The 144,179-nt window shown below is 46.4% G+C and overlaps 1 pseudogene; it reads left to right on the plus strand.

The window, feature by feature from the left end:
- The first annotated feature begins 55,159 nt into the window (after positions 1 to 55,159).
- On the plus strand, positions 55,160 to 55,212 carry LOC147668703 (U7 small nuclear RNA; annotated as a pseudogene).
- Positions 55,213 to 144,179: the final 88,967 nt, after the last annotated feature.

Below are 144,179 nucleotides of genomic sequence, written 5' to 3' on the forward strand. Positions count from 1 at the left end.
CCGTGTCTGTTCCAGTGCTGATGTTGGGTCTGACACTCTTCACCGATGCACTGACCTGCCGAAAGGCACAGAGGCCTTCTGAGATAGCAATGCAAGGTTCAATTTCATACAAAGAGCTACTCAAAAGCCATTGGTAGCGCAGGTGTCTCAAGAATGCAAACAAATTGTACACATAAAAAGGGCTGATGCAGCTCTGCTCACCTGGCACCATCAAGCCTCGGAACCCCCGCATAAAATTGCTTTTAGTTAATATCAGCGTCCGCGGCCTGAATACCCTTGATAGTATTCTGATGCTTTTTTCATCTCACGCTGTATACCCAGCCCAGTGGGCAATACTTAAGCGAGTGCCAAACTGGCCTCCACTGGCCAAGTAGCAGAAAATTGAGATTTTATTACAAGACCGGAGGCTTATATTATGCTTGTTCAAAGAAATGCAACAACAGAATCAGACACATGAGCAATAGGTTTACAATAAAAGGTTTGACCAATCAGCAGATCTGAGGATGTCATTCAAACCTGCACTGGCCCAGAAGGCAAGAGAAGCCATAGCTCCTCTGGCCAAATGGTCACCAAAGGAAGCAGTATCAACCCCTGCCAAGGACATGATCCACTTAACCCAGCGGGCTAGAGGGGGGGGAAACAGGCTTATGGGGTTTCTAATAAGAAATGAATAACTGAGTAGAAGAGGAGGACCTCAAATCTGCTGTTCGTGAAATGTTCGATTTTAGGCAACACATAATTTAGGTAGAGAAGGTGAAAGGGGATAATGAACTATAGACAAATTAGTCTTGGTACGTCTATGAACATGAAAAGTAACACCATAAGGAGAATATTGAAAAGAGGACACAGCAAAATCTGTAACATTTGAAACACGTTTCACCGATATTAACAACATTAAGCTTGGGCGGAGTGTGCGGATTTCTGCTCCACGGAACTCCGCAAAGTGCATAAAAACTGCGCCGTGCTACAAGAAGCTCCGCAAGTGGTGGAGTGCCTTGGATAAATGCTGTTCGTGGTGATTTTCAGCGCCAGGTGCTTGTCTGCACTGTGCAATCATCGTGAGCAGCACCATGGACATCGCAAGCGGGTGCTGCTTCCTTTCTGCTGCTCGTGTAGATTTTTACTCGAGCGGTAGCTTTCTCAAAGTGAACGGACAGTTTCTCAACTCGAGTGCCCGTGAGTTTACAAGACCACTTGCAATGAGAAATCTGACCGCCTGCAATAAGTAATCTTGCTGGAAGGTTGATTTTCCATGCTAGCGCTCACCAACTTGATGTTGACAATCGCGAATGAGGTAAAAAACTCTGCAAGCTCCGCGTAACGCGGAATGTGGAAATCTCTGCAAACTCCGCCAGCGGAGCGGAGTTCACCCCCCAGACTTAAATAACATTGTTAATTTTGCAGATAACTGTTTGAGAGAAATAAGTAAATCATCTTGCCATGTAACAAACAAATTCAATACTAAACTGACATCCCATAAAGTCCTGTACTTAGTTAGAGGAGGATTTACATAATGTTCTCCCTTTAACAGATAGCAACACAAGGGGTGTTCTCCGATGGGTCTTCCATCAACTAGGATATGTTCAGCAGAAATAACTGACCTATAGGTGTTGATTGTGTGATGGGCTTTGCCTTACGAAGCCAGGGAGGCAAAAAAATTGACTACAAGAGTTACATCCGCTTGAACGAAAGGGCAGGCAATATGATGAAGAACCAAGCATTATACTTGATAGTCACAATTTTCTTTTGAACAAAACAAAGCGCTGATGAATATGAGGAATATGTAACAGCCCTGAGGATCCTAGCCTCTGCTTGTGAGTTTGAGGCAGGTGTGGATATTCCCATACCAGATCACTTTGTCTTTCCATGTTATTCTCATTTAAGTGGCTCAGACTGCCATATGGTTTGGCCTCAGCTGCTGGCGTTTTCCAAAAGGTCACGAATTCTCGTGTTGGAAGACATTCCTGGAGTCCAAGATTACCAGGATGATATTCTGGTGCGCACTAGCAGTCGAGAGGCCCACAGTGACACATTGGCCAAAGTTCTCTCAAAATTGTACAGTGCTGGTATGACCATTAGACACAAAAAATGCAAGTTTGGTGTTCAAGAACTTGACTATTTAGTGCACACTTTGTCTCCAGATGGTATCAAACCTAAATTTTAACCAAAGCAGTACGTGATGCTGCCCCACCTAGAGATAATAATGCTTTACACTATTTTTTAGGGTTGGCCGAATATTATGTACGATTTGTGCATTGATATGCTCAAATAGTAGAACCTTCAAGAGCGTTACTTAGAAAAGGTGCCAAATTCAAATAGAGTAAATAATTACACAACACAATTAACAAGGTCAAACCCATCATGGAACAGGCACCAGCTTTGCAACCCTTTAAGGATGAATGCAAATGTTTTCTTAAAGTAGATGCATGGGAGTGAAACTTGCCCAAGGGGCCGCTTCCCAACATTGCCAAAATTGATTAATAATAAATCCCTGGGGCCTCATTTACGAGGCTGTGCGTCACTTTTACGCCGCTGGTGCATCACTATTTGTGACGCACCAGTGGCGTAAAAAATGCACCTTTTTGCGCCATATTTACAAAGTGACGCATCTAGGTAGATGCGTCACTTTGTAAACCCCTGCGCCACATTATACCTGCGCCAGGTATAATGTATGCAAGGGGGGGGGGTATTGACGCAAGAAAGGGTCGTAGAAGTGTCGGAGTGAAATCTATGAGATTTCACTGCGCCACTTCTAGGACACAAATGCGCCAATTTCTTACACCTGCCTCACAGCAGGCTTAAGACTGACGCAGGCCCTTTCCCATGTGAAAGGATACATTGCTGGAGTTGAGTCACTTTTGTGACACACTCCAGCAATGCGTCTCTTTTGCGCCATACAGATACGTCCGAAATACTGACGTATCTGTAACTCCTTGCGCAATGATGCGTCATACTGTAAATTTGACGCATCATTTGTGTCGCAAGGAGGACGCAGTGAAGAGTGACGCATCGCTGTTTTCATGCAGCGATGCGTCACTTTTCATAAATGAGGCCCCTGGTGTCTAGTGGATTCTGCCCCGCTTGGGGGCAGATTGACCTAAAACATAAGGCCTATCTGCCCGCAAGGGTGGTAGAAACGGGCAAAAGAATTACCCCAATAAAGGAAATTAACCCTTGCCCAAGGGCCGCCCCGACATTGCCAAATAAAATCCCTGGTGTCTAATGGAGTCAGCCCCCCTCAGGGCAGAAAGGCTTAAAAAGATAAGGCCAATCTTCACCCCAAGGGTGGCAGAAATGGCCAAAATAATTACCCACATTAAGGGGAGTGACCCTTGCCCAAGGGGCTGCTCCCCAATATAACAAAAATCGCAGGTGGACTGGTGGAGCACACATAATAAAATAAAAAAACAACTACCGATCTCACCCCCAGGGGGACAGAAATAGGACAAAGTGTTGCAGTGCTCAAGTGTGTAATTTCTCATTCAGCCTACCAATATATCCTGTTGGCTGTCTCTCTTACTGGTGGATTTAATACTAGCATTCCTCGACACTGGTCTTGTGAGGTGCCTAGAAGATACCAGTTTTCAACTAAAACCCAGATTATGAGACTCCGCCAATGGGTGGGCTGATGGGTATCTTCTATATCCTTTTTTTTCACATTGCTGTCTGTTTCTCTCCTTAGAATGACTACTTCTTCACTCTACATCCAAGTGTTTAGCACTTTGTAGTCTCTTTCCAGACCCTTAGCATCCCCTGTGTGTTGTTACTTGTAAGTTTGGGGGACAGGATGCAAGCTGGTCTTTAAAAATCCCTTTCCCCTTAGACCCTCCCTCACATTGTTGATTTTCAGATAGCTGAAAGGACCCTTGACAGTTATGGAGGGCTGAGATAACTGACCGGGCCCTTCCGACCTCCATTGTGCTGGGTTCTCTGGCCTGCGCGGAAACCGGAACAGGAAGGCGCAGGTTTGTGGACCTGTAGAGGTGCGGCTACGAAGAGGAAAATAGACGGTTAGTGATGACTGAGGCTTTCTGCTGTGGCTGGCCCGTGAGAAGCTGATTACCGACGAGCCTTATACTGGGCCCTCGTGACATAGGAGAGTGGAGGAACCTGGTGAGGCCTGGAGTTTACGGCAGAGGTAGAAATACCGCACTGAACACCAGTGTACGGCTGGACCCCCCAGTGACCAGAGATGTGGTGAGTCAAGATGTGCTTTAGTGGGGAGAGACGGTCGGGGAATTGCCCGGCGGACACCCCAGCAGCTATGAGGTGAATAGACCAGTGCAGTGGGCGGAGTGTACTCGCTCGGCTATTCCAACCCCCGCTGTACAGGGCTCTCTGACCCCTGAGAAATCAGGTACAGGAATGCGCAGGGTGGACAGGAGTGGCAGCAGCAGCAGTGGGGGGATGAGACTGTGGCTGTGAAGGCGATTACCTCCCTTCTCCTTTACAGCCAACCGAGTATGTGGGGCCTGTTGGGAACAAATATGACCCACGCCGCATAGTGCAGAAAACGTTTCATAGGTTGAGCAGCAGACCTCCACACTGAAAGAAGAAGGTAATACGACCTGTGAGAAACTACTTTGCATGGAGAAGGTGCTGGAGGTCATATAAAATGAAAACGAAGACCTCGAGGCCCTGTCTCGAAGCAACAACTTGCGAGTTTTTGGATTTCTAAGACCACATCCATGACCTGGATTGAGGACTATGTGGAAGAAATGCTCCGATCTCTCTTTGGAGATGCCCGGTCAGCGGTATGCATAGTGGACCGGGCCCACAGATCCCTTGACCCGAAACCCCTGCTGGGACCACCAGCCAGACCAATAGCAGTGAGACTTTTAAACTATAGGGATTGTGACGTGGTGTTTCACAGATCCCGGTACCTGCAGGAAACCAGATATCAGGGGAGAAGAGTTGGCCAAACGGCTAGGGCGGTCGACCTCCAATCTGGGGAACTAGGTTCGAGTCTCGGTAATGACGCTGAATATCCTGTGATTCTGGGCAAATCACTTAATCTCCCCGTGCCTAACAAAAAATTTTTTATGTGTCCTCATGTAATGCAATTGGTGCTATGTAAAGCGCTCTGATACCCGATTCGGGTCAAGTACGCGCTCTATAAAACTCTGTAAAAAAAAAAAAGATATCAGTGCAATGCAGTCTCTTTCTACCTCGATTTCACCTTATCTGTCCAGACTGCTGAATGAGAATTTGTGCCAGTTAAAAGACTGCTGCAGCAACTGGACATTGAGTACTCTTTGCTCTATCATGCAAAGCTTCGTATTTTTCATTCTAGTAAAAGCTTGTTCTTTACGGATCCCAAGACTGCCACCAAGTTTGTCCGCAGCCTCAAACTTTCCAAACCAGCAGCATCTGCAAACAAGGATAGAGTGGCAGAGGACCCTCTTAGTGAACATGATTGACAGTCTGACCCGGCATCAAGAGACAGGCCGGATAGGGACCTTCAATGCTCGGAGGGCCTGAACCTTCATTTGTACTCCTCTACGGGTGGCACCTCTCTGGCACATTAGCTCACAGGAATTGAGCTTGGCCGCCTGAGTGAATAAATGAGAAACCCTCTTGGGTGCTCATTGTCCAGCCACCCAGCACTCAAACGCTGGAATATGCTGGGACCACTGGCGCCACCCTCTGGGATGAGTCCCATGTTGCACTTAGCAGTTGGCCCTTAGTGGCCTGGTTGGCGTAGAATTGTTTTCTGTCAGCCATGTTAGGCAGCTGTAGTGGGTGGGACGTGCTACTTTTGGGTGATTGGTAGTTTAATTTGGTTGCATTGCTTTTTTCTTGTCTTTCTTCCCCCCTCTACCCTCTCTGGTCTCCCCTCAGCAGGTGACGGACGCTTCCCTAGTGCCAACGCGCGTAGATATACTGGAATGCAGGTATAAGGTGAGAATGCCAGCAAAATGACCATGATGAAAGTGGTAAGGTGGAATGTGCGTGGACTGAATGACGGCAGAAAGATGCGATTAGTTGCAGCATATCTTAGCCAGCATGGTGCAGTCGTCTGCTTCCTGCAGGAGTTGCATTTGACGGTTGCCAGTTGTACGCGCCTGCGGGCGGGATGGAAGGCAGAATAATTCATAGCGGATTACTCCAACTATGCCAGAAGTACAGCCATCATTCTTAGGAAGGGACTCCTGGGGCACATAGTTGGGAGGGTGCTTGGAGGACACCAGATCAGGCTGATATCGGTGTATGGTCCTAACACAGATGACCCCCAGTGTTTTGTCGAGGACTGGTGGCTGGAGGAATCTTTGGGTCCCAGAGTAGTAATGTAGGGAGGGGGTTACAATGTGATCCTCGACGCGGAAAAAGATAGACTAGGTGGCTCCTGCATACCACATCCACGGGCCGCGGAGCAGCTACAGGTCCTCATGGAATATCATGAATTGATAGACATATGGCACCATCAACATCCCCACAGTAGGGAGGTGACTTGTATCTCTACAGCGGTCCCCACCTGGTCTAGAATCGACTTTTGGCTGGCATTGCACGCTATAGACACCTGGGTCCGCACCGCGGCAGCACTCATCTTGCCCGAAGCCTCTTGGATCATGCCCCATTCTTACTAGAATTCTCATTGCCTGATGCACCGAGTAGGGCCTTCAGTTGGATGCTTCCTGCTGACGCCCTCAGGGACCAGGTCTGCCGGTAAGAGATTAGGTCTGCAATAACTTCATATTTCTAGATAAATGCCGGATCGGTGGACTCTGCATCCACATTATGGGAGCCATTTAAAACTGTGCATTGCCAAGCAGGTGGGAGTCCTGCCTTCGCTTAGAGAGGACCTCAGACGCCTTGAGAGGGAGATACGGGTGCTTGAAGCAGAGTATTTCACGACTAATCAGCTAGTGACCCTAGGGCAAACATGGGAAAAGATGGTAGAATGTGAGGAGGCAGCATACAGAGAGACACATTATCTGGGGAGGGAGGCACCTGCCCGCCAATACGGTGAGGGGGGCCGTGCAGGGAATACTCTGGCTGGCCTTCTCAAAAATCCATGAGCAAATGAATACATCAGTGAGGTACGTGTCGGTGACGTAAGGTCTGTTGTGGGACAGGAGACTTTACAGGTGGAAATGCTTGCCTTCTACTCCTCCCAATATGCTACATGTCAATCAGAAGCACACCCTGATCTGCCCCCTTCCTTGATTCGATTGGATTGGTATTGCTAAGCGATGGCCAACTTAAATATTTGGATGAGCTGTACTCAGAGGAGGAGGTGATTGGTGTGATCCGGACCATCCATACAGTAAAGGGGACCCATGGGCAGTTTAATGACCAGCTCTGAATACATGCCCACCTAACAGTAATCACAAGAGAGTATCAGAGGGTCAAAAGTGAGACAGGCTAAATTGTCAAAGACAGAACAGGTATGGCGCTCCCACTGGCCATATGACTAAGGGGCAAGGGTTATAAAATGTGCCAGATCAAGATCAGTATCTGGTCTCTGGCTCCCATCAGTCACCATTCGGAACCGCCCTTCATCATTTGGGGCTCCGAGGACCAACACTATACCAGATCTTGGTGTTCTAGCAGAAAGGGGGAAATCTTCCTGTTAGTCAGTAAGTGTTAGTGTTATGGTTGAAACCATATGTGTTGGTAAAGTGACTGACAGGGTTGAAAAGGTGTAGTGTGCAGTGCAGGAAAAAACCAAGAAAAGTATAAGAGGGTGAATAAAATTGGTTTTAAGGAGCAAAAACTAATTTAATGAGGTATAACTCCTAGCACCAATATTAAAAAATAGCCAAGACAGGGTGAATTTATAACCTGTCTAGTGGTGTGACGTGGTCGACATGTTTCAGCAAAACTGGCCACTAGCCTTGCTTTCTTCAGGACCTATTAAATACAGCTACTGCAAACAAAGAAACCCAACGTGACAAATAAGTAAAATGTAGTGTAGGAACGACACAGAAAAGTCACCTGAACCTCCAGGTTGTGTCTGTTCCAGATCTCTTCATACACTCAGCGGTGGGCTGAAATAAAAAGCATGGCGTGAGCTAATCCCCCCATATACCTGTCTGAGACAATCCTGTCTAGTACACCTGGTGCAATTAATCCACATAGGTGTGGTCCATGACTTGGACTCTGAACAGGCACACTGACCACATTAGTGTAAAATACAAATAGTGGAAATTGAAGCATTTCAAGTTTCACAGGGTACTTCTTACCTGATTAGTAAGAAGTATACACCTCACCTCGCCTGGCTGCGGCTCAGGACTGGTGAAGCACCGCTCTAAAAAAGGGTGAATAAATTCAAAGAAGAATCATCCACCGTATCATGCCTGGACTTGATCATTGAGAGCACATGTCATCGCTAGATGCTAGCAGTTAGAGTGTGGCGGTAGAAAATGTCATAACCGCTTGTACCCGGAGGATATATCATATTGCATGTTACCTATAGTTACAGGACCCATTGCCCACTTGTAGAAAATTAGAAATATTGATGTACATAAGCAACGTTCATTTCCCTTTTCCCACTCCTCTCCCTGCACGCACCATGAATACCGTAAAGCATTGACTGCATCCCTCTGCCAGCAAAGGCCTGTACCCATGTGTACATGACAGCCATTTTAGGCACCCTGGCCTTTTGCCCGCCTAAGATTAGAATCACCGGCTTCCCTTCTGCGCGTATTTGAAACCCCCCTCTCTCTCTCACATGCATAAACCATGAAACCCTCTCCCTCTGCACGACCCTGCCCTGAAAGGCAGCCCTTCTGCTTGACCCACGCAAACCCCCCCATTCCCTCTTGAAGAGGCATCCTTCGCCTTAGCTGACATAGCCCTCCCCAGCTGCACCTGACTGCCCCCGCTCTCTCATGTACGGGTCATAAGATCTCTCTCTCTCTATGCGACTCTGTCCCTGTGTCCACCCTGGCTCCCCCTCCCTTCTCCTCACATGGGCAAGTCATAAACCTTCTTCTTCTGCAAGACCCTGTCCTTGGGAGTCACGGCCGCGCCTGACCAGCACCTCCTTTCCTTTCATGAATAACCCCTCTGTTAGTAAACCCTCCCTCCACGATTGACTGTCCACACGTGTCTGAGGTCATCGCCTAAGCCAGGAGATACTGTTTACTGCTTATTGTATGGAATCACTCCTCTTCAAAGGACCCACTATTGATCCTGGCCACTCCACCCCCTGGGCTATGATCAGGCGCACACATCCTAACAGTTGACGGAACACTCAGCTGCGTGATTGCCCTCCCCTCTTATCAGCAGGTCAAGGGTCCCTATTGTGAACACATGTGGGGTAGGATTGACACGAGGATTATGGGGATGTCTTTTCCTTGTTTCACAATATCGTGATTGTAATGCCAAGTGTTTTGTAAAGTATAAAAGACGGAGTCTCAGCTCACTTGTTAGAGCACCTCCCGATGACATCTTGTTTTGTGTCTGAAATGACAGGCTCTCCTCATGAGAAATAAACTCTGTTCTTGTGATTCCTGCTCCCGGCGCCCGTCTCTTTATTTGGTAACTATTCAGAATGGGAACTAAGAGGCGACTTGCGCCAGCAGCCTGGGCATCGATAGTAATATGGGCTCCTGTTCCACAATTGGCGTCCCAACGCGGGGTCCATCAGTGACATAAGGTCCAGTAAGAGAGATCCAGACGATGAGGTGAACATCTAAATGATCGGAGTATACCTGCCTTGAGAGGGCCCTCGCCCGGCTGCCGATTGAATGAACTTCACCGATTCTGAACGGACCTCTCTCGAGTGACCTACTGTCCTGACTGGAATCCCACAGGACTGCTGCGGTAAAATCATGGAGTAAGAGAACGATCGGGCGCTGGAAGGAGGAAGGCGAAGAACTGCCCACACGGTCCGGTCCGGGTAAGGTCGCGTAAATGCGACAAAATTGTGAAATGATTGTTTTGGATAATACTAGTATTACGCTTTGTTGAAACCTCTGGAGATTCACTGTCTGCAAACGGAGAAAACAACAGGCTCTCTCTTTGCAAACAGTGAAGGATAGGTAACGCAGACTTTTGTCCCCGTTGTAATCCGTCGTGCCTATCTTCCTCCCCCACTGTTTCCCGAACTGTCGTTCGTGGATTATTGTCTGGAGATTCTTTGTCTGTAAACAGGGAAGAACAAGGTCTCTCTTTGCAGATAGAGAAAGAGTGGGTAACGATAACTTTTCGTGCCCACTTATTCTCCCCACTGATTGTTTTGATTGACCGATTGTTCGGTATTGGTTCGTTTGAGGTATTCACCGCCGGCAAACAACGGAGAATGGAAATATTCTGTCTAGTCTTTGCCCGCCGTGATAAGATAGGTAGTGCAGACTTTTGTCCCCGTTGTAATCCGTCATGCCTATCTTCTCCCCACTGGTTGGTAGCCTGTTTAGCCCGGACCGCTTATTAGAGATGAACCATCCGGCTCCACTGGAGGGCACACCTAATAAGGACATGTTCATTAAGTGTGGACTAGTCGCTATAGCTTATAATAGGTTATGGCATAAAAATACAAGAAAAAGAGTTGAGCGAAATCAGTAGGCCACTGATGAGTTATCAACTTCGCTAAAAATAAAATAAGAAACGTTAGAAATAACCCGCAATAAGAAACATAAAAATGGCGAAGGAAGACAAGCTTGACACCAAGACAGCCACGAGGTAGCTAGGCTTCATTGCCTATTCCTGCTCCAAACATGTCTGCCTCATTGCCCACCACGCCCAAATAACGGTCACATGAAATAGAAAAAATTCAATAGGTACCTACCCCCATTCCAGAAGCTCCCGAAGTGCAACAGGTCCGCGGTTACGCCCATCCGGAAGGCGAGGCCTCGAGGCATGCGAGGCTCGCCTGGCCGCGGTCAGAAGGAGAGGCTGTTGGGCAGGCGGCCCAAAGAATAATAAGGACCTCTCCATCTCTCCTCTCTTCTGCTGCCCTGCAGGCCACGGGGGGGGGGCTGTCTTGCCTCAGCCACCGACCACCCCCTCCCTCTCACTCTCGCCTGATCCGGCCCGCAAAGAAGGCCGAAGCTGAAGCAAGGACGGCGGCGCTTACAGGAAGTCCCGCCACATGCCGACGCCTGGACAATTGTAGGTAGTCCCGCCACATGTCAGCGCCTGGACAATTACAGGTAGTCCCGCCACATGTCAAATAGGGGGGGGGGGGTGTCTTGCCTCAGCCAACGACCCCCCCCCCCCATCTTCATCGCCTGACACGGCCTTACCAAAACAACTGGAGCCGGAGAACGGCGCGGGGTCGCTGGAAGGGGGAGGTGACGCGAGCGAGCCTCCCCCACCTCCCTCCAGGTGGAGGCTTCCAGCGACGCCCCAATGCTCTTACTTAAAGAGGGTCAACATCGAAAAGCGGTCTTTTGCCCAGGACGGGCACACGCCCCATGCCTTCTCTCCTCAACTTTGAAGATTCTATGAGAGCCGGGGGGCACCCCGATCCCTCCGCATGGGCGCCCCCGCCCCCCTCACTGGGAACCGCGACATCGGTGCACTCCTACCGGCGCCAGCCTCAGTTTGGAAATGGCTAAAACACAGCCAAGGTACAGACTTGTTCAGTTCCGGTGGAACACCAGAGTGACCCGGTAGGAAAATTGTTGCCGCCCTCCCCACTCTTTGATTGATGGTCCATATTGTTAGACTGTTACCACATTGCGCAAAACTTTTTGAACTACCAACGGAAGGTTCTGGTCCAACCACGAGTCGTTGGAGACATTCTGACTATGCTGGAACCTGCCTGACCTCGCCCAAAATGGCGCCGATACACGAAACAAAACTTTCAAACTCCCTGTTCACCCGGATTGCTCGAATCTTGATGCTCTGAGATAAGTGTGCATTTTTGGGCAATGAAAGTCGATAAGATGGATAGTGATTATGTGCCTAGAGAAGAAAGCAATACAGATATTGATCATATGTTTGGACAATGAACTGACTTAGGGTGGGTACTAATTTTGATTTGGAAAATGAATTGGTGTAATTTAGACAGTGAATGAGCATTTGGATAATGAATTAATGAATTAATTGAAAAACTGACTTCTTGACATGCATCATGCTTGCTCTGTAGGGAAGTTTAATACGATTTTATTGCACTGCTGCACTTTATGCAATGAACTGCCACCAACTTCGTTCTTCCTATGTACAGTTCCAATCTGCTCCGTGGCCGGTCCACTGGGTTGTAGGCCTGTATTTATACACCAACACTTTTTATTAAAAGTATTTTGAAAAAGAAAGCATAGTTGTAGCGGTTGCATTAATGAGTTTTGGATGTTTTGCTACTGTGAGCGAAGAATAAGTATGATGAAAGCTGAAGGTTAAAAAGGACCAGATATTTAGCAGCTACATTAATGTGTCACAGGCAGCCGGAAAAGTGTTTTAGACGCCCTTAAAATGACACCACAGAAATGCCACCTGACCGCCACCCTTGCACCCAACAAAAGGGGTTACGACCAAGTAACTCATGTAGATACGCAGATCGTCAATGATTATCTATCTGACATTACTGGTCCCTCTGGGCTTAAACGCCGAGATGGTAAAGAAATACAGTGCGTGGAGATAGGTCGAGTATGTGGTAGGTAAAAGCATTTTCGGACTACTGCATGCTGATGTGCTTTGAATGCTGCCCCCCACCCCTTCTTTCTCCTCCCTTCTGCAGGTCACGTCAGAACGTCGGCTGAAATGTGGGAGAGCGATGATCGAACCACCGACGAAAAGGGAAGGAGGGAATATGTGCATAGTCCTTATGACGATAAGTTTTTAAAAAGACGTAGACTTAAAACATGACTGTTCCTCCTTAGAACATAGCGACTGGGAGGATGGACTGACAGAGACTTGACGGGTACTGTATGACGAAAATTGACTCGAAATAACACGTTAGAGAATGTAACTAAACGTTTGACTAGGTAGGGAAAGGACAAAAGAAAGGTGCACGGGTAAGGGTTACCAAGGCACCACCCGTCTGGGAAGTTAGAAATGTTGCTGATGTTCAAAATGTACTGTCCCCTTCTCACACTCTTATAGATCTAGCCAAGCTGTCCGACTGTTCTCCCGATCAATACTTGCCGTTGCCTCAGCCTGGAGAACTTCCCACCAAAGGAAGAAAACTGAAAAATGGTTTAAGATCGAACCATGGGTAAAAAGCACGACCAGGTTAATTTCTGATCGACTAACCGAGGTGTAAGTATTGGCAATTGAGAACGCTCGAAGAGATAACAAGCAAGAGGGAAAAGGAGGGAAAGGTAAAAAGAACTAAGCACGTAGATAAATAGGATAGTAAAGATAGGAAGGATATAAAAAAAAAAAAAAAAAAAAATAATATGGATTTTGTTGGCCAACTATTGTTTTCTGTTTTGTCGTGAATGTCTTATATATATGTAATACATGTACTGTCTTCCTTCGTCTGAGTTTGTGTGTGTGTACTGTAGGGATTTATGTCCTCCCTCTGTTTGCGTCTCTCCGTTACCTGACCCCACCCCCCTGCTGTTCTGTGTTGTGAGCGCACTAAATGACCTATTTTCGTACACGTCTCTCTCTCTCTCTCTCTCCCCACCCCCTTATCTGTCTCTCTCTCTCTCTCTCTCTCTCCCTCTCTCTACATGTCATACGTGTACCGAATGGCTCGTTTAGATTGCGGACGACTCTCACTCTCTATGAGAGTCTCCCTATTTCCTCTCCCTCCTTGTGGTAAAATTGTGCCCCACCGGCACCAGTCTGATTGGATACTTATTGAACGCGAAGGTGTTCAGCGAAATTGACCGAAACTAAAATGATCGTATCTCGCCATATTACTACCTCTCCTTTCTGCAAAATGAATGAACTCGAATTGGCTGAGAAGGAAAGGACAGGTAAGACGACTAAGGTCCCCCAATCTGGCCATTTATAGGGGAACTGTATGTCAATGGCACCTTATTTCTGTTCATCAGAGACGAACGCCAACGTCTAGATTGACCCCCAATGCCCAGATTGCCCCACCCCCTTTTTGCACCCAAGCGCGAGCGCCCGAAGCATCCCCGCCCCATTTGATAGACCCCAGCTGCTGTCCCGGATATAAACATGATGACCATGAGTAACTGTCGTCCCTCGAGAAAAACCCTGTTTTACCCTGACTCTCGGTGATAGCACCCCCGCCCTGTTTGAAAAGGTTAGCCAGCCTCGAAGGGAAATGCTCCGAAATGTTGAATATGATGAAATGCACAGTTGATGGGAATCTTATTTATCCTCACTTGAGTTATAGATAGGACGATGAATAAACTTGGCATGAACTCAGTAGGAATGCCGACATATGCACTGCTTGGCAATAGACCTCTGACTGTGACCGATGAGCGTATCTCCCAAATGCGTAGGATTGAGGGAGGAATTCACATGCATAGATGTCTTCTTCTGCCAGTTCTCTAAAAAAAACTTGTTTTGTACCTATTCAAAGATTCACGATTACCGGAGGAGAAGGGTCGGACGTGACGTACAGCCTGGCTGCAGATCTTGGGACACGTGTGACCTCGACCAAAGGTGGAGCTGCAGAGCAACTAGATACGGGACGAGACAGCAATTCCAAACGTGGAAAATGAAACTTGACGGGCTGCCCTGAAGCCCTCCGCCTGCTAACCCACGTGTGCCTGGAGTCTCCGTCCCCCTTCTTTGGGCCCGATTGATGGGCCTGCCTGCTTGTTATCCTTTTCTCCCTTGGTCCCTTTTGTGTGTCCCAGGAACTCTGACCCAACTCCGCCCTCTCTCCTATCGACTATTTGAACAACACACACCCTCTTTTTCACGTGACTTATTGCCAAAAGGAAGAACTGCATTCAAGTGGGAATAGGGTGTTGCCACGGAAATATAGGCGCCGAGCGTAAGGCGCCACTAAATGGATTGGTTAGGGAACAGGACTGTGGTCTAACAGCAGAGGACTGACCGCACCCTGCAACGCGTAAGGATAGAACCGAGCTGGACCTATAGCTCCACCGCCGGTGCTCAACAGCGCCAACGAAAGTACACGGACTAGAGCCTACCAGTGATGGCTCACTACTAAAAAGACACTGTGACGAAGAGATCTTGTGTATTGAACTGAATTCCACCCTCAACTACTTGGTCAAAATGTTCATTGGTCACATTTTTAAGTCAGAAACATTTATGCTATGTAGTGCTTTGAAACGATAGGAACTTGACAAATGCAATCTCCTATGTGCTGCATTCTGCCAAACACATCAACTGTCCATGATTATATGCCATATGTTAGTATTGACAAATGCTAATTCTTCGACCGCACCTGTTTATATGTACCCTCATCGATTACGAAAATGAACTTTGCTATGTAAAAAGGGGCGACTGTAGAAAATTAGAAATATTGATGTACATAAGCAACGTTCATTTCCCTTTTCCCACTCCTCTCCCTGCACGCACCATGAATACCGTAAAGCATTGACTGCATCCCTCTGCCAGCAAAGGCCTGTACCCATGTGTACATGACAGCCATTTTAGGCACCCTGGCCTTTTGCCCGCCTAAGATTAGAATCACCGGCTTCCCTTCTGCGCGTATTTGAAACCCCCCTCTCTCTCTCACATGCATAAACCATGAAACCCTCTCCCTCTGCGCGACCCTGCCCTGAAAGGCAGCCCTTCTGCTTGACCCACGCAAACCCCCCCATTCCCTCTTGAAGAGGCATCCTTCGCCTTAGCTGACATAGCCCTCCCCAGCTGCACCTGACTGCCCCCGCTCTCTCATGTACGGGTCATAAGATCTCTCTCTCTCTATGCGACTCTGTCCCTGTGTCCACCCTGGCTCCCCCTCCCTTCTCCTCACATGGGCAAGTCATAAACCTTCTTCTTCTGCAAGACCCTGTCCTTGGGAGTCACGGCCGCGCCTGACCAGCACCTCCTTTCCTTTCATGAATAACCCCTCTGTTAGTAAACCCTCCCTCCACGATTGACTGTCCACACGTGTCTGAGGTCATCGCCTAAGCCAGGAGATACTGTTTACTGCTTATTGTATGGAATCACTCCTCTTCAAAGGACCCACTATTGATCCTGGCCACTCCACCCCCTGGGCTATGATCAGGCGCACACATCCTAACAGTTGACGGAACACTCAGCTGCGTGATTGCCCTCCCCTCTTATCAGCAGGTCAAGGGTCCCTATTGTGAACACATGTGGGGTAGGATTGACACGAGGATTATGGGGATGTCTTTTCCTTGTTTCACAATATCGTGATTGTAATGCCAAGTGTTTTGTAAAGTATAAAAGACGGAGTCTCAGCTCACTTGTTAGAGCACCTCCCGATGACATCTTGTTTCGTGTCTGAAATGACAGGCTCTCCTCATGAGAAATAAACTCTGTTCTTGTGATTCCTGCTCCCGGCGCCCGTCTCTTTATTTGGTAACTATTCAGAATGGGAACTAAGAGGCGACTTGCGCCAGCAGCCTGGGCATCGATAGTAATATGGGCTCCTGTTCCACAATCTGAGCTATGCCCAAACGTAAGAACATCCAATGTCTATCCCAATGCGAATAACACTGCGTGCCCCATGAGGGAAGGACTGCAGATGCATGAAACAAGAAGACTCAAAAGGCCCATTAGTAACGTATCGCATGCCCAAGAATGCGCGGTGTGGCTCCAAAAACGCGTGCTGTAGCTCTGATAACACTGCGCGCACTCACCTATCCGTCGGTACTTCCTAGCGGCATCTGTGCCGTCTGGGGAGGTACCGACGGTGTGTTGTTGAAGGGAATATATTACGCGTGCCCTCATTGGTCCCTGACGTTCACGTGACGCGCTATGAGGTGCGTCAAGCGTCAGTGATACAACGAAGTCACTGATAGGGGCAATGTCCAGGCTCGGTAGCCAATAGCGAGCCTAGTCAATGTAAACAAAAAAACAAAAAAACTCAGCTTAATCCTTCGAGACTAGAAGTAAGAATTGTACTAATTTGTATAATCAGCCGAGATTCCGGGTAGTGCTACCGCACCGGCAGAGTAGAGGGCATCGTTTGGGACACCTTAGATTTAAACAGGGCTAGCCACAACAGTGAAATCTTTGGTCTCACACAGCTGACAAGAAAAATGTCAGAAGTCATATGGAAAAGGTCACTAGTTTGTCATACGGTAGAAGACATAGCGGGCAACAGGAAAGGTATTGATGTGAAAATATACGAAAATATACAGTGCAGTCTCCCAGGAGTGTAACTTGGGATGATACAGATGTCATATTGGCTTCAAATACATAGCCCAATGGCCTAAAGCTGTGTATGTATTGGATGACCATTAGGGCATATTAACAGAGTCTGATAGCCACGCTGAGTCAAAAGCACAACAAGGGGATGATTCAAAACGAGGACCAGGGGATGTCATCATTCAGCCCCGTACGGTCAGTCCCCAACCTTAGTACCCATTTCTGTTCTTTCTTATGCAAGAAATCGCTCACATTGGTGACATGGGATGGAATGAATGGTTTCTCCAAGACCGTCCATTTAAAGGACGTGGGTGTGTGACTTTGTGTGATGAAATGGTTGGTAAGTTTGGTAGCCTGTCTCCTGCAATTAATGGTACTTCTGTGCTCAGATAGCCGCACCTTTATTTTGCGGGTGGTCATCCCTACATATCTAAGCTGGCAGGGGCAGGTTATGAGATAGATTAGTTTATCGCTGTTGCAGTTCGTGAACTTCAGTTGTCTCCAAGGCCTAGAAGTCCCGATGTCTATCTCAGTTGTTCTGGACGTTTGGGCACATGATTGGCAAGTGCCACAAGGATGGTGGCCAGACACAGGAGGTAGATCCCAGAGGGTACCTACAGCTCTCGGAGTCTCATCAGGGGGTCTGGTGTGTACCATTCTGTCCCGCAGATTGGGTCCCCTTTTGAAGGAGAATAATGGTTGTAAAATAGAATGTGGTCCTGAGTTTAAGATGGGCCAGCGTTTCTTGACCGCTTTCTTAATACTGTGGGACAGTGTGCCAAAGGTGTGTACAAAGGTTAGCCTTTCAAGGGGTGCTTTCGGAGTGGTAGGTTCTAAAAGTGCTGCCCTATTATTGTTGCTGGCCCGTTTCAAAGCTCGATGTACCAGACGGGGAGGGTATTTTCTTGCAACAAGCTGGCTTTTGAGTGCAGTGGAATGCGTTCGGAACGCAGTGCTGGTGGAACAGTTTCTTTGGACTCGCAGGAACTGTCCAAACGGAAGATTGTCCCGCAATGACTTGGGATGGTGACTGTCATACAACAACAGAGAGTTCCTGGACATAGGCTTCCTGTACAATTCGGATTCTAAACCCGTGGACGTGGCTTTAATCATGAGATCAAGAAAGGCTAGCTTGTTTTCGCCAATCTCAATGGTGAAACGTAAAAAGGCATTCCTGCTATTCAACCAACCTAGGAAGTCTTGACAGCTGCTTATGGACCCCCGCCACACCACCAAAATATCATCAATATATCGTCTCCATGTTCTTATCTGTTCACGATATGGATTGGACTCGTTCAGGACAAACCGCTGTTCGAAATAGTGTACGTAGAGGTTTGCCAGGCTAGGGGCATAAACGCTCCCCATGCTCGTTCCAGACACTTGTAAATAGATGTTGTCTTCGAACCGGAAGAAGTTCTTCTTCATGGCTAAGGTGGCACAAGCCATGATGAAATGTACTGGGGTGATGGTATCTCTCTCGGTGGTGTCCAGTAAGGAATGAATGACCTCCAGGGTTTCGTCCTGGGGTATAGAGGTGTATAACGCCTCTACATCAAACGAGACCAGTAGGTCTGTATTGATGTCAAAATCGAGGTCAGGTAATATACGTAAGACGTCGGTGGTGTCCTTGAGGTAGGTTGGCATAGTTTGGACCATGGGGCGTAGAAAATGGTCGACAAACGTGGAAAGGGGTTCCAGAACGGACCCAATGCCCGAAATGATGGGTCTACCTGGTGGTGGGCGTTTCTCCTTATGTACTTTAGGTAGTATATAAAAGTAAGGAGTCACCGGATATTCAGTATTGAGGAACCGGGCCTCTGACTCAGTTACCCATCCTTCATTCACTGCCTCTTCTGTCATATCGCGAATCGTCCTCTGCAGATCTGCTGTGGGGTCTTGGTCCAGGAGGCGGTAGGATCTGACATCGCTTAATTGGCGAAGGCATTCAGCCCTGTATGTTTCCGTGTCGAGGACGACGATAGCTCCTCCCTTATCGGCTGGCTTTATCGTTATGGATTTATCAGCCGATAAAGATTTAAGAGCCTGGTGCTCAGCCTTAGGGAGATTACAAAAGGTTTTACTGTCGTGTTTAAAGAGCTCATCGATGTCCCTTTCAATCGCCTGCTCAAAAGCCAGGACATTCGCTGGCATAAGATGAGTGGGTGGATTGAACGTTGATTTTGGTCTTAATCCCGTATTGGTCATTACTTCTTCCTGGTCCGGTTTCTCTTTGTCCATAAAGAAGAAGTGTAGTCGCACCTTTCTGATAAATTTTGCCAATTCCACACGAGTTTCAAAATGTTCGTTTTTGTATGTTGGAACAAAGCCCAGTCCTCTGTTAAGAGCCGTTTGCTCAATCTGGGTGAGTGTGCGGCTACTCAAATTGATCACGATGCTGTCTCCGTGGGGGTCTGTTCTTTGTTCTTGGCAGTGGCACTCCGTAGATTCCGAGTCGAGCTCGTTGTTGGCGGAGAGTTGAACTGTACTTGGGGTTGTGGTTGTACTGGTGTTTTGGTTATGGACTGTCCTCTCCTTCTGCCCCGTGACCTGCCGTGGCCATACCCTAAAAAAGGCTGCCCATTAAAGTTGGTGGGGAAGGCTGGTGGAAAATTAGGAGGGAAGGGACCCAAGGGAGGTTGGAAGGGAATCTGTTGGTTGGGAGGAAAATTAGGAGCCCCATACTGCCACGGGTTCGGTGGCCACCACTGTTGTGGGCCCTGATTGTGTTGGTTACCTCTCCAAGACTGATTAAAGTTTCTTCTACCTCGACCTCTGCTAGGTCTGGATTGATTGTCACTACCCGAATCACTACCAGTGGAGCTGCCATCTGAGTCAGAAGTACCATAGTTAGAGCTAGTTTTGCGACTATTGGAATTGTATACTGGTGGGACATACGAATCGCTGGTGTAGGGGTACACTCTTTCGAATTTGAATTTATCAAGGTCCTTTTTAAACTTTTCCATTTTGGTAAAAAGGATGTGGTCTTTGTAATCGCTATTACTTTTGTCAGACTCTTCTTTTTTCTTCCGAAAGATTTTATCTGAGAGGGTAGCTTTAATTTTGGATTCGGTGATCTGTATTTCGATCAATATGGCATCAGCTGCGGATTTGGAAGTCTTGATAATCAAGATCAGCCAATCCCTCGTGCATCGCCAGGCAATCATGGCCCAGTTTTTCAAGAACTCTTTGTCATTTAGAAATAGTCTGGGGGCATTGGTGACTATAAGCCCAGTGGGGGCACAATCATTACGTAGGTACTGGGCCATGATGGTTCCATGTAGAGATGTTCTCGTCATGGATTTCTTAAGGGCTAACAGCTTCCCCCATTCCTCTTCACTAGTCACCACTGTTTGGGGTGTGACGTCTAGTAAGTCCGGGAAATCGGCTAAGGCTAACTGAAGGTCTGCATCATCAAATGACAGACCATGATTTTCCGCCATTCTAGCTGGACTAAATGTGCTCAAAAAAGAACCGTGTCTAGGCACTACGTAGAGCGAAAAACCACCCACTTAAGGGTGGAGAAAGTGTAGTCTGTTCAAGATCAATACACTGAAAAACACAAGGGTCCGCAGTCTAGCGACTGCTCACAAACATCCAACACACATACAGTAAAGGGGACCCATGGGCAGTTTAATGACCAGCTCTGAATACATGCCCACCTAACAGTAATCACAAGAGAGTATCAGAGGGTCAAAAGTGAGACAGGCTAAATTGTCAAAGACAGAACAGGTATGGCGCTCCCACTGGCCATATGACTAAGGGGCAAGGGTTATAAAATGTGCCAGATCAAGATCAGTATCTGGTCTCTGGCTCCCATCAGTCACCATTCGGAACCGCCCTTCATCATTTGGGGCTCCGAGGACCAACACTATACCAGATCTTGGTGTTCTAGCAGAAAGGGGGAAATCTTCCTGTTAGTCAGTAAGTGTTAGTGTTATGGTTGAAACCATATGTGTTGGTAAAGTGACTGACAGGGTTGAAAAGGTGTAGTGTGCAGTGCAGGAAAAAACCAAGAAAAGTATAAGAGGGTGAATAAAATTGGTTTTAAGGAGCAAAAACTAATTTAATGAGGTATAACTCCTAGCACCAATATTAAAAAATAGCCAAGACAGGGTGAATTTATAACCTGTCTAGTGGTGTGACGTGGTCGACATGTTTCAGCAAAACTGGCCACTAGCCTTGCTTTCTTCAGGACCTATTAAATACAGCTACTGCAAACAAAGAAACCCAACGTGACAAATAAGTAAAATGTAGTGTAGGAACGACACAGAAAAGTCACCTGAACCTCCAGGTTGTGTCTGTTCCAGATCTCTTCATACACTCAGCGGTGGGCTGAAATAAAAAGCATGGCGTGAGCTAATCCCCCCATATACCTGTCTGAGACAATCCTGTCTAGTACACCTGGTGCAATTAATCCACATAGGTGTGGTCCATGACTTGGACTCTGAACAGGCACACTGACCACATTAGTGTAAAATACAAATAGTGGAAATTGAAGCATTTCAAGTTTCACAGGGTACTTCTTACCTGATTAGTAAGAAGTATACACCTCACCTCGCCTGGCTGCGGCTCAGGACTGGTGAAGCACCGCTCTAAAAAAGGGTGAATAAATTCAAAGAAGAATCATCCACCGTATCATGCCTGGACTTGATCATTGAGAGCACATGTCATCGCTAGATGCTAGCAGTTAGAGTGTGGCGGTAGAAAATGTCATAACCGCTTGTACCCGGAGGATATATCATATTGCATGTTACCTATAGTTACAGGACCCATTGCCCACTGAGCTATGCCCAAACGTAAGAACATCCAATGTCTATCCCAATGCGAATAACACTGCGTGCCCCATGAGGGAAGGACTGCAGATGCATGAAACAAGAAGACTCAAAAGGCCCATTAGTAACGTATCGCATGCCCAAGAATGCGCGGTGTGGCTCCAAAAACGCGTGCTGTAGCTCTGATAACACTGCGCGCACTCACCTATCCGTCGGTACTTCCTAGCGGCATCTGTGCCATCTGGGGAGGTACCGGCGGTGTGTTGTTGAAGGGAATATATTACGCGTGCCCTCATTGGTCCCTGACGTTCACGTGACGCGCGATCCGGACCATGCCTGAGGACAAAGCACCGGGATTGAGTGGACTCGCGCCCACTTTCTACAAACAGTATGCACCACTCCTTGCCCCCACTTCCTGAGCATGTACTATGACTCACCGGAGTGGGGGTGGAGTGCTCCCCCCTCTCTTAGAGAGGCATTTATAGTGACCATTATGAAACCAGATGAGGACCCACAGCTGTGTGACTCATACTCAATGATTAATCTTGATAATAAAATAAAATCCATGCAAAACTGAGGGCCGCCCGATTGCTCCCATTACTCCCTACTGTGCTGAGACCTGATCCTTGCATTGTATTCCCCAGAAGGGGCACTTCTCACAACCTTTGCACTTTTTACGCGGCCATGCAAGAGATTGACCCCTCTCTCCCAGCCACTGTCTTTTTGGATGCCTCCAAGGCCTTCGATAACTTGGGATGGCTGTAGCTTTTTACACTTCTCTCCCGTATTGGCCTGAGTCCTGCCTTTTAAAAAAAAGTTGCTCTACTGTAATCTACTCCAACGGCAAGGCTACGGCTCAATGGAGTGGTCTCCTTCCCCTCCCCCCCATCAAGGTGGCTTCTGTCACCCCTCGTCTTTGCTGTGGCTATGGAGCCGTTGGCGTCTAAATTGCGACAGCACCACGCAGAGCACGGCCTGATCTTCGTCCCACGGGTGATCCTGGTGTCCATGTACGCAGATGATGTGACTCTATACGTTAAGCACCCCGTGACCAATTCGGACCCCCTCATTCGCAAAATCATCAGGTTTGGTGGCTTCTCTGGCATTAACATAAACTGAGGAAAGCCCACAATTTTCCCGCTCACAGCTGCCATGGACACGTTCCAATCAGAATTTCCACTCAAATGGCCAGAATCCCCAGTGAAATACCTGTGTGTCTGGCTCAGTCTGGACCCTGAGAAGCTGTGGTGTTCCAATTATGATACTCTCAAGGAATTTCTGAAGAGCCGGCTGACCCGCTGGAAGATGCTCCCGTTGTCTTTGGCGGTACGGATGGCAATTGCCAAAATGGTGATACTACCCAAGTTCCTGTATGTTTTTGTCAATCTCCCACTTCCTCTCACAGCGGAATTCAAGAGGAGGCTCCGCTCGAATCTAATATCCGGCGGGTGGGAAGCCCCGAGTGGTATGGGAGACTCTTACGCTTCCATTTGAGCAAGACGGTTGGGGAGCCCTGGACCTGGAGTTGTATTATAACTGCACACAGGACAGATACTGGTTCCACTGGATTAACCCGACCCCATTCAAGGCACACACTGCCCCTGAAAGTGACCAGGCGGACCCGACCCGGCTGCACATGGCATTGTACAAGCCCAGAGCCGCCCAGGGGCTGAGATTAATATGTTTGGCTGCACAGTATAGGCGTGGTGGAAACTCAGGCAAAGGGTACACCTGGAAACTCTTTTTGCACCCTCAATGGCACTCACTAGACACCCGCATAACCCTTTAATGTCAACGACTATGGAATCTGCTGATGCAAGTGATGGGACAGGCGTTTTCCGGAAAGCGTCTTCATTTACATGGATCCTGCCCTCGGGGACGAACACAGGGCTCTTTTAGATCGAATGATGTGCTTTCAGTTAAGGGCAGTGCTGAATGCTCTATACTATTCATTCCCGGTTGCGCCACCAACATTCCGAGTCCTAGAAGAGTTCCTAGCTTACCCCTCACCCCGTTCATTCATAGCACGCTTATATTCAGTAATGCAGTATGAATCTCCAATAAATATTCCCCCTGCTCAGCGCGAATGGGAGAAATACCTGGGAGTTCCTTTTGAGGAGGGTGTATGGGCCTACTGCTGTGCACAGGCCAGGGAACTGTCACCCAACTATAGATAGAGAATGATACATTTTAAGTGTAATCATAGGTTGTATAGGACCCACGTGTGGCTGCATAGAGCTGGGCGGATACACGATGTGTATGTTGCTGGACGCCGGAGGCCTCCTTCCTGCACCTAGCTTGGGAGTGTCCGGCTGTTGTCGGGTACTGGGGTGACATCTTTGATGTATTGGAGTAAATGATAAGTTATAGATTTGACCACCATCCGCTTACTGCCCTCCTGGGTTATGTATAAAAAGTGCAGTCGGAAAATAGGAAGCTGGCGGCTATGCTGTTGTTACTGGCTAAGAGGCAGGTGGCAATTTTCTGGGGCCGCAAGCACAAACTAAGTGTGAAAGAATGGCTGTAGGAAGCAGCATTTTGCCATAACCAGCTATCTGAGTTTTGGGAATGAATTCCTGTGCAGGCATGCCCTCAGAATATATGGAAGCCATGCATGGCTACCTTGGAGCCCTTCCTCCTGATCAAGCGGAGGCACCCAATACAAATGAGCAATCATAGCGAAAGGAGTGTATGAATTTGAAACAACCATTACAACAAAGGCATTACAACGCACTACCTTTAGAAAGTGGGTGTTCCAACACAACTGCATTTACATCGCATGCTATTACAATGCAGACATTACAACGTCTGTCACTAAAACATATGCCATTTCAATGCATACCATTGCTATGATTACTTTCGGTAATCCCCATTACTCTTAGTCCTACTCGTCCTCGACCCAGTAATCACTCATGAGGTATCCCACAAGACAGGAAACAAAACAGGAAACGCTTTTAGGCTCCACCCACCCACCCCCTCCTGCCAGGTGCTATATTACTCCCAACCACTAGAAGCACTTCCTAACACACCAAGCAACAAAGGCCTGGACAGGGAGGGAGGGTGGGAAGTATGACTGGGTCGAGGACGAGTAGGACTAAGAGTAATGGGGATTACCGAAAGTTATCATAGCATTACCTCTACGTCCCTCCTCCTCGACCCATACACATCACTCATGAGGCATACAAAAACAACACCCAAGTAGGCCTTTGGCACACCCAACACAGCAAACACAGACCAGATACAAAGGAGTGCAGCAAGTGAAAGAGTAAAAACACACAGACTCAGAGTGAGGGGGCAAACCCCACAGCTTGCAACACCCCACAACCAAAATCGGTCCGGTCAGAAAGGGCACAATTCAACTGGTAGTGTCTCACAAAAGTGGATTCGGAGGCCCAAGCGCCAGCCCGACAGACTTCATCAAGAGAAACACCATGGAAAGAGGCAGACACGCCCCGAGTGGAACGCGCCTGAACCCCAGCAGGACAAGGCAAACCAGCACCGAGAGAAGCCAGAGAGATGACGGCCCTAATCCAGCGACCCAAAGTAAGACGGGAGGCAGCCTTACCCCGACCAGACAAACCAAAGGTCACGAAGAGGGAGTCAGAGGAGCGAAACTCCGCAGACCTAGCAACTGAAACATACAAGGCACGTTTTAGATCCAAAGAATGAAGCAAAAGCCCAGAAGGAGAAGAAGGAGAAGGACACAAAGAAGGAAGAACCATGTCCTGAGAGGAATGAAAACGAGAGCGGATTTCGGGGAGAAACCCGGGAACCAAAGAGAGGACCACTGCATCATCCAGAAATCGCAAAAACGGGGAAGAACAACGCAAGGCCGTAAGTTCCCCCAGCCGTCTCGCAGAAGTAGTAGCAAGGCACGGATAGCAGACCATTGACCCCGCAAGGTAGACAAAGCAAAGCGCTTCTGAAAGCCATCCAGAAAACACTGAAGAACCGAAGACACAGGGCAAGAAGTAGGAGACAGAACAAGAGAGGAACACTACCCAGAAAAAGAAGTCCAGTGTTTGGAATAAGAAGCCAAAGTAGAATTCCCACGAGAGGCCAGCATCACAGATATAACGTGGTCGGGCAGACCATGGACCCCAAGAGACAACTGTTCAACCTCCAGACCGCCAAGGAGAGAGGAACCAGAAGGGCGTGAGACGGGGACCTCAGAGGAGAGGGGCAGCGGGGCAGAATCCAAGGAGGACCCACAGCCAGACCCAGCAACAGAGGAAACCAAAAACTCCCCGGCCAGTGCGGGAGAACAGCCACCACCTGAGCCCCCTCCCGCCGAACCTTCAGCAAGAAGGCAGGAATCAGAGGAAAGGGAGGAATGGCATAAAGAAGCCAAGGAGGCCACTGGAGAGACAAGGCAACTACCTCCCAAGCGCCCCGCTCCAGGGTCCTGGAGCAGAACAGGGGAACCAGGGTATTAGACCGGGAGGCAAACAGGTCCAGATCCGGAGCCCCGAACCTCTGGCAAAGCAACTGAAAAGTCCAGGGAGCCAGACACAGGGACAGAGATGAAGGAAACCACTGACATAAGGAATCCGCCACCACGGTGTCCACACCCCGAATGTGATGAGCAGAGAGGGCCAGAAGATGCTGCTCAGCCCAATCCAAAATGGAGCAGGCCACCAGATTCAGGGAGGAACTGCGGGTCCCGCCCTGGTGAATGATGTAGGCCACCGTCACCGTGTTGTCCGATCTCACCAGAACATGGCAACCCCTCAGATGAAGATGGAAGAAGCGAAGTGCCCTCTCCATGGCAGAGAGCTCCCGCCAATTGGGCGACCTGCGGGACTCCGACGGAAGCCAACGGGCCAGCACCGGCCAATGATCCAAAGCCGCACCTCAGCCGGACGTGCTTGCATCCGTGGTCAAACCAGAGGGGGAGGCAGATGGATACACATCCCCTTGGAAAGGTGGGAAGAATCCAGCCACCATTGGAGAGCAGCTACAATGGCCAGCGACACAGGCACAGGACCACCATAGTCCAAGACAGGAAATGGGATCCACCACTGAACATGCCACATCAGAGGACGCAGATGAACCCCGGCCCAGGGGACGGTGAAGACAGATGCAGCCACGTGACCCTGAACCTCCAGCCACTATAGGAGGGGAGCCGTAGCATGGGACAACAACTTCCACAACAACAACTGGAGAAATAGAACCCGGGAGTCCGGCAGAAACACCTTGACCAGCACAGAGTCAAACACGGCCCCGAGGAAGGACCTCCGGGCGGCAGGCACAAGTTGACACTTCGCCAAGTTTATTAAGAACCCATGATCCCTGAGTGTAGACATGGTCAAGAGAAGGTGGCGAGACAAGATCTCCAGAGACGGGGCCTGGACCATCCAGTCGTCCAAACAGGGGAACACGGATACTCCCAGGAGATGGAGTTGCGCCACCAAGGGAGCCACCACCTCGGTGAATACCCAGGGGGTGGACCGTAGACCAAAAGGAAGGACGCAGAATTGCCAGTGCTGACCCTCCAGGCAGAAGCGCAGGAATCCCTGATCACCCACAGCCATGGGAATGTGAAGATAAGCGTCCTGGAGATAGAGAGTGGAGAACACCCACCCGGACTGGATCCGTGGAATCACACTTTGTAGAGTCGGCATCATGAACGGGATCTTTGTCACAAACGAGTCCTGACCCCGAAGGTAGATGACCACTCGGAAACCCCCCGTGATCTTCGGAACCACAAAGATGATGGAGTAGACACCCATCCCCAGTTCCCTCCGAGGCACAGGGACAACCGCATGCTTGCTGACCAAAAGACGAACACCCTCCAGCAAGGCCAAACGGCGGGAGGTATCCTGAGGAGTCGGAGTCACCACCACCCCAGAGGGATGGGTGGAGTAGAGGGGGGACAGGAACTCGATCCTGTAACCCCGAGACAAAACATCCCGCAACCATTTGTCGGAGGACGTCAATCGCGAAGCAGGAAGAAACAGGCGCAGTCTCCCACCAACCACAGGTGGACCACCAGCGAGACCGATCTCCGGAATGGCATAGTCAGGAACACTGCGGGCCAGACCCAGCACCCCGCTGGGCGTGCATCTGAAACTTCCGCGGAAAGGACCGGCCAGTGCCACGCTGACTCCTGAAGGAAGACTGCTGAAACCTGGAAGGCTGGCGGAATTACCTGGCACCAGAGAAGGAGGAACCCCCACGGGACAGAAGCTGACGAAAAGACAAGGAATGCTTGTGCTCCTTGAACACCATATGCAGCTTATCCTCAAAAGAGTCACCAAACAGACGGGTACCAGTGAAAAGCAACTAAAAAACCATGGAACGTTGAGCCGCGTCCGTCTTCCAATCCCACAGCAACAGATTCCGACGGGCAGCAATGGAGGAACCACAGGACATAGCAGAAGCCCTCATCGAAACAATTGTGATGTCCGATAAGAATTCAGTTTGGCGCTCCATGGACTCCAGCAAGTCCGGACAGCTGCCACCCTCCTGCATCGTGGAAAGCAGGGTCTGGAAAGCAGACAACAAAGACTGGGTAACAATGGCCCCATAAAGGTCAGATCGAATAGCAAGGTGAGAGCCAGCATAAGATTCTTGTAAAGCTGATTGATCTTTTTATCCACGCCGTCCCTCAGGATGTTATCATCCGCCATGGAAGGACGCCCCACAAGACCGGCCACAAAGGAGCCCACCGGGACAGAATCAGGCAAGGAGTCCGCCATATCCTGTAAAGGATAAAGCTCAGACAGAAACCTGGGCATGGCGATGTGATCCGGGTCCATCCATTCCCTCAGCAGGAAAACCAACACATAAGGGTGTTCCAGCAGAGAAGAGGCAACAGGCCTCCCAAACTGCGGCAAGACCGAATCCTGAGAGGGGCCAGGCGCAGAAGTAATAGGCAACCCCATATTCACCCGAACATGGGAAAGGATATCAGGCAAGAGATCCCTGGAAATGTACTAGCCCTGAAGCTCAGCAGCAGCAGAAGACCTACTGAATAAATGATGGACCCTACCTGAAGTAAGCACCTGACTACCTTTCCCCCGTGAGGTATCTTAACCCTTAAGTTTAAATAAGGGGGTTGTGTGCACACTGAATGGCACCCATCAACACCGTGCCTATTCCCTAGGGAATCCTAATTCAGAACAAACAGCAGCAAAGGTGCACCACAAAACATAAAACAGTGAGTATAAACGCCGTTTAAGCAACAATAAGAAGATATTCCTCGGAGATGTTTAGAGTTCTTCTTTGAATCTTTATTTTCAATCGGTAAAAAAGCACATACAGCCGACGCGTTTCGTCCCAAACTGGGACTTCTTCAGGGCTTTTAGGTCAGTTGGACGTCGCATGTGTGAAAGAACATGTGAGGCAGCGGGGTCCAGGGGTCACCTTCCCGGCTAGTGTAATCCTGTTCTATAGTAGATTTCTCAGAGGCTGATTATGTAAAATGAGTTCGTGGTATAGGTTTATTAGTGGTTAACAGTAGAAGAAGTATCTTTGGAGTACTTGGGTGGTGTGGAAATTCATGTCACCTCGCTCAAAATGAGTGCTCAGTCCGTTTGCTGAGTCAAAGAAAGCTTGAACACGACGTCGCCACGGGTGTGTCATCGGGTCGAGGGCTGTGGATGGGTGCCGGCCGTTTTATCAAGAACGGCCTACTGGGACACAGTGCCCACTCCCTCTTCCAATGGACTAACAGGACCTCCAGTCCTACACCAGTTCTTTCTTTGACTCAGCAAACGGACTGAGCACTCATTTTGAGCGAGGTGACATGAATTTCCACACCACCCAAGTACTCCAAAGATACTTCTTCTACTGTTAACCACTAATAAACCTATACCACGAACTCATTTTACATAATCAGCCTCTGAGAAATCTACTATAGAACAGGATTACACTAGCCGGGAAGGTGACCCCTGGACCCCGCTGCCTCACATGTTCTTTCACACATGCGACGTCCAACTGACCTAAAAGCCCTGAAGAAGTCCCAGTTTGGGACGAAACGCGTCGGCTGTATGTGCTTTTTTACCGATTGAAAATAAAGATTCAAAGAAGAACTCTAAACATCTCCGAGGAATATCTTCTTATTGTTGCTTAAACGGCGTTTATACTCACTGTTTTATGTTTTGTGGTGCACCTTTGCTGCTGTTTGTTCAGCAGCAGAAGACCTATCAGAATCAACAGAGTTGAGGAAATGTCCGAGTAAAAGTCAGCAGCACCAGAAGGACCACCAACAGCCTTCTTGCCCGCCATCATATCAGACAGCGTCACCAGGATAAGGCATTTAATCCGACCAACATCCACTCTGGCCTGCTTCACAGGAGTAGCAGAGTCCTCACGGCATAGGAGAAGAATGCTTCCTCTTACGAAGATGCATGCCAATAATGGACAAAATAATAGCAGCAGTTAACACAACATACTCACGCCCAGAATATATAAAGAGGGAGCAAACAAACCAATCAGCCATCCATGGAGGAAGGAAACCGAAGAGGCCAAAAAAATCTTTAAAATGACCAATCCCAACACCGGACCCAGGGAATGGTAGGCCCGAAACCGAAACCGGCAAAACAAACCCAGTAACGGCCAAGCCGCCAGCCAAACATAATGGAGGCCGCAGCGAACGAGGAATCCGATGAGAGAGGAAGGGGGCGTCACCCAAAGGGAACCCGCGGCCAACAGCAAGCGCGGCCCGTCAAGGTGGCATCCAGCTGCAGGAAGAGCGCCAGCGCAACGACAGGTGCGCCGGAGCCCACCCAGGCGCCCGGCGGAAAGGTGGGCCTGCACTAGCGAGGAACACCCCAGGGGGGGGACTTAACCAAAGCGCGCCCAAGACACCGCCAAGCGCTATGGTAACAACCGCCTACCTTCACCGTCATCTGCAGCAGGATCGGCACATCCGCTCCATGAGGCTCAAAAGGACCGGGCTCCAGCGGAAACGGAGGACCTCATCATCCACAATGATCCGGACACCACGCAGCACGAAACCGGGCAGCAAGAACAGGGAGACCCGCGGAGCCAGGCAACACAGGTCTCCTGAGCCCAGGAGGAGACAGGGAAGCCCAGCAGCCCAACTCCACAGCAGCCCACGACGGTCCACAGGAGCCCCCAAATCCCAGGAGAGGAGGAAGCCACAGGACAAGCGAAGCAGGTAAGTGCCCGGCACTCACCCAAGCGTCTCCCATCAAGTAAACCACCGACAGGAAACAAAACAGGGTGTGCTTCTAGTGGTTGGGAGTAATATAGCAACTGGCAGGAGGGGGGTGGAGCCTAAAAGTGTTTCCTGTTTTGTTTCCTGTCTTGTGGGATACCTCATGAGTGATGGCTGGGTCGAGGACGAGGGACGTAGAGGTAATACAATGTATGCCATTACAGCACATACCATTACAACGCATGCTATTACAATGCATTATAAGTTAAGGAATGGAGTTTTTTTTTTGTTTAGGGTGGGTATGGGTTTGGGGGTACATAGGAATAGTAATTGTTACCCTTACATTATCCAACACTTACCCTACCTTTCTGATTTACAAAGGAGAAAAAGGCCCTCATCCTCCTTCACCCCTCTTATGTAGTAATTCATCCAGTGACTCCTCGTTTCATCCTTCTGTTTTAGAATGAACAATGCACCCTCTCCCCATTTCACCCTTCCACTCCCTGAGGAATAGCATGGTTTCACTTTTTCACCCTCCTCCCCCAGAGCTGCTCTTTGCTCAGATAGCGCCATGGGTGACAACACATTTGGCACCCAGGCTGCTGCTGGTCAATACAGCAAGAAGAAACAGAGGAGGGCCTGTTTCTACTCACAGGCCAGTTGCTAACTCCCGCAGTGACTATGTTGTAGAGTAAACGTGATGAGCCTCAAATACACAATACATTTCCCAGAATAAGCCCAGCAACCAATTTCTGTCCCCTTAGGTCCTCGGATGGATCATGTTCTGTGCTGAAAGGCACTAGAAGATTTAGGGGATGAATTATTATCATATGAGGACCTGGAATAAGATAATAGTTTGCATTTATTCATTACAAATGGACTGTTTAGGCAGAATCTGTTCAGGTCAAATACATTTAGTAAACAGACAAAATGACCTCAACCAATGAGTGAAACAGAATTAGCAGAATAATTTACTCAAATAGATTTACGATTTATAGAATTTTAATAGGAATTACTAAAGCTGTAAGAATCAAGCTTAAAGGGAAATTCTTCCTCCGCTGAGGGAGATTGTATCATGAGAAATGAGTCTTTTAAAGCATATAACCCTCATGCAAACCCTATGGATGTAAGTTCAGAAATCACCAAAATGACCAGTTTCAGTTCATGAACAGGTTCGTCTGTGCCTGGCTGCACTGTAGCATCAAATGCCACAGCTGTTGTCGAAAAACCTTCGAGCCGTAAAAGTTTGATTTTCGCAAGCATACCAGCCGGCAGCAAACGCAGCAATATCTCTCAGCTTGCGTTCGTTTCTGGAAGTTCAAACCATCAGTTTCTGTATCACAATGTGGGTCGAGAAGGAGGGCAAGATATGGACCGCTCCTGTCCGCACTTTAGGCCATTATACTCCATCGATTTCTGGTTGACGCCCCTTGACATCACCAATTTGATGGGACCATTCTGTCCCATTGGTAAGTTTCTAGAGGATGATATTATGTAGTAGGTAAAGTATACAAATCCGGAAGATTAAGCAATCCATTACTTTGCATGTTACATTAGACCACACATTTTTATTCTGATTGGTTACGACGTCTAGGAAGTAGGTGAGTCTACGCTCTCCTCCTTTGTCAGTCCTTTCCCAAGCATTTACTCTAGGAAGTAACACATTTGTTGCAAGTCTGGTCAAGTAAGCTACAAGCCTAAAAAGAATTATTGAGTGTTAAAGCACAAGTAGAAACTTCACGAAAAGTTCTCTTAGGCTTCTAGGCTCTAGGCTATCTTGTTCATGCTAGAAAGGAAAAGATATTTTGAGGCCTATATGAAATGCAGCTTGTGTATGCTGAATTGCGCTCAAATATGAATTTCATGTTACTGAATGCAATTTAATAGTTCTTCATCTTTATATCAATTAACAAGCAGCCTGTCCCGACGTTGTCCAGGTATGAATTGCTGCCAGCCAGTAGTATATTGTTTTGTAGGATTTCGTTTTGATAGCATTTCTTATCTGTGACAGGCCTGTGAAACGCTCCGATTCACAGTGCACTGCTGATGCACTTAAGAGTGCGCATTCAGTAGTGTGTGAACTCGAGTTTCCCTACTTTATTTTTCCTTGCAATATTATATAGCGCGAACTCGAAACCTTGGCATAAGCACAATTTACATTACAGAAGAACACATTCATTTGTGGTAGGCACGGGGAGACAAAGCGATTTGCCTGGAATCACAGGATGTTGACCTGATGCCGAGATTCGAACGTAGCTCCCCAGCTCTAAAGTTCGCAATTCTAGAACTTGTGGTGGGAGGTGTGTCTAAAAGTGTATGTCGGTGCAGGCCATCAATGAGAGAGACCTGTGCATTTTTAAAATCGGTGGTGAAAAAATATGAGTATGTTGCTGGAGATGTGGGCCGCCGTGCCACCAATGTACTTACTGGGGGAGGGTAAACACCCATTATTCCGCAACTTTCTTTCCGCAGACCATCACTCCGCATACTTTCATTATGAAAGTAGCATGACTCCGAAATGCCATTATAACACATGGCATTACATTTTGTATGCTTTTGCCACGTATACATTTACAACGAAATTCATTGTAAATGCATGAATGGTAAAAGCATGTTTTTTTTAAATGTTTGGATAAGGTAAGTATGGGTATAGGGGTGTATGCTTTGGGGTACTGAGGTATATATTTTGGGGTGCTTGGCTATTTTAAGGGTTCAGATATAGTTTTGGGTTATGGGGTACAGGGGTAGTTTTAGCGTTTAGGGATAGGTATGGGTTTTGGGGTACAGGCGTATTTTATGGGTTCAGGGCTAGTTTTGGGTTTTGGGGTATAGGGGTATTTTTAGGGTTCAGGGGTAGTTTTGGGTTTTGGGGTACAGGGGCATTTTTAGGTTTCAGGGCTAGGTTTGGGTTTTGGGGTACAGGGGTATTTTAGGGTTCAGGGGTAGGTTTGGGTTTTGGGGTACAGGGTTATTTTTATGGTTCAGGGCTAGGTTTGGGTTTGGGTGCAGGGGTATTTTTAGGGTTCAGGCGTAGGTTTGGGTTTTGGGGTACAGGGGTATTTTAGGGTTCAGGGCTAGGTTTGGGTTTTGGGGTACAGGGGTATTTTTAGGATTTAGGTATAGGTTTGGGTTTTGGGGTACAGGGTATATTCATAGGGTTAAGATGAGTTAGTGTTTAAGGGTGTTGGGGTATTTTAAGGAGTAAGGGTGGGTTTTAATTATGGGGTACAGGGGTATTTAAAGGGAGCAGGGTGGACTCCCGGAGCTGGAATGTACAGAACCTGGGAAGAAAAAACAATGAAATAATTGACAGAACGCACGGAATGTAAAAACAACAATTGATGGACAGAATACAGAACAATGTCATATATTCACCCCAATACAGGGATGTGGGCCTAAATCCATTATTCTTTTTTGCACTCCACATCACCTCAGCCTTGACCCTGTGCCTCATGGGAACATTCCAAACCGAACTGCCAAGCAATGTCTTTCCTGGACCAGACTCAAGCATTCTTGCACAAATTTCTGGCTATCAGCCGTCTTCAGCCAGGATAGCTTGACTCCAGTGGTGTGGAGAGCATGGGACTCACGTCTGAGCATACCCATATCACTCGGGGTGACAAATGCAAAAACAACAGTTGATGGACAGAATGCAAAACAATGTCATACATTCACCCCAGTACAGAGATCTGGGCCTAAATCCATTGTTTTTTTGCACTCCACACCACCCCAGTTCAGAGATGGCCATATGCAAATCAGCGTTGACCCTGTGCCTCATGGGAACAGTCCAGCCCAAAGGGCGGAACGTACCACACGCCCCCAGTATGTTGCTCGAGATGTGGGCCACCGTGCCACCAATGTACTTACCGGGGGAGGGTAAACACCCATTATTCCGCAACTTTCTTTCCGCAGACCATCACTCCGCACACTTTCATTATGAAAGTACCATGACTCTGCAATGTCATTATAACTCATGGCATTACATTTTATATGCCTTTACCACGTATACATTTACAACGAAATTCGTTGTAAATGCATGAACCGTAAAAGCATGTTTTTTTTTAATGTTTGAATAAGGTAAGTATGGGTATAGGGGTATATGTTTTGGGGTACTGAGGTTTATGTTTTAGGGTGTTTGGGTATTTTAAGGGTTCAGATATAGTTTTGGGTTTTGGGATACAGGGGTAGTTTTAGCGTTTAGGGATAGGTATGGGTTTTTGGGTACAGGCGTATTTTTAGGGTTCAGGGCTAGGTTTGGGTTTTGGGGTATAGGGGTATTTTTAGGGTTCAGGGGTAGTTTTGGGTTTTGGGGTACAGGGGTATTTTAAGGGTTCAGGGCTAGGTTTGGGTTTTGGGGTACAGGGGTATTTAAGGGTTTAGAGGTAGGTTTGGGTTTTGGGGTACAGGGTTATTTTTATGGTTCAGGGCTAGGTTTGGGTTTTGGGGTGCAGGGGTATTTTTAGGGTTCAGGGGTACGTTTGGGTTTTGGGGTACAGGGGTATTTTAAGGGTTCAGGGTTAGGTTTGGGTTTTGTGGTACAGGGGTATTTTAGGGTTCAGGGGTAGGTTTGGTTTTTAGGGTACAGGGGTATTTTTAGTATTTAGGTATTGGTTTGGGTTTTGGGGTACAGGGTATATTTATAGGGTTAAGATGGGTTAGTGTTTAAGGGTGTTGGGGTATTTTAAGGAGTAAGGGTGGGTTTTGATTGTGGGGTGCAGGAGTATTTAAAGGGAGCAGGGTGGACACCCTGAGCTGGAATGTACAGAACCTGGGAAGAAAAAACAATGAAATATTTGACACAACGCACGCCCCGCACACGCCCACACCCCCAGCACACGATATGAGACATGGCATGAAGGGCAAAATGTAATAACAACAGTTGATGGATAGAATGCAGAACAATGGCATACATTCACCCCAATACAGAGATCTAGGCCTAAATCCATCATTTTGTTTTGCACTCCACTCCACCTCAGCCTTGACCCTTTGCCTCATGGGAACATTCCAGGCCAAATTGCCAAGCCAAGTCTTTCCTGGAACGGTCTCAAGCATCTTAGGACCACTTTCTGGCTATCAGACATCTTCAGCCAGAATAGCTTGACTCCAGTGGTCTGAGAGCATGGGACTCACGTCTGAGCATACCCAATCCACTCGGGGTGACAAATGCAAAAACAACAGTTGATGGACAGAATGCAGAACAATGTCATACATTCCCCCCAGTACAGAGATCTGGGCCTAAGTCCATAGTTTTTTTGCACTCTACACCACCCCAGTTCAGACATGGCCATATGCAAATCAGCCTTGACCCTGTGCCTCATGGGAACAGTCCAGCCCGAAGGGCGGAACGTACCACATGCCCCCAGCATTTGTCACGCCCCCCCTAGCACAAGCCCACAGCACAACGCAGACACGCCCACAAGGGACTACTTTGCTGGCACGGTTCTTTTACTTTTTAAATGTATATGGTGGGCGTCTACATAGCCTATGTCCTTCTGCTGCAACTGCCCTTTCCAACGCTGTATTGGGTGTTGTAATTGGTGCTTTGGTTCCTGAGATTACCCGCCTCTAAGGTTTGGGCTCTCTCTTTATTATACTAGCAGCCCATCCCGACGTTGTCCGGGTATGAATTGCTGCCGGCCAGTAGTATATTGTTTTGTAGGATTTCGTTTTGATAGCATTTCTTAACTGTGACAGGCCTGTGAAACGCTCCGATTCACAGTGCACTGCTGATGCACTTAAGAGTGGGCATTCAGTAGTGTGTGAACTCCAGTTTCCCTACTTTATTTTTCCTTGCAATATTATATAGCGCGAACTCGACAACATGGCATGAGCACAATTTACATTACAGAAGAACACATTCATTTGTGGTAGGCACGGGGAGACAAAGCAATTTGCCTGGAATCACAGGATGTTGACCTGATGCCGAGATTCGAACGTAGCTCCCCAGCTCTAAAGCTCACAATTCTAGAACTTGTGGCGGGAGGTGTGTCTAAAAGTGTATGTCGGTGCTGGCCATCAATGAGAGAGACCTGTGCATTTTTCAAATCGGTGGTGAAAAAATATGAGCATGTTGCTGGAGATGTGGGCCGCCGTGCCACCAATGTACTTACCGGGGTAGGGTAAACACCCATTATTCCGCAACTTTCTTTCCGCAGACCATCACTCTGCATACTTTCATTACGAAAGTACCATGACTCCGCAATGCCATTATAACGCATGGCATTACATTTTATATGCTTTTACCAAGTATACATTTACAACGAAATTCGTTGTAAATGCATGAATGGTAAAAGCATGTTTTTTAAAAATGTTTGGATAAGGCAAGTATGGGTATAGGGGTATATGTTTTGGGGTACTGAGGTATATGTTTTGGGGTGTTTGGGTATTTTAATGGGTCAGATATAGTTTTGGGTTATGGGGTACAGGGGTATTTTTAGGGTTCAGGGCTAGGTTTGGGTTTTGGGGTATAGGGGTATTTTTAGGGTTCAGGGGTAGTTTTGGGTTTTGGGGTACAGGGGTAGTTCAATGGTTCAGGGCTAGGTTTGGGTTTTGGGGTACAGGGGTATTTTTAGGGTTCAGAGCTAGGTTTGGGTTTTGGGATACAGGGGTATTTCAGGGTTCTGGGCTAGGTTTGGGTTTCGGGGTACAGGGGTATTTTTAGGGTTCAGGGGTAGGTTTGGGTTTTGGGTTACAGGGGTATTTTAGGGTTCAGGGGTAGGTTTGGGTTTTGGGGTACAGGGGTATTTTTAGGGTACAGGGGTATGTTTGGGTTTTGAGGTACAGGGGTATTTATAGGGTTAAGGGCTAGGTTTGGGTTTTGGGGTACAGGGGTATTTTAGGGTTCAGGGGTAGGTTTGGGTTTTGGGGTACAGGGGTATTTTTAGGGTTCAGGGGTATGTTTGGGTTTTGAGGTACAGGGGTATTTATAGGGTTAAGGGCTAGGTTTTGGGGTACAGGGGTATTTTTAGGGTTTAAGGATAGGTTTGGGTTTTGGGGTACATGGTAGATTTATAGGGTTAAGATGGGTTAGTGTTTAAGGGTGTTGGGGTATTGTATAGAGTAAGGGTGGGTTATGATTATGGGGTGCAGGGGTATTTAAAGTAGGGGTGGGCGGAATTGGCGCGAACTTGGTACAATAAATTCGCAATATTTCGTTCCGTCAGATTTCCAGTTATTAAAATAGAAACCTCATATATTCAAGGTAAAATAACAAGTATTTCTACATGCTAAAATGCATATAGTCATTTCACAAAAGTGAAATTAGCTTCCAGCAAGCAGTGAGAGAGGTGATGATTTTGAGATCAAGCCCCTGCAAACCATTATGGGGCGAGATTAGCAGTGGGAAGTGAATATTATAGTATCCAAATAATTCTACAAAGAGCTGCAGTTCACCTCGTTCTCCCCAGTTGTCCCCAAGAGGCAAATGCAATAGCATTTAAAATATTATACATCAAGCTGCAGTTCACCTCATGGTCCCTAGATGTCCCTGATGAGGCAAATGCAATAGCATTTAAAATATTATATATCAAGCTGCAGTTCACCTCGCCGTCCCTAGATGTCCCTGATGAGGCAAATGCAATAGCATTTAAAATATTATACATCAAGCTGCAGTTCACCTCGTCGTCCCAAGATGTCCCTGATGAGTAAAATTCAATAACATTGAAACCCTTTCATGAATGCTAAAAATTATGCTAAACTTATCCCATAATGCTTTGCAGGGCCTTTTAGTTGTATTTTTGCCCATAACTGTGCTTGGGGTGGTTCTAAGAGAATGGGACCTCCACTGAATTACTATTTAAAGGGAGCAGGAATGTATAGAACCTGGGAAGAAAAAACAACACTCGTGACGGAATGCCCCCAGTGATTGTCACGCCCCCAGCACACATCCACAGCACAATGCAGACACGCCCACAAGGGACTACTTTGCTGGCACGGTTCTTTTACATTTTAAATGTATATGGTGGGTGTCTGCATAGCCTATGTCCTTCTGCTGCAACTGCCCTTTCCAACGCTGTATTGGGTGTTGTGATTGGTGCTGTGGTTCCCGAGTTTACCTGGCCAAAAGGTGCAAGTTCTCTCTTTATAATAGTAGTATAGATTAGTATGGATGGATAATTGCATCTACATTAGCAAGTATACAGTACTTATATAAAAAATTACAACTTTATATCAATTCACATATTAGTTTTATCAATACTCTTTTCATGTTACAAGCTTATTACACCATTTAGTAATTGAAACATTGCTAAGCTAAATTTTACAAAAAACAAATTATTATAGCATTGGTTATCTAATCAATATCGGTGCTCACGTTCCATTTTCTCAATACCTAAAACGACTTTATTCATAGACGTATAAGGAATTTCTATATTATCGTTTGCCTGTTATTGTTCATTTATGCATAAAGAAAATACATATCAATATCTTTATTAACTTCTCATTAGTTCATCAGTGGTTAGGTATCATCACAAATCTACTTCTAACATTGTGCATGCTTTTATGATGCAGTATCTAGATCAAACTTCATTTGCGTGCACGGTTCTTAAAGCATGATAACTCTACACACATTTGTCATATCTGTAAATTATTGTCCTTTTTCCAGGGAGAATTCATCGAGATCAGATGAACGATAAGACCCAGGCTCTATCAACTGCATTTCTGTGCCTCTCCAGGGACTTTAGGAAGATTCACTGGAGCCGGTCAGAGGGAGGTGCTATGAACAACCTTCATGCAGACAGGTGAGTGGCCCCTCTGCAGGTTGTCTCCATCCCTCGCATGGACTTGAACCCACGACCCAAGGCAGGAGCCTGTTTCTGTAGCAGGCGGCGGCACAGGCGCTGAGCCCACGTGCTGCCTGTTGGTACTGATGGAGCCTGACCCCTAGCGACAGAACAGAGCACTGCGTGCCTTCGCTCCTTGCAATTACAATTTATAGGTATTAAAATCATTCCTACCTATGTCACACAAAAACTAATTTATTACGCCATTCGAGAAATCGAAGCTTACGCTTTTAACGCGATAATAAGCGGCATTGCCCAAATTCATTGGGTGCAATACGATTATTTTATAACAATAAAGCGGACAAATCCTCCAGGTAATGTCTTTCAAAAATTCTGACATATAATAAATCACTGCCACGCGAAGTGCGAGTGACTATCAAAGCCAGGGGATTTCGTATTGATCCGAAACTTCCGAAGACCAATTTATTTCAGGACAACCTAATAAACTTATTCACCTACTGATGGTAGAGTGACGTTTCAGCTTTTTGCAATCAACACTTTATAGTATAGTAGACCAGCGTACTGTAGTACATATGAATCCATACATTATTTTTAATTCACAAAAATGAGAGAGATGCTCCATGTGCGGCTGTATGTAGATACGGCGCAAAGGATTGTGGGAGTGTGGGTGTGGCTCATGGCCGGGGATGCTGCTGAGCTGCCTTCAGACTGGACTCGGGCGAGGCCACGTGATTGGACCTCGGGGTACTCGTGATTGGACCTCGGAGACTGCTCAAGCAGTCTGTACCAAGCGCGGTGGGTTCCTTTCTCCTGAAGCCGCTGGAGAGCAGTGCTTGTCCCGGTTGCCTCCTCTGCCAGGGTGACCAGGCGTCCCGGTTGTTGTGTAATATCTGGTATCCCCGTGGGATCGTGTATCCCCTTCGTTTCGGCCGTTTTCGGAGAATTCTGTCAGCCCGGGCAGGATCAGACAGAAGCAGTCGATCTCTGCTCGGGCTGAGTGCGGGGGGGGGGGGGGGCATAATATCAAGGGCCTTATCACCGCTTTAGCGGGACTAAGCTAGTATTCATCTTGGGGCCCACTTTGCATGTCAGCAATAATTATCGTTAATGACATGCAAAGTGGGCGTGCCAAGATTTTAGCGACTGGAAACAGTCACTATCATCGCTATCTCTTATTACCAGTGCTTTAAATGGGCCGGTACTCACCGGTACTGAGTACCGGCACTTACATTTTTTTTATCCCTTCAAGTACCGGCACTTCTCTCCACGCCAAGGAGAGTACCGGTACTGTCATATACATATTGTTCATTGCTAATCCTGGTGGAGGCAGGGTGGCGCCTGCCTCTATGATGATACTTTGACAGGCAAAGTGCCCCTGTAGCCTTGTGCTGAGCCCCTGAGGAACCGGAACCTTTCAAATGCAGCTCAGTTGCGTTACGTCTTTCATGTGCAGGTGTCGAGAATTTCACCTTCACGCTGAGCTTGACAGAGCATTGTCCATATCATTCAGACATTGCTCTGTCAATCACATTTACACTATGGTGTGAATTGTGCGCACCCTGGAATCCAGGCGACCCACTGTGAGCGGCAATTAAGGAACCACTGGACGTAAAGAGGTAAAAATGTCCTTTACCCTGCGTGAGCCTTTTGTGTGAGTGTGTGACTGCTTGTGGGTGTTTAATGGCTTGTGTGTGTGTTTATGTGTAAGGGAAAGAGGAAGATGGATAGACCGAGAAGGTGTTTTAAAGAAAGTGTGCGTACTGCTCTGTATCCATCCAAGAAAGCCCCGAGCTTTAGAAACGCACACCACGAAGAAGAGTTCATCTGAACTTTTATTCACCTGAGGCAGCAATTAAAACCAAATTAATTAGTGTCCCTGACGCGTTTCAATGCCTCCTGGCATCTTAATCATAGGGTGGGTGGTTTGGAAAATCAGGTACGGACTACAGCTTCTTTTTCCACAGTATGCTTTCTCCAGTGAAATGCATGCTCGTAGCTGTAGTCCCAATTATTCCCCTTCGGTGGGGTCCGTTTTTTCCAAGTTAATTTTGCTCCCCATTTCACTGCAAATGTTTTCTTGGCCCTCCGGTGGGCTTCAGGTTTGTAATTCTGCCTAATAATGGTTTGCTTCTTTGTGCTGGAAACAGGCTGCAACAACGTTATGCAGCCCCACAGACCTTCAACATGATGCTCGTGGCGGTGCAGTCTCTCACGGCCGGAGTTGCCGTGTAACATATCCATCCAAGAAAGCCCCGAGCTTTAGAAACGCACACCACGAAGAAGAGTTCATCTGAACTTTTATTCACCTGAGGCAGCAATTAAAACCAAATTAATTAGTGTCCCTGACGCGTTTCAATGCCTCCTGGCATCTTAATCATAGGGTGGGTGGTTTGGAAAATCAGGTACGGACTACAGCTTCTTTTTCCACAGTATGCTTTCTCCAGTGAAATGCATGCTCGTAGCTGTAGTCCCAATTATTCCCCTTCGGTGGGGTCCGTTTTTTCCAAGTTAATTTTGCTCCCCATTTCACTGCAAATGTTTTCTTGGCCCTCCGGTGGGCTTCAGGTTTGTAATTCTGCCTATTAATGGTTTGCTTCTTCGTGCTGGAAACAGGCTGCAACAACGTTATGCAGCCCCACAGACCTTCAACATGATGCTCGTGGCGGTGCAGTCTCTCACGGCCGGAGTTGCCGTGTAACATATCCATCCAAGAAAGCCCGAGCTTTAGAAACGCACACCACGAAGAAGAGTTCATCTGAACTTTTATTCACCTGAGGCAGCAATTAAAACCAAATTAATTAGTGTCCCTGACGCGTTTCAATGCCTCCTGGCATCTTAATCATAGGGTGGGTGTTTTGGAAAATCAGGTACGGACTACAGCTTCTTTTTCCACAGTATGCTTTCTCCAGTGAAATGCATGCTCGTAGCTGTAGTCCCAATTATTCCCCTTCGGTGGGGTCCGTTTTTTCCAAGTTCATTTTGCTCCCCATTTCACTGCAAAAAAAAAAAAAAAAAGTACTGCTCTGTATGTGTATGTGTGCTCGGGCCTGTGTGAGTGTGTGCGCACACGCGAATTTGAGTATTTAAGCCCAATGCAAATAAATCATAATAATCAGAGCCACTGTAATTATGCATTAGGGTTGATTAAATTAAGCAGCAAGAAAAGGCAACTTATGCTGCATAATGCAGAATAGTTAGTGATTGTATTACTTCATTATTTTGTCATTTGTATTCTTGTTAACACAGTCTGGGCATAGGTTGCCCTTCAGCTTAAACATAACAATAAGCAACAGAAAGGTGAGAAGTCAACCTTTGGAAAGGGCATTCCAATGCGCCGCAGCACGTGCTGGTACAATTTTACTAACTTTTGAACTGTTTGAGGTAGAAACGATTTTTTGTTGTTAAAATATGAAGATTATGCATCAGATGATGTGGCAAATGCGGCAGATCCATAATTTATGTGAAAAGTGATCACTTAATTCTAGGTATGAGCGGATTTTGCGGATTGGCAATCCGCGGATTTGCGGATTTGCGGATTTCCAAAATCCTCAAAATCCGCGAATCCGCGCGGATTTTTATTTTTTTATGTTCGCACGGGTTTCTGCAAGTTCGCACGCGTTTTGTACAATTTCGCAAATTGCGAAATTGTACAAAACGCGTGCGAACTTGCAGCAACCCGTGCGAACACGAAGAGAAAGAAGCTCCTGGTCACAGGAACAGCATGGGGATTGCGCTCATGAAAGTCAAGGATGCAAAGGCCTCTACCCAGCATCACAGCTGATTTTCCACGGTAGATTTGGGAAGAGGCACACCTGTCCAGCCTCGAAGACGCTCATGATTGTTTTTGGGCTAATGAATGAGTCACTGAATTTGAGCATCAACTAGTTCGAGTGACCATGTGTGTGTTACTATGCAATCGCCCTGAAGGGCGCAGGGGTCCCTTGAGTGACCTGGCTGTGCTGGCTGTAACTATTTTACAATGGCGCCAGCAAGCTGCCAGCGCCGTTGTAAAATAGTTACAAAGTTAGCTTGCACAGGAAGCACTTAGATAAAATAAAGCAGCACCTGCTTCGTTTTATCTAGTGGTTCCTGTGCAAGCTAACTTTGTAACTATTTTACAACGGCGCTGGCAGCTTGCTGGCGCCATTGTAAAGTAGTTACATGAGTGTGGGTTCAACTTTTGAACCCGTTACGTTCGCGGATTTTTTTTGCGGATTTTGCGGGAAATCCGCAAAATTTGCGGATTGCGGATTTCCCGCAAATCCGCAAAATCCGCGAGCGAAACGGATTTCACGCTCATGCTTACTTAATTCCACTTTCCTGACAATAACAGTGTGGTATCAAGAAGCTGCACTGGATAAACAAGTATTGGCAAAGCCATTAGGTGTCGTCTTGGTAATGCTAGTGCAATTGTTAATTCAAAAAAGATTATTCCACTAATATGCGACAAAAAAAGAAAACATGCCTCCTATATGTGGTGAGCTGAAGCATCCAAAAATGTATTTAAATAAAAAAGGATTTACCATTGCATATAAATTAACAGTATCAGTGCGCCCTGTCAGGCATGTGAATTAGAATTGTTTTTTGGTTGTGGGGTGGGGGGGGGGAGTTTAATACAGTGCAAACTAGACTCCAAGGTATTAGAGCACTTTACATGAGCACCAGTTGCGTTACAGATGGGAATTTTGTTGCGAGGCACAGGGATATTCATTGATGTTGAGCATCCTTGTTGAGACTCAAACCCTGTTCTCCAGCTTCAAGTTCAACTGCTCTAGTTGTTGGGCAACATCCTCTCCTCAAGTGCCCTAATTAACGCACTAAACTACCAACACCCAGTATCCCACAGTGCTGAGATCTCATTGCCTTTAAGAGCAGATGAGGATGAGCCCTTTAAATGAGGATCTCCTGAAAACGATGGTGTTAAAGGAGGGGCGGTGCCCAGAACTGTACAAATACGGTTTGCTCTTACCTGGTTTAAAAGAAAAAAATGATAAAGCAGTCGTCATGGAATGTGCATGTTGAAGCTGCTGTGCCAGGGGTTTCCCCCGCAATCTCCTTTCATGTAGGAAAGATAGGTGGAAGGACCATGGCTGCTTACATTACAGACCCCCAATGCATGCGCGTCAACAGATTCGGAATACCTCAGAGTTATTAGAGAGATACATTTCAATTTTATTTCCTGTTAGGTTTCCAGAGAATGAAGCAAAATGGATGAGAAACTCCAAATATAAGTTAAAGCTAAAAGTCTCCTCTCTGTTTCACCAGTTTTTGCATGCCTGTCATTATGAACCAAGTGCTATTCTTCGGGAGCTCATCTTGATCTTTTCGTGGTCTGTGTTCTCTGTGAGAAACAAGGTACAGAGCAAAGATCTGAAATTCCAGAGGCAAGGTCTGATAGGGCTGAACCAGGACCCCACATCACTGGCACAAGATACTACATAGGTTGCCCAACATCACTCAGTGCTGGCTAAATACAGCAACGGCTCATGATCAGACAAGGAAGGTTTAAAAATCACACAGTGTTGAGCAGTGTGAAACCATTTCTGGCCAAAGACCACACAGAATATGTCAAGATCACTTTTAAGTGCAATGGGCTGCATACATATTTTAGTAGTTAAATAACAACAAATTGCCTATTAATTACTAAGCATGTAATATGCCACGTGTGCAGAGGGACATATAGGGAATTTGAGATTACCAACAAGGACAATGCAAATACAAAATGAATATACATCAGATGGAAGAAGTGCCATTTTATCATATCCCACCCCTAGCCCCGCCCACTAGCCACACCCCTAACTCAATTTGATGAGTACCTGCACTTATTTTTTTCCCATTTAAAGCACTACCTATTACCTACTTTTGAAAATAATCGCGCTAAGCGCGATTATCTCCAAAAGCTAACGCCTGCCCACAGCAGTTCTTAGCCATGTTATCCAATGGTAGGTGGATAACATGGCTAAGAGCATTTGCTCAGTAATGCATGAATATCGCTGACTTTTCAGCGATATTCATGCATTTCAGCCGATTTTTATCACTTAGGAGATAAACCTTGATAATAGCAAGGCTCCTAAGTGATAGAAATAGACGAAACACGGCGATATAATTATAGCCGCTAACCAAGCTTAGCGATATTTTTCGCTTATCCTTGGTAATATGCCCCACGATTCCATGGGATACCAGACCGTCTCAGGCTACAAATGATCTCCCGTTTCTTTAATACTGGAGCCGCAGCTCTGCAGAAGACAGGGAAGCAAGTCGCAAGCAGTCCACAGTAGGAATGGTTAAATAAATGAACATTAAATGGACACTGAGTCGAAGTGAAAGAATGGAGGGGCATAGAAGCCATGTTAGATGTCTTCACATCTAACATGGGCTTCAATTGGAATTCATAGAGCATATTATCAAGCACATTATCGTCGCTTTATCGGCATTTTCCTGCTGATAAAAGTGGCGATAATGTAACGCCCGTTCTTGATAATATGCCCCGGAATGCTTATTTTCCAAGCAAATCGCAACAAGCACAAAGAAAGAAAGGCGAAATAAAAGAAAATTAAATGAATGCACGCACGGAGACAAAGGGGCATATTACCAAGCAGGGCGATAGGCAATTATCGCCGCTTTAGCGGCCGTTTTCAGCCGCTAAGCGGCAATAATTCTATCGCTCTTTTAGTAAGTTATTAGAACGTACCCCTGTTTGCTTTCAGGTGATCTAGAGGCTGATTTGGACCTCCTGCAGACCTGGCTTATGCAGCGCCTGGATGAACTAGCTCCTCTCCAGGCTGCTCGTAAAAACTCCTCTCGCACATCGGCTCCTTGGTTCACACCAGCTCTCAATGAGAGTCCGAGGCATTGTAAAAAAGCGGAGAGATCGTGGTGTGTCAATTATGATGGACTACTAAAAGGAATTTATAGAAAGTGCATTAAGACTTATCACAGAGACATCTTTCTAGAGAAACAGTCTTTTTTTGCGAGGAGAATAGAATATGCCACTAATACCAGCAAGGAAATTTTTGCGATAGTAAGGGAATTTACATCCCCTCTTTCTATAACATCCGAGTGCTCCCACTCTGAACTGTGGGTTGCTCAACTAGAAGATTTCTTTGCTAACAAAATTAAGAGCATTCAGGCACCCTTTTTTTGCCGGCAGATGTGGCAGCAGCGGCCAATGTAACTCTCCATTCATCTCTCTCTGTCTCTGAAGGGCCCATCCTCTCTAACTTTCCTACCCTCTCCCTACCGGCCTCTTTGGACCTTTTAACCAAATTGAAGTTGAGCTCCCCACTGGATCCTTGCCCGGCCAAACCTTTGGCCAAAACAGCGCATGTCATGAATCCCTTAATCAACCCAGTGCTTAATCTATCACTCAGCACGGGAGGGGTTCCTCAGGCCTGGAAGCAGGCCCTTATCCTCCCTCTCTTAAAAAAGCCTAATCTGGACCCCAATTCACACGCTAACTACAGACATATTTCTCTTCTTCCGGCTTTTGCTAAAGTCGTAGAGAAGCATGTTCATGCTTCCCTCTCCAGTTTTTTGGAGACGTATGACATTCTCCACCACACCCAGTCTGGGTTCCGTGCAAATCTGAGCACGGAAACAGCACTGTTGGAGGTGACGGAAGCAATCAAGGAAGTTATGGATTAGGGAGGAAAGGCGATGTTGGTGATGTTGGATCTTTCGGCGGCTTTTGATACCGTCCCCCACAGCCGGCTCCTTTCAATACTCTTTGAGATCGGCTTGAGGGGGACGGCTTTCAGCTGGTTTTGAATCTTTCCTGGTTGACCCCCGACAAACAGTCTGGGCCCCTCCGTACTCAGCCGCAGTGCCGCCTCTGGAGGTAGGAGTCCCCCAGGGCTCGATCCTGATCCCTACTCTATTTAATATCTATATGACCCCACTGGCGGTGCTGGCTGAATCCCATGGCACCCAGATTGTTTCGTACGCCGATGACACTCAGCTTCTCTTTACCTGTGACAGGAATATCGATTTCAACGGAGAGAGCATTATGAGCTGTCTTGGAGCAGTTTTTAGTTGGTTCCAACTGAATAACCTTAAGTGCAATTCAGATAAGTCTGAGGTGCTCTTTTTCATCTGTCCTCCCGATCCCGGCTGGAAGCCCTGGTGGCCGGTGGACATGTTTCCTCCTTCCGTCGCCTCCTCTGCTGCCAAGAATCTGGGAGTGAAGGTGGACAATGGTCTCACTTTCAAGCCACAGATCCTTGGCTTAGTGGGTCAGTGCTTTGGGCTCTTAAAAATGCTCAGGAAGTTTCTACCACTATTATCCTTAGCCCATAGCAGAATCATTGTCCAGGCGTTGATAGGTTTGCCTTTGGACTATGCCAATGTGTTATACCTGCGCCTTCCTAAATTTCTTCTGTCCCGTCTGCAAATTGTGCAAAATTCTGCTGCACAAGCAATTTTCGGTCTTCATCGAAGATCTAGCGTGACAGTCCTTTTAAAGGCCCGCCATTGGCTTCCGGTTAATAAACGCGTCATTTTTAAAATGCTAACTTTAGCTTTTAAAGCTCTTCATGGCACTGGCACCAGATATATCAGGAAAAGATTGAACTTCTATCAACCTTTCTCGGTCGCTTCAGTCCTCTTCACTGGTCTTTGCTACTGTCCCGACAATCAGGCGAGCGAGCATTGGTGGACGCTCTTTTAAACGTCTTGCTCCCCAATTGTGGAATGCTCTGCCCCTGTCTTTACGGAAGACCGACAATCTTTTAGCCTTTAGGAAAGATCTCAAGACATGGCTATTCGGATAGTAAGCTTGTGTATTGACAGGCTTTTTGGCCCTATTTTGGAGTGATAAAGACTTTAATCTTGCTCACATCTAGGATATGTATTCCTAGCTTGTGTTGGCCCTTTTAAGCCCTTTCTTCCAGACCTAGAAGAGGCCATCTATGGCCTATTGGCTTTGGCCTGTCATTTTTGCTTATAGTAGAGGTTGGATCCTGTGGTCCTGACTTTATATTACACATTGGTATGGTTTATGTAGGTACTCTGACAGAGCTAAGGGTTATTTCATCCTTCTCAGGTCTACAAGCCCAGAACTAGAGAGACTCCATTTTTATGGAGCTGAGAGGCTTCAGGGGAAAGGTTAAGTTTATAGTCAAGGCTGTTGACTGCTAGGGGAAAACCAGTCAGGACTGCTTCTTATCCGAGGAATGTGTTTGTCTCTTGGGCCCAGACGTAACAAGCAGCTGGCCACTGCGGTTGCGCAAAGAGCTCTGGAGCTAGCACAGGAATTCGGTGGGAGGCAGCCCTCTGTGGAAATTTCCATGAGGGGAGAGGAATCCATATTAGCGAATTGCAGGAGAGGAGGAGTGGTCAGTTCAGTTTGGTTCTTGCAGCGGAGAGAGTAGGATGTCTGCTGGAGCTGCAGAATGCAGTGCAGTTCTGGAATGGAGAAAGAAGGCAGATGATTGCTGAAGCTGAAGAGAGAGCAGTGACTATCAGCTGGGACTGACAGTTTGTCAGAGAGCATCAAAGCAGATGGAGGAGCTAAGGCTGTCAGCTGGAGCAATTGAACCAGAGGCGTGTAGCTGTGGTGACGGAGGGAGAGACAGAGAGAGCCCTGAACCCACCAGAGACAGAGAGAGCCCTGATCCCACCAGAGTCAGAGAGAAATCTTCCTTCTAATATGTGAGGTAGTCTAAACTAGTCTCCTTTACACTTATACCTTAACCTTGTCTTTATTCCCTAGGCTACTGTATGTCTAATCCTTTTCTTTCAGCGGTGTGTTAAAAGTTCCTGTCCCCGCAGATGACATTGTCCCTGTATGTCTAATCCTTTTCTTTCAGCGGTGTGTTAAAGTTCCTGTTAGTTATAGAGACCCCGCAGATCTGTGTATGTGTATTTCATCATTGTTGTAATAAAGATACAAAGATACCCCAGTTCTTAGTGAACTAGTGTGCATGAATTATTTTTATGATAAAGCTAGCCTTTCTTCTAACCAGTTGCTGTTGAGCAACTGACGGATCAAAAGGGAGTAGGAGCGCTTAAATCAGGGAATAACTCAATCACATAGTGTGTATATCTTTTGTCCCCATACAGTGGAGGTAACCTTGTCTCCTAGTCAGGTATTACTGTTTGAACAGATGTTACCCCTGATCAGGTAAGTGATAGTTGAATAATTAGGGAGATAGGAGACCTGCAACTAAGGGATAAAGTATATAATAAGTGATTTGGCCATCCCATAATATTATTGTAGTAGCGAACCCTTGGTGAATAGTGAGAGAGACTTCCCAACATAGAGACAGAGAGCTGAAGGTATTCATAGGAAAGTGGTCGTCATTGGTAAGTGGCGTTAGTGAGAGCACTGATTGTGGTCAGTGTGTAGATCTGCCGGATTGTGGATCGTGTGTGAATGAGAGCACTGATTGTGGTCAGTGTGTAGATCTGCCGGATTGCAGATCGGATTATAAGTGAGTGAGCACCAGGTAGGAGACTGGTGTGTAGTTCCGCTGGATTGTGGACACAATAGAAAGAGAGTGAGCACTGAGGCTGCAGCTCAGTGTATATGGCACGCTGGATTGTGTGTCGAGTGAGCACTGAGGGTGAGCAGTGTGTAAACCCGCAAGATTGCGGCTTGAGTGAGCACTGAGGGTAATCAGTGTGTAATGGTAGATAATCAGAACTGCCCCAGGGTAGATTAGTCTGGACCCATGTGGTCGCGAGACTATGAGGTATGAGTGTGGTGTAGGGCATGGATGTCCTTAGTAATCAGTGAGTATTCTTAGTATCCCTATAGATTTAGTGGTGTTTCTGATGATATGAGCTTGTATATTGCGAGTTCCCCATCCTCAGGTAGGTACCCAGGTGCCTGGATAGATGGTCCTGAGGAGGGAGGTGGTTACGTTCCGGCTGGGTTGGAGGGGCTCTCAGGAGCTGATCCCATCTGGTCCAAAAATCCAGTCGTTACAGCTTGCTACCCTCTCCTGCTCTGTGCCTTTTGGTCTATAGCGCCGGGACACTCTTCTTGAGTAGCTGAGCGCTTTACAAAACCCAATTTAACATAACATAACAAGCAGTCGCTAACTGATGTTAGCGACAGCTTTAGGCGATAGCGAGAGGTTTGGGTCCCGCTTTGCATGTCAGGGAAATTTTATCGCTAACTAGCAGCCCGTCCCGACGTTGTCCGGGAGCAATTAGGCTTCAGGGCCCCCGCCCGACGTTGTCCGTGGGTCCCCCGGAGCCTTCCTCCATATATTGCAGTATTATACCTCTATGTTTACTTTGTATGCTTTTGTAACCTGCACACGTCCATTTTTCCTCCTATACCTCTATGTTTACTTTTGACGGTTTTGTAACCTGCACACATAACTTTTTCTTCCTCACTTTTGTAATGCTCAGTTTGCTTCCTCTTGCTCTCGATTGTCTTTTTTTGCTTCATTTTTCCGCCGCTCACCGTTCCTCCCCGCCTGTCCGCCGCTCCTCACCGCCTGTCCGCTGCTTCTCGCCGCCTGTCCGCTGCTCCTCGCCGCCTGTACGCCGCTCCTCCCCGCTCCATGTCCGCCGGTCCTCCTCGCGCTCCTGGACGCCGCTCCTCCCTGCGCTCTTCACGTCAGCACGCACGTCTAGGCCGGCGCTTCTTCCAAGTGACTACTTTTTTTTTTCGATACATTTTTTAAATAACGTATATTTATTAAGTTTATATAGTCTATGTCCATCTGCACACCCTGACGATTACAACGATGTATCGGGTGTGTGGATTGGCGCTGTGGTTCCCGAGTTTACCCGCCTCAAAGGTTCAAAGTTCTTCCTTTATAATAGTAGTATAGATATATATATAACTCTATCTATACTACTATTATAAAGAGAGAACTGTGTCCTTTGAGCCAGGTAAACTCGAAAAGTACACCACCAATCGCAACACCCAATACAGCGTTGGAAAGGGCAGTTGCAGCAGAAGGACATAGGCTATGCAGACGCCCATCATACACATTTAAAAAGTAAAAGAACCATGCCAGAAAAGTAGTCCCTTGTGGGTGTGTCTGTGTTGTGCTGTGGGCTTGTGCTTGGGGGGCGTGACAAATGCTGGGGGCGTGTGGTACGTTCCGCCCTTCAGGCTGGACTGTTCCCATGAAGCACAGGGTCAAGGCTGATTTGCATATGGCCATGTCTGAACTGGGGTGGTGTGGAGTGCAAAAAAACGATGTATTTAGGCCCAGATCTCTGTACTGGGGTGAATGTATGACATTGTACTGCATTCTGTCCATCAACTATTGTTTTTGCATTTGTCACCCCGAGTGGGATGGGTATGCTCAGACATGAGTCCCATGCTCTCCAGACCACTGGATTCAGACTATTCTGGCTGGAGACGGCTAATGATCAGAAATTAGTCCTAGGATGCTTGAGTCTGGTCCAGGAAAGATATGGTTTGGCAGTTCAGCCTGGAATGTTCCCATGAAATACAGGGTTAAGGCTGATTTGCATATGGCCATGTCTGAACTGAGTTGGTGTGGAGTGAAAAAAAGATGATGGATGTAGGCCCTTCTCTGTATTAGGTTGAATATATGAAATTGTTCTGCATTCTGTCCATCAACTGTAGTTTTTACATTCTGCCCTTCATGCCATGTCTCACATCGTGTGCTGGGGGTGGTGCACGTTGTGTCAAATATTTCATTGTTTTTTCTTCGTAAGTTCTGTACATTCCAGCTCCGGATGTCCACCCTGCTCCCTTTAAATACCCCTGCACTCCGTAATCAAAACCCACCCTTACTCCTTAAAATACCCCAACAACCTTAAACACTAACCCATCTTAACCCTATAAATATACCCTGTACCCCAAAGACCAAACCTATACCTAAATCCTAAAAATACCCCTGTACCCCAAAAACCAAACTTAGCCCTGAACCCTAAAAAACCCCTGTACCCCAAAACCCAAACCTAGCCCTGAACCCTTAATATACCCCTGTACCCCAAAAACCAAACCGACCCCTGAACCCTAAAAATACCCCTGCACCCCAAAACCCAAACCTAGCCCTGAACCATAAAAATAACCCTGTACCCCAAAACCCAAACCTACCCCTGAACCCTAAAATACCCCTGTACCCCAAAACCCAAACCTAGCCCTGAACCCTAAAAATACCCCTGTACCCCAAAACCCAAACCTAGCCCTGAACCCTTAAAATACCCCTGTACCCCAAAACCCAAAACTAACCCTGAACCCTAAAAATACCCCTATACCCCAAAACCCAAACCTAGCCCTGAACCCTAAAAATACGCCTGTACCCAAAAACCCATACCTATCGCTAAACGCTAAAACTACCCCTGTACCCCATAACCCAAAACTATATCTGAAACCTTAAAATACCCAAACACCCCAAAACATATACCTCAGTACCCCAAAACATATACCCCTATACCCATACTTACCTTATCCAAACATTAAAAAAACATGCTTTTACCATTCATGCATTTACAACGAATTTCGTTGTAAATGTATGCGTGGTAAAAGCATATAAAATGTAATGCCATGCGTTATAATGGCTTTGCGGAGTCATGGTACTTTCATAATGAAAGTATGCAGAGTGATGGTCTGCGGAAAGAAAGTTGCGGAATAATGGGTGTTTACCCTCCCCCGGTAAGTACATTGGTGGCACGGCGTCCCACATCTCCAGCAACATACTCATATTTTTTCACCACCGATATGAAAAATGCACAGGTCTCTCTCTTTGATGGCCAGCACCAACATACACTTTTAGACACACCTCCCGCCGCAAGTTCTAGAATTGCAAACTTTAGAGCTGGGGAGCTACGTTCGAATCTCGGCATCATGTCAACATCCTGTGATTCCAGGCAAATTGATTTGTCTCCCCGTGCCTACCACAAATTAATGTGTTCTTCTGTAATGTAAATTGTGCTCATGCCATGTTGTCGAGTTCGCGCTATATAATATTGCAAGGAAAAATAAAGTAGGGAAACTCAAGTTCACACACTACTGAATGCGCACTCTTAAGTGCATCAGCAGTGCACTGTGAATTGGAGCGTTTCACAGGCCTGTCACAGATAGGAAATGCTATCAAAATGAAATCCTACAAAACAATATACTACTGGCCAGCAGCAATTCATACCCGGACAACGTCGGGACGGGCTGCTAGTATATATATATAGATAGATAGATATAAATATATATATATATATATATATATATATATATATATATATATATATATATATATATATATATATCTATACTACTATTATAAAGAGAGAACTTGCACCTTTTGGCCAGGTAAACTCGGGAACCACAGCACCAATCACAACACCCAATACAGCGTTGGAAAGGGCAGTTGCAGCAGAAGGACATAGGCTATGCAGACGCCCACCATATACATTTAAAATGTAAAAGAACCGTGCCAGCAAAGTAGTCCCTTGTGGGCGTGTCTGCATTGTGCTGCGGGTGTGTGCTGGGGGCGTGACAATCGCTGGGGGCATTCCGTCACGAGTGTTGTATTTTCTTCCCAGGTTCTATACATTCCTGCTCCCTTTAAATAGTAATTCAGTGGAGGTCCCATTCTCTTATAACCACCCCAAGCACAGTTATGGGCAAACATACAACTAAAAGGCCCTGCAAAGCATTATGGGATAAGCTTAGCATCATTTTTAGCATTCATGAAAGGGTTTCAATGTTTTTTGAATTTTACTCATCAGGGACATCTTGGGACGACGAGGTGAACTGCAGCTTGATGTATAATATTTTAAATGCTATTGATTTTAAATGCTATTGCATTTGCCTGGTAATATGCCCCAATCTTTTTACCGATTTAAGAGTGAATCAGTAGGTCTCATCAGGACCTGGTGCAAAATATAGAGGCATTAAGTAAACCCTCATTAGAATACAGAAAAATTACATTTGTTCTTTTAGATGTCCTGAACCCTCCTGGTAGAAACATAATAAAGTTGGACAGACTGATGAGAGCAGTTAGTTGTTCGGCGGAAAAAGAGCTCCTCAGACATGTGCGCGAGACAACTTTATCGTCATTCTGTCAAGGCCGACATTTTACCCCAATCTGTCATGGCCGCTTGCTTGCAAAATATCTTCCCGGTTTTAAGTCTTTCAACCCGATCCAGCATGGACGCCACGCCTCTCATTCCAGTGACGTCCAAACCAATGGCGAGCCATTCTAAACCAGTGAGGTGTTTGGTTTGTCGGATCTCAAGCAGGGCGTGGCCGAGGTACTAATATTTGCATATTTTCTGTGCAATGCCATGGACTTCTTTTCTTTGTTTTTCTTTGTTAAATTGTCAATAATAACTTCTTTTAGTAACCTCAGATCTTTTATTCCTTTCCATTTCAATCAACAATTAACATATTACAGGGGACCTATCAAAAGTAGGTATTTTTTAGCGCTACCACGGGAAATTGCACCTACATTAATTAGAATAGCTCTTTACTATTTGTCTAGAAGGTTTCTTATAAAGAGAAGCCGACACAGCAATGTAAATGAAAGATATGAAGGAAGTCTGCTGTTATAATGAAGAACGGTTGGAGCGCTGCGAAATAATAATGTGATTTTGGGATCTTGATATGAAACTCGTTTAAATAAGTAGTGTGAACTAATGTCACGGTCTATTTCTGGGTGCCTTGCTATGCTACTCAATGGTGGGTGTTGCCAGCAGATGTTATATAAACGAGTACAGTGAGGTTCGTTGTTGATTGCCGAAAAGTGCCCAATTAATTTTAGCTTGTTTTGTTAACTGGATTTTTTAATTCCAGGTTACCTCCGTTCTAGATTTGCTGCTAAATAGAATGCTTTGCGAGAAGTTGTCCCTCCAGCGGTAAATCAATGATTGCAACGAGCTAAAAGTTCAACAAAACAGACTTGCACAGTGTTAAGTAGCGGGCCCTGGGCCCACAGGCTAAAGAGACACTGACACTAGTGACATCACAGTCGAGGTGCGAAATATGGATTCCGCGAGGGAAGGCCGAGTAACAATTTACTAAATATCTCTGGAGGAGCAAGAAGAGGTGCAGTACCACTGGCAGTCCCCAGAGGTCCCTGTAGAATCTGAATAGGGCTGCATGGACACAGTACCGCAGGCTGTCCCCAGAGGTCCCTGTAGAGTTCTATAGCAGCAACTACACAGGTGATCGCAATAAAGGCCAGCTCTCTGCTTTGAAATATATATATAGATATATATATACACATATCTATACTACTATTATAAAGAGAGAACTTGCACATTTTGGCCAGGTAAACTCGGGAACCACAGCACCAATCACAACACCCAATACAGCGTTGGAAAGGGCAGTTGCAGCAGAAGGACATAGGCTATGCAGACGCCCACCATATACATTTAAAATGTAAAAGAACCGTGCCAGCAAAGTAGTCCCTTGTGGGCGTGTCTGCATTGTGCTGTGGGTGTGTGCTGGGGGTGTGACAATCGCAGGGGGCATTCCGTCACGAGTGTTGTTTTTTCTTCCCAGGTTCTATACATTCCTGCTCCCTTTAAATAGTAATTCAGTGGAGGTCCCATTCTCTTAGAACCACCCCAAGCACAGTTATGGGCAAAAATACAACTAAAAGGCCCTGCAAAGCATTATGGGATAAGCTTAGCATAATCTTTAGCATTCATGAAAGGGTTTCAATGTTTTTGAATTTTACTCATCAGGGACATCTTGGGACGACGAGGTGAACTGCAGCTTGATGTATAATATTTTAAATGCTATTGCATTTGCCTCATCAGGGACATCTAGGGACGGCGAGGTGAACTGCAGCTTGATATATAATATTTTAAATGCTATTGCATTTGCATCATCAGGGACATCTAGGGACATGAGGTGAACTGCTGCTTGATGTGTAATATTTTAAATGCTATTGCATTTGCCTCATCAGGGACATCTAGGTACCATGAGGTGAACTGCAGCTTGACATATAATATTTTAAATGCTATTGCATTTGCCTCTTGGGGACAACTGGGGAGAACGAGGTGAACTGCAGCTCTTTGTAGAATTACTAGCAGCCCGTCCCGACGTTGTCCGGGTATGAATTGCAGCCGGCCAGGTGTATATTGTTTTGTAGGATTTCGTTTTGATAGCATTTCTTATCTGTGACAGGCCTGTGAAACACTCCGATTCACAGTGCACTGCTGATGCACTTAAGAGTGCGCATTCAGTAGTGTGTGAACTCGAGTTTCCCTACTTTATTTTTCCTTGCAATATTCTATAGTGCAAACTCGACAACATGGCATGAGCACAATTTACATTACAGAAGAACACATTAATTTGTGGTAGGCACAGGGAGACAAAGCAATTTGCCTGGAATCACAGGATGTTGACCTGATGCTGAGATTCGAATGTAGCTCCCCAGCTCTAAAGTTCGCAATTCTAGAACTTGTGGCGGAAGGTGTGTCTAAAAGTGTATGTCGGTGCTGGCCATCAATGAGAGAAACTGCATTTTTCAAATCGGTGGTGAAAAACATATGAGTATGTTGCTTGAGATGTGGGCCGCCGTGCCACCAATGTACTTTCCGGAGGAGGGTAAACACCCATTGTTCCGCAACTTTCTTTCCGCAGACCATCATATTTTCATTATGAAAGTACCATGACTCCGCAATGCCATTATAACGCATGGCATTACATTTTATATGCTTTCACCACGCATACATTTACAACGAAATTCGTTGTAAATGCATTAATGGTAAAAGCATGTTTTATTTTTAATGTTTAGATAAGGTAAGTATGGGTATAGGAGTGTATGTTTTGGGGTACTGAGGTATATGTTTTGGGGTGTTCGGGTATTTTAAGGGTTCAGATATAGTTTTGGGTTATGGGGTACAGGGGTAGTTTTAGCGTTTAGGGATAGGTATGGGTTTTGGGGTACAGGCGTATTTTTATGGTTCAGGGAAAGGTTTGGGTTTTGGGGTATAGGGGTATTTTTAGGGTTCAGGGGTAGTTTGGGGTTTTGGGGTACAGGGGTATTTTAGGGGTTCAGGGCTAGGTTTGGGTTTTGGGGTACAGGGGTATATTTAGGGTTCAGGGCTAGGTTTGGGTTTTGGGGTACAGGGGTATTTTAGGGTTCAGGGGTAGGTTTGGGTTTTGGGGTACAGGGTTATTTTTATGGTTCAGGGCTAGGTTTGGGTTTTGGGGTGCAGGGGTATTTTTAGGGTTCAGGGGTAGGTTTGGGTTTTGTGGTACAGGGGTATTTTAAGGGTTCAGGGCTAGGTTTGGGTTATGGGGTACAGGGGTATTTTAGGTTTCAGGGGTAGGTTTGGTTTTTGGGGTATTTTTAGGATTTAGGTATAGGTTTGGGTTTTGGGGTACAGGGTATATTTATAGGGTTAAGATGGGTTAGTGTTTAAGGGTGTTGGGGTATTTTAAGGAGTAAGGGTGGGTTTTGATTATGGGGTGCAGGGGTATTTCAAGGGAGCAGGGTGGACACGCGGAGCTGGAATGAACAGAACCTGGGAAGAAAAAACAATGAAATATATGACACAACACGCGCCCCGCACACGCCCACACCCCCAGCACACAATATGAAACATGGCATGAAGGGCAGAATGTAAAAACAACAGTTGATGGACAGAGTGCAGAACAATGCCATAATTTCACCCCATTAGAGAGAACTTGGCCTAATCCATCATTTTTTTTGCACTCCACGACCCCTCCCAGTTCAGACACAGCCATGAGCAAGTCTGCCTTGACCCTGTGCCTCATGGGAATATTCCATGCCGAGCTGCCAAGCCATTTCTTTCACCAATTTCTGGCTATCAGCCGTTTTCAGCCAGGATAGCTTGACTCCAGTGGCGTGGAGAGCATGGGACTCACGTCTCAGCATACCCATCCCACTCGGGGTGACAAATGCAAAAACAACAGTTGATGGACAGAATGCAGAACAATGTCATACATTCACCCCAGTACAGAGATCTGGGCCTAAATCCATCGTTTTTTGCACTCCATACCACCCCAGTTCAGACATGGCCATATGCAAATCAGCCTTGACCATGTGCCTCATGGGAACAGTCCAACCCGAAGGGCGGAACGTACCACACGCCCCCAGCATTTGTCACGCCCCCCCCAGCACAAGCCCACAGCACAACACAGACACGCCCACAAGGGACTACTTTGCTGGCACGGTTCTTTTACTTTTTAAATGCATATGGTGGGCGTCTGCCTAGCCTATGTCCTTCTGCTGCAACTGCCCTTTCCAACGCTGTAATGGGTGTTGCGATTGGTGGTGTACTTTTCGAAATTACCTGGCTCAAAGGACACAGTTCTCTCTTTATAATAGTAGTATAGATTTGGATACTATAATTTTCACTTCCCACTGCTAATCTCGTCCCATAATGGTTTGCAGGGGCTTGATCTCAAAATCATCACCTCTCTCACTGCTTGCTGGAAGCTAATTTCACTTTTGTGAAATGACTATATGCATTTTAGCATGTAGAAATACTTGTTATTTTACCTTGAATATATGAGGTTTCTGTTTTAATAATTGGAAATCTGACGGAACGAAATATTGCGGATTTATTGTACCAAGTTCGCGCCAATTCCGCCCACCCCTACTTTAAATACCCCTGCACCCCATAATCATAACCCACCCTTACTCTATAAAATACCCCAACACCCTTAAACACTAACCCATCTTAACCCTATAAATCTACCCTGTACCCCAAAACCCAAACCTATCCCTAAACCCTAAAAATACCCCTGTACCCCAAAACCAAAACCTAGCCCTGAACCTTATAAATACCCCTGTACCTCAAAACCCAAACATACCCCTGAACCCTAAAAATACCCCTATACCCCAAAACCCAAACCTACCCCTGAACCCTAAAATACCCCTGTACCCCAAAACCCAAACCTAGCCCTGAACCCTAAAAATACCCCTGTACCCCAAAACCCAAACCTAGCCCTGAACCCTTAAAACCCCTGTACCCCAAAACCCAAACCTACCCCTAAACCCTAAAAATACCCCTATACCCCAAAACCCAAACCTAGCACTGAACCCTAAAAATACCCCTGTACCCCATAACCCAAACCTATATCTGAACCATTAAAATACCCAAACACTCCAAAACATATACCTCAGTACCCCAAAACATATACCCCTATACCCATACTTGCCTTATCCAAACATTTTTTTAAAAAACTGCTTTTACCATTCATGCATTTACAACGAATTTCGGTATAAATGTATGCGTGGTAAAAGCATATAAAATGTAATGCCATGCGTTATAATGGCATTGCGGAGTCATGGTACTTTCGTAATGAAAGTATGCAGAGTGATGGTATGCGGAAAGAAATTTGCGGAATAATGGGTGTTTACCCTCCCCCGGTAAGTACATTGGTGGCACGGCGGCCCACATCTCCAGCAACATACTCATATTTTTTCACCACCGATTTGACAAATGCACAGGTCTCTCTCATTGATGGCCAGCACCGACATACACTTTTAGACACACCTCCTGCCACAAGTTCTAGAATTGCAAACTTTAGAGCTGGGGAGCTACGTTCGAATCTCGGCATCAGGTCAACATCCTGTGATTCCAGGCAAATTGCTTTGCCTCCCCGTGCCTACCACAAATTAATGTGTTCTTCTGTAATGTAAATTGTGCTCATGCCATGTTGTCGAGTTCGCGCTATATAATATTGCAAGGAAAAAAAAACGGAAACTCGCGTTCACACACTACTGAATGTGCACTCTTAAGTGCATCAGCAGTGCACTGTGAATCGGAGCGTTTCACAGGCCTGTCACAGATAAGAAATGCTATCAAAACGAAATCCTACAAAACAATATAATACTGGCCGGCAGCAATTCATACCCGGACAACGTCGGGACGGGCTGCTAGTATATATATATATATATATATGTATATATATATGTATATATATCTATATATATATAAATATATATATATATATATATATATATATATATATATATATATATGTATTTATATATATTTATATCTATCTATCTATATATATATAGAGTTATATATATATCTATACTACTATTATAAAGGAAGAACTTTGAACCTTTGAGGCGGGTAAACTCGGGAACCACAGCGCCAATCCACACACCCGATACATCGTTGTAATCGTCAGGGTGTGCAGATGGACATAGGCTATATAAACTTAATAAATATACGTTATTTAAAAAATGTATCGAAAAAAAAAAGTAGTCACTTGGAAGAAGCCCCAGCCTAGACGTGCGTGCTGACGTGAAGAGCGCAGGGAGGAGCGGCGTCCAGGAGCGCGAGGAGGACCGGCGGACATAAAGCGGGGAGGAGCGGCGTACAGGCGGCGAGGAGCAGCGGACAGGCGGTGAGGAGCGGCGGACAGGCGGGGAGGAACGGTGAGCGGCGGAAAAATGAAGCAAAAAAAGACAATCGAGAGCAAGAGGAAGCAAACTGAGCATTACAAAAGTGAGCCAAACGGTGCATTACAGGAAGAAAAAGTTACGTGTGCAGGTTACAAAAGCGTCAAAAGTAAACATAGAGGTATAGGAGGAAAAATGGACGTGTGCAGGTTACAAAAGCATACAAAGTAAACATAGAGGTATAATACTGCAATATATGGAGGAAGGCTCCGGGGGACCCACGGACAACGTCGGGGCGGGGGCCCTGAAGCCTAATTGCTCCCTGACAACGTCGGGACGGGCTGCTAGTATATATATATATATATTTATATATATATAGATATATATACATATACATATGTATATATATATGTTGGAACTGGGGTCATCAGTCCCCTAGGGTAGCATGGCACGAGCGGGTAGGCATCAGAAAGCTTATGTGTAAAGCAACCATGCAGCACACGCAACCACTGAGTCAGAAACATGGGCACGCAATTAGGGACACCACTCCAGTGAGCTTATGTAAAAACTCAAGTTAACTTTATTAAGATAGAGCTGGGTCAGGGTATTAGGAATTCATCATAAAATTAGCTTATTAGCTTTCCACTAAAATACATGTGTGAGAACACTTGGCAATAAATACTGGATGAATAAATAATACATATTAAATATTAAATAACCACAGGCCTGACCTTGGCCTGGTTTCTCATCATCACCTGTAAGAAATACATTATAAGGTCATGAATACAACACTGCGTTAAGTACCAATCTTCATTTCCTCAGGTAAGCGAAGAGCATCTCCATAACAGTAACATCTCTCTGTGGTAGGAATAAGCAGTGCAATAAGTAATGAGAAAACATTTCACTAAAGGTGTAACATCCTATTAGCCTCAGCATTAGACTCCTCCTCCCCTATTAGGGGTAAAACTTATGAATGCATAAAGGATGTATCATAAATAACTTTAGGCTTCAACAAATATAACACTCAAGAGGCAAAACATTTCATTATAAATAAATGACCTCTTGTGTAGGTTAAACCATCTCCCTATTTAGGAATAAAACACCTCACTGGGGAAAACCAGCATTTCATTTAGGCATTTCAACATAGTATACATAAAACATTCCCTTAAAGGCAGAGCATTTCTCTATGTAACATTCTTTGTTAGAAGTTAGGCCCTTCCACCTTACATGAGTGATAACCAGCTGCTCAATAAAGAATCAGGAATAATCTTCTGGTTTACCCCCTTGGAGGTAAGTAATCAACTTTTACTTGCAAAACACACTCCTGCAGGAATAACGTTTTCTTAGATAGCTGAAAGGCATCGCACTAGGCAGAGTTAGACATTTAACTACCCAGTACCAAATATTCCTATAGGGCTTTCCATCCTAATATGCAACAGTGCATTTCATCACTCCTCTAAACAGGAATAAACATTACCCTAGAAATCAAGCATAGGCATTTTGTATAGCAAGAACAGGCATCCTCTTAGGTAAACACCTCACTGGGTAAACATCCCATTAGAACTTGGACCCCAGTTCACTAGGTAGGGCCCCCCATTTGCTTTAGATAACAATACCAGTTCCTCAATTAGGAACCAATTTCTAATTAGAGGATTACTCCCATTCCAGTACTCAGCTGGCCAGGAAACCCATACATTTGTAGAAAATCTTACATTGAGCAGGCGCAAGCCGATCCCTGTTGTAGTAGGGGTAGCAAACCCTTCCCTGGGCAGGAGTAAACCTTTTCCTTACTCAGGAATAAACAATTACATTACTCAGGGACAAACAGCCATTACAAATCCAGCTGGGTTACACAGCACTTCACTCCGCAGAACCCAACCCCTAGCCAGGGGATAATTTCACTGTAATGCGGGAATAAGCAGTGCCTTAAATGTGGGCAAAACATTTCATTCCACATCAAACATTTCATTAGCTGCAGCAATAACACTTCCTAGCTACAGGAATCACAGTGCCTCGAATGAGGGAAACCATTCCTCTAGGCTTCAAGCGTGTCTGTTCGGGCTCGGGCCCAGTATTAGGCCTTGTATGGGACAACGGGGCTCAACGATGATCTTTCCCCCAGAGGAGGGGCGTCTCGGGGGCTTCTTGGTGCCTTCCGCCCTTCCTCCCCAGCGTTACCTTGGCCTTCAGCCCCTCCGGGGCTCCTGCGGCGGATTCAAAAGCCGAGGAAGGAATCGGACTCTCCACAGAGCCCTCCGAGATGCCAGCAGACGGTTCCTGGGCCTTCCACAGCTACCACGGCCCGGGAACCAGTCAGGATGCGGCTTCTGGGGGCGCGATACTGGCAGCCAATGGCTGCGCGGCTAATGACGCGGCCGGGGCACCCCCGTCACATGGGGTGAGTGTCCCGGCCTCCCAGGCCTAGCGCAGCCTGAGGAGAATTCACGGCTACCTCCTCACGAACAGGCCGGGCGCGGCCCACAGCAGCACGGCGGCGGCCCCCTCCTGACACCGGGGGCCGCCAGGGCAATGGATGGTGATGTCGGAGTCTCAGGACAAGTCCGGTGAGTTCCTCAAGGGCACTGCGAAGTCACAACAGCTCTCCGGGGACACAGCACTTTAGTTGGCGCCACACGGGACGCAGAAGCAGTCCAGGCAGTAGCGCTCTGGACAGACAGCGCCTCAGGGATCACAGCGCTCAATCGACGCCGGCACTCCAGGGGTAATAACAGAAGTGCTGGCCCAGCTTGCAGCGCTTAACCAGGGGTAATGACAGCAGGCTCACAGCGCTTCTCATGCAGGTCAGTGGCTAGCGCTTCACAGGACCTCACATTCTCGGGCACCACAGCGCTTCAGGCGTGGGGGGCGGGCGCCAATCAGTACAGGACACAGCAGCTCGTGGCACCAGTGCCTGGGGCAGGTATAGCGCTTCCAGTCCTCCACGCCAGGGTACAAAGCAGAGCAGCACTCAGTGTTCACACCAGTGGAAGTAATCCTGGGCACAGAAGCGCTTTCTACCACAGCGCCAGGCAACAGTCTCTCAACTTCCCAGCGCTTCAACTAGGCCACCACATAGGGCAGACCAGCACTTGGGGCACTTCACAGCGCTTTACAGGGGGACAACTTCCACAGCCCTGCAGGCAATTTCCAGCGCTCCCACAGGACACAGCAGCTCTTCACCAGTTAAGCGCCTGGAGGGCAATGTAGCGCTTAGGCAGTTTCTAGGTTGGCGCTTCATCAGCAGTTGCTTTAAAATAGAGGCAGCTCACAGGACATGCCACACAGCAGCGGTAGGTTAGTGCAGAGACCCCAGGTGGCGTCAGGGGGCACTGGGAGCGACACAGCGCCAATACCTGTTGGGTTACTCAAAAGTCCTGTGGTGATTTAGTTTTCTTCTTGGCGGGATGTTTCTTGCGCCCTTAGTTTAGTTGCTTGGTTTCTTGTTCCTTGAAGGGGGGATAATTTAGTGGCTGGTGTTCCAAGTTCTTCTCAGCCGATCCCTTCAAGTGGTCCCTGGGGGTTCCCTTCCGCGGGGTTAGGTCAGTGGGGGGGGAACAGGATACCTCAACACTTGTAAAACAGCACACTAGGCCCTGTCATTCCCTGCCCTGACCCCCACTGCCTATCCTCCTGCGTAGGTACTTCCCCAGGTCTTCTCTCCAGCTTCTCTCCTCAGGAAAGTTCCCTCCCTTTCCTTTTATAGTGCCAGTTGACAGTTGGTAATGGCAGTTGGTGTCACCTCACCTGTTCCAGAAGGTTCCAGGAGGTGCTAGGTGGTTCCACCATTCTACCTATGGGCAGGCTGGCAGGCTAAGATGGATACATTGCCTGAGGGTTCCAGCCAGCCCCTGGCTACTAGAATGCACCCACTAAACCACGCTGCTGCAGCAGTGGTCTGTGGCGGCCATGTTAGGGGTAGGAAGTACCTGTACTTTAACACTAGTTTTACACTACACAGGACCTTCTCCACCACACAAGGCCTACACACTGTTGTTTCAATAGGGGCATCCTAAATTAACAGGGGATAAAAAGCGAAAAATTTCTGGGGAAAGGGCCAAGTCTCACAATATATATGTATCTATATATATATATATATATTCATATATATATATATATATATATATATATGTGTATATATATATCTATATATATATTTCAAAGCAGAGAGCTGGCCTTTATTGCGATCACCTGTGTAGTTGCTGCTATAGAACTCTACAGGGACCTCTGGGGACAGCCTGCGGTACTGTGTCATGCGGTATCGTAACGCTGCATTGCCTCCTTTGCTTCTCCTCTCATTATTGCCTTTCATTTGTGCTTACTGTGTGCTGCTTTAGCGCTTTGTTTAATTTGCGCTCTGTGTTTGGTATAGCGCTGTTGAAATTGTGCCAGCGCGTTCACCTCTAGTTTGCTCCCCCCTCCGCCTCCATTTTGCTTGTTGTTGTCCTCGTGTGCCCGCCCCGCCTCCCAGCTGAGTCGCCCTCCCACGGAGCTGAAATAGCGCTCCTCTCCCCATAGGCGCTGTGACTCGCTCTCCTTGCACGAGCTGAGTGGTCGCTCCCAGTGCATGTGGTATCGTAACGCTGCATTGCCTCCTTTGCTTCTCCTCTCATTATTGCCTTTCATTTGTGCTTACTGTGTGCTGCTTTAGCGCTTTGTTTAATTTGCGCTCTGTGTTTGGTATAGCGCTGTTGAAATTGTGCCAGCGCGTTCACCTCTAGTTTGCTCCCCCCTCCCCCTCCGCCTCCATTTTGCTTGTTGTTGTCCTCGTGTGCCCGCCCCGCCTCCCAGCTGAGTCGCCCTCCCACGGAGCTGAAATAGCGCTCCTCTCCCCATAGGCGCCGTGACTCGCTCTCCTTGCACGAGCTGAGTGGTCGCTCCCAGTGCATGTGGTATCGTAACGCTGCATTCCCTCCTTTGCTTCTCCTCTCATTATTGCCTTTCATTTGTGCTTACTGTGTGCTGCTTTAGCGCTTTGTTTAATTTGCGCTCAGTGTTTGGTATAGCGCTGTTGAAATTGTGCCAGCGCGTTCACCTCTAGTTTGCTCCCCCCTCCGCCTCCATTTTGATTGTTATTGTGGTCCTCGTGTGCCCGCCCCGCCTCCCAGCTGAGACGCCCTCGCCCCTCCCCCTCCTCACTCCATATATGACAGGAGTTCCCGCGCGCAGCGTTTACGCGCAGCGACCGCGCCCAGCCCGCGCCGAAGGTGCGCCAAAGGTAAGCCCGTCTACGCCCGTCCGCGCCTGGACCGCGCCCAGCGCCAGACCCCCTGCTCCCCGTGCTGCCCAGCCCCCCCGCATTACCTACGATGCCGCCTCCCTCCTAGCCCTTAACCCCGGCCGCTCCCCCACCTGCGTCCAAGCCGCTCCTGGACACACCCATGGACCTTTCTCCTGCTACTCCTGCAAATTCAGCGGCACCGACAACATCTCCGCTACGACCACACCACAGACTCCCGACCCCAACCACCTACAATGCATCCTTCTCAACACCCGCTCGGTCCACAGACACGCCATCGACCTATGGAATCTACTAGACACCATTTCTCCAGACATCGCCTTCCTAACGGAAACATGGATGAACGCTTCCTCCGCACCAGACATCACCATTGCCATCCCTGAAGACTATAAGATCACTCGCAAAGACCGTACCAGCCACACAGGAGGAGGAATCGCTATCGTCCATAAGAAATCAATCCGCATCTCAACCAACTCTGACGCCAACCTCGCCAACTCCGAACACCTTCACTTCCAGATCCACATCGACCCCAAAACCACACTCAGAGGCACCCTCCTCTACAGACCACCTGGACCCCGCGCAAAATTCAGTGAAGACATCACGGACTTCATCACTCCACACGCACTCCCCTCCAAAGACTACATCCTTCTGGGAGACCTCAACTTTCACCTTGAAAAGATCAACGACCGCAACACCACCACCCTCTTGGACAACCTCGCCAACCTCGGACTTAAACAACTAGTCACTTCCCCCACCCACATCGCAGGTCACACACTCGACCCCATCTTCACCTCCAGCAATCATGTCTCCTTCAGCCACACTACGGAGCTCCTCTGGACTGACCACAGCTGCGTTCACTTCACCTACAACAAGCCAAAACCCACCAACCACCTCCAACCAACTCTGCAAAGGAACTGGAACAAAATCACCACCGGCCAGATCTCTGCATCGCTCCTTCTAAACACCCCAGCCCACTCTTCCAACCCAAACCAAGCCGCCGCCAACCTCACCCTATGGTTATCCAACACCGCCGACACCTTTGCACCACTGAAAAAACGACAAAGCAAACCTGGCAGCAAGAAGGCCTCATGGTTCAACGATGATCTTAAGAAGTCCAAGAAACTCTGCCGCTCCCTTGAAAAGGCCTGGAAAAAAGACCCAACCACTAGCACCAAGGACGCCTTCAAAAACGCCACCCGCACTCACCACCAACTAATCCGAAAGGCCAAGAAAACAGCATTCAAGGATCGACTTGACAACAACGCCCACAACAGCAAGGAACTTTTCAACATCGTCAAGGAATTTTCCAATCCCTCGGCCAACTCCAACGACATCACCCCCTCTCAAGCCCTCTGCGACTCCCTAGCCTCATTCTTCCACAACAAGATTGCAGACATCCACAACAGCTTCGACAACCAACCCGGAGACCAACCCACCCAACCATTTGCTGAACATTCTCCCCCCGTGAACACCCTTAACGACTGGAACCCAATCTCCACCGAGGACACCATCCGCCTGATGAACTCCATCCACTCAGGATCCCCCACAGACCCATGTCCTCATCACATCTTCAACAAAGTAGACTCCGTCATAGCACCGCACCTCCGAGACGTCATCAACTGCTCCTTCAACTCCGCCACCTTCCCGGAAGACTGGAAACACGCTGAACTCACCGCCCTTCTGAAAAAACCCACAGCGGACCCCACTGAACTCAAAAACTACCGCCCCATTTCGCTCCTTCCATTCCCGGCCAAAGTCATCGAGAAAGCTGTCAACAACCAGCTCGCCGCTTTCCTCGAAACCAACAAATCCCTCGACTCCTCACAATCTGGCTTCCGAGCAAAACACAGCACTGAGACCGCCCTCATCGCAGCAACAGACGACATTCGAACTCTACTGGACAATGGAGACACAGTCGCCCTCATCCTCCTCGACCTCTCTGCAGCATTCGACACAGTCTGCCACAGCACCCTTTTACAACGCCTCAATAACATCGGAATACAAGGAAAAGCACTTGAATGGATCACCTCGTTCCTCACCGGAAGAACCCAGAGAGTCCGCCTCCCACCATTCAAGTCCGAGGCCACTGAAGTCATCTGTGGCGTACCACAAGGATCCTCACTCAGCCCCACCCTCTTCAACGTATACATGAGCCCCCTCGCGGCCATCGCCCGCCAACACAACCTCAACATCATCTCTTACGCGGATGCCACTCAACTAATCCTTTCTCTCACCAATGACCCCAGCACCGCCAAAGCCAACCTACACGAGGGAATGAAGGAAGTTGCCGAATGGATGAAACAAAGCCGTCTGAAACTGAACTCAGACAAAACGGAAGTCCTCATCTTAGGTACATCCCCCTCCGCATGGGACGACTCTTGGTGGCTGGAAGCCCTTGGAAAAGCACCCATCCCGACAGACCACGCACGAAACCTGGGCGTCATCCTGGATTCTTCACTCTCAATGAACAGACAAGTCAGCGCCGTATCCTCATCCTGCTTCAACATTCTGCGCATGCTCAAAAAAACATTTCGCTGGATCCCCACCGAAACCAGGAAAACTGTCACCCATGCTCTGGTCACGTGCCGACTGGACTATGGAAACACCCTCTACGCAGGTACTACCGCTAAACTCCAGAAGAAACTCCAACGAATCCAAAACGCCTCAGCCAGGATCATATTAGACATCCCGCGCAACGAACACATCTCTGGTCACCTGAAAGACCTCCACTGGCTACCCGTCAACAAGAGAATCACTTTCCGACTGCTAACCCACGCACACAAATCACTCTACGACATCGGACCCGAATGCCTCAACTCACGACTGTCCTTCTACACCCCCTCCCGCCAATTGCGTTCCTCCAGCCATGCCCTCGCCACTGTACCTCGCATCAATAAGACCACCATGGGAGGCAGATCCTTCTCATACCTGGCTGCTAAAACATGGAACTCACTCCCCGCTCACCTTCGCCTTACCCAGAACCACCTAGCATTCAGAAAGCAACTTAAAACGTGGATATTTGACAAGTAATCCTCCTCCCCTTTCTAAGCGCCTTGAGACCCTCTGGGTATGTAGTGCGCTATATAAATTCTCTGACTTGACTTGACTTGACTGTCCGTGCAGCCCTATTCAGACTCTACAGGGACCTCTGGGGACTGCCAGTGGTACTGCACCTCTTCTTGCTCCTCCAGAGATATTTAGTAAATTGTTACTCGGCCTCGGCCTTCCCTCGCGGAATCCATATTTCGCACCTCGACTGTGATGTCACTAGTGTCAGTGTCTCTTTAGCCTGTGGGCCCAGGGCCCGCTACTTAACACTGTGCAAGTCTGTTTTGTTGAACTTTTAGCTCGTTGCAATCATTGATTTACCGCTGGAGGGACAACTTCTCGCAAAGCATTCTATTTAGCAGCAAATCTAGAACGGAGGTAACCTGGAATTTAAAACATCCAGTTAACAAAACAAGCTAAAATTAATTGGGCACTTTTCGGCAATCAACAACGAACCTCACTGTACTCGTTTATATAAAATCTGCTGGCAACACCCACCATTGAGTAGCATAGTAAGGCACCCAGAAATAGACCGTGACATTATTTCACTCTACTTATTTAAACGAGTTTCATATCAAGATCCCAAAATCACATTATTATTTCGCAGCGCTCCAACCGTTCTTCATTATAACAGCAGACTTCCTTCATATCTTTCATTTGCATTGCTGTGTCGGCTTCTCTTTATAAGAAACTTTCTAGACAAATAGTAAAGAGCTATTCTAATTAATGTAGGTGCAATTTCCCGTGGTAGCGCTAAAAAATACCTACATTTGATAGGTCCCCTGTAATATATTAATTGTTGATTGAAATGGAAAGGAATAAAAGATCTGAGGTTACTAAAAGAAGTTATTATTGACAATTTAACAAAGAAAAACAAAGAAAAGAAGTCCATGGCATTGCACAGAAAATATGCAAATATTAGTACCTCGGCCACGCCCTGCTTGAGATCCGACAAACCAAACACCTCACTGGTTTAGAATGGCTCGCCATTGGTTTGGACGTCACTGGAATGAGAGGCGTGGCGTCCATGCTGGATCAGGTTGAAAGACTCCGGGGCAGATTTATGTTAACTGGCGCATCCCGAGGGATGCGCCAGTTAACATGCGCCACAGTGCGCCACAGCTACGCCACCCATGGTGCGCCGCATTTATGATGCGGCGCACCATGGGGCAAAAACGGCACAGATGCGTCACGCATCTGTGCCGTAAAAGTGACGCATTGCTGGAGTTGCGTCGCAAGCGCGACGCAGCTCCAGCAATGGTCTGGGGGGCCTATTCTTTCAATGCTGCCTCATGCCTTACGCCTGCTTCAAGCAGGCGCAGGGTTTTGACGCAGCATTGCCCTGAAAGTGACTGAGTGAAATCTCATAGATTTCACTCAGCCACTTTCAGGAGGCGTTCCTGCGCAGGAACGCCCCCACCTGCGCAGGAACGCCTCCTCATGGCGCAGTGCTGTACAACGTGACGCATCTCCTAGATGCGTCACGTTGTAAATAGGGCGCAGGGATGCGCCACGTTTCGGCGCCGTTGCGTCACGCAACGGCGGCGTAAACGTGGCACAAGCCCTTCATAAATCTGCCCCTTAAAACCGGGAAGATATTTTGCAAGCAAGCGGCCATGACAGATTGGGGTAAAATGTCGGCCTTGACAGAATGACGATAAAGTTGTCTCGCGCACATGTCTGAGGAGCTCTTTTTCCGCCGAACAACTAACTGCTCTCATCAGTCTGTCCAACTTTATTATGTTTCTACCAGGAGGGTTCAGGACAACTAAAAGAACAGATGCCATTTCTCTGTATTCTAATGAGGGTTTACTTAATGCCTCTATATTTTGCACCAGGTCCTGATGAGACCCACTGATTCACTCTTAAATCGGTAAAAACATTGGGGCATATTACCAGGCAAATGCAATAGCATTTAAAATCAATAGCATTTAAAATATTATACATCAAGCTGCAGTTCACCTCGTCGTCCCAAGATGTCCCTGATGAGTAAAATTCAAAAAACATTGAAACCCTTTCATGAATGCTAAAAATTATGCTAAGCTTATCCCATAATGCTTTTAGTTGTATGTTTGCCCAAAACTGTGCTTGGGGTGGTTATAAGAGAATGGGACCTCCACTGAATTACTATTTAAAGGGAGCAGGAATGTATAGAACCTGGGAAGAAAAAACAACACTCGTGACGGAATGCCCCCAGCGATTGTCACGCCCCCAGCACACACCCACAGCACAATGCAGACACGCCCACAAGGGACTACTTTGCTGGCACGGTTCTTTTACATTTTAAATGTATATGGTGGGCGTCTGCATAGCCTATGTCCTTCTGCTGCAACTGCCCTTTCCAACGCTGTATTGGGTGTTGTGATTGGTGCTGTGGTTCCCGAGTTTACCTGGCCAAAAGGTGCAAGTTCTCTCTTTATAATAGTAGTATAGATGACATGCAAAGTGGGCATACCCAACCTATTACCGAATGAAAGGAGTCGCTAACGTCGCTAACGCCTATTAGCAAGGCAGGCGTAGCGATGGAAATATTCCCGCTATCGCCAAAAACTAACGCCTGCTCTGACCAGTTCTTAGCCATGTTATCCAATGGGAGGTGGATAACATGGCTAAGTGCATTTTGTCGCTAATGCGTGAATATCGCTCTATTCTCAGCGATATTCACGCTATCGCCGGAAAATGTTACGGTTTGGAGATAAACGTTGCTAATAGCACGTTATCTCAGCGATAATTTCCGGCGATGCTTAGCGATAAAAAATTTGTTGCTAAGCCTAGTTAGCGATAAATATCGCTAATCATTGGTAATATGCCCCAAAGTGAAATAATGGAATGTTTAGCGATATTTATCGCTAAATAGGCTTAGCAATTTTTTTTTTTTCTCTGAGCATCGCCGGATATTATCGCAGAGATAACATGGTATTAGCACCGTTTATCTCTGAAGCGATAAAATATCCGGCGTTGGCGGCGAAATGCATGAATGTGGCTGTAAATCCAGCGATATTCAGGCATTATCGCAAACAGGGACTTAGCCTGAATATCCACCTCCCATTGGGTATAGAGGCTAAGAACTAGTCTGAGCAGGCGTTAGGTTTTGGAGATATTTGAGCTTAGCGCCAATATTTCCATTGCTACGCCTGCGTTGATAATAGGCGAGAGCGATGTTAGCGACTGCTTTCAGTCGCTAACAGGTTGGGTGTGCCCATTTTGCATGTCATTAGCGATAAATATCGCTGACATGCAAAGCAGTCTCCAAACCGCTTGCTATCGCCTACAAGCTGTCTCTAACTGCTGTTAGCGACAGCTTGCTAATAGGGCGATAGAATTATCGCCTCTGAGCGACTGAAAACGGCCGCTAAAGCGGCGATAATCTCTCATCGTCCGCCTTGATAATATGCCCCATTATTTTTAATGCAAGTGGCAAGATCCACGGAGGCCTTCCTGGCCGTGGTACCCAGAGTAAGAAGAGCCAGGACCAGAGGAAGGATGTTCTCCTTAAACGCCTCTAAGATGTGGAACTCACTCCCCCTACAACTCCGGACTAATCCAAACCTACTCTCTTTTTGCAAACAATTCAAAACCTACCTGTTTGCCAAATCCACTGAATCATAACCCTATCCGTCACTCCCAGTTCTGTCTTCATGCTTCAGCGCTTGGACGCCCATTGGGCAGCAACCGCGCTATATAAATAACAATACAATACAAGTAGTACAAAGAAGGAAGTCGAGAAATAAATGAAAATTCAATAAATGCACGCAAGGAGTCACAGTGAAAGAATGGAATTTGTTTTTAAGCAAGTGGCGACAAGTACAAAGAAAGAAGCGTGAAATAAATGAAAATTAAACATATGCACGGAGTCAGAGTGGAAGAATGGCATTTTTATTTTTTAAACAAATCGCAAGTAGTACAAAGAAAGAAACATGGAATAAGTGAAAATTAAACATATGCACAGAGTCGGAGTGAAAGAATAGAATTTGAATTTTTGAGATGGAATCACATTGTAAATTAAAACATGAGGAGAGAGAATGACATAGCAGGGAACATAACCACCAAGGTTTTAGATTGCTATGTGTTATATTCTCATAAATTCAGTGTAATTATGAGTGACATTTCAACAACTATCAATCAATCAATCAATAATTTGTAAAGAGCACTACTCACCCGTGAGGGTCTCAAGGCGCTGGGGGGGGAGGGGTGGGGAGGTGCAGCTACTGCTTGAACAACCAGGTCTTGAGCCATCTCCTGAAGGTCAGCAGGTCTTGGGTCCGCCGTAGGTCGATGGGGTGAATGTTCCAAGTCTTGGCAGCGAGGTGGGAGAACGATCTTCCGCCTGCGGTCATTCTTCGGATGTGTGAGTTGGTGGCGTGGGCGAGGTCAGCGGAGCGGAGCTGGCGGTACGGGGTGTAGAAGGTGAGTCATCTGTTGAGGTATGCTGGTCCGGTGTTGTGGAGTGCCTTGTGGGCGTGGGTGGGACTTTGAAGGTGATCCTTTTGTTGACGGGGAGCCAGTGTAGGTCTCTCAGGTGTTTTGTGATGTGGCGGGTGATGTTGAGGATGAGGCGTGCAGAGGCGTTCTGTATGTGTAGGAGTCGCGTCTGGAGTTTGGCCGTGGTTCCTGCATAGAGGGTGTTGCCATAGTCCAGTTTGCTGCTGATGAGAGCCTGGGTGACCGTCCTTCTGTTCTTGGTGGGGATCCATTTGTAGATATTGTGGAGCATGCAGAGGTTGTTGAAGCAGGAGAATGAGACGGCGTTGACTTGCTGGGTCATTGATAGCAATGAGTCTAGGATGATTCCCAGGTTGCTTGCGTGGTCAGTGGGTTTCGGTGCGGCTCGCAGTGTGGCCGGCACCAGGAGTCATTCCAGTCAGAGGGGGTTGATCCGAGGATGAGGACCTCCATCTTCTGCGAGTTCAGCTTCAGGAGGCTGTTCTTTATCCATTCTGCGACGGCCTTCATTCCCTCGTGGAGGTTGGTTTTGGCTGTGGTGGGGTCATTGGTGATGGAGAGGATCAGCTGGGTGTCGTCTGTGTATGAGATGATGTTGAGGTGGTGCGATCGGACGATGTTGGCAAGTGGTGCCTTGTAGACATTGAAGAGTGTCAGGCTGAGTGAGGATCCTTGGGGTATGCCAGAGATGATCTTGGTGGCTTCCGAGCGAAAGAGGGTGAGGTGGACACATATAATTTATTTATCTTGACCATTTCCTATAATAATTAGGTCATCCCTTATGCCTCATATCCTCGATTGTTTCTTTTGATATCGTAGAGCTATTCTCAGTTTCCTCTATCAGTTGTTTTTGTGCAACTAGATTATCTTTTTGTTGTGTCAAATTCCAACGTACTTTTGATGCATTATTTTGGTCTTGGCCAACATACCTTTGTTCTTCATTTTGGCTAGTTAGTGAGGTTTTAGGATCAAGGGAGGTTAGGGATCTCGGGCCATATTATCAAGCCTGGGCGATACGTTATCGCCGCTTTTATCGGCAGGAAACTGCCGCTAAAGTGGCAATAATGGGCTTGATAATAGGCTCTATGGAATTCCAATCGAAGCTCATGTTAGATGTCCTTCACATCTGACATGAGCTTCGATTGGAATTCCATAGAGCCTATTATCAAGCCCATTATCGCCACTTATCGGCAGTGTCCTGCCGATAAAAGGGGCGTTAATGTATCGCCCAGGCTTGATAATACGGCCCCTTGTTTTTTAATCGGGTTGATTTGAATATCAATCATAAGTTCATTTGTTAATACACAACCATCTCCTTTTTGCCTATGTATTTCTTCTTTATCTTGGGCTTTCTTCCCCTCTAATTTTACTACGTCAGCTTTTCGATCAGTATTATCCATTAATATAATTGTATTTGTTGGGAGTGGTTTTAGGTCTGCAAGGTGTTTCCCAGGCTTTATGAATATATTATATATTATTTTTCATTTTTTTCCAATAATTTCGCAGACTGACTCCCGGATACATCACTATCAATTTTTTTCCTTCTTTTGTCATATCAGCAGGTGTTTCAGGTTTGGAATATTTTTTTACAGCATTTTCCTTTTTTTGACTTATTTCTTGCTTTAAGTATTTTTTCCTTTGTCTCTTTGTAATTTCAAAGGTTATAAGATCTTCATTATCCTTTCCTTCATTATTCAACAGTGGGAAGCCAAGTTGTATTTCTTTACTTTTTAAACTATTTGTTTCTTGTTGTGTCCTCTGCATTATTTCTGACTTCAGTTTGGTCACAAGTCGACATTAGAGTCTATTATGTCACCAATTTGCTTCATTTTTTTTCTACAGAAGCAGATGGATTTTTGTCAATGCAACACATCTCCTCTTTTTGATTTTCATGTTTTTTGCGCACAAAGTCTTTAACATCTTCCAATATAGTGTTTACAACATCCAGGATAGTTGCCAGTTTGTTTATTATGGATGCACATGTGCAATCGAAATAATTTGAGGCTGCTTCTTTTTGAGCTTTGTTTATTAGGTTGTTTAACTCAATTAATTTATGATCCATTCCGACGACTGCATTGGCAATGTCTCCAAGGGGCATATTTATGTTGCCTGACGCATCTCTGCAAATCAGCAGAGATGCGCCAGGGAAGATGCGGCACGCAAGTTTATCCTTGCGCCACCCATGATGCGCCGCATTTACAATGCGGCGCACCATGGCGCAGGAATAAACAGATGCGTGTCGCGTCTTGGTCGTGAAGTTGGTGCAGTGCTGAAGTTGTGTTGCATGCGGCACGCAACTCCAGCACTTTTACAACTTGCCCTATCTGTTAACGTGCTTCAAGCAGGCTCAGGGTTTTGACGCATCAGCGTTGGTAAAGTGACTCAGTGAAATCTTGTAGATTTCACTGAGTCACTTTTCAGGGACGTTCCTGCGATGGAACCCCCGCCTTCGTGGAAACGCCCACATGAAACCTGACGCAGGTTTCATGTGGCGCAGGGCTTTACAACGTGACGCATCTCTCAGATGCGTCACGTTGTAAATACCCCACACCATGGCACATCTTTTGCGCCGCCGCTGCATCACCAAAGTGATGCAACGGCGGCGTAAAAGAGGCGCAAGGGGCTTGTAAATCTGCTCCCAAGTATTTAAATGTAAGTATCCATTGTATTCGACTGATATGCTTCTGGAGTTAGTGTTGAAGTTTGATAAAATTGATCCACTATAGATCCTAGATCCTGATTGCCTGCATTTTAAAAATTTTGATTAATGTGTATTTTTTCTGTGTCAATCTGGTGAATTGCTTGGTTTCCTGTTTGAATTTTTGATTTAACTGAGTTATTATGTTTACAGGTTGTTAGACATGTCAGCCCTAGGGTGGTCTTTCCCTATTTTCTTTTAGCCTTGGCCTCATTTTTCCCACCTACTCTTTGTTGGCCTTAGGTCTCTGGGCACCTTCCCATTGTTTCCTAATGTTAAGGTGCAGGTGCTCTCTTCCCCTAAGATGGCTGCCACTGTCACCCGCTGCCTCAGCGCTTTCATTGAAAAATCCTCCTTTTTAGATGACCAGCAAGCCGGGTTTAGACCGGGCCACTCCACGGAAGCTGTCATCGTGGCCATAATGGATGTGCTGAGACAAGGTGCCGATAAGAACCTGGCCCAAGCCCTTGTTCTAGTAGATCTGTCGGCTGCTTTTGACACGGTTGATCACGCTATCTTGATCGACCGTGTCAGAAACGCGGGCATTCAGAGCTTGGCATTAGCATGGATCAGTTCCTTCCTGCACCAGCGTTCCCAATCGGTTCATCTATCCACCTTCTCTGCCCCCTACTCCTCACTTTCCTGTGGTGTCCCTCAAGGTTCTGCTCTTTCGCCCCTCTGACTTAATCTCTACATGCAACCCCCTTTTAGCTTCTCTCCGCCACCCCCCCGTCACCATCTTCAACTATGCGGATGACTTACAGTTAATCTTCCCCATCGACTCCTCCCCTTCTTCCTCTAACAATTTCCAATCCACTATGCTTGCCATCTCTGAGTGGATGCATTTCAGCCAGCTGAAGCTCAATCCAAGCAAGACGGAGTTGGTATTGACAGGAGGGTCCTCCAATCCCTGGAGCTCCAGTTTTTGGCCCCACTCTCTTGGCCCCCCACCCTGTCCTGTCAATACCTTGAGGAGCCTTGGCGTTATCATCTCTAGTGACTTATCAATGAGAACTCAAATCAACGCCGTAACTTCTGCCTGCTTCTACCATCTGCACAGAATTTGGAAAATCCGAAGGTTTCTCACTACTGAGGCTCTCACACTTGTCATCATGGCCCTTGTCACCTCCCGTATTGACTATGCCAACTCCCTGTATCTGGGAATCTCTGCCTACCACCTTCATCGGCTTCAGCTGATGCAAAACCAGGCGGCCAGACTGGTCTTTCAAGAGCCTAAGCACCAACACGTCTCGCCACTGCTGCGAAGACTGCACTGGCTCCCATGCATTTTTAAACTGGGCTGTACTGTTTTTAAGTCACTCCTTGCCCTTGCCCCAGCCTTCACCTCCCTCAGCCTCAAGCGTCACATTCCTCCGAGGAATCTTCGGTCTTCTACACACAACCTTCTAACCGTCCCCAGGTTCAAACGGAAAAAACATGGTGGCTCCTGCTTTTCCTTTCTTGCCCCTTCAACCTGGAACTCCCTCCCCACAACTATACGACTTTGCCCCGATTACACCTGCTTCCGTAAACTTCTTAAAACCCACCTCTTCCAGCTAGCCTACGAATAAGCCTCACTGCCTATCCTCCCTGCTTTTGTCTATGAGCGCCATGAAACCGACTGGTGACCGTGTGCGGTAGAAATCCTTGTAACATAACATAACATAACACTGACCCCTGCTACTGCAGCGCGGTCTTTGTAGGCGCACTCTAGTAGCTAGGAGCTGGCTGGAACCCTTAAACAATGTTGCGATGCCAGCCTGGCACCCTGCCCATAGCTAGAATGAGGGAAGCTCCTAGAACCTTCTAGAATAGAGGATGTGACACCAACTGCCACTGCCAACTGCCAACTGTCGATATATAAGGAAAGGGAGGGAAACTTTCCAGTCAGAGCAGAGTAGAGCAGTTGGGGCATCACTGACCTGGGGGACCCACGCAGGACACTTAGGCGGTAGGGCCTAGTCAGGAACCTACACCACTGGGGGTGACAGGGTTTAGGCGCTGCCCACCAAGCTGTGTGAGGAACACTGAACTAGTCCGCTGATCTGGCCCGGCGGTAGGGGAACCCAGGGACCACCTGAAGTGACCTGCTGAGGAGAACCTTCAACTCCAACCCCTCCCCTCCCCTCAAGAAACCAAGGAACTGACTCTTAAGGGCGCAGGACCCAACAAGCGCCAAGAAGACCTCCTGTCTGTGCCCTTAAAAACTGTGGGGATCAACCAGGTAACCAGCGCCTGTCATCTGTCTTGCATGAACTGCCTGATCTGCTGAGGCGTTATCCTCCTCTCTTATCAACCTGAGGCACCTCACTGTTTGCGCTGCCCTGCCTGGTTTCAATGCTGACATTGCCTCGACACTAGTCCTCTGCGCTGTCTGCGCAGCGCTCCCCTTGACTAGCGCTATCTCCTGAGGTGTCCTCCTGCCGGAAGCGCTAGATCCCTGAGACGCCCCACAGCTCCCCAGCGCTGGGCCTGGACGCGCTGCGTCCCACAGAACTGCTCATAGCCCTGAAGTGCTAGACCCTAGAAGCACTATCTCTGCTGAGTGCTGTGCTGCCAAAAGCGCGGCTCGACCTACCTCTGAGCCGGCTGGTTCCCCGTTGCAGTCCCGCACTCTGTGAGGCGCCGTTCTCGCCGACCTTTGCCCCAGCGGCCCCCGGTGCCAGAGGAGGGCTGCCTTTGTGCTGGTGTGGGCCGCGCCCGGCCTGAAGCCTGTGATAGACGTTGTGATCAGTGAACGCTCCACGCTAGGCCTGAAGCCTGCAGCTCAGCTCATGTGACGGGGCGTCAGAAGAGATTCCACCCCGCCACACTGTGACTGGTCCCCCAAGCCCTGCCTCTAACGCGCCTCCCTGTCAGGCTGCATCTTCGGGGCCGGGCCGACCCGTCCATCAGCGCGGCCCCATCCCCCGCAGTGCCGGAGATACCTGGGAGGGCCCCGGTAAGAGCGAGGGCCCTCCACCCTTAGCCGGGAGATGCCGCAAGGGCCCTGAAGGGCCGAAGATCGCAGGTAACCCCTGGGGGAGGAGGGCGGCACGCTCGAGTGGATGCGGGACCCCTAGAGTGCCTGAAGGAGGCCCCAAGATCACCCTCCCCCCAGGAAGACTGTTAGTGGGCCCGGTTGGCCCTGTTTAGCCCCACAAGAAGAACCGGAATGGGACTGGAGCCCTGGAAGACCATTTGGGCCCTGCAGTACAGTAAAGTTAACCCCTGGTTAGGGGTCGGTACTACTTAGTGAGGTGCTGTGTAACTCTACCTGATGGTTAATGACTTGTTTATCCCGGGGTAAGGCAATGGTTACTCCTGATTAGGGAGCTGGTAAATCTCCATGAAATGCTTACTCCTACACAGTGCCACATCTCTTGACCGCTTACAGCAATATAAGGCCTGGTTATCACTGCGTAAAGAAACGTTAATTAAGAGCAAGGCTGTTGCTAGACCTACAGTTATCTAATATTTAATATTTATTCATTTTAGTATTTATTGCTGAGTGATGAAACCCTTTTTTTTTAAGAGAAGCTAGTAGGTTATACTCCTGTGAATTTTTGATCACCCAGATGCTAATCTTATATAAATAACTTATTGATTTGAATCCAGTATACTGGTGTGGTCTCAGTCATTGCGTGTGCAGTTATTGTCTCAGTGGATGCGTGTGCTGTGTAGTCACTTAACACCTGAGCCTTCGGGTGCCTACCTGCTCGTGCCAGGCTACACCCGGGGAACTGGTGACCCCAGTTCCTACACAGGTGTATTCAGGTTTTTACTACCACTTGCTCATTGCCTCCCATATTTTTGATTATCGTTGTTTTTAACTGGTTAGGAGTGTCACAATCTTGATTTCCATAACTCATTTCCATATATCTTTCTCCACTCTTTCTTATTGGCATGATTGTCACCAATACAGAATTCATTATATCAGTAGTTGGCATTTTCTTTTCTTGTATGACTTCGTCGGCATTACTTAATATGTGCTCATGATCTATTGACTTACTATGTAATGTGCAGTCATTAGCTGGTTCACTTTTTTTTCCTTATTTCAACTTCAACTTCCAATGGTAATGGAACCCCTGCAGTCATTGGGCTCATAGGCTTATCAACTTGTGACAGATCTTTTGTTGGTTTTCCAACCTATATCCCTCTCTTCTGTTTGAGATAGCAATACTGGGTTTTGTAATTCCAGATCCACTCTTTGTTCAATTATTTGGCCCTCTAGATCCTTGTTTTGCGTGTTGCTAACGTAGTCGCACTCCCACTCTGAACCAACTGCTAGTATATTTCTTTCCTAGATGTTAGTCGGCTTAATCAGTGTCTGTAACTGTTTTGATTCTGCATCTGATTCCATTGATATAAGTGCTCCTGTTGGATCTCTCATAAAATCAAATCTGTGGTATTTTTGTCGATTTTTCGAACATCCATGCTGTTGGTGAAATTAAAGTTTGATTTGCTCCTTTTATCTGTGCTTTAGCTTTTTTTTAACTCGGCACCACCCGTGTTCTCCAAGTTCAAATACGACTACGACTTTTCAAATTAAAATTTTCAGTTCCATAGTGTAAGTGTAGTTACAGCTTTCAATTTTCCATGTTGCACAAGTGGTGGATAAGTTAAACCTTATTTTCCGCAGCTTATTTGCATTCCTTATTTGCACAGCTATGCCGCAGCTCTGCCACAATTCTGCCACTCAATTTACCAGACAACCTCTGGGCCACACCACAAGCCACACCGCAAGCCCACTATAAGCTGTGTTCCGTCTCAAACTCAAATGAGGGACAGCAGAGCTGCTTCCGTGAGGGCAAGGTGGGCACGAGGGGGGGAATGTAGGAGCTATATTAACTCCCTCAGTGGCTTGAAAAAATTGGGAACTGGTAAATGGCAAATGGTAAGACAGCATAGGCATAGGCTGTAACTCGCTCCCACTTGCTCCCACATGCTATTACTTACTGCCACAGATGTCCGCACACGGTCTGACCCACCTCAGTGTCAGTGTCCGTATCTGCCGTCAGTCGTCACCACTTCTGCCTCAGTGAACAACCCCAACAGCAGCTGCAGCTCCAACCGCAGTGGCTGTAGCACCATGCACCGAAGGGAGTAAGTGCAAGTCTGAAGTGTAAGTGCACAAAGTGCAGAATGCGGAGTCCTCCTTGCGGCTCCTGCACCAAAATGGGGTAGAGAAATGCCTGCGGACCGCTCTCACTCGTGTTACCCGCTCCCCGACTCCCTCCCAGCCGTGCACCAAAGGAGAGGAAGAATGCTTGCGGGACCGCCCGCGGATCGCAGCACCGCAGCTGTTGTTTTTCGGCTCTTTTCGATGTCTCAGCGCAACTGCAGCCCACCTCTCCCCGCTCCTGCTTGTCAGCTGCTGCGGGGGCTATGGGGGTTTGGGGGCTTCAGGTAGAAGAGCGACGTCCTCCCTGCTCCTCACCCGCACGCTCGCTCACTCTTCATTCCGGCGTCCGGCGTCAGCCTACTCCTTGCACAGAATCACTGGCTGACCGGCGCAGCCTGGAAAACATGGACTGGCTCAGCAAACCTGCATGAGTAAACTTGTGTTCAAAGTCACTCAAAATACAGCAGTCAGTGGAAGTACATTATCCGTATATTAACTGTCTCCTCCTAGAGAGGGCAACAAAATATATTTTCTTTATTGTTTTATTTGTAAGTTCACAACACATACAACAACATCAATACACAATTGCAAATGAATAGTGGTTGACGAGACAATCAGAGTTATGAGGGCACGTTTATCCTCAAAGAAGCACATGTTGTATCTTTCACTTTCAGAGTCCCAAGAAACATCCAATGTCCCTATATCCATAATAACAGACTGCCAGCCTGCATGGGCTCCCAATGGGAGACACTAGCAAACCAATAGAATGAAAAATAAACAAGCATTGGAAATGCAATAGGTCTCGCATTTGTTGAAGTTGAAGGTATTGGCATTGTAAATGTCAATGTTTTTTACTATTGCAATAGTTATTTATTTGTTGGAGCTGATTTCAGACCTGGCTCCAGCTCAATATCCTATGGGCAATTCATTTAATCCCAATAGTCATAAAACACAAAAAATAAATAACATGACCTTACGTTTTGTTATCTGGTGCTCATGTCAATTACTCTAATGCCCTTACCTACATGTGTGCTTCATCAGACTGCAAAAAAACAGAAAACAAATATCTGAAACCTGGAGGCCCACATTCTGATTGGGGTGTTACTTCTCCATAAGCTCCACACCCAGTGTGTCTCCTCTCCTAATGCCTCACTCCCCTAGTCTAACAAAATTGCAAGTTCTCAGAAAAAAGCATATCATTGTCAAAAGCCATTTAGAACCAACGTTGATGTAATATTATGCCTGTCCCTTTGTGGGGAAACAAGCACTTAGAAGCTACATAAAGTTCTGCACAAGTGCAAAAATAGAGCAAATTACCTTTGCTGCTAGTGTAAGCAGCAAATTACGAAAACAGAACTGTTTCAAACTAAAGTTTTGCAGAAAGGTTACTCATGAAGCAAAATTATTCACAGACCAAGTTGTCTTTTTAAAAATGTATCAGATAAGTGAAATATTTCCCAAGACATATCCTACTGGTGTAATTTTTCCAATGTTTATCAATGTGTTTCATCTATTGCTGCACTGGTGCAGTAAACTGTTTTCTTAGTACCAGTACAAGAATTTGTATAGTAATATGAACAATTACCTACAGTTTAAGAGTTCATTCTGTATTTATTAGCTACACTAACAACTAAAATAACAACTTCTTCAGATGTTTTGTAATAGTCATTTTACATGCTTAATGCTTAACAGCATGTAACCAAATCACAATAGTGAGCATATTCCATGAAACAATCATGCAATGAGAGAGATGATGATTCCCCCCTCCCTAACCTAGGGAGAGGATCAACAGATGCCTTGAACACAAAGAACATAAACAAAAAGCACATTTTGTTGAACTTCAGTGGTGGTCCCATCTTCTTAGGACCACCCCAAGAACAGTTATGGTCAAAAAAATAATCCCAACCAAAGGCCCTGCAAAGCATTATAGGACGAGATTAGCAGTGGGCAGTGATTATACTATCCAATGTCAAAATAATTCTACAAAGAGCTGAAGTTCACCTAGTCATTACTAAATGTCCCTCACAAGTCAAATGCAAAGCATTGAAATTATTCTTACATCAAGCTGCAGTTCCACTAGCTGTTACTAGATGTCCCTCACGAGTCAAATGCAAAACCATTGAAACCCTTTCAACATGAGGGACATCTAGCAACCACCAGTTGAACAGCAGCTCTTTGTAGAAATATTTTGATATTGGTTACTATATAATATACACTGCCCACTTCTAATCTCATCCCATAATGCTTTGCAGGGCCTTGGGTTGGGAATGTTTTTTTGCCAATAACTGTGTTTGGGGTGGTTCTCAGAGGATGGGACCACCACCAAATTGTTCAACAAGATGTGCTTTTTTGTTTTCAAGGCATCTTATTGGTACTCCCCCTAGCTTAGGGAAGATACTAAAATCATCCCACCTGTCACTGCTTGCTAACGTTATTGTATGTTAACCTTCACATTCTGCTACTGTGAAGTGCATATTGGCAGTCAATGAGTGTACAAGAGTGTAGTATCACTTGATGGCCTCAAGAGGGAGAATTCTTCGTATGGCAATGAAACTCTCAGCACGGTTAAATGCGATGACGGTGGGCGGTCCCTCTAAAGGGGGCTGTCCCTCTAAAGGGGGGATTTTTTTCGTACGTCAGCAGGCTTGGCTGGTCTGCTGTTCAGTGGCGAAACGGCAGGGCAGAACAGCATGGTTGGAAGGCTAAGTCGCCCTGCTGTCCAGGCGAATCCTACTTAGTCCGACCAGCACAAGGCTGACCGGCTGATGGCTGTCTGCGGATTGGTTCCCCGCTTTCAGCTGGGCTGGTTGGCTGCTGGATGGAGGTAGTAGCGGGACAGACCGGGGTTGGCTGAAAGGGTAAGCCATGCATAGTAACCCCCTGCCTAGTAAGCCAGGCGAGAGGGCTGGGTTGAAGGGCGAGGCCGGCAGGTGTGGCAGACCGGCCCGACCGGCTGACTGAGGGTGTGACGAGTCGGACAAAAAAATATATATATATGCTCTTCATATATATATATTTTTTTTTATTTAAAAAGTTTTATATAGCGCTGGCTAGACCCGGAGGTATCAGAGCGCTTTACATGAGCATCAGATCATAGTGGCAGGTTACATCGTTACAAAGGTTACACAGTTTTTAGAGCATGGCAACATAGTTACTTGTAAGGTCGAGATAAACAATAAGCACAAATACGTAAGGGGAAAAGAAGGCAAGGTGAGAGATTCATGGGAGGGGGTTGGAGTAGGGGAAGTATACAGATAATGAAGGTGGGAAAGAGGAGGGTAAGGTGAGAGACACAGCATGGGGAGAGGAGGGGAAAGGTGACGGGGCGATGCCATCAATCTTTTATTCAATCCATTAAATGCCCCATTTAGCACCATACAAGCTGGCTAAAATACATTTTTGTTGAAACAAGATGGGAGTCTGAAATTGGAGAGACAAAGTAATGCCAGAAGTATCTTCTGATGTTGAATTCTACAGGAAGCATCAAGTGTTGCACACATTTATCCACATAAGATTCAGGCTAACAAAGGAGAGACAAAGTAATGCCAGAAGAATCTTCTGATGTTGAACTCTACAGGAAGCATCAAGTGTAGCACACATTTATCCACATAAGATTCACGCTAACAAAGGAGAGACAAAGCAGTGCCAGAAGAATCTTCTGATGTTGAACTCTACAGGAAGCATCAAGTGTAGCACACATCTATCCACATAAGATTCATGCTAACAAAGGAGAGACAAAGTAATGCCAGAAGTATCTTCTGATGTTGAACTCTACAGGAAGCATTAAGTGTAGCACACATTCATCCACATAAGATTCACGCTAACAAAGGAGAGACAAAGCAGTGCCAGAAGAATCTTCTGATGTTGAACTCTACAGGAAGCATCAAGTGTAGCACACATTCATCCACATAAGATTCATGCTAACAAAGGAGAGACAAAGCAGTGCCAGAAGAATCTTCTGATGTTGAACTCTACAGGAAGCATCAAGTGTAGCACACATTCATCCACATAAGATTCATGTTAACAAAGGAGAGACAAAGCAGTGCCAGAAGAATCTTCTGATGTTGAACTCTACAGGAAGCATCAAGTGTAGCACACATTCATCCACATAAGATTCATGCTAACAAAGGAGAGACAAAGCAGTGCCAGAAGAATCTTCTGATGTTGAACTCTACAGGAAGCATCAAGTGTAGCACACATTCATCCACATAAGATTCATGCTAACAAAGGAGAGACAAAGCAGTGCCAGAAGAATCTTCTGATGTTGAACTCTACAGGAAGCATCAAGTGTAGCACACATTTATCCACATAAGATTCATGCTAACAAAGGAGAGACAAAGCAGTGCCAGAAGAATCTTCTGATGTTGAACTCTCCAGGAAGCATCAAGTGTAGCACACATTCGTCCACATAAGATTCATGCTAACAAAGGAGAGACAAAGCAGTGCCAGAAGAATCTTCTGATGTTGAACTCTACAGGAAGCATCAAGTGTAGCACACATTCATCCACATAAGATTCATGCTAACAAAGGAGAGACAAAGCAGTGCCAGAAGAATCTTCTGATGTTGAACTCTACAGGAAGCATCAAGTGTAGCACACATTTATCCACATAAGATTCATGCTAACAAAGGAGAGACAAAGCAGTGCCAGAAGAATCTTCTGATGTTGAACTCTACAGGAAGCATCAAGTGTAGCACACATTTATCCACATAAGATTCATGCTAACAAAGGAGAGACAAAGCAGTACCAGAAGAATCTTCTGATGTTGAACTCTCCAGGAAGCATCAAGTGTAGCACACATTCATCCACATAAGATTCATGCTAACAAAGGAGAGACAAAGCAGTGCCAGAAGAATCTTCTGATGTTGAACTCTACAGGAAGCATCAAGTGTAGCACACATTCATCCACATAAGATTCATGCTAACAAAGGAGAGACAAAGCAGTGCCAGAAGAATCTTCTGATGTTGAACTCTACAGGAAGCATCAAGTGTAGCACACATTCATCCACATAAGATTCATGCCAACAAAGAAGAGACAAAGCAGTGCCAGAAGAATCTTCTGATGTTGAACTCTACAGGAAGCATCAAGTGTAGCACACATTTATCCACATAAGATTCATGCCAACAAAGGAGAGACAAAGCAGTGCCAGAAGAATCTTCTGATGTTGAACTCTACAGGAAGCATCAAGTGTAGCACACATTCATCCACATAAGATTCATGCCAACAAAGGAGAGACAAAGCAGTGCCAGAACAATCTTCTGATGTTGAACTCTACAGGAAGCATCAAGTGTAGCACACATTTATCCACATAAGATTCACGCTAACAAAGGAGAGACAAAGCAGTGCCAGAACAATCTTCTGATGTTGAACTCTACAGGAAGCATCAAGTGTAGCACACATTCATCCACATAAGATTCACGCTAACAAAGGAGAGACAAAGCAGTGCCAGAAGAATCTTCTGATGTTGAACTCTACAGGAAGCATCAAGTGTAGCACACATTTATCCACATAAGATTCATGCTAACAAAGGAGAGACAAAGCAGTGCCAGAAGAATCTTCTGATGTTGAACTCTCCAGGAAGCATCAAGTGTAGCACACATTTATCCACATAAGATTCACGCTAACAAAGGAGAGACAAAGCAGTGCCAGAAGAATCTTCTGATGTTGAACTCTACAGGAAGCATCAAGTGTAGCACACATTCATCCACATAAGATTCACGCTAACAAAGGAGAGACAAAGCAGTGCCAGAAATACCACCTGATGCTGAACTCTATCTGTAATGTGCACACTAATTATCCACTGCTCAACATGCGCTGTCCTGCCAAAGGGACAAAACCGCACACCACAAGAAATTAACACCCCCCACCCCCTGCGCCTCCCCCCAGTCCGAGGGGTTAACTACACCTCCCTGCTGGGGTTATGATGATTCTAACATTTCTAAGTAAACACAAGCCGTCCTGCAGTAAATTCATCTGTGCAAGCTTCTCTTTCTGATTCAAAATGCAATCCCTCTCGGCTTCTTTGCAGAGCAGGAGACGACATCTCATCCAACCCACGCAGCACAGCTTCCGCCCTCGCTGTGGGGAGAAGACTGGAGCAGCGCTGCACAGCTTCTAGGCGCAGGTGAAACCTGACACATGCATTCGGCACTGACCCCACCGCGCACACAGATGGGCGGAGCGCAGGTTGCTGTTTACGTTCAATTACAATCAAAGACAACGCCTACACGCTGACAAAGTACCGTCACTGCCTGTTACGTCAATGCTGTCTTTAAGCGCATGCGTGCTAACATTAATATTAGTTTATTGATTACTGCAAATGTTAAACAACCACGAACCCCTTTTAATACTGCTAGCAAAACACAAGATAAATAATGCCATGTCATTTTGAATACATTCTTTTATTGCTCCCCTCAGTCGCTCTCCGTTTAGTGTTTGCAGTCTAACAGTGTGGGCATATTGATTGCAGGAGTGAAGGGCAAAGAGAAAGCAAGTAACATGACACCAGAATAACATTTAAATAAAGCGTGGCAAAAGGTGCAGCAGCCATAATCTATCTATATCTATACTAAGATAATAAAGTAAGAACTTTCAGGCTTTGAGGTGGGTAAACTCGGGAACCATAGCGCTACACACCCAATATACCCTTGAAATCGTCAGGGTGTGTAGATGGTTATAGGCTGTATAAACGACAAAATCAAACGTTATTTACAATATTTATATTTTTTTAAAAAGTAGTCCCCCCAAAGTAGCGCCGTCCGCGACGTGCGTGCTCACGTCAGCACGGGGAGGAGAGGCGTCCGAGGAGCGGCGGAAATGGCGCAGGGGAGGAGCGGCGGCGGACACACCGGTAAGGAGCAGAGCGGCGGAGCTGAGAAATGAGGACCGGTGGCTGAGGCGCGAGGAGCGGTGAAATGAGGACCTGCGGCTCAGGTAATGCTCCGAGGACAGTGTCGGGGAAGGCGGGTGTCGGGAAACACCCGTTGCAACGAAAGTATTGCATCGCGCTTCCATCCAACGTGACTAGGACATCGCGGCAGGCTTCAGAACGCATGCAATCACGACGCATGCTATAACATCGCATGGACCTTTAAGTCGCTAGCGATTGCATAGCATCTACATCGGGTGGCTGTTTGGAGGCTGATTTGGATGGCGCTGTTGAAATAAATTACGAAAAGATATGGTACTCTGCACACCTGTGTGCTTCAATCTCAATATACTGTTAATCCAAAATGTGAACTTTTAATCCAAACAATGGTATTATTGTGGTGCTTTCGCTCAAACTGACTGGCCCTAGTCAGTGCAAAACATCAAGAACAAACAGAAACTGTTTGAGAACAAAGCACTTTTCACTAGCTCCCGTGGGATGCTTTTGTAGATATGGGCACCTTTGCTATATCATTCTTGCTATATCATTCTTGACTAAGGTCTCAAATAGGTCTAGAGTTTTATGTGAAAAAGGAGCCATAAATGTGCTTTTGGGTCTGAACGTCTGTGTTGTTGCGTGTGTGTCTGTAAGTGTGGTAGATTCTTGTTCAATGGTGTGCAGTTCATTCAGTTTGGTCGGTACTCCATTAGTACATACATCGGGTAGACTTTGGAGCATTGTAGTAGGTACGTTGATCCCGGTATTGACCAGCATGTGGTCGTGTTGGAGCACAGGGCACCATGATATTATTTTAAGAGCACGGAATAACACACACAGCAACATGAGCACAGAAATGGCAACTTTCACATTATAATTCAATGAATGTCTGCATGTACACGAGGTGGGGTCCTGGAAATCCCCAAGCAGAGTTTTCGATTATTGTTTTATGTTAAATTTTCAGTATTCCCCTGACGAAGGTATTCATACTGAAATGCATTGGGATGAACTGCTGTAATGATGTTAAAAAGAACTACAGTACATGATGTGAATGTACTAAAAGAAGAAATCTAAAGCAAGAGAAAAGTCATTAAAGCACATGACATCGATAAAACATCTAAGTTGTTTTGGCTTCTTGACAAGGATTATGTGATATATGGACAATTTGTTTTGAAATTTGTTTGAAATTTGTTTGAAATATGTGTATTTTGAAAAAATAGAAATATACAGGAAATAACTGTGTTTCTACAAAAGCATCCCACGGGAGCTAGTGAAAAGTGCTTTGCTCTCAAACAGTTTCTGTTTGTTCTTGCTGTTGAAATAAATGAATGTCTGACAAAATATCGAAATCAAAAATATCGAAATACAAAAATATCGGAACAAAAATATCGAAGTCAAAAATATAGGAATCCTATCCCTAACAAGGTAAGTACAAAAATATCGAAAAAATAATATCGTAGTACAAAAATATCGAAATTAAAAATATCGTTTTTTTAAATGTATTAATAATAATGTAAAAATAATTATAAAATACATATAATTTTACATATATTAAATAAAAATATTAAAACATAATTAAAAAATTAAAACGAATACATATACATTTAAAATAAATTAAAAACTTAATAATTTAATGTAATTTTATATTTTTTTATTTCATTTAATTGATTTAATTTACATTTATTTTATTTTTACCCTGTACGACTGTACCCCAAAAACCCAAAACTGAGCCTGAACCCTAAAAATACCCCTTTACCCAAAAACCCAAAACTGACCCTGAACCCTAAAAATATCCCTGTACCCCAAAAACCCAAAACTGACCCTAAACCCTAAAAATACCCCTTTACCCAAACACTGAAAACTGACCCTGAACCCTAAAAATACCCCTTTACCCAAAAACTGAAAACTGACCCTGAACCCTAAAAATACCCCTTTACCCATGAACTGAAAACTGACCCTGAACCCTAAAAATACCCCTTTACCCAAAAACTCAAAACTGACCCTGAACCCTAAAAATACCCCTGTACCCATGAACTGAAAACTGACCCTGAACCCTAAAAATACCCCTTTACCCAAAAACTGAAAACTGACCCTGAACCCTAAAAATACCCCTGTACCCATGAACTGAAAACTGACCCTGAACCCTAAAAATACCCCTTTACCCAAAAACTGAAAACTGACCCTGAACCCTAAAAATACCCCTGTACCCATGAACTGAAAACTGACCCTGAACCCTAAAAATACCCCTGTACCCAAAATTAATTAATATTATTTAATTACCAATTAATTATTAATTAACAATAACAATAAAGTAAATATATTAGCACATTTGCTTTAATTAATTTAATTTAATAATTAATATTATTTTGCACAATTAATTAAGAATAACAGTAAATTATGTATAAAAAAATTACTATAATTAATGTAATTAAATAATTAATAATAATTAATTACCAACTAATTAATAATTATAAATATGTAAAAATTATAATAATTAATTAACTAATTAATAGAAATTAATTACCAATTAATTATTAATTAAAATATGTACCAACATATATCAATTAATTAATTATTATTAAATTACTTCCCACCCTATTCCCCTATAAACCCATAACCCGCTACAGAACATATTTATCAATTAATAAATTAATTAAAAATAATTCTCAATTAATGAATTAATAGTTCCTACTAATTAATAATTAATTTAACATAATTAAATTACTTCCCACCCTATTCCCCTATAAACCCACAACCCGCTACAGTATTAAAAGACAATATTTAATAAAATAACATTAAAATAAATAATAAAACATAATAAATACAATATAATATACACTAAATGTATTTAAAAATTGATATTAGTAACATCAAAGTTATTAATTTCGATATTATTAACATCGATATTTACAACTTCGATATTACTGATATCATACCAATATCGATATTTAGACTGTCGATATTACTTACCTTCGATATTTTTGTATTTCGATATTTAAACTTCGATATTTTTGCATATCGATATTTAAAAATCGATATTTTGTCTGTGTACCGAAATAAATACCAGCAAATACCACGCTGTTGAAATAAATACCGGCAAATACCACGCTGAGGCACATGATTTGGATGGCGCTGTTGAAATAAATACCGGCAAATACCACGCTGAGACACATGAAGCTAAACATTATAAATACCCAGATGTTAAAATATGAGGCACTTGATCCAAACAGTGCGATGTTGAAACAAATACTGGCAAATACCACGCTGAGACACCTGAAGATAAACACATGAAGGCACATGAAGATACATACATAATTTATGATAGCGTAAAGAGATAAAAGATTTGTTTATGAAGTGGAAGGTCGTGAGTTCGAATTCCCAACTTGCAACATATGCTACAAATAATGTATGCAAAATGTACATTTTTGAGAATGTTGTATGCTGTCACCTGAAGACAACTATAAACCAAAACACAATACCAGTATTGCCAATTTAATTACACTTGGACCACGGATGATCACTCGAATCGCTGACTGAAACAGTGACTCTCGGAGAACAGTTTTGTCCAAAATAAATCAAAATTTTTTAATTTTTATATCACATATACCATATCAATGGGCAATTTTTGTTTTTTAGATAAACATTTGGATAGCTCCACAGAAGTATGTCAAAACAACAAATAATGAAAACGAGTACAAAAGACACTTTTTAGACAAATTGACAACTTGCATTCAACATTCATACGGGACAACACACATATAAATATACATATATACACATTCAAAAGATTCTATTTACAGCATATATTTTTGAAAAACAACGCATTGGAACAAACAACTAAACAATTTTCATGTGTTTGAGAGTAAATCAACAATTCCTAATGCTGGATAGAGGAGGTCTACGCGTTTCGATGACCCCTTGTTGTGGGGAAATCTCGTCAGGACCAAACGCCTGTGAATGAAGAAACAAGATTGGGTCAACTAAGGGGACCGGACTCTACCTCTCAACGTATCAGAAAGGGTAAGTGAAACTAATCCTACCTTAGAGTTGCTGGGTTCTCTTTTGAGATTTATAATAGTGTTGCGCTGATCGAACTGGATGATGCCGGTATCTGCATTCACTTGACAGAGACCGAAGAACGTGGACCCCCAGATATACTCATCATACTACAAACCTACAGGAACCAATCAATCTAACAAGGCGTTTCACCGTGCGGATCCGGGAAACAGCCCCGTCTCCACGCTTCAACTAGATATCTCCACTTCCTCCACTTATGGATGAGAACAAAACCCTTTGAGAGCGCACCCTGCGCAACACTATTATAAATCTCAAAAGAGAACCCAGCAACTCTAAGGTAGGATTAGTTTCACTTACCCTTTCTGATACGTTGAGAGGTAGAGTCCGGTCCCCTTAGTTGACCCAATCTTGTTTCTTCATTCACAGGCGTTTGGTCCTGACGAGATTTCCCCACAACAAGGGGTCATCGAAACGCGTAGACCTCCTCTATCCAGCATTAGGAATTGTTGATTTACTCTCAAACACATGAAAATTGTTTAGTTGTTTGTTCCAATGCGTTGTTTTTCAAAAATATATGCTGTAAATACAATCTTTTGAATGTGTATATATGTATATTTATATGTGTGTTGTCCCGTATGAATGTTGAATGCAAGTTGTCAATTTGTCTAAAAAGTGTCTTTTGTACTCGTTTTCATTATTTGTTGTTTTGACATACTTCTGTGGAGCTATCCAAATGTTTATCTAAAAAACAAAAATTGCCCATTGATATGGTATATGTGATATAAAAATTAAAAAAATTTGATTTATTTCGGACAAAACTGTTCTCCGAGAGTCACTGTTTCAGTCAGCGATTCGAGTGATCATCCGTGGTCCAAGTGTAATTAAATTGGCAATACTGGTATTGTGTTTTGGTTTATAGTTTATTGATAGTGAGGCTTGTCCTTATTGCCAGTGAGCCCAGACCCTGTTTTGGTTTTGTCACCTGAAGACAAACATTACGAGCTTACATTAAATACCTCGCTGAGGCACATGAAGATACAAATGTGGGCTAAAAAAAATACCACGCTGACTGACTAGCTTTTCTTAATTAATTTATGATAGCGTAAAAAGATAAAAGAAACGTTTATGAAGGGGAAGGTCGTGAGTTCAAATCCCCACCTTGCAACAAATGCTACAAATAAGTTATGCAAAATGTACATTTTTGAGAATGTTGTATGCTGTATAATTTTTCTGTTACGTGTTCATGAAAAGCTGTTTCGTCATCTACATCAGTGGATGGACGGATGGATGAAGGGTGTATGGTTGGACAGGTGAAATGCTGGGAGGTTGAATGGACGGGAGAAAGGCTGGGTGGATGAATGGATGGATGAAAGGGTGGATGGTTGGACGGGTGAAGGAACGACTGGGTGGATAAATGGATGGATGAAAGGGAGGATGGAAGATGGTTGCATGATGAATGATGTATGGATGATGAGCTGGTGGATGAATGATGGGTGGATGGATGGGTGAGAGGGTGAGTGACTGTCGTTTGTAGTGCAGAAAAATTAATATTTGGCCGAACAATATAATATGGTTGCATGATGAATGATGTATGGAGGATGAGCTGGTGGATGAATGAAAGGTGGATGGATGGATGAGAGGGTGAGTGACTGTCGTTTGTAATGCACAAAAATTAATATTTGGCCGAACAATATAATACAGCGCTGACTGTCCAAATAACCATTCACAGAAGACAAGTTGGGTCTCTAAATACCAGCTTCCCATTAAAAATGTATGATAGCGTAAAGAGCTAAATGGAACGTTTATGAAGGGGAATGTCAGCAGTTCGAATCCCGAACTTTCAACAACTGCTACAAAGAATTAATTCCACATGAACATTTTTGAGAAATAACGTAAAGAAAAAAAAAATGCGATGTTCAGGATGCTAGGGCATTAATACTGTCAATATTGTATGCTGTATCATTATTCATGTACGTGTACATTCAAAGCTGTTTCGTCATGTACATCAATGGATGCATGGATGGATGGATGAAGGGTGTATGGTTGGACGGGTGAAACGCTGGGTGGTTGGATGGACGGGAGAAAGGCTGGATGGATGAAAGGGTGGATGGAAGATGGTTGCATGGATGAATGATGTATGGATGATGGGCTGGTGGATGTATGGGTGAGAGGGTGGGTGAACGGACGAAGGGTGTGTGGCTGGACGGGTGAAAGGTTGAAGGCAAGATGGATGCATGGATGGATGGATTGATGGATGGATGGGCAGATGAAGAATGGGTGGGTGTATGGATGGATGGATGTGGGGCTGGTAGGGTACGGATGGATGAAGGATGGGTCAATGGATGGATGAATGGATGGATGGATGGAAGGGTGGATGGCCCATTGGGGTGTCTCAGGTAATTAGTATTATGCCGATGTTCCCAAAATTGCAATTATTGTTATTTGAACTCCAGTGGGCCTCTGAATGTCCATGCCAGTTTTTAGAATTATCTGCTGCCATCCGCTGCACCAAAGAGAGGCTCGGAAAGAATAGGATGGTGCTGTCTTCACAGCAGGACGGCCGCATTAATATATTCAAACCCCAATGCCCCAAACCCCAATGCCCATAGAGATCTCCTTTCAAGTGAACCTCCTTTTTTGGCTTTCCCTCACCCCGCATGGTCTAACCCCATATGCGTGATGCTTAGCAAAGCTGATGGTCCAACTGTTACACAGCTTTTCTCACAAATGCCAACATTTCAGGAAAATTGGTAAACTCCTTATCACTTGAAAACTAATGTGATGCAGAGATTACCCGAATCGTCCCAACAATTTAACAAGGACTCAAAAATTTGAATTGCCACTTACTGAGAAATGTAGAGATTCTTTGACAAATGTAGAGAGATAATGTGCAAAGTCTAATACCCCATTACATACGTCTGGTAAATAGTATGGCATTTATAACACTTTATAACGTCTGCAGAGTCAACGTTTATTGAGGTCAATAAATAACACCCAATTCAACAAGGTTATTACAGTGGTTGAGCCAAAACAGACCTCTTCATCCATCTAACCGTAACAAGGTATTGCAGTGGTTGAGCCAAAACAGACCTCTTCATCCATCTAACCATAGCAGAATCATTTCAATGAGAAGAGTGTTCTGGATTGGTTCTTGATACTAAAAAAAGTTTGCAGGGCGATTGTATCTTACTTAACTGCGAGGACCCTGCCACAGCTGATTACATCTCCTCATGGCCAGCCCTGGAGAAAAGGGGGGGGTTGACGTTCAGCGCCTCTCCTTCTTTTACCCACCTCTAAATACTTTTAATTAAGGTGACCCGAACAGTTGGGAAGAAGTTCAGGACTGGCCCTGGACACAGGTGGGGCACTACAACAGAAACAGGAATGGGAATACTAGCAATCACTGGAACAGAGGGTGGGATAATCGTCCCTGGCCACCAAGAAGAGAAAATATAAATCCCGATTACTGGAGAGGGGCCCCCACAAGGAACAGGTTTGACTGCCTAGACATGGTCGATTGACCAATAAGGGCAATAAATCAGATAGGAAATAATGTTGGCATCTCAGATGAGTCCAGTATAAATGACCACCAGACCCTCAACACTAGCACTGGGCCATCAAGGAACATATCCAATCCCCCAATAGGGGAAATATCGCTAACACCTCAGCATCCACCACACCAACTAAATGAGACCCCAAAAAGGGGAGGTCCCGTAGCCCAACTGAAATTCAATGGTGGGGTCACACCCACAAGCCCGCGGGATACCACTCAAAACATAAGGGAGGTAGAACATAGTGCAGAGGGTACGGAGAGGCCAACTAAACAGTCACTGGCAGTAGAAGCCAATCAACAAAAATTTAGCCTAAAAATAACTTCCTGGAATATCGCAGGGCTAAACAATAAATCAAGGGCCCAATCATTTCTATCCTTTATGGGTAAGCAGGACATAATATGCTTACAAGAATGCTGGGACCAGGAGGAGACCCACATTGAGGGCTTTAGCACCTTCTACGTCCCGGCGATACAGGGTAATCGAGGTAGAGGGTCGGGGGGTTTGTGTATCTTTGCCTCTAATTTGTGTAACACAAAACTGACCCCATACACGGCAGGTGGATCTACAGTAGGGGTGGCCAGATCAATGCAAGGACTTATGGTCAAAGCAAAGGGGTGGTCCATTTTTGTGATTAACTTGTATATCAATGTGCCAAAAGTAGATCCTAAAGCTTTAATAGCTGAGCTTGTTACAATGCTCTCAAGAGGTGGGCAAGATGCAGATTGTACTCTAATAGTAGGTGATTATAATTGTCATCTGTGTCCCTACAGTGCCACAAAAAACTGTGGCATTTATAACTTAAGAGGGGACCCTACTACACACTTTGAACATTCGATTATGGGTAACATGTTAAATCAACTACTGCATGATTGGGACTTGGGGTTTGCCAATGAATTATGTGAGCCTCCTGTAGCTTTTCAGACAACCTTCTTTGGTCGAGGGTTGGGCACTGTAATTGACTATATCCTAGTGTCTAATAGGAACCAGGGCTGTCTGGAGGAGTTTAACACGGAAGACCTGGCAATAAGTGATCATTTTCCGATTAGCACCACTATTGCCGTTAAGAAGCCCGAGAGTCCTGTAACAAGCATATCTAGTATTCTTCATGGTCACTCAGTATCATTGGCAAGAAAGAATGGATATGCCATAAAATGGGCAAAAATCGATTCCACAAAATTCGTGAAGGAGTTAGTCCAGAAAGAACTGGAACAATTTACGACCTGCCTAGAATTTAACTCTAACCCCCAGCTAATTGTAGAGGCTTATGGAAGAATAACTGCCACAATAAATGATAAGCTAACCAAAAAACTAAAAATAGGGGCAGCAAAGAGACTATACGGCTGGTTTAATTCCGCCTGTTCTAAAGCCCATAAAGACCTATTACAGGCATTAAAGTCAGTCCCCAAAGACACCAGCTTGATTAAAGGTGCCAGGCGAGCCTATAAACAGACCCTACGCGAGAGACAGGATGAATTGAAAAATCAGGCCTGGGAAGCCCTGCTAAAGGCAAGTGCCCTAAGGGATAATATTTCTTTCTGGAAAGAAATCAATGCCCCCTTTTTTTCCACGGACAGCAAGGCTGCTTCGATGGAGATAGCCATAACGGAAGATGTCTGGGTTGATTATTTTACCTCCCTATACAAAAAAGATCAAACAATTATGTCCCCACAATATGACTTTAGTAATAGCCAGGCGGAACAGGCAGTGATGCAAGAGACCTTCCCTTTAAATATAGCTTTCACCCCCTTAGAGCTCGAGCTAGCAATTTCACAGAGTGCTAATTTAAAGGCCCCTGGCCCAGATGGAGTCCCCATCGATATATTTAAAGAAAATGTAGATCTTTGGGCTCCTCTATTAGCAAATGTACTAAACGCGTATAGCAAGAGGGGTTTTCCTGATACATGGCACGAAGCCATAGTAATTCCAATATTTAAAAAAGGGGATAGACAGGACCCAAAATGCTACCGCCCTATTTCCTTGCTCGACACCCTGATGAAAGTTGCAGGCAGAGTATTGTTAACCAAACTGCAAACCTGGTCTAAGAGCAAAGGGATATTATCAAAATTTCAGTACGGCTTTAAAACTGGTCTAGGTACCGTAGAGCAGGGTTTAAACCTGGCCTTAATAACTAGTAAATATATTGGAAGGGAAAAAGGGAATTTGTTTTTAACATTCGTCGACCTAACCTCGGCTTTTGATTGTCTGGACCATAGCATGTTATGGAAAACCCTGGTCAAACTGGGGATAGATAAAAATATTCTACTCTTTATTCAGGAACTGTATAGAGACGCTGGTGCCACAGTCAGATATGGAAAAAACGGTGAGCGAACCAGGAAATTCCCTATAGCAAAGGGGATCCGACAGGGCTGCATCCTTGCACCATTCCTTTTTAATCTATATATCAATGAGATAGCAGACTTTTTAAAAGATTTGGAAGTGGACTACCCTAAAATAAACGGCATCTCAGTACCACTATTACTATATGCCGATGATGCCGTGATCATGGCTCGTACCCAGTTGGGCCTTCAGAAAGCGCTAACAGGATTCTCAAACTTCATGACCATGAGAGGATTAAAAATAAACAAGGGAAAAACATTCACAATGTCATGTACAACTAGGAAAATTATACCAGAGTGTAAAACCTTTGTTAATAATACTAAGATTGCTATGACCAAAACCTTTTCCTATCTAGGTATCATATTTAACAACAGGGGCACATGGTCAACAGCAATAACCTCTCGGAATCTGGCCTTTTCTCGCACGATAGGTGCCCTCAAACAATTTGCGAAAAGACTGGGTAGGAAACCTGTAGACATACTACTTAAGATTTATGCTGCAAAATGTGTCTCCACGGCTGTATACGGGGCGGGCATCTGGGGTCTGGCAGACTGTACACAAATCCAAACAGTGGAAAATGCTTTCCTGAGATATCTATTATCAGTCCCCCGCTCCACGTCTACCACAATCTGCCACAACAAACTGAATAGAGTCCATATCACCGACCTGATAAAAATAGCTCCAGTGATGTTGTGGTTCAAGATCTGGACATGCGATGATACAAGTTTCAACAGGGAAGTAATCCAAGACTGCTTGAATCATCTCGCTTCCAGTAAGCAGCCATGGTTGGCCTATGTGAAAAAGTTTTTGTTTTCCATTGGCAAACCAGAACTCTACCTAAATCCTATATCATGCTCACAAATAGCAAAAAAAGCCCTAAAAGTGGCATGTCTTGATCTACTGGAGGAACGGAGATGGTACTTAGATGGGCATAAGTCTACAATAGTAGCCCATCGTAATATCCTAGATGGTACAGGCCTTCATGCTTACCTAGCCCCAATTTATTCTTGCTATCATAGAATGCTCCTGACTCGAATGAGGACGGAGTCATTCTATAGGTTAATATCGTTTCCTGCCCCGAACGATTGGTCGGCTAACTTGGCAAAATGTCCATGTGACGACCTGTCTAAGCAGTCAAACATACATTGCATTTTCTTCTGCAAATTTTATCAATGGGGGAGAAAAAGATACCTGTTACCATTGTTAAAAACATGGGGATTGAGAACCTGCAAAACTGCACTGGTCAGATTGTACATGATGCAAGATGAAATCACCATAGTGACAGCAATAAAATTTTTGACCTTCATTGTAAAGTGCAGAGGGACCATGGGTAATGATTAGGACTGTATGGATAAAACAAAAAATATTGTATTACTTTGTACCTTATTACATCAAATAATACGCAACAAAGGACACTGTAGGAACTCCATGAGTCCTTAATGAATTTTAGAATTTTGTATGCATTTTAATGATTCTCACTCGTTTTGTATTCATGACATGTATCTTGTAAGAAGTTTTTTAACGAGGAAAGTTATTTAGTCTGCAAATGTTTCTATTTTGTATCCTGTATGCTTTTATGGTTTTTTGTCAAAACACCGAATAAAGCTAATTTTGAATTTGAATTTGAACACCCAATTCATTTTTGGGGGGGGGACGTAACATGTACGTTTTCTTTGCTTTCCGCACCAAAATTGCTTGCATGTCTTACTAAATACTGAGCGTTTTCCCCCCAATAATTATTGACTCGTTGGAGCTGATGATATTTATTACAAAACAAATAATTGTGATACTTGCTGTAAGAGGAGTGGCCACACATATGGCAAATAAACGTGCTGCTCGTAATGAGGCAAATCAGCTCAGCATCGTGTGACTCAGGGCAATAGCTCACCTAATCTCCCCCACGGCCCCCAAAGTCTAGAGACCCTTATGGGTAATTAGGTGGCACTGTACAAATACCGAGATTTTGCAAAATGTGTATTAACAGGAAGTGAAAAAACTCCTTCATCAGTAAAGACAGGAGGTATTTTGTGAGCCATTGAGACTAACTGGAAAAGCATGGATTGGGCCTGCAAGTAAGGACGGATCTCCAGACCTGCATGTGCTTTCCTTACACGAAACAGGCTAAAATTAAAATAAGAGTTTTAAAAAAAAATAGGGTTACATTACTTGCAATTTACAAATTAATAATGTACCATACTAACAAAGTAATAAAAGTAGAAGATTTGGGGTCGAAGGGGACGGGAGGGGGGGCAGGGGTAGAGGTGGGTTCTTGCAGCAAACACAAGAAACCGCGTTGTTTTGCCCTGCGACGTAATGTACTGCGGGGTGATGTTCGGGCCAATGGGAAGCAATGCAATCGCGTGGCAAAGGGATGCAATGTCATTGGTCACGATGTAATGGAGGAAGCGATGTAATAGACGCGATGTTACAGCGTGCGATGTAGCTGACCCCGATGTAGCGGGTGTCGAGACATGCAGGAGATGGGAAATTACTAAAACAATGATCGGGGTAGGCGGGGGACGGGGCCGGCAGGGGCAAGGGCTGCTAGCGGGGCCATGGGCTGCTGGGCAATGTCGGGGCAGGCGGGGGTAGGGGAACCCTAAATGCTCCCGGACAAGGTCGGGACGGGCTGCTAGTATCAAAATAATTCTAAAAAGAGCTGCAGTTCAAGTAGTCGTTACTAGATGTCCCTCACGAGTCAAATGCAAAGCATTGAAATTATTTTTACCTCAAGCTGTAGTTCCATTCGTTACTAGATGTCCCTCATGAGTCAAATGCAAAACCATTGAAACCCTTTCATCAAGCATTTGCACTTGACTTGTGAGGGACATCTAGTAACCATCAGTTGAACTGCATCTCGTTGTAGAAATATTTTGATATTGGATACTATATAATATTCACTGCCCACTGCTAATCTCATCCCATATTGCTTTGCAGGGCCTTTGGGGGTGATTGGTTTTTTGCCAATAACTTTGCTTGGGGTGGTCCTAGGGACTCCTAAAGGATGAGACCACCACCGAATCGTTCAATACTGGTACTTGGAGAATCCCAAAATCATCAGTTTTCGTAACACGGTCACCTTTTACATACCCTCTACACACTGGGGCATCCACTTTAGAGATTACGAGTGGCTGCAGGAATACACTCTTTTGTGTGAGGAGGACCAGAAAATGACAAGGGCGGTACCGGATGACAACTGATGGGTACTTTCATAGCTTGGGAGTATCTTGTTGTGCTTAAACCACTCTTTTTTGTTTAGTTACAATTAGTATTGAGTTGTATGTCAGACATTGATTGACAGGTAGTTGGCCTAGACCCATAGTTACTCCCTGTATGTTGCATCCTTCATGGACATAAACTGTTGTTTATCTGTCAGGTTAAAAGGCCAAAATAAAGATGATGTGTTTATTTAGTCCCAAAGAACCTTACCCATCTTAAGCGTTTGTAAAGTCCAAGCAAACTGCATGATTGAACGCAATTGATTTTGACCCTGTAAAACAGAAACTTCATCATGAACAATATCCACAACAGATGAAGCAATAGTGTCTAATGTGTAAATGTGTGCATGTTAATGCTATTATCAATGACTGCAAGCACCTTTTCAACATTACCTTGGTCTACTGCCCTAAGACGGGAAGATGCTTCAATTTGGGACAGCTTCCAAACTTCATTGCCCTGTACCTGTCAGGATATAGAACCCCAAACAGACTTAAGATCAACTGTATCCTTCCATATTTCATAGCCACCTATGGCTAACTGATCAATAAAAGATTTGGAATACAGTAACTTTGTGTGGGTTAGCCTGACTTTAGAATTGGATGTAGAAGCCATTTTAAAACAAAATGAACCAGGATTGGATTTATTAAAACCAGTGAAGTATGTACATTTTTTCAAAAGGGTTTTTGAACTGCCTTGAATGGGAGCTGGACAATGTTCCCATTGTGTATAATCAACCACATTGCTAAATGTATTAGCCTTATGCAGGAAATGATGGCCATAATGCTGGTATCAAAATAAATCAGCATAATTAGCAGAATCCAAATCTTCAGCATCAAACGCAGCATAATATTTGAGATCAGAAAATAAAGACTGAACGGCTTGAACGTCCCAATCAGCAGAGCGTATGTTTTGTTTCACTGCATCCCGCATGGAAACACAAAGTACATTTGGGACATTAACCACCTCGGTGGGGACATGCATTTGGAACTTAACACTTGACCTTGTGCCTCTTGGAAGCAGTCCAGCCCGAATTGCCAAGCCAGGTTCTCCCTGGACCGGAAACAAGCATCACAGGACTGGTTTCAGGATTTCACCCCTCATCAGTCAGGATAGCTAAAATGCAGCGGCACAGTGAGCCCGGGACCCTTACCCGGCGCACTTAGGGTTTGGAGCAGCTGCTGCTTGAGGAATGTTTTGATATTGGATACTATGATATTCACTGTACTCTAGAATGCCGTCCCATAATGATTTGCCGGACCTTTGGTTGGACCCCTAGGCCTAGGCCTTTAGCCGTCAGACCCACAGTAAGAATAGCCAGACCTTGGTCTTGCCTTTCAACTGAAAAATGGATCACCAAATTGGCCAGCAACCCACCTCCTCATAACGAGGATCCTTGCCTTTAAAACCAGACATACGAAGAATGGATCACCCAATCACTTGACCACTCCCTACCCAAAAGAAAAACCACAACTAAACGTCCCCACAAATCCGCTCCCTGGTATTCAGAATCCCTTAGGGCAAAGAAACGCCAGTGTAGGCAAGCTGAAAGGAAATGGCGTCTGGATTCCTTACCAGAAAATAAAACTCAATACCGAAAGCTACTTAAAGAGTACAAAGAACATATCATAGCCTGCCAAGCAGCATACTTTTCTAAAAAAATCATCTCAGCCAAATCTAAACCTAGAGAAATTTTCCAAATCGTGAAAAATCTCACTAAACTGCCACCTAGCCTGTCTGAGACCAAATCCACAGAACACTGCAACAAGATGGCAGACTTCTTCCTCCAAAAAATCACTAACATCTATAAATCCTTCCCTTCCGTGCCCACCACCCCCCCAACTCAGATCAACTCAGATCAATTCTACCCTGACACCCCCTTTTTCTCAGCCTCTTCCCACACTGGACCACTTCCCCCCCCTCAATCTTACGACTTTGGAATCTGTCAAATCAGGCTCCCCTGACGACCCAGCCCCGCCAGACATCGTTATGTCAGCTTCCCAAGTCACCCTGCCCATCATAATGGACCTCCTAAACTCTTCCATCACTACCGGCATAGTCCCGCCGGAATGGAAACGAGCCATGGTTTGAGCCCTATTAAAGAAACCTAGCCTGGACCCCTCAGACTTCAGCAATTATCGGCCAATCTCTCTACTGCCCTGGCTGAGCAAAATCCTAGAGAGACACAACAACGGCCAACTGGTCGCCTACCTAGAAAACCACCATTTATTGGACCCCACTCAAACAGGCTTCAGACCAAAACATGGCACAGAAACCGCGCTCCTCATGGTCACCGAGGAATCCAGAACCATCCTGGACCAAGGAGGATCCGTGGCAGTGTTCCTCCTTGACCTAAGCGCGGCCTTCGACACGGTCAGCCATGACATACTGCTGGACCATATGGCTAATATCGGCATAAAAGACAAAGCTTGGCTTTGGTTCAAGTCCTTCTTGAAGGACAGATCCTTCCGGGTATTCGACGGTGAATCATCATCTAACAGCAGACCATTAAGATGCGGAGTACCACAAGGCTCCTCATTAAGCCCGGCGCTCTTCAACATTTATATGAGGCCACTGGCTGAGGTTGTCCGTCAGTTTGGAGTTAAGATCATTTCCTACGCTGACGACACTCAGCTGGTGGTCTCATTGGCGCAGGAAGCTAACATGCCAAAGAGAGGAGGGCTCAGGAAATGTCTAGAGGAGGTAAAGAGCTGGATGTCCTCCTCATCACTCAAAATGAACGGGGATAAAACAGAGCTAATGCTACTGGGCCCTGCCGACCCCAGATCTTTCAATGCTCTATGGCCACCCTGCCTAGGCACACCCCCGGCCCCCAAGGACAACATCAAGAGCCTTGGGGTATGGCTGGACAGATCCCTGTCTTTTGGCACCCAAGCCACCAAACTCTCAGCTACCTGTTTTGGCCTCCTTAGAATGTTAAGGAGGGTTCTCCATCTTTTACCCATGGAAGCCAAACAGGTAGCCATCCAGGGCCTGATCCAGTCCCGCCTGGATTTTAACAACGCCCTCTACCTAGCTGCCCCAGAATATACACTGCAGAGACTACAAACTGTGCAGAATTGCGCAGCCCGCACACTACTTCAGCTCCCTCATCGTCAATCTGCCAAAGCCGGGCTGATCAAATTACATTGGTTACCAGTTCGCCAAAAAATCCAAATCAAAGCCCTGTGTATCGCGCACCAGGCCTTCTGGAAAACGGGCCCCCTCATCACCCGTAACCTAGTCTCTCACTACCAACCTACCTGGAATCTTCGATCAAACCAGGCCTTCATGGCCATAACACCCAGAATAAAGAAGTCCAGAACTAGCGGTAGGACCTTCGCTCACAATGCCTCCAAAACATGGAACACCCTGCCCCTTCATCTGAGAGCCAACCCCAACCTCTCCTCATTCCGGAAACAGCTTAAAACATTCCTCTTCAACTCCCCTCAGTAAAGGCCCCCAGCACCATCCCTCTCTCTATTGGTTCTTTAGCACTTGGACGCCCCCGGGCAGCAATAGCGCTCTACAAATCCACATACAATACAATACAAATTAGGATTGTTCTCAGTTTAGTAGTAGTAAAGTTGAGAAAAATCCTAATTTTAAGACTTTTGGTATTCACAGAAGGCATATAGGAGTCCTAAAGTTAGGAGTCCTATCTTTACTACTACTAAATTGAGAAAAATCCTAATTTTAAGACTTTCGGTGTTCACAGAAGGCATTTAGGAGTCCTAAAGTTAGGACTCCTAACTTCTGTGAATACCGAAATGAGTAAGTGCCTTCTGTGAATACGAAAATGGTAGTAAATTTTAGGATTTTGTCTTAAGTTAGTTCTGTGAATCTAGCCCTTTGTTGTCAAGGCATCCTCTTAGCTCTCTCCCTAGGTTAGGGAGGACCCCAAAATCATCACCTCTCTCACTGCTGGCTGTATTTTTATTTTCACTTTTGTGAGATGACTATATGCATGTAAAGAAAGAGCTACGTGTTGATATAGGAAAGGTATGTGTTTAGTATTAGATTGGCGAAAGGAGAATAAACTTTTTCATTATCTTCCTTTTTGATTTTTCCATGTGTGCTGCAAAATGCTATGGATTTTATATTTACAATCTAAAAAAAATATATATTATTTTGTGACTTTCATGTGTGCTGCATTTAGCAGCACACATAGATGAGACAAAGTGACATTTCAAGATTGTTTATGTACAGGAAGGGATACCTTCCTACACATAAACAATCCTTTCCTGCACTCAGACACCCTTGCACTATGGTGCAGGAGTCCTTGTGTTGGCACTACACTCCTAAGTGTAACTCTATCGCAGGGGGAAACGTAAGGCTGCACCATATCCTTGTAAATATGGTGCAGCCCTGCATTCCAGAAGTGGCGGATAGAGGCGTTGAGCCAAGAAGGCTAACACTTCTCTCCACCACTTCCTTGCAAATATCCTTCTATGTCCGTGTAAAGGTTTATGCGAAGAGCTGTCTTTTAGATTCATGCTTTCATCAACAATTCGGACTGCCTTGGAAATGCAGTAAATATTGCGCTGTTGATGGAATGAAGTCATATTACCAATCCTTGCTGTCACTGCACCATAAAACACAAAATAATGTGCATTACACGGAACACACCACCTGTAGCTCACAGTGTGAACAGATACACTTCTCGGCAAACTGCAGTAATGTGTATTATAACACCCTGTTTCTGTTTACACCGCATGACCCGTTCCAGTGGTATTCGAGGTCAGGGTCACAAAATTATATTCAACTAGCAGCCCGTCCCGACGTTGTCCGGGTATGAATTGCTGCCGGCCAGTAGTATATTGTTTTGTAGGAATTCGTTTTGATAGCATTTCTTATCTGTGACAGGCCTGTGAAATGCTCCGATTCACAGTGCACTGCTGAGGCACTTAAGAGTGCGCATTCAGTAGTGTGTGAACTCGAGTTTCCCTACTTTATTTTTCCTTGCAATATTATATAGCGCGAACTCGACAACATGGCATGAGCACAATTTACATTACAGAAGATTACATTAATTTGTGGTAGGCACGGGGAGACAAAGCAATTTGCCTGGAATCACAGGATGTTGACCTGAAGCCGAGATTCGAACGTAGCTCCCCAGCTCTAAAGTTCGCAATTCTAGAACTTGTGGCGGGAGGTGTGTCTAAAAGTGTATGTCGGTGCTGGCCATCAATGAGAGACACCTGTGCATTTTTCAAATCGGTGGTGAAAAATATGAGTATGTTTCTGGAGATGTGGGCCGCCGTGCCACCAATGTACTTACCGGGGGAGGGTAAACACCCATTATTCCGCAACTTTCTTTCCGCAGACCATCACTCCACATACTTTCATTATGAAAGTACCATGACTCCGCAATGCCATTATAACGCATGGCATTACATTTTATATTCTTTTACCACGCATACATTTACAACAAAATTCGTTGTAAATGCATGAATGGTAAAAGCATGTGTTTTTTAAATGTTTGGATAAGGTAAGTATGGGTATAGGGGTATATGTTTTGGGGTACTGAGGTATATGTTTTGGGGTGTTTGGGTATTTTAAGGGTTCAGATATAGTTTTGGGTTATGGAGTACAGGGGTAGTTTTAGTGTTTAGGGATAGGTATGGGTTTTGGGGTACAGGCATATTTTTAGGGTTCAGGGCTAGGTTTGGGTTTTGGGGTATAGGGGTATTTTTAGGGTACAGGGGTAGTTTTGGGTTTTGGGGTACAGGGGTATTTTAAGGGTTCAGGGCTAGGTTTGGGTTTTGGGGTACAGGGGTATTTTTAGGGTTCAGCGCTAGTTTTGGGTTTTGGGTTGCAAGGGTATTTTAGGGTTCAGGGGTAGGTTTGGGTTTTGGGGTACAGGGTTATTTTTATGGTTCAGGGCTAGGTTTGGGATTTGGGGTGCAGGGGTATTTTTAGGGTTCAGGGGTAGGTTTGGGTTTTGGGGTACAGGGGTATTTTAAGGGTTCAGGGTTATGTTTGAGTTTTGGGGTACAGGAGTATTTTAGGGTTCAGTGGTAGGTTTGGTTTTTGGGGTACAGGGGTATTTTTAGGATTTAGGTATAGGTTTGGGTTTTGGGATATAGAGTATATTTATAGGGTTAAGATGGGTTAGTGTTTAAGGGTGTTGGGGTATTTTAAGGAGTAAGGGTGGGTTTTGATTATGGGGTGCAGAGGTATTTAAAGGGAGCAGGGTGGGCACCCGGAGCTGGAATGTACAGAACCTGGGAAAAAAAACAATGAAATATTTGACACAACACGCGCCCCGCACACGACAACAGTTGATGGACAGAATGCAGAACAATGTCATACGTTCACCCCAATACAGAGATCTGGACCAAAATCTATCATTTTGTTTGCACTCTACACCACATCAGCCTTAACCCTGTGCCTCATGGGAACATTCGAGGCCGAATTGCCAAGCCATGTCTTCCCTGGACCGAACTCAAACATCCTAGGACTGGTTTCTGGCTATCAGCTGTCTTCAGCCAGGATAGCTTGACTCCAGTGGAGTGGAGAGCACGGGACTCACGTCTGAGCATACCCTTCTCCACTCGGGGTGACAAATGCAAAACCAACAGTTGATGGACAGAATGCAGAACAATGCCATACATTCCCTCCAGTACAGAGATCTGGGCCTAAATCCATTGTTTTTTTGCACTCCACACCACCCCAGTTCAGACATGGCCATATGCAAATCAGCCTTGACCCTGTGCCTCATGGGAACAGTCCAGCCCGAACTGCCAAGCCATGTCTTCCCTGGACCGGAATCAAGCATCCTAGGACCGGACCGGCACACGCCCACAGCACACGATATGAGACATGGCATGAAGGGCGGAACATACCACACACCCCCAACGTTTGTCACGCCCCCCAGCACACGCCCACAGCACAACACAGAAAACACCCACAAGGGACTACTTTGCTGGCACGGTTCTTTTACCTTTTAAATGTAAATGGTGGGCGTCTACATAGCCTATGTCCTTCTGCTGCAACTGCCCTTTCCAACGCTGTATTGGGTGCTGTGATTGGTGCTGTGGTTCCTGAGATTACCCGCCTCAAAGGTTTGGGCTCTCTCTTTATTATATTAGTACTAGCAGCCCGTCCCAACGTTGTCCGGGTATGAATTGCTGCCGGCCAGGTGTATATTGTTTTGTAGGATTTCGTTTTGATAGTATTTCTTATCTGTGACAGGCCTGTGAAACGCTCCGATTCACAGTGCACTGCTGATGCACTTAAGAGTGCGCATTCAGTAGTGTGTGAACTCGAGTTTCCCTACTTTTTTTTTCCTTGCAATATTCTATAGCGCGAACTCGACAAAATGGCATGAGCACAATTTACATTACAGAAGAACACATTCATTTGTGGTAGGCACGGGGAGACAAAGCAATTTGCCTGGAATCACAGGATGTTGACCTGATGCCGAGATTCGAACGTAGCTCCCCAGCTCTAAAGTTCGCAATTCTAGAACTTGTAGCGGAAGGTGTGTCTAAAAGTGTATGTCGGTGCTGGCCATCAATGAGAGAAACTGTGCATTTTTCAAATCGGTAGTGAAAAAATATGAGTATGTTGCTGGAGATGTGGGCCGCCGTGCCACTAATGTACTTACCAGAGGAGGGTAAACACCCATTATTCCGCAACTTTCTTTCCGCAGACCATCACTCTGCATACTTTCATTATGAAAGTACCAGGACTCCGCAATGCCATTATAACGCATGGCATTACATTTTATATGCTTTAACCACGCATACATTTACAACGAAATTTGTTGTAAATGCATGAATGGTAAAAGCATGTTTTATTTTTAATGTTTGGATAAGGTAAGTATGGGTATAGGGGTGTATGTTTTTGGGGTACTGAGGTATATGTTTTGGGGTGTTTGGGTATTTTAAGGGTTCAGATATAGTTTTGGGTTATGGGGTACAGGGGTAGTTTTAGCATTTAGGGATAGGTATGGGTTTTGGGGTACAGGCGTATTTTTAGGGTTCAGGGCTTGGTTTGGGTTTTGGGGTATAGGGGTATTTTTAGAGTTCAGGGGTAGTTTTGGGTTTTGGGGTACAGGGGTATTTTAGGGGTTCAGGGCTAGGTTTGAGTTTTGGGGTACAGGGGTATATTTAGGGTTCAGGGATAGGTTTGGGTTTTTGGATACAGGGGTATTTTAGAGTTCAGGGGTAGGTTTGGGTTTTGGGGTACAGGGTTATTTTTATGGTTCAGGGCTAGGTTTGGGTTTTGGGGTGCAGGGGTATTTTTAGGGTTCAGGGGTTGGTTTGGGATTTGTGGTACAGGGGTATTTTAAGGGTTCAGGGCTAGGTTTGGGTTATGGGCACAGGTATATTTTAGGGTTCAGGGGTAGGTTTGGTTTATGGGGTATTTTTAGGATTTTGGGTATAGGTTTGGGTTTTGGGGTACAGGGTATATTTATAGTGTTAACATGGGTTAGGGTTTAAGGGTGTTGGGGTATTTTAAGGAGTAAGGGTGGGTTTTGATTATGGGGTGCAGGGGTATTTAAAGGGAGCAGGGTGGACACGCGGAGCTCGAAGGTACAGAACCTGGGAAGAAAAAACAATGAAATATATGACACAACGCGCGCCCCGCACATGCCCACACCGCCAGCACACAATATGAGACATGGCAGAATGTAAAAACAACAGTTGATGGACAGAATGCAGAACAATGCCATAAATTCACCCTAATACAGAGATCTTGACCTAATCCATCATTTTTTTTGCACTCCACACAAAATATTCTGTTGTCTGGGCGCTAGAGTGCCGGCCACCACATAGTGAGGCTCTGCAGGATGGTTGGATGATCCAAAACGTATTCTCCGGTTCTGATGACCATCGCAGCCTTCAAATGAGGGGCAGTGAGTGACACTGAATAGGTGCAGTAGATGTTGGCCACAAGCTGAGAGACTGAGACTGCTTGGGCCGAGCAGCAGCGATCGAGGAGTGGAGATGCGAGCTCTGCCTGCGGGTACAAGATGGCGGCCCGATCTGAATAACATTGACGCAGTGGGATCATAGACGATAGTAGGTCTGTGGACTGGTAGAGGAGTGGCCGTGAAGAGAAAAGTGACAGGTGGCGCGGCCCGCGGCTTTCCACTGCGGCCGGAGTGTGAGTAGCAGCTCGTTGGCGGGCTCCACCCGGGCCCGCAAGGTGTGGGAGAGGGGAGGAACTTGGTACGGTCTGGAAAAAATTCCAGCGGTGGGCACACAGCGCGCTGAACGCCCCTGCACGGCTGCACCCCCCCCCCCAAGTGACCAGACCGGAGGTGATCCTAGGTGTGCATGAGTGGAGAAGATGGCCAGGAGATAGCTGAAAGGAACAACACACAGGGGATGCTAAGGGTCTGGAAAGAGACTACAAAGTGCTAAACACTCGGATGTAGGCACCTCACAAGACCAGTGTCGAGGAATGCTAGTATTAGATCCACCAGTAAGAGAGACAGCCAACAGGACATATTGGTAGGCTGAATGAGAAAAAGAGTTGCAGTGCTCAAGAAAGTGTGTAATTTCTCATTCAGCCTACTAATATATCCTGCCTAGTAGATACCAGTTTTCAACAAAAAACCAAATGATGAGACTCCGCCAATGGGTGGGCTGATGGGTATCTTCTATATCCTATTTTTTTCACATTGCTTTCTGTTTCTCTCCTTAGAATGACTACTTCTTCACACTACATCCGAGTGTTTAGCACTTTGTAGTCTCTTTCCAGACCCTTAGCATCCCCTGTGTGTTGTTACTTGTAAGTTTGGGGGACAGGATGCAAGCTGGTCTTTAAAAATCCCTTTCCCCTTAGACCCTCCCTCATATTGTTGATTTTCATTAATCTAGTGCAGCTACGGCTGCGGGTCTCTTTTTTGTAGGCTAGCTAAAATAGCTTTGCCTTTCTCCTCTTTTTTTCTGGCAACACCCAGTAGGTGCTCACGATGGCAGATTTCGCAGGTTTAGCATTCGATGATGAAACACTATCATCTATTCTTAGTGAGAATCCTAGTATGTTGGATTCTATACCCACCACTGGACCCAATCCCCCAGGAGACTGGGATACCATCCTCAACTTAAAGAAGAGTCATACACAGACCATTATTCACAGACAGATTATGGCCGAATACCTACATGGCAAGTGCGCCCCCACAGGCCTTCTAGTGACCAATCTTCCCAGACTTTTCCTCACGGACAAAGCATTTCTCAAGGATTGGTCTTTAATCGCGTGGCGATGTACTCGTGATTGGCTGATCCTCATAATTACGACTGCGAAAAGGGTGGCTGACGCCATCCTTATCAAAATACAAATCATGGAGGGTCAAATAAAAACCACACTCACAACCAAACAATTCCAGAAACAACTGGATGAAACAAACAAAGCGAATAAAGAATATAGGGATCCTATCTTTTTCGCTAAGATCGAGAAATTTAAAAAAGATCTGGCAAAGGTCTTCCATGAGAAAATGTATCTGTACACTAGTGAAAACGATACACTTGCGGATGCCACTAAAAGAGGAAAAAGCTATGGGTCAAACTACTCAACTTCCTTCTCCTCTGATCCTGATTCTAGTGACTCAGATACGGGCACCAGCGGAACATCACAATGGAGAGGAAGAGGCCAATTTAATCGCCCCCATCGCAGGCGCACTGGGCAAGGCAATATGTACCAACAGGGCCCTTGGTGGCTGCCAGCCCCGTGGGGATATCCACAATTCCCACCACCCATGCCTCAGTACCATCCGCAGCCCCAATTGTACGATAGCCAGGCTTTTTTAGGGCAGGGCCGTGGCTGGAACAGGGGCAGACGGAGGGGCCAATCCCAAACACAAGTACAGTGGGCAGACGAACAAGATCCTCCAAACACTCACAGCAGACGGGGCCAATAACCATTACCCCTGGAAGCAACGAGGACCTTGTAGTTAACTTAAGTTCACGCGCTCTTACTCCAACCAAACACCAAGTGCTAAATAAAGGACTTGGGTTTGTGCCGACTAACTGCAGGGATGCCTTCCAGCTTCGCAGTGAGGTCGAAAAATTCTTTCGCAAGGTCCGGCTTCACTTTTTCTTTGCTGACAGCAGAAAGGAACAGGACCAGATTGACACTGAAATGAATACAGGCCTCAAGAAAAAATCGACATTTATTCCCCTTCTCCAACAGGTACCACCCAAGGTGGGAGCATTCGAGAAAGCTGTGGTCCTTGAGATCACTCTTTGGATCTGTCTAAAACCGACAATTTTCAAAATTTGTCTAAAGCCGAGAGACTGGCTTTAGACACATTATCTAAAGACACTAACATTACCATCAAACCGGCCGACAAGGGTGGTGCGATAGTCATCCTGGACACCACCACTTATCGTGCCGAATGCCTGAGGCAACTAGGAGATACTAACTCCTATACTTTGCTGACCACTGATCCCACTACCAGGCTGATGACTGAAATTAAAAACCTAGTGGAAGAGGCGAGTGCAAAAGGCTGGATAACATCTCAAGAAGCCAAGTTTCTGGTTACCCCACATCCAGTTACTCCATATTTTTATGCACTGCCCAAAATCCACAAAATAGCAAGGCCACCCCCAGGACGGCCTATTATCTCAGGCATTGGGTCGCTCCTTGAACCTCTTTCATCTTTTGTGGATTTTTTTTTAAGACCCTTGGTACAGACTATGCCCACTTACCTTCAGGATAATAAAGGCATCCTTCGCCTTTTACCTGAAGTGGAGTTTAACACCGAGACTGACATTCTTGTCAGTTTCGATGTAGAGTCTTTGTACACCTACAGAGGAAACTCTGCAGGCTGTGAGAGGGCTTCTGGAAACATCTACCCATGCAAGCATTACGCCCATCCATTTCATCATGGAGTTGGCTAGGCTCACAATGACCGAGAACTTCTTTCAATTTGAACACTTGTTGTATCTCCAGACATCGGGTACTTCGATGGGGAGTACTTTTGCCCCGAGTTTGGAAAATCTATACATCCATCTTTTCGTAACACAGTATGTACTCAACCACAACAATCCGTATTACCATCAAACGGTGTTGTGGAAGAGATACGTTGATGACGTTCTGGTGGCGTGGCGTGGAGACGCTGCCTCTGTACGTGCTTTTCAAAATTGGTTAAACACCCAGAACCAATACCTTCGATTTACGGTGGAATACAGTGATACACAACTCCCCTTCTTGGATCTACTCATCATTCCCAAGGACGGCCACCTAGCAAGTAATTTATACCGCAAGCCGATGTCTACAAATTCCTTGCTACTGTTCGACAGCCACCATCCATGCTCTCTTAGAGAGAACTTGCCTTTCGGACAATTTCTCAGGGTCCGAAGAAATTGTTCAGAAAAAACTGATTTCCAGGCACAGTCCCTAGATCTATCCACCAAGTTAAAACAACGACTATATCCTGGTGCGTTGGTGAGGAAATCATGCAAAAGGGCTTCCAACAATCATCTAGAGGCTTTATTAGCCCCTCCTGTTGTAAAACCTCCACTGGAGAAACTAACTTTTGTCACCACCTTTAGCACAGCTTCATCTTTGGTACAGAAAATCATCCGACAAAATTGGCGGATATTAAATACCGCTGGCGACAAAATTCCACTACCACTCTTTTCCTTCAAGAGAAGCTCGAATTTGAAAGATGATTTAGTATACACCAGACCTCGGTCCATTCCACAAGAACCCATAGCGACATTGTGGAAACTTCCTCATGTTCAAGGCCACCATCCATGTGGCAATTGTTCAGTATGCCCTCAAACCAGAAAATGCTTACAGTAGACATTGGCACACCACGTCCTTGGGTGTTAAAACGGCATACCAACTGTAACAGTGAAAGGGTCATCTATCTAATCACCTGCCCCTGTGCCCTTCGCTATGTGGGCATGACGACCAGAAGGGTTAAACTTAGGATACAAGAACACAAAAGTACCATCAGGCGCAATAAACAGGCCACTCGTCTCACCAACCACTTTCTAACAATGAAACATTCTGCTGATGACATGGAATGGCTAGTGCTTGAACAGCCATTCATTCCTCTACATGTCAGTGATATTGCTCATTATCTGTTTGTCAAGGAACAGAAATGGATTTTTAAATTGAAGTGCGACACTGCAGGCTTGAATGATGAAATACCATGGATCAAGCTCTGATTACATTCTAGCCACGTGACCTAGTTGTCTGTGGAATACAAGTGTTTATATCAATGACTGTTCATATACACCCTACATTTCATACACTTGTCATACATTTGGTATTCTGAGTTTACGAGTCTTGTAGCCTTCCTGACACACATTTTCCATCAGAATAGTTGGAACGTGGTTCTGTATAAACGAAACCACCAGCCTATTAGTACACGTATATGATACGGGTCCTCAATGTTAGGAAAACATATATATTCTAATACTAGCTGTGACGTGGCGAATCACAACGGACTTCTATTTGTGCCTTCAACTAGAGTTTTGAACATGGTCTTTGCCATTCTTAGCAAGATAAAGACCTACGGCTCCTCTCATGAGGGCTTGTCCTCTCCGACCAATCACAGTGCAGCTATCTGTAGGCCCTGCACGTCTATCATTCCCAGCTTCCGGGCCACGGTTCTCTTTCCGGTTTCCCGAAAACGAACCAATCACCTCACAGAATACGAGGCTCCGGTTGACTCAAGTGTTCCGTCCTGGTCCGCATGATTTTAATTGAACCTGACCATGCGGATGTCGATTGCATTTCCGTAGTCCGGATAACTGATCGCCAAACTTCTATTTTGCGATGTATAATTCATCTTACAGTCCCCGGTTTTTCACAACTAATCGCCAGACAGTAGAAGCGGCGAAGTTTCATAATGCGGTTCCATTCTGGTCCGCAAGTCTTCTACTTTGATATAACAACACTTCCGGTTTCCAAAGTGCAAATTCATTTTCCGGTTTCCGGTTTTCTAACGAACCAATCGCCACACAGTATGAGCGGCTAAATTTCACAAAGCTGTTCCATTCCAGTCCACAAGCTTTCTATTTAATCTGACGAGGCCTCTATCCCCGTCAACTTCCCCTCGGCTCAGATGCTAGACCGAGGCAACGACGGACAGGTTGGTGACCGCATCTGCAAATTCTATTGCATTTTTTGCCTGGAGTTGTGCTGAATAATGCTTTCCGTGCAGCCTCCTTAGACTGAGGCTTTACAGCGAGGCCTCTCAGTCTCCTTTTTCGTTTGATTACTGGAGCTCATTACACGGAATTCATTGCTATTTATTTAAAAAACTGAAAGAGTTGTGTAGTAAAGATTCATGAGGGGGCGTTGTTTCCACACTCTCTTCTTCATGATTGTAGCTCTATTTCAAGACATCACTCTAGAGAGATATAGAGATACAACGTTACCAACCAGTGTACTACTGATTATACTCATATAGAAGCTTGAGGTGCCTTGTACTCACTATGAAACAATCGATGCTTGGCATGCCACCTTTGCCATGTGTTACTGCCTACTTAACCCAACAGGTTCTCAATTTTACAAAATAATTTTAAACACATGTTTGCTAGCCAGATTTACAAATATAATCTATTCTTCCCTTCCCATTTTTTAGAGCGGGCCTCTTTGACCTGAGCGAGTGCCAGGTGAGGTGAGGCCTTCTCCATAGCAATTATGGGTGAGTTTCTTCAACCAGAATGTTGTACGCTGATTTACACATGCACTGATGCTTTCATATGGTTACATCTGATTTGCTGTGTTTGTTTTACTTCTATAGGAGAGTTCTTGTCACATTGATATGAGACCACCATATAGTAATTCTTTACCGGTAGGTCTACATTATTTTTCTTTTTTCACTGTTGCAGTAGTGTACATTCATAGGTCCTGAAGAAAGCCTTGCCAGGTGGAAACATGTTGAACATTATCATCTTTAATTGATAGTAGTATATTTTTTTGACACACTATCATCACTCTGCTTTTAATTTTGCCGTTATGCTGACCCCCCCCCTAATAAAGTCATACCTTGGCATCATAACAGGCAATTTTAAATATCACACTTCTTCTCACAATTACCTACTTTCTTGTGCCTTGCAACTCTTTTTCTCATTCAACCTACCAATATATCCTGTCTCTCTTACTGGTGGATCTAATACTAGCATTCCTCGACACTGGTCTTGTGAGGTGCCTAGTAGATACCAGTTTTCAACTAAAACCCAGATGATGAGACTCCGCCAATGGGTGGGCTGATGGGTATCTTCTATATCCTATTTTTTCACATTGCTGTCTGTTTCTCTCCTTAGAATGACTACTTCTTCACACTACATCCAAGTGCTTAGCACTTTGTAGTCTCTTTCCAGACCCTTAGCATCCCCTGTGTGTTGTTACTTGTAAGTTTGGGGGACAGGATGCAAGCTGGTCTTTAAAAATCCCTTTCCCCTTAGACCCTCCCTCACATTGTTGATTTTCAGATAGCTGAAAGGACCCTTGACAGTTATGGAGGGCTGAGATAATTGACCGGGCCCTTCCGACCTCCATTGTGCTGGGTTCTCTGGCCTGCGAGGAAACCGGAACAGGAAGGCGCAGGTTTGTGGACCTGTAGAGGTGCGGCTACGAAGAGGAAAATAGACGGTTAGTGAGGACTGAGGCTTTCCGCTGTGGCTGGCCCGTGAGAAGCTGATTACCGACGAGCCTTATACTGGGCCCTCGTTACATAGGAGAGTGGAGGAACCTGATGAGGCCTGGAGTAAACGGCAGAGGTAGAAATACCGCACTGAACACCCGTGTACGGCTGGACCCGTCAAGTGACCAGAGATGTGGTGAGTCAAGATGTGCTTTAGTGGGGAGAGACGGTCGGGGAATTGCCCGGCGGACACCGCAGCAGCTATGAGGTGAACAGACCAGTGCAGTGGGCCGAGTGTACTCGCTCGGCCATTCCGACCCCCGCTAAACAGGGGTCTCTGACCCCTGAGAAATCAGGTACAGGAATGCACGGGGTGGACAGGAGTGGCAGCAGCAGCAGTGGGGGGATGAGACTGTGGCTGTGAAGGCGATTACCTCCCTTGTCCTTTACTGCCAACCGAGTATGTTTCAGAGGAGTGGGGCCTGTTGGGAACAAATATGACCCACGCCGCATAGTGAAGAAAACGTTTCAGAGGTTGAGCAGCAGACCTCCACACTGAAAGAAGAAGGTAATACGACCTGTGAGAAACTACTTTGCATGGAGAAGGTGCTGGAGGTCATAAAAAATGAAAACGAAGACCTCGAGGCCCAGTCTCGAAGCAACAACTTGCGAGTTTTTGGATTTCTAAGACCACAGCCATGACCTGGATGGAGGACTATGTGGAAGAAATGCTCCGATGTCTCTTTGGAAATGCCCTGTCAGCGGTATGCATAGTGGACCGGGCCCATAGATGTAGAAAAAGGTAGGGCTAGGACCTTTCTCAAGATTTGCCCGGCGCTAACCGCCCTTGTACCATTCAAATTACCAAGCAATGAGGCAGGCGCCGGAGACCAGAAGGCAGGAAACAGAAGTTTATTCCGACGGAGCAGAACACATCAGATCAGACAACAAGGTATCGTCTCGAGGTGCTCTAACAAGTGAGCTGAGACTCAGCCTTTTATACCTTACAAAACACTTGGCATTACAGTCACAGCATTGTGAAAATAAAGAAAAGATAACCCCATAATCCTCATGTCAATCCTACCCCACATGTGTTCACAATAGGGACCCTTGACCTGCTGATAAGAGAGGGGGCAATGACGCAGCTGAATGTTCCGCTGATTATTAGGATGTGTGCGCCTGATCATAGCCCAGGGGGTGGGGAGACCAGGATCAATAGTGGGTCCTTTGAAGAGGAGTGACTTCATACAATAAAGTGCAGTAAATGGTATCCTCTGGCTTAGGCGATGGCCTCGGACATGTGTGGTCAGTCGGATTCGGGGGAAGGGGTCATCAAAGGAGTGGTATTCATGCCGCGTGGACAATCGAGCGCGGAGGGAAGGCTTGTCAACAGAGGGGCATTCATGGAAGGAAAGGAGGTGTTGGTCAGGCGCGGCCGTGACTCCCAAGGACAGGGTCTTGCAGAAGGAGAAGGTTTATGACTTGTCCATGTGAGGGAGAAGGAGGGGGTCAGGGTGCGCGCAGGGTCAGAGTCGCACAGAGAGAGAGAGAGGTCTTATGACCCGTACATGAGAGAACAGGGGCAGTCAGATACAGCTGGGGGGCTATGTCAGCTGAGGTGAAGGATGCCTCTTCAAGAGGGAAATGGGGGGTGCCTGGGTCAAGCAGGAGGGTTGCCTTTCATAGCAGGGTCGCGCAGAGTGCTGGGTTTCATGGTCTATGCATGTGAGAGTGGGAGGGGGGTGCTCAAATGCGCGCAGGAGGGAAGCCAGTGATTCTAATGAGTGGGCAAGAGGCCAAGGTGCCTAAAATGGCTGTTATGTACATATGGGCACGGGCTTTTACTGGGGGAGTGATACGGTCAATATTTTATGGTATTCATGGTGCATACAGGGAGAGGAGTGGGAAAAAGGGAAATGAACGCTGCTTATGTACATCAATTTGTCTATTTTCCACAGTCGCCCCTTTTTACATAACAGAGTTCATTTTTGTAGTTGATGGGGGTACATATAAACAATGAAGTTCATTTTCCTATCCTTCCTAGTTAAGGGGCGTACATATAAACATGTGGTTGATGAAATAGCATTTGTCAATACTAACATATTGCATAAAAATCATGAACAGTTGGTGCGATTGGCAAAATGCAGTACATAGGAAATTGCATTTGTAAACGTACTACATAGCATAAATGCTTCTGACTTTCAAAAACGAATGTGACCAATGAACATTTTGACCAAGTAGTTGAGGGAGGAATTCAGTCCAATAAGATCTCTTCGTCACAGTGTCTTTTTAGTAGTGAGCCATCACTGGTAGGCTCTAGTCCGTGTCCTTTCGTTGGCGCTGTTGAGCACCGGCGGTGGAGCTATAGGTCCAGCTCGGTTCTATCCTTACGCGTTGCAGGGTGCGGTCAGTCCTCTGCTGTTAGACCACAGTCCTGTTCCCTAACCAATCCTTTTAGTGGCGCCTTAAGTTTGGCACCTATATTTCCGTGGCGTAACCCCATTTCCATCTAGATGCTGTTCTTCCTTTCAGCAGAGAGTCGCATGGAAAAGAGGGTGTGTTGTTTCGATAGTCGATGGGAGTGAGAGGGCGGAGTGGGGGCAGATTTCCTGGGACACACCAAAGGGACCAAGGGAGCAATGGATAACAAGCAAGCGGGCCCATCAATCGGGCTTGAAAAGAGGGACGGAGGCTCCAGGCACACGTGGGTTGGCGGACAGAGAGCTTCAGGACAGCCCTTCATCCTTTCTTTTACCGCCTCTGAGGGTGCTGCCTCGTCCCGTTTCTTGTTGTGCTGCGGCTCCACCTTTGGTCGAGGTCGCATGTGTCTCATGATCTGCAGCCACGCTGTGCGTCACGTCCGGCCCTTCTCCTCCGGTGATTGAGTATCTTTAAATGGGTAAAAACAAGTTTTAGAGACCTGGCAGGAGAAGAGATTTTTTGCATTTGAATTCCACTCGCAATCCTAGCACCTGGCGTTATGCTCATTGGTCATAGTCAGAAGTCTATTAGCATGAAGTAAGTAGGTGGGTATTTCTACTGCGTTCGCACCAAGTCTAATCGGCGTTCGTTCATGACATATATGGACAGAGGTCAGACTCCTGTCACTTGCGTATTTCATCAAAAACCCCAAGATTGACAACATTCAGGGGAGACTCGTCCTTCTAACCCGAGCCTTAGCAGTCTTACATTTCCCTTTAGAGCTTGCTAACTCTTTCAAACAGAGCGGGGTGTGCAATCATTGAAAGACACGGTCAAACAGGTGTTTCTCGATGGGCTGCAGTTACTCATGGTCATCATATATATATCGGGGACAGTAGCTGGGGTCAATCAAGTGGGGCGGGGACGCTTCGGGCATTCGTGCTTGGGTGCAAAGGGGTGGGGCAATCTGGGCATTGGGGGTCAATCTGGACCTCAGCGCTTGTCTCTAACGAACAAAAAAAATAAGGTGCCATTGACATACAGTTCCCCTATAAAAGGCCAAATTGGGGGACCTTAGTCGTCTTACCTGTCCTTTCCTTCTCAGCCAATTCGAGTTCATTCATTTTGTAGAAAGGAGAGGTAGTAATATGGCGAGATACAGTCATTTTAGTTTTGGTCAATTTCGCTGAACACCTTCGCGTTCAATAAGTATCCAATCAGACTGGTGCCGACGGGGCACAATATTACCATACAAAAAGGATGGGACAGGGGGACTCTCGTAGGGAGTGAGAGTCGTCCGCAACCTAAACGAGCCATTCGGTACACGTATGACATGTAGAGAGAGGGAGAGAGAGAGAGAGAGAGAGAGAGAGAGAGAGAGAGACGTGTACGAAAATAGGTCATTTAGTGTGCTCACAACACAGAACGACAGAGGTCAGGTAACACGCAAACGCAGACAGAGGGAAGACATAAACCCGTACATTACATACACACAAACTCAGACAAGGGAAGACAGTACATGTGTTACATACAAAAGAGTTCACGACAAAACATAAAACAGTTATTGGCCAAACAGAACTTCTGCATGCTGCGCATCTTTAGTATCCTATTTATCTACGTGCTGAGCTCTTTTTACCTTTTTCCTCCTTTTCCTCTCATTTCCCTTTTCGTTTGTTATTTCTTCGAGCCTTCTCATTTGCCAATACTTACACCTCGATTAGTTGATCAGAAATTAACCTGGTCGCGCTATTTACCCATGGTTGGATCTTAAATCATTTTTCAGTTTCTTCCTTTGGTGGGAAGTTCTCCAGGCTGAGGCAACGGCAAGTATTGATCGGGAGAACAGTCGGACAGCTTGGCTAGATCTATAATGTGAGAAGGGGGGGGAAGCAGTATTTTTGAACATCAGCAACATTTCTAACTTCCCAGACGGCAGCAGCCTTGGTAACCCTAACTCTTGCATTTTTCTTCTGTCCTTTCCCTACCTAGTCAAACGTCTAGTTACATTCTTTAACGTGTTATCTCAAGTCAATTTTCGTCATACAGTACCCGTCAAGTCTCTATGTCAGTCCATCCTCCCAGCCGTTCTAACGTGCTAATTTCCAGTCAATTTCCGTCATACAGTACCCGTCGAGTTTCTATGTCAGTCCATTTTCTCAGTCGCTATGCTCTAATGGAGGAACAGTCATATTTAAGTCTATGTCTCTAAAAACTTATCGTCATAAGGACTATGCTCATATTCCCTCCTTCCCTTTTTCGTCGGTTGTTCGATCATCGTTCTCCCATACTTCAGCCGATGTTCCAACGCGACCTGCAGAAGGGAGGAGAAAGAAGGGGTGGGGGGCAGCATTCAAACCTCATCAGCATGCAGTAATCCGGAAATGTTTTTACCTACCACATACTCGACCTATCTCCACGTAGTGCATTTCTTTGCCATCTCGGCGTTTAAGCCCAGAGGGACCAGTAGCGTCAGATAGATAATCATTGATGATCTGCGTATCTACATGAGTTACTTGGTCGCGACCCCTTTAGGTTGCGTGCAAGGGTGGCGGTCAGGTGGCATTTCTGTGGTGTCGTTAAAAAGCGTCTAAAACACTTTTCCGGCTGCCTGTCACACATAATGTAGCTGCTAAATATCGGGTCCTTTTTAACCTTCAGCCTTCATCATACTTATTCTTTGCTCATAGTAGTAAAATCATCCAAAACTCATTAATGCAACCGCTACAACTATGCTTTCTTTTTCAAAATACTTTTAATAAAAAAAGTGTTGATGTATAAATACAGGCCTACAACCCAGTGGACCGGCCACGGAGCAGATTGGAACTGTACATAAGAAGAACGAAGTTGGGGGCAGTTCATTGCATAAAGTGCAGCAGTGCAATAAAATCGTATCAAACTTCCCTACAGAGCAAGCATGATGCATGTCAAGAAGTCAGTTCTCAATTAATTCATTAATTCATTATCCAGATGCTCACTCGGTTCCCAAATTACACCATTTCATTGTTCTCAATCATAATTAGTACCCACCCTAGATCAGTTCATTGTCCAAACACATGGTCAATATCTGTCTTACATTGCTTCTTTCTTTAAACACATACTCATTATCCATCTTATCGACTTCCATTGTCCAAAAAATGCATACATATCTCAGTGCATCAATATTCGAGCAATCCGGGTGAACAGGGAGTTCGAAAGTTTTGTTTCGTGTATCGGCGCCATTTTGGGCGAGGTCAGGCAGGTTCCGGTATAGTCAGAATGTCTTCAATGACTCATGGTTGGACCAGAACCTTCCGTTGGTAGTTCAAAAAGTTTTGCGTAATGTGGTAACAGTCTAACAATATGGACCATCAGTCAAAGAGTGGGGAGGGCGGCAACAATTTTCCTACCGGGTCACTCTGGTGTTCCACCGGAACTGAACAAGTCTGTACCTTGGCTGTGTTTTAGCCATTTCCAAACTGAGGCTGGCGCCGGCAGGAGTGCGTCGATGTCGCGGTTCCCAGTGAGGGGGACGGGGGCACCCATGCGGAGGGGTCGGGGGCCCCCCGGCTCTCATAGAATCTTCAAAGTCGAGGAGAGAAGGCATGGGGCGTGTGCCCGTCCCGGGCAAAAGACCGTTTTTCGATGTGGACCCTCTTTAAGTAAAGAGCGTTGGGGTGTCGCTGGAAGCCTCCACCTGGAGGGAGGTGGGGGAGGCCCGTTCGCGTCACCTCCCCCTTCCAGCGACCCCGCGCCGTTCCTCGGCTCCGCCGCTTCGATATTGGCCGTGCTGGCTATTGAAGATGGGGGGGGGGTCGGTGGCTGAGGCAAGACAGCCCCCCCCCCCTTTTGACATGTGGCGGGACTACCTCCAACTCTCCAGAGGTGGACATGTGGCGGGGCTACTTGCGCTTGTCCAGGCGTCGGCATGTGGCGGGACTACCTGCGCTTGTCCAGGCGTTGACATGTGGCGGCACTACCTGTAACTATCCAGGAATTTGACATGTGGCGGGACTACCTGTAAGCGGCGCCGTTCTCGCTTTTGGCTTCGGCCTTCTTTGCGGGTCGGACCAGGCGAGAGACAGAGGGGGGGGGTGGTCGGTGGCTGAGGCAAGACAGCCCCCCCCCCCGTGGCCTGCAGGGCAGCAGAGGAGGAGAGAAGGAGAGGCCATCACGGTTTTCTGGGCCGTCCGCCCCACAGCCTCCCCTTCCGACTGCGTCCAGGCGAGCCCCGCATGCCTCGAGGCCTCGCCTACCGGATGGGCGTAACCGCGGACCTGTGGCACTTCGGGAGTTTCCGGGATGGGGGTAGGTACCTATTGATTTGTATCTATTTCACGTGACCGTTATTTGGGCGTGGTGGGCAATGAGGCAGACATGTTTAGGGCAGGAATAGGCAACGGAACCTAGCTACCTCGTGGCTTGCCTGCTGTCAAACTTGTCTTCCCTCGCCATTTGTATGTTTCTTATTACGGGTTGTTTCTAGCGTTTCTTATTTTATTTTTAGCGAAGTTGATAACTCCTCAGTGGCCTACTGATTTCGCTCAACTCCTTTTCTTGTATTTTTATGCCATAACCTATTATAAGCTATAGCGACTAGTCCATGCTTAGTGAACATGTCCTTATTAGGGGTGCCCTCCAGTGGAGCTGGATGGTTCATCTCTAATAAGCGGTCCGGGCTAAACAGGCTACCAACCAGTGGGGAGAAGACAGGCATGACGGATTACAACGGGGACAAAAAGTCTGCACTACCTATCTTATCACGGCGGGCAAAGACTAGACAGAATATTTCTATTCTCCGTTGTTTGCCGGCAGTGAATACCTCAAACGAACCAATACCGAATAATCGGCCAATCAAACAATTCAGTGGGGAGAATAAGTGGGCACGAAAAGTTATCGCTACCCACTCTTTCTCTACCTGCAAAGAGAGACCTTGTTCTTCCCTGTTTGCAGACAAAGAATCTCCAGACAATAATCCACGAACGACAGTTCGGGAAACAGTGGGGGAGGAAGATAGGCACGACGGATTACAATGGGGACAAAAGTCTGCGTTACCTATCCTTCACTGTTTGCAAAGAGAGAGCCTGTTTGTTTTTCCCCGTTTGCAGACAGCGAATCTCCAGAGGTTTCAACAAAGCGTAATACTAGTATTATCCAAACAAAACAATCTTTTCTCAATTCGTCGTGTTTACACGACCTTACCCGGACCGCGTGGACGGTTTCCTGTCTCCTGGATCCAGCGCCCGATCGTCCTCTCTTCTTCGTGATGCCCGTGGCACTCCTGATGGTTCCCAGTCAGGACCGTGGATCACTCGAGAGAGGTCTGTTCAGAACTAGTGAAGGTCGGATGATCGGCTGTCAGACGAGGGTCTATCGGACACGAGCTCTTCCCGATCGTTGCAGTCGTTCACTCTGTCATCGGGACCTCTCCCACTGGATCCACGTGTCGCTGATGGGCCCCACGCTTTGGGACGCCAATTGTAGAAAAAGGTAGGGCTAGGACCTTTCTCAAGATTTGCCCGGCGCTAACCGCCCTTGTACCATTCAAATTACCAAGCAATGAGGCAGGCGCCGGAGACCAGAAGGCAGGAAACAGAAGTTTATTCCGACGGAGCAGAAGACATCAGATCAGGCAACAAGGTATCGTCTCGAGGTGCTCTAACAAGTGAGCTGAGACTCAGCCTTTTATACCTTACAAAACACTTGGCATTACAGTCACAGCATTGTGAAAATAAAGAAAAGATAACCCCATAATCCTCATGTCAATCCTACCCCACATGTGTTCACAATAGGGACCCTTGACCTGCTGATAAGAGAGGGGGCAATGACGCAGCTGAATGTTCCGCTGATTATTAGGATGTGTGCGCCTGATCATAGCCCAGGGGGTGGGGAGACCAGGATCAATAGTGGGTCCTTTGAAGAGGAGTGACTTCATACAATAAAGTGCAGTAAATGGTATCCTCTGGCTTAGGCGATGGCCTCGGACATGTGTGGTCAGTCGGATTCGGGGGAAGGGGTCATCAAAGGAGTGGTATTCATGCCGCGTGGACAATCGAGCGCGGAGGGAAGGCTTGTCAACAGAGGGGCATTCATGGAAGGAAAGGAGGTGTTGGTCAGGCGCGGCCGTGACTCCCAAGGACAGGGTCTTGCAGAAGGAGAAGGTTTATGACTTGTCCATGTGAGGGAGAAGGAGGGGGTCAGGGTGCGCGCAGGGTCAGAGTCGCACAGAGAGAGAGAGAGGTCTTATGACCCGTACATGAGAGAACAGGGGCAGTCAGATACAGCTGGGGGGCTATGTCAGCTGAGGCGAAGGATGCCTCTTCAAGAGGGAAATGGGGGGTGCCTGGGTCAAGCAGGAGGGTTGCCTTTCATAGCAGGGTCGCGCAGAGTGCTGGGTTTCATGGTCTATGCATGTGAGAGTGGGAGGGGGGTGCTCAAATGCGCGCAGGAGGGAAGCCAGTGATTCTAATGAGTGGGCAAGAGGCCAAGGTGCCTAAAATGGCTGTTATGTACATATGGGCACGGGCTTTTACTGGGGGAGTGATACGGTCAATATTTTATGGTATTCATGGTGCATACAGGGAGAGGAGTGGGAAAAAGGGAAATGAACGCTGCTTATGTACATCAATTTGTCTATTTTCCACATAGATCCCTTGACCCGAAACCCCCGCTGGGACCACCAGCCAGACCAATAGCAGTGAGAGTTTTAAACTATAGGGATTGTGACGTGGTGTTTCACAGATCCCTGTACCTGCAGGAAACCAGATATCAGGGGGGAAGAGTTGGCCTAACGGCTAGGGCGGTCGACCTCCAATCTGGGGAACTAAGTTCGAATCTCGGTAATGATGCTGAATATCCTGTGATTCTGGGCAAATCACTTAATCTCCCCGTGCCTAACAAATATTTTTTTATGTGTCCTCATGTAATGCAATTGGTGCTATGTAAAGCACTCTGATACCCGATTCGGGTCAAGTACGCGCTCTATAAAACTCTGTAAAAAAAAAAAAGATATCAGTGCAATGCAGTCTCTTTCTACCTCGATTTCACCTTATCTGTCCAGGCTGCTGAATGAGAATTTGTGCCGGTTAAAAGACTGCTGCAGCAACTGGACATTGAGTACTCTTTGCTCTATCATGCAAAGCTTCGTATTTTTCATTCTAGTAAAAGCTCGTTCTTTACCGATCCCAAGACTGCCACCAAGTTTGTCCGCAGCCTCAAGCCTTCCAAAGCAGCAGCATCTGCAAACAAGAATAGAGTGGCAGAGGACCCTCTTAGTGAACATGATTGACAGTCTGACCTGGCATCAAGAGACAGGCCGAATAGGGACCTTCAATGCTCGGAGGGCCTGAACCTTCATTTGTGCTCCTCTACGGGTGGCACCTCTCTGGCACATTAGTTCACAGGAATTGAGCTTGGCCGCCTGATTGAATAAATGAGAGCCCCTCTTGGGTGTTCATTGTCCAGCCACCCAGCACTCAATCTCTGGTATATGTTGGGACCACTGGCGCCACCCTCCGGGATGAGTCCCATGTTGCACTTAGCAATTGGCCCTTAGTGGCCTGGTTGGCGCAGAAGGGTTTTCTGTAGTGGGTGGGATGTGTTACTTTTCGGTGATGGGTAGTTGAAGTTGACTGGGGGTGAGTGTTTGTATTGTCTTTGCTCCGTCCATCTTCCCCTTTGGTTTTTCTTTGTTCGCCCTAAGTTGGCAGGGTATGCTCAGACGTGAGTCCCTTGCTCACTTTGCCACTGTATTCAAGCAAGCCCTGCTGAAGACGGCTGTAATGCCTCAAACTGGTCCTGGGAAGCTTGATTCCTGTCCAGGGAAGACATGGCTTGGCAGTTCGGGCTGGACTGTTCCCATGAGGCACAGGGTCAGACTGATTTGCATATGGCCATGTCTTAACTGGGGTGGCAGAGTGAGCTAAAGAACGGTGATGGATTAAACTCAGTTGACTGGGGTGAGTGTTTGTATTGTCAACGCTCTGTCCATCATCCCCTATGGTTTTTCTTAGTTTAATTTGGTTACATTGCTTTTTTCTTGTCTTTCTTCCCCCCTCTACCCTCTCTGGTCTCACCTCAGCGGGTGACGGACGCTTCCCTAGTGCCAGCACGCATAGATATACTGGAATGCAGGTATGGGGTGAGAATGCGAGCAAAATGACCATGATGAACGTGGTAAGGTGGAATGTGCGTGGACTGAATGACGGCAGAAAGGTGCTATTAGTTGCAGCATATCTTAGCCAGCATGGCACAGACGTCTGCTTTCTGCAGGAATTGCATTTGACGGGTGCCAGTTGTAAGCGCCTGCGGGCGGGATGGAAGGCAGAAAAATTCATAGCGAGTTACTCCAACTATGCCCGAAGTACAGCCATCTTTCTTAGGAAGGGACTCCTGGGGCACATAGTGGGGGGTGCTAGGAGGACACCAGATCAGGCTGATATCGGTCTATGGTCCTAACACAGATGACCCCCAGTGTTTTGGCGAGGACTGGCGGCTGGAGGAATCTTTGGGTCCCAGGGCAGTATTGTAGGGAGGGGATTTCAATGTGATCCTCGACGCGGAAAAAGATAGACTAGGTGGCTCCTGCATACCACATCCACGGGCCGCGGAGCAGCTACAGGTCCTTATGGAATATCATGAATTGATAGACATATGGCACCGTCAACATCCCCACAGTAGGGAGGTGACTTGTATCTCTACAGCGGTCCCCACCTGGTCTAGAATCGACTTTTGGCTGGCATCGCACGCTATAGACACCTGGGTCCGCAGCAGCACTCATCTTGCCCGAAGCCTCTTGGATCACGCCCCATTCTTACTAGAATTCTCAGTGCCTGATGCACCGAGTAGGGCCTTCAGTTGGATGCTTCCTGCTGACGCCCTCAGGGACCAGGTCTGCCGGTAAGAGATTGGGTCTGCAATAACTTCATATTTCTAGATAAATGCCGGATCGGTGGACTCTGCGTCCACATTATGGGAGCCATTTAAAACTGTGCATTGCCAAGCAGGCGGGAGTCCTGCCTTTGCTTACAGAGGACCTCAGGCACCTTGAGAGGGAGATACGGGTGCTTGAAGCAGAGTATTTCACGACTAATCAGCTAGTGACCCTAGGGCAAACATGGGAAAAGATGGTAGAATGTGAGGAGGCAGCATACAGAGAGACACATTATCTGGGGAGGGAGGCACCTGCCCGCCAATACGGTGAGGGGGACCATGCAGGGAATACTCTGGCTGGCCTTCTCAAAAATCCATGAGCAAATGAATACATCAGTGAGGTACGTGTCGGTGACGTAAGGTCTGTTGTGGGACAGGAGACTTTACAGGTGGAAATGCTTGCCTTCTACTCCTCCCAATATGCTACATGTCAATCAGAAGCACACCCTGATCTGCCCCCTTCCGTGATTCGATTGGATTGGTATTGCTAAGCGATGGCCAACTTAAATATTTGGATGAGCTGTACTCAGAGGAGGAGGTGATTGGTGTGATCCGGACCATGCCTGAGGACAAAGCACCGGGATTGAGTGGACTCGCGCCCACTTTCTACAAACAGTATGCACCACTCCTTGCCCCCACTTCCTGAGCATGTACTATGACTCACTGGAGTGGGGGTGGAGTGCTCCCCCCTCTCTTAGAGAGGCATTTATAGTGACCATTATGAAACTAGATAAGGACCCACAGCTGTGTGACTCATACTCAATGATTAATCTTGATAATAAAATAAAATCCATGCAAAACTGAGGGCCACCCGATTGCTCCCATAACTCCCTACTGTGCTGAGACCTGATCCTTGCATTTTTTTCCCCAGAAGGGGCACTTCTCACAACCTTTGCACTTTGTCTTTTTGGATGCCTCCAAGGCCTTCGATAACTTGGGATGGCTGTAGCTTTTTACACTTCTCGCCCGTATTGGCCTGAGTCCTGCCTTTTTAAAAAAAGTTGCTCTACTGTAATCTACTCCAACGGCAAGGCTACGGCTCAATGGAGTGGTCTCCCCCCCCCCATCAAGGTGGCTCGAGGCATAAGGCTGGGGTGCCTTCTGTTACCCCTCGTCTTTGCTGTGGCTATGGAGCCGTTGGCGTCTAAATTGCGACAGCACCACGCAGAGCGCGGCCTGATCTTCGCCCCACGGGTGATCCTGGTGTCTATGTACGCAGATGATGTGACTCTATACGTTAAGCACCCCGTGACCAATTCGGACCCCCTCATTCGCGAAATCATCAGGTTTGGTGGGTTCTCTGGCATTAACACAAACTGAGGAAAGTCTACAATTTTCCCGCTCACAGCTGCCATGGACACGTTCCAATCAGAATTTCCACTCAAATGGCCAGAATCCCCAGTGAAATACCTGTGTGTCTGGCTCAGTCTGGACCCTGAGGAGCTGTGGTGTTCCAATTATGATACACTCAAGGAATGTCTGAAGAGCCGGCTGACCCGCTGGAAGATGCTCCCGTTGTCTTTGGCGGTACGGATGGCAATTGCAAAAATGGTGATACTACCCAAGTTCCTGTATGTTTTTGTCAATCTCCCACTTCCTCTCACAGCGGAATTCAAGAGGAGGCTCCGCTCGAATCTAATATCCGGCTGGTGGGAAGCCCCGAGTGGTATGGGCGACTCTTACGCTTCCATTTGAGCAAGACGGTTGGGGAGCCCTGGACCTGGAGTTGTATTATAACTGCGCACAGGACAGATACTGGTTCCACTGGATTAACCCGACCCCATTCAAGGCACACACTGCCCCTGAAAGTGACCAGGCGGACCCGACCCGGCTGCACATGGCATTGTACAAGCCCAGAGCCGCCCAGGGGCTGAGATTAATATGTTTGGCTGCACAGTATAGGCGTGGTGGAAACTCAGGCAAAGGGTACATCTGGAAACTCTTTTTGCACCCTCAATGGCACTCACTAGACACCCGCATAACCCTTTAATGTCAACGACTATGGAATCTGCTGATGCAAGTGATGGGACAGGCGTTTTCCGGAAAGCGTCTTCATTTACATGGATCCTGCCCTCGGGGACGAACACAGGGCTCTTTTAGATCGAATGATGTGCTTTCAGTTAAGGGCAGTGCTGAATGCTCTATACTATTCATTTCCGGTTGCGCCACCAACATTCCGAGTCCTAGAAGAGTTCCTAGCTTACCCCTCACCCCGTTCATTCATAGCACGCTTATATTCAGTAATGCAGTATGAATCTCCAATAAATATTCCCCCTGCTCAGCGCGAATGGGAGAAATACCTGGGAGTTCCTTTTGAGGAGGGTGTATGGGCCTACTGCTGTGCACAGGCCAGGGAACTGTCACCCAACTATAGATAGAGAATGATACATTTTAAGTGTAATCATAGGTTGTATAGGACCCACGTGTGGCTGCATAGAGCTGGGCGGATACACGATGTGTATGTTGCTGGACGCCGGAGGCCTCCTTCCTGCACCTAGCTTGGGAGTGTCCGGCTGTTGTCGGGTACTGGGGTGACATCTTTGATGTATTGGAGGAAATGATAAGTTATAGATTTGACCACCATCCGCTTACTGCCCTCCTGGGTTATGTATAAAAAGTGCAGTCTTAAAATAGGAAGCTGGCGGCTATGCTGTTGTTACTGGCTAAGAGGCAGGTGGCAATTTTCTGGGGCCGCAAGCACAAACTAAGTGTGAAAGAATGGCTGTAGGACGCAGCATTTTGCCATAACCAGCTATCTGAGTTTTGGGAATGAATTCCTGTGCAGGCATGCCCTCAGAATATATGGAAGCCATGCATGGCTACGTTGAAGCCCTGCCTCCTGATCAAGCGGAGGCGCCCAATACAAATGAGCAATCATAGCGAAAGGAGTGTATGAATTTGAAACAACCATTAGAACAAAGGCATTACAACGCACTACCTTTAGAAAGTGGGTGTTACAACACAACTGCATTTACATCGCATGCTATTACAATGCAGACATTACAACGTCTGTCACTAAAACATATGCCATTTCAATGCATACCATTGCTATGAATACTTTCGGTAATCCCCATTACTCTTAGTCCTACTCGTCCTCGACCCAGTAATCACTCATGAGGTATCCCACAAGACAGGAAACAAAACAGGAAACGCTTTTAGGCTCCACCCACCCACCCCCTCCTGCCAGGTGCTATATTACTCCCAACCACTAGAAGCACTTCCTAACACACCAAGCAACAAAGGCCTGGACAGGGAGGGAGGGTGGGAAGTATGACTGGGTCGAGGACGAGTAGGACTAAGAGTAATGGGGATTACCGAAAGTTATCATAGCATTACCTCTACGTCCCTCGTCCTCGACCCATACACATCACTCATGAGGCATACAAAAACAACACCCAAGTAGGCCTTTGGCACACCCAACACAGCAAACACAGACCAGATACAAAGGAGTGCAGCAAGTGAAAGAGTAAAAACACACAGACTCAGAGTGAGGGGGCAAACCCCACAGCTTGCAACACCCCACAACCAAAATCGGTCCGGTCAGAAAGGGCACAATTCAACTGGTAGTGTCTCACAAAAGTGGATTCGGAGGCCCAAGCGCCAGCCCGACAGACTTCATCAAGAGAAACACCATGGAAAGAGGCAGACACGCCCCGAGTGGAACGCGCCTGAACCCCAGCAGGACAAGGCAAACCAGCACCGAGAGAAGCCAGAGAGATGACGGCCCTAATCCAGCGACCCAAAGTAAGACGGGAGGCAGCCTTACCCCGACCAGACAAACCAAAGGTCACGAAGAGGGAGTCAGAGGAGCGAAACTCCGCAGACCTAGCAACTGAAACATACAAGGCACGTTTTAGATCCAAAGAATGAAGCAAAAGCCCAGAAGGAGAAGAAGGAGAAGGACACAAAGAAGGAAGAACCATGTCCTGAGAGGAATGAAAACGAGAGCGGATTTCGGGGAGAAACCCGGGAACCAAAGAGAGGACCACTGCATCATCCAGAAATCGCAAAAACGGGGAAGAACAACGCAAGGCCGTAAGTTCCCCCAGCCGTCTCGCAGAAGTAGTAGCAAGGCACGGATAGCAGACCATTGACCCCGCAAGGTAGACAAAGCAAAGCGCTTCTGAAAGCCATCCAGAAAACACTGAAGAACCGAAGACACAGGGCAAGAAGTAGGAGACAGAACAAGAGAGGAACACTACCCAGAAAAAGAAGTCCAGTGTTTGGAATAAGAAGCCAAAGTAGAATTCCCACGAGAGGCCAGCATCACAGATATAACGTGGTCGGGCAGACCATGGACCCCAAGAGACAACTGTTCAACCTCCAGACCGCCAAGGAGAGAGGAACCAGAAGGGCGTGAGACGGGGACCTCAGAGGAGAGGGGCAACGGGGCAGAATCCAAGGAGGACCCACAGCCAGACCTAGCAACAGAGGAAACCAAAAACTCCCCGGCCAGTGCGGGAGAACAGCCACCACCTGAGCCCCCTCCCGCCGAACCTTCAGCAAGAAGGCAGGAATCAGAGGAAAGGGAGGAATGGCATAAAGAAGCCAAGGAGGCCACTGGAGAGACAAGGCAACTACCTCCCAAGCGCCCCGCTCCGGGGTCCTGGAGCAGAACAGGGGAACCAGGGTATTGGACCGGGAGGCAAACAGGTCCAGATCCGGAGCCCCGAACCTCTGGCAAAGCAACTGAAAAGTCCAGGGAGCCAGACACAGGGACAGAGATGAAGGAAACCACTGACATAAGGAATCCGCCACCACGGTGTCCACACCCCGAATGTGATGAGCAGAGAGGGCCAGAAGATGCTGCTCAGCCCAATCCAAAATGGAGCAGGCCACCAGATTCAGGGAGGAACTGCGGGTCCCGCCCTGGTGAATGATGTAGGCCACCGTCACCGTGTTGTCCGATCTCACCAGAACATGGCAACCCCTCAGATGAAGATGGAAGAAGCGAAGTGCCCTCTCCATGGCAGAGAGCTCCCGCCAATTGGGCGACCTGCGGGACTCCGACGGAAGCCAACGGGCCAGCACCGGCCAATGATCCAAAGCCGCACCCCAGCCGGACGTGCTTGCATCCGTGGTCAAACCAGAGGGGGAGGCAGATGGATACACATCCCCTTGGAAAGGTGGGAAGAATCCAGCCACCATTGGAGAGCAGCTACAATGGCCAGCGACACAGGCACAGGACCACCATAGTCCAAGACAGGAAATGGGATCCACCACTGAACATGCCACATCAGAGGACGCAGATGAACCCCGGCCCAGGGGACGGTGAAGACAGATGCAGCCACGTGACCCTGAACCTCCAGCCACTATAGGAGGGGAGCCGTAGCATGGGACAACAACTTCCACAACAACAACTGGAGAAATAGAACCCGGGAGTCCGGCAGAAACACCTTGACCAGCACAGAGTCAAACACAGCCCCGAGGAAGGACCTCCGGGCGGCAGGCACAAGTTGACACTTCGCCAAGTTTATTAAGAACCCATGATCCCTGAGTGTAGACATGGTCAAGAGAAGGTGGCGAGACAAGATCTCCAGAGACGGGGCCTGGACCATCCAGTCGTCCAAACAGGGGAACACGGATACTCCCAGGAGATGGAGTTGCGCCACCAAGGGAGCCACCACCTCGGTGAATACCCGGGGGGCGGACCGTAGACCAAAAGGAAGGACGCAGAATTGCCAGTGCTGACCCTCCAGGCAGAAGCGCAGGAATCCCTGATCACCCACAGCCATGGGAATGTGAAGATAAGCGTCCTGGAGATAGAGAGTGGAGAACACCCACCCGGACTGGATCCGTGGAATCACACTTTGTAGAGTCGGCATCATGAACGGGATCTTCGTCACAAACGAGTCCTGACCCCGAAGGTAGATGACCACTCGGAAACCCCCCGTGATCTTCGGAACCACAAAGATGATGGAGTAGACACCCATCCCCAGTTCCCTCCGAGGCACAGGGACAACCGCATGCTTGCTGACCAAAAGACGAACACCCTCCAGCAAGGCCAAACCGCGGGAGGTATCCTGAGGAGTCGGAGTCACCACCACCCCAGAGGGATGGGTGGAGTAGAGGGGGGACAGGAACTCGATCCTGTAACCCCGAGACAAAACATCCCGCAACCATTTGTCGGAGGACGTCAATCGCGAAGCAGGAAGAAACAGGCGCAGTCTCCCACCAACCACAGGTGGACCACCAGCGAGACCGATCTCCGGAATGGCATAGTCAGGAACGCTGCGGGCCAGACCCAGCACCCCGCTGGGAGTGCATCTGAAACTTCCGCGGAAAGGACCGGCCAGTGCCACGCTGACTCCTGAAGGAAGACTGCTGAAACCTGGAAGGCTGGCGGAATTACCTGGCACCAGAGAAGGAGGAACCCCCACGGGACAGAAGCTGACGAAAAGACAAGGAATGCTTGTGCTCCTTGAACACCATATGCAGCTTATCCTCAAAAGAGTCACCAAACAGACGGGTACCAGTGAAAAGCAACTAAAAAACCATGGAACGTTGAGCCGCGTCCGTCTTCCAATCCCACAGCAACAGATTCCGACGGGCAGCAATGGAGGAACCACAGGACATAGCAGAAGCCCTCATCGAAACAATTGTGATGTCCGATAAGAATTCAGTTTGGCGCTCCATGGACTCCAGCAAGTCCGGACAGCTGCCACCCTCCTGCATCGTGGAAAGCAGGGTCTGGAAAGCAGACAACAAAGACTGGGTAGCAATGGCCCCATAAAGGTCAGATCGAATAGCAAGGTGAGAGCCAGCATAAGATTCTTGTAAAGCTGATTGATCTTTTTATCCACGCCGTCCCTCAGGATGTTATCATCCGCCATGGAAGGACGCCCCACAAGACCGGCCACAAAGGAGCCCACCGGGACAGAATCAGGCAAGGAGTCCGCCATATCCTGTAAAGGATAAAGCGCAGACAGAAACCTGGGCATGGCGATGTGATCCGGGTCCATCCATTCCCTCAGCAGGAAAACCAACACATAAGGGTGTTCCAGCAGAGAAGAGGCAACAGGCCTCCCAAACTGCGGCAAGACCGAATCCTGAGAGGGGCCAGGCGCAGAAGTAATAGGCAACCCCATATTCACCCGAACATGGGAAAGGATATCAGGCAAGAGATCCCTGGAAATGTACTAGCCCTGAAGCTCAGCAGCAGCAGAAGACCTATCAGAATCAACAGAGTTGAGGAAATGTCCGAGTAAAAGTCAGCAGCACCAGAAGGACCACCAACAGCCTTCTTGCCCGCCATCATATCAGACAGCGTCACCAGGATAAGGCGTTTAATCCGACCAACATCCACTCTGGCCTGCTTCACAGGAGTAGCAGAGTCCTCACGGCATAGGAGAAGAATGCTTCCTCTTACGAAGATGCATGCCAATAATGGACAAAATAATAGCAGCAGTTAACACAACATACTCACGCCCAGAATATATAAAGAGGGAGCAAACAAACCAGTCGGCCATCAATGGAGGAAGGAAACCGAAGAGGCCGAAAAAGTCTTTAAAATGACCAATCCCAACACCGGACCCAGGGAATGGTAGGCCCGAAACCGAAACCGGCAAAACGAACCCAGTAACGGCCAAGCCGCCAGCCAAACATAATGGAGGCCGCAGCGAACGAGGAATCCGATGAGAGAGGAAGGGGGCGTCACCCAAAGGGAACCCGCGGCCAACAGCAAGCGCGGTCCGTCAAGGTGGCATCCAGCTGCAGGAAGAGCGCCAGCGCAACGACAGGTGCGCCGGAGCCCACCCAGGCGCCCGGCAGAAAGGTGGGCCTGCACTAGCGAGGAACACCCCAGGGGGGGGACTTAACCAAAGCGCGCCCAAGACACCGCCAAGCGCTATGGTAACAACCGCCTACCTTCACCGTCATCTGCAGCAGGATCGGCACATCCGCTCCATGAGGCTCAAAAGGACCGGGCTCCAGCGGAAACGGAGGACCTCATCATCCACAATGATCCGGACACCACGCAGCACGAAACCGGGCAGCAAGAACAGGGAGACCCACGGAGCCATGCAACACAGGTCTCCTGAGCCCAGGAGGAGACAGGGAAGCCCAGCAGCCCAACTCCACAGCAGCCCACGACGGTCCACAGGAGCCCCCAAATCCCAGGAGAGGAGGAAGCCACAGGACAAGCGAAGCAGGTAAGTGCCCGGCACTCACCCAAGCGTCTCCCATCAAGTAAACCACCGACAGGAAACAAAACAGGGTGTGCTTCTAGTGGTTGGGAGTAATATAGCAACTGGCAGGAGGGGGGTGGAGCCTAAAAGTGTTTCCTGTTTTGTTTCCTGTCTTGTGGGATACCTCATGAGTGATGGCTGGATCGAGGACGAGGAACGTAGAGGTAATACAATGTATGCCATTACAGCACATACCATTACAACGCATGCTATTACAATGCATTATAAGTTAAGGAATGGAGTTTTTTTTTGTTTAGGGTGGGTATGGGTTTGGGGGTACATAGGAATAGTAATTGTTACCCCTACATTATCCAACACTTACCCTACCTTTCTGATTTACAAAGGATAAAAAGGCCCCTCACCCTCCTTCACCCCTCTTGTGTAGTAATTCATCCAGTGACTCCTCGTTTCATCCTTCTGTTTTAGAATGAACAATGCACCCTCTCCCCATTTCACCTTCCACTCCCTGAGGAATAGCATGGTTTCACTTTTTCACCCTCCTCCCCCAGAGCTGCTCTTTGCTCAGATAGCGCCATGGGTGACAACACATTTGGCACCCAGGCTGCTGCTGGTCAATACAGCAAGAAGAAACAGAGGAGGGCCTGTTTCTACTCACAGGTCAGTTGCCAACTCCCGCAGTGACTATGTTGTAGAGTAAACGTGATGAGCCTCAAATACAAAATACATTTCCCAGAATAACCCCAGCAACCAATTTCTGTCCCCTTAGGTCCTCGGATGGGTCTTGTTCTGTGCTGAAAGGCACTAGAAGATTTAGGGGATGAATTATTATCATATGAGGACCTGGAATAAGATAATAGTTTGCATTTATTCATTACAAATGGACTGTTTAGGCAGAATCTGTTCAGGTCAAATACATTTAGTAAACAGACAAAATGACTTCAATCAATGAGTGAAACAGAATTAGCAGAATAATTAACTCAAATAGATTTACGATTTATAGAATTTTAATAGGAATTACTAAAGCTGTAAGAATCAAGCTTAAAGGGAAATTCTTCCTCCGCTGAGGGAGATTGTATCATGAGAAATGAGTCTTTTAAAGCATATAACCCTCATGCAAACCCTATGGATGTAAGTTCAGAAATCACCAAAATGACCAGTTTCAGTTCATGAACAGGTTCGTCTGTGCCTGGCTGCACTGTAGCATCAAATGCCACAGCTGTTGTCGAAAAACCTTCGAGCCGTAAAAGTTTGATTTTCGCAAGCATACCAGCCGGCAGCAAACGCAGCAATATCTCTCAGCTTGCGTTCGTTTCTGGAAGTTCAAACCATCAGTTTCTGTATCACAATGTGGGTCGAGAAGGAGGGCAAGATATGGACCGCTCCTGTCCGCACTTTAGGCCATTATACTCCATCGATTTCTGGTTGACGCCCCTTGACATCACCAATTTGATGGGACCATTCTGTCCCATTGGTAAGTTTCTAGAGGATGATATTATGTAGTAGGTAAAGTATACAAATCCGGAAGATTAAGCAATCCATTACTTTGCATGTTACATTAGACCACAAATTTTAATTCTGATTGGTTACGACGTCTAGGAAGTAGGTGAGTGTACGCTCTCCTCCTTTGTCAGTCCTTTCCCAAGCATTTACTCTAGGAAGTAACACATTTGTTGCAAGTCTGGTCAAGTAAGCTACAAGCCTAAAAAGAATTATTGAGTGTTAAAGCACAAGTAGAAACTTCACGAAAAGTTCTCTTAGGCTTCTAGGCTCTAGGCTATCTTGTTCATGCTAGAAAGGAAAAGATATTTTGAGGCCTATATGAAATGCAGCTTGTGTATGCTGAATTGCGCTCAAATATGAATTTCATGTTACTGAATGCAATTTAATAGTTCTTCATCTTTATATCAATTAACAAGCAGCCTGTCCCGACGTTGTCCAGGTATGAATTGCTGCCAGCCAGTAGTATATTGTTTTGTAGGATTTCGTTTTGATAGCATTTCTTATCTGTGACAGGCCTGTGAAACGCTCCGATTCACAGTGCACTGCTGATGCACTTAAGAGTGCGCATTCAGTAGTGTGTGAACTCGAGTTTCCCTACTTTATTTTTCCTTGCAATATTATATAGCGCGAACTCGAAACCTTGGCATAAGCACAATTTACATTACAGAAGAACACATTCATTTGTGGTAGGCACGGGGAGACAAAGCGATTTGCCTGGAATCACAGGATGTTGACCTGATGCCGAGATTCGAACGTAGCTCCCCAGCTCCAAAGCTCACAATTCTAGAACTTGTGGCGGGAGGTGTGTCTAAAAGTGTATGTCGGTGCTGGCCATCAATGAGAGAGACCTGTGCATTTTTCAAATCGGTGGTGAAAAAATATGAGTATGTTGCTGGAGATGTGGGCCGCCGTGCCACCAATGTACTTACCGGGGTAGGGTAAACACCCATTATTCCGCAACTTTCTTTCCGCAGACCATCACTCCGCATACTTTCATTATGAAAGTAGCATGACTCCGCAATGCCATTATAACACATGGCATTACATTTTGTATGCTTTTGCCACGTATACAGAGGTATATGTTTTGGAGTGTTTGGGTATTTTAATGGGTCTGATATAGTTTTGGGTTATGGGGTACAGGGGTATTTTTAGGGTTCAGGGCTAGGTTTGGGTTTTGGTGTATAGGGGTATTTTTAGGGTTCAGGGGTAGTTTTGGGTTTTGGGGTACAGGGGTATTTCAATGGTTCAGGGCTAGGTTTGGGTTTTGGGGTACAGGGGTATTTTTAGGGTTCAGAGCTAGGTTTGGGTTTTGGGATACAGGGGTATTTAGGGTTCTGGGCTAGGTTTGGGTTTCGGGGTACAGGGGTATTTTTAGGGTTCAGGGGTAGGTTTGGGTTTTGGGGTACAGGGGTATTTTAGGGTTCAGGGGTAGGTTTGGGTTTTGGGGTACAGGGGTATTTTTAGGGTTCAGGGGTATGTTTGGGTTTTGAGGTACAGGGGTATTTATAGGGTTAAGGGCTAGGTTTGGGTTTTGGGGTACAGGGGTATTTTAGGGTTCAGGGGTAGGTTTGGGTTTTGGGGTACAGGGGTATTTTTAGGGTTCAGGGGTATGTTTGGGTTTTGAGGTACAGGGGTATTTATAGGGTTAAGGGCTAGGTTTTGGTTTTGGGGTACAGGGGTATTTTTAGGGTTTAGGGATAGGTTTGGGTTTTGGGGTACAGGGTAGATTTATAGGGTTAAGATGGGTTAGTGTTTAAGGGTGTTGGGGTATTGTATAGAGTAAGGGTGGGTTATGATTATGGGGTGCAGGGGTATTTAAAGTAGGGGTGGGCGGAATTGGCGCGAACTTGGTACAATAAATCCGCAATATTTCGTTCCGTCAGATTTCCAGTTATTAAAATAGAAACCTCATATATTCAAGGTAAAATAACAAGTATTTCTACATGCTAAAATGCATATAGTCATTTCACAAAAGTGAAATTAGCTTCCAGCAAGCAGTGAGAGAGGTGATGATTTTGAGATCAAGCCCCTGCAAACCATTATGGGACGAGATTAGCAGTGGGAAGTGAATATTATAGTATCCAAATAATTCTACAAAGAGCTGCAGTTCACCTCGTTCTCCCCAGTTGTCCCCAAGAGGCAAATGCAATAGCATTTAAAATATTATACATCAAGCTGCAGTTCACCTCATGGTCCCTAGATGTCCGTGATGAGGCAAATGCAATAGCATTGAAAATATTACACATCAAGCTGCAGTTCACCTCATTTCCCTAGATGCCCCTGATGATGCAAATGCAATAGCATTTAAAATATTATATATGAAGCTGCAGTTCACCTCGCCGTCCCTAGATGTCCCTGATGAGGCAAATGCAATAGCATTTAAAATATTATACATCAAGCTGCAGTTCACCTCGTCGTCCCAAGATGTCCCTGATGAGTAAAATTCAAAAACATTGAAACCCTTTCATGAATGCTAAAAATTATGCTAAACTTATCACATAATGCTTTGCAGGGCCTTTTAGTTGTATTTTTGCCCATAACTGTGCTTGGGGTGGTTCTAAGAGAATGGGACCTCCACTGAATTACTATTTAAAGGGAGCAGGAATGTATAGAACCTGGTTAGAAAAAACAACACTCGTGACGGAATGCCCCCAGTGATTGTCACGCCCCCAGCACACACCCACAGCACAATGCAGACACGCCCACAAGGGACTACTTTGCTGGCACGGTTCTTTTACATTTTAAATGTATATGGTGGGCGTCTGCATAGCCTATGTCCTTCTGCTGCAACTGCCCTTTCCAACGCTGTATTGGGTGTTGTGATTGGTGTTGTGGTTCCCGAGTTTACCTGGCCAAAAGGTGCAAGTTCTCTCTTTATAATAGTAGTATAGATTAGTATGGATGGATAATTGCATCTACATTAGCAAGTATACAGTACTTATATAAAAAATTACAACTTTATATCAATTCACATATTAGTTTTATCAATACTCTTTTCATGTTACAAGCTTATTACACCATTTAGTAATTGAAACATTGCTAAGCTAAATTTTACAAAAAACAAATTATTATAGCATTGGTTATCTAATCAATATCGGTGCTCACGTTCCATTTTCTCAATACCTAAAACGACTTTATTCATAGACGTATAAGGAATTTCTATATTATCGTTTGCCTGTTATTGTTCATTTATGCATAAAGAAAATACATATCAATATCTTTATTAACTTCTCATTAGTTCATCAGTGGTTAGGTATCATCACAAATCTACTTCTAACATTGTGCATGCTTTTATGATGCAGTATCTAGATCAAACTTCATTTGCGTGCACGGTTCTTAAAGCATGATAACTCTACACACATTTGTCATATCTGTAAATTATTGTCCTTTTTCCAGGGAGAATTCATCGAGATCAGATGAACGATAAGACCCAGGCTCTATCAACTGCATTTCTGTGCCTCTCCAGGGACTTTAGGAAGATTCACTGGAGCCGGTCAGAGGGAGGTGCTATGAACAACTTTCATGCAGACAGGTGAGTGGCCCCTCTGCAGGTTGTCTCCACCCCTCGCATGGACTTGAACCCACAACCCAAGGCAGGAGCCTGTTTCTGTAGCAGGCGGCGGCACAGGCGCTGAGCCCACGTGCTGCCTGTTGGTACTGATGGAGCCTGACCCCTAGCGACTGAACAGAGCACTGCGTGCCTTCGCTCCTTGCGATTACAATTTATAGGTATTAAAATCATTCCTACCTATGTCACACAAAAACTAATTTATTACGCCATTCGAAAAACCGAAGCTTACGCTTTCAACGCGATAATAAGCGGCATTACCCAAGTTCATTGGGTGCAATACGATTATTTTATGACAATATAGCGGACAAATCCTCCAAGTAATGTCTTTTAAAAATTCTGACATGTAATAAATCACTGCCACGCGAAGTGCAAGTGACTATCAAAGCCATGGGATTTCGTATTAATCCGAAACTTCCAAAGAACAATTTATTTCAGGACAACCTGATAAACTTATTCACCTACTGATGGTAGAGTGACGTTTCAGCTTTTTGCAATCAACACTTTATAGTATAGTAGACCAGCGTACTGTAGTACATATGAATCTATACATTATTTTTAATTCACAAAAATGAGAGAGATGCTCCATGTGCGGCTGTATGTAGATACGGCGCAAAGGATTGTGGGAGTGTGGGTGTGGCTCATGGCCGGGGATGCTGCTGAGCTGCCTTCAGACTGGACTCGGGCGAGGCCACGTGATTGGACCTCGGGGTACTCGTGATTGGACCTCGGAGACTGCTCCAAGCAGTCTGTACCAAGCGCGGTGGGTTCCTTTCTCCTGAAGCCGCTGGAGAGCAGTGCTTGTCCCGGTTGCCTCCTCTGCCAGGGTGACCAGGCGTCCCGGTTGTTGTGTAATATCTGGTATCCCCGTGGGATCGTGTATCCCCTTCGTTTCGGCCGTTTTCGGAGAATTCTGTCAGCCCGGGCAGGATCAGACAGAAGCAGTCGATCTCTGCTCGGGCTGAGTGCGGGGGGGGGGGGGGGGGGCATAATATCAAGGGCCTTATCACCGCTTTAGCGGGACTAAGCTAGTATTCATCTTGGGGCCCACTTTGCATGTCAGCAATAATTATCGTTAATGACATGCAAAGTGGGCGTGACAAGATGTTAGCGACTGGAAACAGTCACTATCATCGCTATCTCTTATTACCAGTGCTTTAAATGGGCCGGTACTCACCGGTACTGAGTACCGGCACTTACATTTTTTCTATCCCTTCAAGTACCGGCACTTCTCTCCACGCCAAGGAGAGTACCGGTACTGTCATATACATATTGTTCATTGCTAATCCTGGTGGAGGCAGGGTGGCGCCTGCCTCTATGATGATACTTTGACAGGCAAAGTGCCCCTGTAGCCTTGTGCTGAGCCCCTGAGGAACCGGAACCTTTCAAATGCAGCTCAGTTGCGTTACGTCTTTCATGTGCAGGTGTCGAGAATTTCACCTTCACGCTGAGCTTGACAGAGCATTGTCCATATCATTCAGACATTGCTCTGTCAATCACATTTACACTATGGTGTGAATTGTGCGCACCCTGGAATCCAGGCGACCCACTGTGAGCGGCAATTAAGGAACCACTGGACGTAAAGAGGTAAAAATGTCCTTTACCCTGCGTGAGCCTTTTGTGTGAGTGTGTGACTGCTTGTGGGTGTTTAATGGCTTGTGTGTGTGTTTATGTGTAAGGGAAAGAGGAAGATGGATAGACCGAGAAGGTGTTTTAAAGAAAGTGTGCGTACTGCTCTGTATCCATCCAAGAAAGCCCCGAGCTTTAGAAACGCACACCACGAAGAAGAGTTCATCTGAACTTTTATTCACCTGAGGCAGCAATTAAAACCAAATTAATTAGTGTCCCTGACGCGTTTCAATGCATCCTGGCATCTTAATCATAGGGTGGGTGGTTTGGAAAATCAGGTACGGACTACAGCTTCTTTTTCCACAGTATGCTTTCTCCAGTGAAATGCATGCTCGTAGCTGTAGTCCCAATTATTCCCCTTCGGTGGGGTCCGTTTTTTCCAAGTTAATTTTGCTCCCCATTTCACTGCAAATGTTTTCTTGGCCCTCCGGTGGGCTTCAGGTTTGTAATTCTGCCTAATAATGGTTTGCTTCTTTGTGCTGGAAACAGGCTGCAACAACGTTATGCAGCCCCACAGACCTTCAACATGATGCTCGTGGCGGTGCAGTCTCTTACGGCCGGAGTTGCCGTGTAACATATCCATCCAAGAAAGCCCCGAGCTTTAGAAACGCACACCACGAAGAAGAGTTCATCTGAACTTTTATTCACCTGAGGCAGCAATTAAAACCAAATTAATTAGTGTCCCTGACGCGTTTCAATGCCTCCTGGCATCTTAATCATAGGGTGGGTGGCTTCTTTTTCCACAGTATGCTTTCTCCAGTGAAATGCATGCTCGTAGCTGTAGTCCCAATTATTCCCCTTCGGTGGGGTCCGTTTTTTCCAAGTTCATTTTGCTCCCCATTTCACTGCAAAAAAAAAAAAAAAAAGTACTGCTCTGTA

The sequence above is a fragment of the Lissotriton vulgaris genome, unplaced genomic scaffold (genome assembly GCF_964263255.1).
Source record: "Lissotriton vulgaris unplaced genomic scaffold, aLisVul1.2 SCAFFOLD_599, whole genome shotgun sequence".
In the NCBI taxonomy this organism is placed as follows: domain Eukaryota; kingdom Metazoa; phylum Chordata; class Amphibia; order Caudata; family Salamandridae; genus Lissotriton; species Lissotriton vulgaris.